We start from the raw sequence: 140,952 nt of genomic DNA, 5'->3' as shown, positions 1-140,952 counted from the left end.
GGGGGCGTTGGCTGTGAAGCGGATGTAGTAGACTCCACGAACAGGAGCTGTGAACACACCTGGAGGAGGGAGGGTTTAGAAACAGTCATGTATGGCAGGTGAGAAGGGACAAAAAGGGGGGCAGCAGAAAAAAACTAAACACAACATCCTCTATCAGTCTGGATCAATATATTGATTCAGTGTTCAGCAATCCAGGTTGATCGATGAAAGTGCCGATATCAATCTATATTGTCATCTTTAAGATAAACCTTTGATTTTAAAATTTTCTGAGTTGACATAAACTGACATAGCTGAACGTGTGACATGGTCTGACATCGATTGTAGACCCTTGAACTGAATCAAAACAAAGTCATCCCATGGTTGCCGTTTGTAAAATAAGAAACTGTGGTTTATATATGATATATACAGTAAATCTCATACTTATATACACATATGATCCGCAAGAACCGGTATGCTGGCTGCAGTAATGTGTTAGAAGGTGTGTTTGTTGTCACTGACCTGTTTCAGCGTTGTACGCCTGTCCAATGTTGGTCAGGACGTCTTTGTAGATGAGCGTCCTGCCTCCTGACGTGTCCTTCTGAAGACCGTTACCTCCGAGAGAAACTGCAAACGCCACCTTGGGTACCTCTGAAGAAAAACAGAACAGAAAACCAGCAATGACAGATGAAAACTGAACTTAAAGGAACAGGTTTTAATGTTCATAAAACACAATAATTTTCTTATACTGGCCATTTTTGCAGCTCCTTTATTCGCCCACTGTCTGAAACTCCGTGTTGGCTCCTGTCCCCCCTCCCAAAAAGTCCAGCCTGCTCTGATTGGTCAGCTCCCTGCTCAGGAGAGCAGGCCCCACCCACTGTGATTCACCAGTCACCTGACAGTCACCTGTCTACAGGTGATGCTAACCCCTTTGTGACATCATACAGGGAGACAAATCTACCTGTTGTTTTAGAACAAATGTTTTCTGAAAGCAGGAGCAAGAAAAAGAGAGAGAGATGATAGCGGTTTCTTATATTTTGGGGTCTCCAGAGACACCGATGCATAATTTTTGTTGGAAAAACCATGAAGTGTTCAAGCTTTGAGATCCATTGTCACTATGAAGAGTTTTAATTTCCACAGAAGAACAAAAACTGTCCACAGTGTCTTTGTGGACTGTCCAAAGCAACCGTTTCTGAAAGAGATCTTGCTGTTGAATGTCCTCATATTCACATGTATTTGTTAGTGTGGAGGCAGGAATGTTAGAGACAGAACCCTGGACCAAAAAAAACAAAACTGTCTGCATGGAGAGAGAGAGAGAGAGAAAGAGAGAGAGAGGACGTTTGGGTCCCTTTTTTTAAAAAAAAAGTCTCTCTGGGATTAGAGTGGATTAGGCCCCAGTCATTTGGTCTGTTAACCCTCATATTAAACAATGAAAGAGTTGTTTTATGTCATTGTAAGAATTGATAATATCCACAAGAGGGCGCTCCTCCACCACATTTAAAAGCCAGTTAACGGTCACAGAAAAGCAAAGGGCCTGACTGCAGCCCTCTGTTTTAAATCCAAACAGTATCTTTTTATTGTGGCAGCTGGTGGAGGAAGCAGGTTTTTAAAAAGAAAAGATGAAAAACAAGAAAACAGGTTTGTCATGTTAACACCGTGACCAGGGTCCAAAATGACCCTTTTTATCCAGCAGCCAAATAGCTGCTGATTTTACCAGTCACTCAATAAATCACCAGTAATTTTAAAATTTTTGTTAAATTTATTTATTAAATATTTTAGGGAGCTTTTATGTCTTTGATTTTGTAGGACAGCTGAAGATGTGACAGGAGAGGGGGAGCAGGGGAATGACATGCAGCAAACATTGAAAACATTTGAAGGAGTGACTGACCTGTGATCGCCTTCAGCTCCTTCTCTGTGGCCTCCAGTCTCTTTGCAACTCCTAGAAACACAGAAACACAAAACCATATTCAACTGATGAATCCCAGTATATTAGTCACATCCTTTTTCAGATTCTACTGAAAACAGTATGATTAGAAACTTCATTTAATCCCCCAGATGTAGCAGTAATGATCAGTGAGCTTGTTAGACAATCTCATTTAATTCTTTATTTTATTTATAACTTAGTTTATGTCAGTAATGTAACTAGTTTTTGAATGATAGCAGTGCTTTTAGAAGAAATTTACACATAAAACCCTCTGAGGGAAAGGCAGACAACCATATTTAGTTTAGTCTAAGGATTATTGTTCAGCCTCTGAAGCTTGAAACAGTCGATGTTTGCGGTGTCCATCAGCCCGACTAAGAACGGAGCAGAAATATCAAGAACAATAAGAGGGAACAAACAGGAGTTGAATGTGTGAGTCTTACTCTCATTATCTGCCGTAATCTGTGTCAGTGAATTCTGAAGAGTTTTCAGATCAGGTTCAGCATCGACCCCTGGAGCCTCGTCTGTCCTATAAGACAAAGACACAGAGACAATGTCATAATATGATAAATGTTCCTGACGATGAAAAGAACCTGCTGCCACTTATTTTTCTGGTCACTTGTTTTTTTTGTCTTTTCTCTGAAGCACTTTGTAATCTTGTTGGAAATTGCCTATAAATAAGTTGGCTGTTGGTGGTGATGGTGGTAGTCGGCGGTGTTGGCAGTAGTGACAGTAGTGTCATCAGTCAGGTTGGTGATGTGCTTTTAATGGACACTTGCCAGCCAATCAGAAGCAGGTCCTTTCTGAACTCACATGGGAAACAGCAGGAAGCCGCTGAAGGTGCTGTGGTGGTTGCTGTTGTCCCAGATCTGAGTGTTTTGCCACAGCACCATCTTCAGCCTGTCGCCCTTCTCCAGCAGCATGGCGGCGCCGTTGGACGCTGTGTCGCTGCCCCGGCCGGACGGCTGCTCGTGGGTGATCAGCTGGATCTCGACATCGTTTTTGTAAAGGACGGCGCTCATGGTGAAGTCGGTGGGGCTGTTGGCTGTGAAGCGGATGTAGTAGACTCCACGAATTGGTGCTGTGAACACACCTGGAGGGAAGATGAAGAGTGATGAGGTCGTAGCTGGAACTAACAGGCGTGATGCTTTAAGGGCAGAGGGCCAAAACTATTTCAAAAGTAAATAATACATTTGGTGTGAATGATACTGTTTTTAATCTACGTTAAAATAGTTATTATTGAAGGAAATAGAAAAACATCAACATAACAGGTGACCCCAAAGTTTAGACTGGTGGTCTGTATTTATATGATATTTATTTATATAATGTGATATGATTGCTTTCATTATTATATGACCTGGCTCAGGACACTGGGAGGTAGCAGGGTCCCGTTTTGAGGCTGATGAATTACATGATATCAGATTAGCCGATACTCGATCCAGAATTTTAGGCTGTATCAGAGACATTTTCCAGTACTGATACTGGAACAACCCTACTGGAGACAGACTGTCATGTTTCCATCATGTTGTTCACATGGTTTCCCATTGATTAACTGAATCTCTTTTAATAACATCATGTCGTTGGTTGTGTCCTCTGATGGTTTAATGGCACTGACTGTAGAATTAGCTCCACCTACTGTTTATCTGTGTATCTGGAGCGGATTGAAACATTCATTCATTTTCTTTTTTGGCAAATTTCTAGAAATTGGGTTAAAGTGCGCATTAAATTGACTCTGGTGTGTCACCTGTCTCGGCATTGTAATCCCCGCCCACGTTGGTCAGGACGTCCCTGTAGATGAGATCTTTGTTGCCTGTCGTTGTCTTCACGAGGCCGTTTCCTCCCAGAGAGGCAGCGAACGCAACTTAAGGTGTTTCTGCACAAAAAAAAAAGAAAAAAAGAAACTTGTTTATCATCTCTTAAAAAATCTGAAGTTTTCAGGCAGCGTTTCATTAACAGACATAAAAATCTTTCATCACAGTCCCTTTTTTTCAACAGATTCAGAAAATTTTTAAACCCAATTTGATGTTCAAACTGAGGACAATAACTGTTATAATAACCGTCTTGGCATCGTGAGTCACTGACTTCACCGTGTTCATTTGAATATGTGTCAAAGGATTTTAAAAACTTTCCATTCTGTTTTGATTTACGTTTTATCTCAGGTCTTAGCTTTTTTGGAACAGAGGTTGTACAAAGATTTGTCCTTTTTATTTTTATTTTTTCAAACACATTTACTTTAAGCTCCTGTAGTTATCATTTGTAAGCAGTACATGAACATTTAATTACTTGTTTATAACAAATTATAATGTAACTGACATTTTAAAGTGTTTAATAATATACAATATTTTATCAGCAGTTAAAACTTCTCCAATGAATTCCTCCACAGGAGGTTGTCAAATATCTTAAACACTTTTTTATCATATCTGCCCACAGCTACATTATAGTTTGTATTTATTCAGTGATGATATTTCTCACCTTTGACTCTCTTCAGTTCCCTCTCAGCTGCATCCAGACGGTTAGACAGTGCTGCAAACAAATACGGGAAAGTAGCATTAAAAAACAAACTGAAACTCTGGTTGGATTTGCCTGAATTTTCTTCAACTAGAAATTTCTTCAATTTTAGAAAACTGCAAGTTGACTAGAATCCTGTTGAAGAGCTCCAGTAGAGCCTGGTGGGAACAGGCGAGATTTGGACTCCTGCAGTGTAAATTCTATTCATTTTCCTCATATGCAGCATTACATAATGGAATAGAGCTGCAACAAGTAACTGATTGTTCAGAAGTCGTCCAGGGTGCCACCGGAGACGCAGCTTCACCTTGTCCCGCGGCCCTCAGGCGCTCCAGGGCGTCCTGCACCTCCCTCAGTTCCTCCGTGTTGACGGGCTGGGCAGAGCCGGACCGGGCCAGGCAGGCCAGGGTCAGCAACAAGAGGACGGGCAGGCACCGAGACATGATGAGACACGGAATGAGGAGGACAGAGAGGACGCTGCTTTTTATAGAGACCCTCCTCCTCTGTGGTCGATGGACTCGTCTGAAAGTTTGTCCTGAGTCAGTGTTGACTCAGAGATAACTCTGCAAGAGTTCAATAAGTGTTCAAACTAACCTCATTCCTCTGACTGCACCAGAGGAAAACATCATTTAGGAAAATAAATAAAAATGGAGATTCAGCCGCAGGTTGAATCCCGGTCAGCACAGAGACTCTGTTCTGCACAGCTGCATCAGTTTACTGTTTCAGCTTTGACACAACATATTTGTACTCCAGTTCTCCAGTTAAATTCAATAACACTTTATTAATCACACCAGGTTCAATCTGTTGGAGCAGCTTGTTATACTTAAAAAAACACACAAACCACAAATCATGATGCCAAGGAGGTAACGTGAAATAAAACCTATAAATTATGCTAATGGTTGATCACTAAAGCACAATAAAATGGTCATATAAAAGTGATATATCTATATTTCTCTCTGGGTTTTCCATATCCAGCCCTGCAGTCGGAGTTCATCCTGACCAGTGCAAAACATCTCTTCTAGAAAAAGAAGCACATATCTCTGTTGCCAAACTGCACACAGCTTGTTCATTGTTTACAAGCTGTCAAAGGGTCTATAGTCGTCCTTCTGCCTTCCCCTTCCCCTCTGTGTTTCCCTCTCAGTCAAACATACTGATGCAACCTTTAATTCCAAACGTTGTTTATCCTGAAACTGACACCTGTTTCATCTCTGCATCTGATGATGATTTAATATTCTGCATTCATATTCAGATGTCTGTTGATGTAACGATACTGTATGATAATATCATGATTAAAAAAAGTCCATGATATGACTCTTATCACAATATTCAAAAACAAAGAAGAATGACAACTTGAAGAAATGTCCTTTTATTAATAAATGTGATGTGCACAGCATTTCCTGTATATTGTCACAGTTCCGTAAGATGTTGAAAAGTGAGTCATATAAAACTGATGTAAACCTTCTTGTCTCATCTCATCGTCCTCTCCTGTCTGTCCTCAGTGACTATGGTCTGTCCTACCTGTCCCTGCGGACCAGTATTGGACTGTGGACGGCCTTCCTCTGCCTGGTGCTGGTCGCCACCGACGCCAGCTCTCTGGTCTGCTATATCACCCGCTTCACCGAGGAGGCCTTCGCCGCCCTCATCTGCATCATCTTCATCTACGAGGCTCTGGAGAAGCTGGTCCACCTCGGGGAGGTCTACCCCATCAACATGCACAACCAGCTGGACAACCTCACCTTCTACACGTAAGCAGAAACACAACCCCACAGCTGGATTAGATTTTTGGTTTGATTTAGCTTTAAATTTTTCCCGTTATCACCTCCTCAACTCCAGCTGCACATGTTGAAGATGATCAGCAGGCCGTGTTCTGCTCGAATTATTTCCTCACAGTAAAAATAAATTGTTTCATCATTAAATATGCAGTTATTCTCTTTAATCTCTGACATCATAAGGTGTCCTGTGGCTGAGCAGAATCAGTACAGCCACCAGCATGCAGCAAATTTTCATGAAATGAACATTAGCCACAGCTGAACGACAGTGTTTCTTCCAGTTTTATCTACAGCACATTGAGACTAAGATAAGAAAAAAAATCTTTATTTATCCCAAGAGAAAATCTTTGCCAGAGATTGCTCCAAAATTACAGTAACAGAGAATAAAAACAACAGAAAACAATAAAGTATTAAGTGAACTATACACTGTAAAGTGTATAAGGAGTAAAAGCAAAATAAAAGTGCCAAATAAAATTAGAAGTAAAAAGTCAGCTAAAATAAACTACAATAGAACAGAAACATTGGCAGTGATACTGAAAAGTAATAAAAAGCACATGATATTAGACCTAATATTATACATTATGATAATAATAATGAAAAGTAATATTGCACATGATAATGAGTGTCATTTTGCTCCTGGTAAGTACTGCCGAAATAAGTAATACTGTGCAGAATATTTCCAATGTTTGGTTTTTTTTCTTCCTGCAGACGGGCGAGAAGTTACAAAGACTAAACACTCGCTAAACTTTTTATAGCTCATTAATTCAAATCATTAATCATTTTATTTTTTGCGTATCTATTCATTTGGCCTGGTGCCAGAACGACTCGTATGAACAGATTTATTCTTCAGTTTGGTGATCGCTGTGCAACAGACAGGAAATAATCCTGGATTTTCACTTAGTAGCTCTGAAGGTGTTTTTAAAAAGTGTTTAGTGGATCAGTCAAACTTTAAAGGTGTGGGGAATGAACCTTTTTTAATGTGTTGCTGTTGTGTTTCAGGTGTGAGTGTTCTCGACCAGACAACGCCTCAGCTGAAGTCCTGCAGACTTGGAGTAACAAAAACGTGACCCCAGAAAACATCCAGTGGGAGCAGCTGACTGTGAAGGTCTGACATGAACCTGCAGGAAGCTTTTTGCACTTCATCAAACACACACAGACAGCACAGACAGACAGACAGACAGACAGACAGACAGACAGGCAGGCAGCACAGACAGACACAGTGTGTTCATGTAGCAGCATGACCAATGTGACACACAGGCACTGAAAACACACTGATGTTCCCAACAACAGTTTATTACATCTGTGATTTAAGACTCTTGACGTTTTATTTATTTATTTTTTTGTTTGTTTTATTGTTTTGTGAAAGTATATATTTAAAGTACCAGTGCGCAGAATCTGGCTGCATTAACACACTCATGATAAATATGTCAGATAGATTGTGAGAGCTCACACTCGATCCTGCACACACTCAGTCCTTTCTGACCTTCATACTGACTTAAAAAGAAGCTGAATCAACTGAGAGCGATAAAAGCTACCGAGGTTTTCACATTTACTTCATGACAGTCAGGTCACAGCAGCGTCTAGAGGACAACAGAAGAACTGCAGCTCAGCACACCTCAGTCGTGACTTTGACATTGTGTCTTTCTGTCTCTGTCTCCAGGACTGTGTGGATCTACATGGGGAGTTCGTCGGCTCGGCCTGCGGCCATGACGGCCCCTACGTCCCCGACGTCCTCTTCTGGTCTGTCATCCTCTTCTTCACCACCTTCTTCCTCTCCTCCTTCCTCAAACAGTTCAAGACCAAGAGATACTTCCCCACCAAGGTGTGTATCTGTTACACACACACAGACAGATGTAACTAACGGCTCAGACAGTTATGAATGAACACTACAAAGGTCATTGCAATATTGACCTCGAGGATATTTTAGCTTCAGTTCTGTAAAGAAGAAGGAAGAGAAGACATGATGTCCATCTTTGTTTACCGTCTATAGTCTGAAGAATCCGTATGTAAAACAACCGGTAGTGATAAAAAGCTTCAAGATCATAATTTTCTTAAATAATTTAAATTTCTTTATGCGGAAAACAGAATTTAAGAGCAGGGCTTAATGTCAGGAGTTCAAAAATAAAATGACGCCCAAATAGAGAGAAAATCAGATTGTTCTGTGTCTGCAGGTTCGGTCGACCATCAGTGACTTTGCCGTCTTTCTGACCATCATGATCATGGTGTTGGTGGATTATCTGGTGGGAGTTCCTTCACCCAAACTCAACGTACCCGACCGCTTCGAGGTAACACCCGACTCCACTCTTTATAACCTGTAAAATCATATTCAGTATAAGGACTATAATCCCATTTCTGTGTCAGGATTAACAGTATTTACAGTATATATTATATATTGTGTAACTCAGTGTGAACATGAGTGAACTGGGAGACTAGACTAGACTTGTGGTCTTACTTTACCCTCTCTGGCACTTCTTTATCTTTTTACCTGTAATTCCATTCATTTGCATCCTTACTGCAATTTTTAATGTGTTCCTGTACTTAACTGCTTTACTTTTATGTTCGTACTTGTTTTACATTTTGTTTTTGCACTATTCTTTATCAGGTTTGTCAGAGACGTGAATTCTAAATAAATAAGATAACAAATAAGGCAAAGTGTCTAGAGGTAATCTAAAGGGACTGATAATATTAAAAAAGTTTTGAACTCTTTGCACACTTCTGTAGTTTTACCAGTAGATTTTGTTTCCTGATGTTAAAGCTGGTCAGACTATTTGCTGAGTGAGGAGCAGCTGTTAGCTCAGTGTGGTAACAGGGCAGAGGACACTGCTTTATCAGCTGTAGTAGGTGGGTTTTAATGTGCAGCGGTACGTTACATAACGCTGTGTTTTTTTAAGGTCAGTTTCTGCAGGGTTCAGAAATTAAGAGCAACAACCTGAAGTTTCAGTTCAATCAGAAAAAGATTAGAGATTAGAAGCTGACAACACACAAACAAAAAAGAGGAGACACTAAAAGTTAAACACACACACACACACACACACACACACTACTATTAACCCTAATTTTAAATGTGCATCATTTGCAAATGTGAGAAGTACAAATACTGTACCTTACTATACTTAAGCACAGTTTATAAGGTATCTGTATTTTACTTCCTACATTTGAACACTAATATCTCTCTATTTCTGCTCCTTATATTGTCAAAAAGACAGACAAATAAAAACATGAAACTAGTCACAACAAGGTCTGTGGATTATCTTGAGTAACCAGGTCATGATTTTCAGAAAGAGACACTGAGGACCACAAGCACCATTTAGTCCCTTTATATTGGTGAGAAGACAGACGTCTCTACAGCTGATGTCTCCAAAACTCTGCAGCTCACATCAAAACTATCTGGATGGACAAATGGCACTACAGGCCTGGGGTCATCCTAAAATTAGAAATATGTATTTTTGATTTTGGGGAGGCCTGACACTCAACATCATCAACATCATCATCATCGTCAGCAGCAGAAGCAGCTCCAAAGTCGTAGCCCTTAACAAACGGGACAGATTGATTAATATTGACAATAATTGTTACAGGAAAGACTTAACGGTCCAAACATGCGTCTGAAGTTCTAACGCTGCTGTTTGTCCATTCAGCCGACGTCGAACAATCGAGGCTGGCTGATCTCCCCACTAGGTCCGAACCCCTGGTGGACGCTGCTGGCCGCCGCCGTCCCCGCTCTGCTCTGCACCATCCTCATCTTCATGGACCAGCAGATCACCGCAGTCATCGTCAACAGGAAGGAGAACAAGCTGAAGGTCAGGACAGCTGACGGGATGGTAGGTCAACACGTGGTTCAGTGATTTTACCTTTACTTGCATGTGTTTTTTGGTTGCAGAAAGGCTGTGGCTACCACCTGGACCTGCTGGTGGTGGCGCTGATGCTGGGCGTGTGCTCCATCATGGGCCTGCCGTGGTTCGTAGCGGCGACCGTGCTCTCCATCTCCCACGTCAACAGTCTGAAGCTGGAGTCGGAGTGCGCGGCGCCCGGCGAGCAGCCAAAGTTCCTGGGCATCAGAGAGCAGAGAGTCACCGGCTTCATGATCTTCGTCCTGATGGGCTGCTCCGTCTTCATGACCTCCGCCCTCAAGGTGAACGCCACGCCCTCACAGAGACAGATAAAACCCAAGTAACCCGCTTCAACTGACACCAAGATGTCAGATAGTCCTCTGACCATAGTGTTTATGGTCTTCTGTACATTACAGTAAACATTTAAAAAGGATTAGAAATCAGATTTAATACAGATTTGAAGTGTTGTCATTTCTCTGTTTGTACATTTTTCTTTATTGGGTTTGATTTTGGCGTTTGTACTGAAAATCAGGCAATCGGTTTCACAAACCAACCATAAAATATCAATGTCAACATTATATCACTCCTTTAACACAAACAGTGATTTAACCTGATGGAAAACTATGTATTTTCAACTTTGGAGTGAGCTGAGTGAGCGTGGAGTGAACATTTGGTTGCTCCGTTGAAGAGTGTGAGTTTGTTTCCGTCTAACTTTTCATTTTTTCCTTCCGTCCTTCAGTTCATCCCGATGCCCGTCCTGTACGGAGTCTTCCTCTACATGGGAGTGTCCTCGCTCAAAGGCATTCAGGTCTGTCCCAGTGTCCGTCTGTTCCACTACAGCGCCATCAGTCTGCGTTTCACTGTCTCTGACGGTCTTGTCCGTGTGTCCGTCCTGCAGCTGTTCGACCGGATCAAACTGTTCGGCATGCCGGCCAAACACCAGCCGGACCTGATCTACCTGCGCTACGTCCCTCTGTGGAAGGTCCACATCTTCACCGTGGTGCAGCTGTCCTGCCTCATCGTCCTCTGGTCCATCAAGGCGTCGGCCGCCGCTGTCGTCTTCCCCATGATGGTGAGACAAATAGAGACGACCAAGAGAACATGTTTTATTTCATTAAACCCAAATCCGCTTTAGTCTTCGAACCATGTAATTAAGGCTCTCATGTGCAGAATAGTAAGCATATAAAAGGAGTGTCTGCGTCTACAGCGGTCCACAGCAGGACATTCCTTATCCGTCCCTCCAGGATTTCACAGGCAGTTTTGGGGATTGTTGTGGTCCAAAATGCCTGATTTCACAGCAGTTTTTCTAAAAAAATTGTGATGCATGTTGCAAGAGTTTGGACAAAATTGCAACGTCGCGAATAATTCACAGGTAATTTGCATGAACTGTTGCGATTGCAACATCACAACTTTCTTGAGGGACTGCCTTATGCTGTATTCACATGAATTCAGACAGACGGCACACTAGATATCATTTTATTGGACAAGAGAAGGACAGTAGAATTAGGTGAGAATACGGTAGACGGTAACAGTCTTTTTCCTGTCATCCGTGACAGAATTTCCAACCAGATGTGACGTAGCTCCCTCACACAAAGAGAAAACTTGACCAACAAGACAACAAGAAGGTCATCATTTTGGTGCGACAGCAATTATTGAATTATCTGACCAGAACTTAAAATCATTCCAAGAGGTTACGAGAGGTTGATATGAAGACGGGATGCACAAAGTGCAGTTCTCCTTTTACCGTCCATGTTGGAAATTAATGAATCATGAAGTATTAAGTTTGCAATGTAATATTTGGAGAAAGCATTATTTTAAAACCACATACATTGCTATAATAATGACATAAAATAATGAGCGCAAAATAATTTTATTTCATGTATTTTATTCCATTTGTTGTAAACAAATACAAAGAAGTCACCATAGCAACATGGCATCCTGTGTTTTGTTCTGCCGTTCTGTCAGACTGCCTGATTGTTTTCCCCGTTCCGTCCAGCAGGTGTCCTCAGTCTGCCTGAAACTATGAATACAACATTCACTTCCATATTCTTCTGCCACGCCCACACCGCCTGAGAAACGATCTGAGCAGCAGAATGAGCTGTTTTTCTAACAGTTATGAACATTTATTTCCACTGGATGCTTAATGAGAAATCAGACTTTGATGTAATATGTGCATTTTTTCTGTTTCCAGATGCTTCAATCCTTTAGAGCGATAACCGGTCGTCTCTTGTCCTCTGCAGGTTCTGGCTCTGGTGTTCATCCGGAAGCTTCTGGATTTCTGCTTCACCAAGAGAGAGCTGAGCTGGCTGGACGACCTGATACCAGAGAGCAAGAAGAAGAAGGACGACGACAAGAAGAAGGAGAAGGAGGTGAACCACTAAACTGAAATCAACCATCAGCCTATCACAGCTGGCTCTGTCTATTCTGGTATCAGCAGTAATGATGTCTGATATCCACCTCCATGAAAATAATTCATAACTTTCAAGGGACACATTTAAAACAAAGATTATAATTATTATGAATAACATTTTTACACCTGTGTTATCAGAAGGTTTTTATTAGTTTTAGATTTACAGTACAGTTAGTTTTGGACATGTTCACTACTTCTTTGTAAATGTTAGTGATGGTTTGCAGATTCTCTCTCAGCTTGTGTAAATCTGTTTCCCAGACTACTACTGATGTGTTTCTTTATTTCCCAGGATGCTCGGCGGATGCTGGAGGAGGCAGAGGACGATCAGCCGTACGACAGAGGAAACGTCATCAACTTCCCGATCAAAAACCTGAAGGGACGGTGAGTCGATGACATCAGAACACTGTGTTAAACACACACTGCTGCAGAGACTAATGTGTGTGTGTGTGTGTGTGTGTGTGTGTGTGTGTGTCGTGCAGCATGGATCCATCAGAAGTGAACATCTCCGATGAAATGGCCAAAAGCGGCATTTGGAAATCAGTTTCCATGAACTCTGACAGCAGCAAAGGTCTGAAACGCAGCAACAGGTAAAAACCCCGAGATACTTGGTGACATCATCAGCTAATGCTCTTTGTGATTGGTTCTCTCACTCTGAACTAAAGTCTATGTTACACTGACTGCAGATGAAGCACCCTGCAGGTCAGGGGGCGGATTAGAAAGTAGAAGTTTGCAGAGGAGTCAGCTTTGCACAGAGTCTCCCTCAGCTTCTTATGTCTTTTTCGTCTTTCATGTTGTTGTTGTCTTGTTATGTCTTCAAGTTTTTCTTTGTCTTGTTGCATCTTTTACTTCTGTTTTGTTTCATTACATTTTTACATCATTCTTGTCTGGTTGTCTTGTTACATCTTTTTTTGTCTTGTCGTGTCTTTTTGTCTTGTTAGATCTTTTACATGGTGTTTGTTTTATTTTATTACTACATCATTTTTGTCTTGTTTTTTTTTTTATTTGTTATATTTTGACATTCTTTTCGTTTTTTTTGCCTCGTGTCTGTTTTTGTTTTGTTGCGTCAGTGTCGTCTTGTTGTTTAAATCAGTCTTGATGTTGGAAGGTGGTGCACAATGATGGAAAATAAAAATAATCAATAAAAACATTTTAAAAAATCCAATAATAGGGTGTTGCTAGGTGTTTTTTGGGAGTGGTCGTTAATATTTTACTTTAAGGTTTCCAGGGTCTTGATGATGGTTGCTATGGTGTTAATTGTTGTGCGTTACTGTGTGGTTGCTAGGGTATTAGAGGTGGTCGCTCAGAGTTCAGAACATGGTTGCCAGGGTGTTCAGTTGGGTGTTTAGAAAATTTTACTAATGCATGAAAAAACGATTTTAAAACTTCACTCGTTACGCAGTTTGATCGATTAAGTGATGAACCAATAGGATGTTTGAACCCAGTTGTTGTGTCTTCCAGCCAGGACAAGCTGCCGAGCGTCCAGATAAATGTGGAGAACGAGGACGGTCGGAGAGTCGTGGATGCTGAGACCTCGTTATGATCCACCGCCACTCTCCATCACCACCGGACGGCGCTGACGGAGGACGAGGAGGGCGCGGCTGCTGGGATGCTGCGGCCCTCTGTCTGTTCTGAACGGAGGTGAGAGGTCGTAGGAGGACCAATCAGGCTCCACCTCGCCGCGCCGTACTTCTCACGCTGCGTTTCCTCAGACGAAGGTGGACGTTTTATTTTCTCATCGTTTTATGGTGAAACACGGAGACTCCGCCACTGGGAGCAAATATGGCCGCCACTTTTTGGAAGCAGCCTCCTCAGGTTTCTTTGGTTGGTTTGTACTCAGGCGGTCGCTGCTGCGCTGTGATTGGCTGCTGAAGCATCGAACCGAAACACGGGTCATGAGGACACCTGATTTTCCAGACTGATGATTTGAAAAAAAACACATACAAAAACACCCGAAGTTTAATTTTATCGTTTTAAATTTTCAGTTTCTGCTTTCATGAAGCAGACGAGGCTCTTCACCTCTGACAGGTCCAACGCAGGAAGGAGTTTTTATTTAATCCATCATGCTGATTTAAGTTGTATACGTGTCTGTGAGTGTTTCTGTCTGTGTGTGTGTGTGAGTGTGTGTGAGTGTGTGACTGTGTATTTGTGTGTGTATGGATCACTGTTGTGCCTCACCTTGTTGCCTGCAGTGGCCGACTGGATGATGTCACAGCCGCTGTCATCATAATTTCTCTTTAAAGTTTCAATAAAATCAGTTTGGTGACGACGGTCATGAAGTCTGTCAGATTCAACACTTCAATGAACAATAAAATCAGATTTTCAGTTGTCGAAACAGTGAAAATTTTCTGAGGACTCGCACTTCACACTCCATGACATTCATGTAAAGGACAAGTGGTGCCGATTTCAAACACCTCGTCTCACTCTGCCCTTACAAGTGTGTAGCAGAATCTACAGTGGCCTTGCACCGCGCAAAAAAACACAAAAGTCTAGAGCCAGTGGTTTGTCTGTTCTGAGTTACTGTAGAAACATGGCGGTTCAACATGGCGACCTCCATGGAACAGGAGCCGCCCCTTCTGTAGACATAAAGGGCTCATTCTACAACCCTGATTCTGAAGTAGGTGGGACGCTGTGTAAATAAAATCAGAATGCAATGATTTGCAAATTATTTTCAACTTAAATTCAGTTGAATACAGCACAAAGACAAAATATTTAATGTTGAAACTGATAAACTGAATTGTGTTTTTGTAAATATACACTCATTTTGAATTTAACGCCGGCAGTACATTCTAAAAAAAGTTGCTCCAAAAACAGCTGTTTGGAAGATTCCACAGGTAAACAGGTGAGTTGGCAACAGGTGACAGGATCATGATTGGGTATTAAAGGGGCGTCCTGGAAAGACTCAGTGGTTAAACTGTTGGACTGTGGTGAACCTCACCCCATCCATGCTGGTGAAGAACGTTTGTCAACACAAAACTGCAGGAATTTATAGATTTCACCATCTGCAATCCATAATATCATTAAAAGATTCAATTGATACACAGATTATTTTTTATTTACAAAGTTTAAACTCCTACAAATGAATAATCCATTTATTTCAGAAATCTGCACAAAGCAAATAGAACTGACGTTCATCAGAGGCATCGACTGCATCAGTATAAAGCAGTGAATCACTTGTGGCAAAATAAAAAAGAAAAGCCTACAATCATAAGTTAGTATGGTGTATAAATAGGAGATATAATGTCGTCCAGCCTGAGACGTTTCAGACGAGGTGACGGAGGCTCGTCCTGGACGTGTTACAGCACAGCGAATATGCAGAGCAGCATCGACAGCAGCAGAGCGAGCGACAGTCGGGTTCTCTGTGATCCACCTGAAAACAAACACATGAAGTACCCAGGTAACTTCACAGTAATCTGAGGAACTGACAACAACTCTGAGACATAATAAAAAATAAAAATTAATGAGAGATGACAGAGTCAGACTCACCACTGTGCAGCAGCAGGTTCTCAGTTACACTCACTGATCCGTTGTGCACCTCTGGTTTGATCTGCAGCAGTTTACACATCAGAGGGTAAATGTGGATGCTGTCAAATGGCTCAGACACAAAGTTCCTCTTGAAGTCGGGACCGAAGGCCCTGAAGATCATCTTCATGTCCATCTCTCCGTTATGGTAGCCGTGATCGCCCTTGTTGACGTAGACAATGAATCTCTGGTGGGAAACAAAAAGACAAGAATTAAACTAGGAAATGGCAGATCTGGTGTCTGCTGCTGCTGCTGCTACGTCCTCACATCACATCCTGTCTGCTCCTTTTGTTCTGTGGCTGCATTGACCTTTGACCTCTTTGACAGCTGCCAATCTACGACTCAAGGTTTTTTTTTCTACATGTTGGGTTGAGTTCAAGTGGTTTGAGGCATAAGACCACCAACAGGGCGCACTGTCATTGCAGAAAAACAAAATTTCTATCTTGGCTATTAAAAAGTACCAGTAAGTGCACAAGTGTACAAATACAGATAACAAGCTTAGCTAGAGCTGAGTAGCTAGAAATCTGTGGATAACCTCATCATTTCCTTTAAATTCTTCATAATAAAAGGTCCCCATTAGTTTGTTATTTAAAGGCTTTAATTATGAAGCAGCAAAATCAGGAAATGTGAAAATGAACATGACACAGTAAAATAAAGCAAATAACTGGAAGTACAAACAGCGACGCAGGAGAGAAACGACAAAAGATTTAAAAAAAAAAAAAAACTTATGTTATCTGATCTTTCAGTGATAATTGATATTTTAGATTAAGAATGAGGAAACTCACAGAGTTCAGATTGAATCCCAGATCTGCGACGACCACGATGGGAGGCAGCCGCTTACTTTTGGCGAGATGGAAACTCTCAGGAAACTCGTCTTTCTTGTAAACCGTCAGGTTGGGCGCCTTGGACAGAGCGTCAAAAACCTCCTGCTCCTTCCCCGGCCGTGGCGTTAGGATGCCGAACCCGCCGTAGTCGAGGATCTCAAAGCTGGTGAGCTTAATTAAGTTCAGGTAGTTCTTGAGGACGATCTCGTCCACCTGCGGCCGCTTCTTGACGGTGGTCATGCCGTGGTCCGACGTGATGATGACGTTCAGGCTGTCGTTCAGGTGATGGCGAGCGATGGCCTCCCTCAGGTAGCCGATGACGCGGTCAATCTGCTGGATGATCTCCTTCCTGCGTGGGTGGTCCGGCCCCTTGGCGTGGCCCACGTTGTCCGGCTCGCCGTAGTAGAGCGTCACCAGGTGGAAGTCCTCATCGGAGAACCAGCTCATCACCTTGTCGATGTTCTCACGCCACTCGGTCTCGTTGTCGTCCTGATGGTCAAATGACTCCACAAGCGCTCGGTTGACTGCCTGACCACTGTAGTTGGCTCCGCCTCCCGGGAAGTAGAAGGAGGCAGTTTTCAGACCCTGAAACAAGAAAAAACAGGCAATTTTATTTATATAGACCTGTTCATACACATGGGCAACGCAAAGTGCTTTACAATTTAACAAAAGGAACAATAACAACAAAAAAGATAAATAAGATCTGAAAACAACTGGGTTTTGATCTAGACTTAAAACTGGCTTCAGTCTTTGATCTCATCAGGAAGATTTTCCAGAGCTGAGCAGCAATGAAGCTAAAAGCTGCTTCACCATGTTTAGTTCTGACAGTCTTTTCTTTTCAAAATCACCACTGCAGGGTTTCAGACGGTCGTGATTGATTTATCTCCTTCCTCTTTGATAATTTCATGTCCTCCGCTGTCCCTCTGAACCGTGGCAGACCTCAGGGCTCTGTCCTCGGTCCCCTTCTGTTTTGTTCAGACACTGAACTGTCCTTTGGTTCATACTGAACAGAGCCACACTGGCCTGTGCACAAATAAACTACATTCATTATATCTGAACTGTGAGTGTTTGCTGGTGTCGCTCATGCTGAGGTCTGTTTTGTTATCAATCGTCCTGATCGATGACTCACCTGGTTCTGAGCTGTGATCCATAATGGCAGAACTCCATTGTCCCACCACTCCGATTTGCTCAGCGTCAATTTGTGAGGAACTTTTAGGTTTGTCTTGGCATTAAACATCATGTTGTGGACGACTTCGTGATCCTCCACCCATCTGCCTAACGCACAGGAAACAAGACAGGAAGGACTTTTTCAAAATAATGCTGAGAAACTTTGCAGAGACGCCTGATGAAAAGCTCAAAATTAACAAAAGGTCAAGTACAGTACAGTCAAATTTTCTTCACCCCAAAATGAAATTTCTCTGCTCAGCCTCAAGCTGATTGAAGGTCAGGTTTTAGTTTTTTAGTCCACAAACTCTGCTGGAGTTTCACAGGAAAACAGTCCTGCAGAATCTGATTTCACTCATGGAGTTTGGTTGGCTTGGAGAAAGCGATATTTGGCTTATATCAGTGTTTTCAGCTGACTGATGGCAACGAAAATATTCTAAATATTGTATATTGATATAGCAAAATTAAACAGATTTTTCTTTTTAGGTGAACCTTTTTTTGTTGCAGTTGATCCCTTGCTTAGAATTCATTTGAATTCATTTTTTATAAATGTTTTCAGTGATGATTCAGTGTGAAAATCAGAATTTAGTTGAATTTAGTTTAGGGTGTGTTTTTTTGGTTTGTATTCTAGTCTTGTATTTTCTAAGCTGAAGCACAGAAACATCCAATTTTTCCAATTTTCTTTACATATGATCATGTTTTATTGTTTAAAAGGAGGATTATTTATCTGTTTGAAGAGAAACGTTCTTCTGACTGTGTGGATTTGTAGGTGACGCTTCAGTGTGAGGTGGACAAATATTACAAACACACAACGCGTCAAAGCAAAAAAACAAACAAATAAACAAACTAGAGACCAAGTGCCTCAAGTAGAAATGATCAAATTTTCCATCATAATACCTTTTCATTTGTTTTATCATGTTCTTTTCCTGCCTGTGTGTCCTGGAAGCAGCAACATGTGACTCAGGAACAAATTATCTTCAGGATAATAAATGATGTCTTATCATATCGTACTGTTGCTTCATTATGTGACCTTAATACAAACAGCCTCCAAAACACCATCAACACAATGAAATACAAATAAAACGTGTTGTTGTACCAGTTACAGGCGTTAAAGCGTCTGATTAGTTAAACTAAAAACATGTCAGGTAGTTTAGAAGTTTGCTTTCTTGTCAGAAGGATGAGAGTTAAATTAACCACCTCACTGAACAAGGCTGAATTTGTATTACTACTATTGTCAGTATTATTAATATTTATCTCTGCTTGTGTAATATACTGTAAAGTTAATTATTTTTATATCCAAGGACAATCCTGCATCATAATATGATGTGACTTAACTGCTGTGGAAGTATAATTTATGGAGGAAAATAAAGATAAGCAGTGCTAATTGTTGGATAATGGTTTTGCAATCATCTCGGACGTGTGTCAGTATTTTTTAAGCTGCCTGATTTTTTCCAACAAATGTTCAAATTTTGTTTTGAACTGCTTGTCATGAAATAAAATCTTTCATTTTTCTACTAAAGTTAAATATTTCTTTAGCCTGTGTGAGATCAATTTAGGTTTAAAGTCTTTGTTATTGTAAATTAATATTGTCTGTCACATTACAAGCAAAAAGAAAAAAACATTCCACTAAATTCTGCAGATTTTCATATTGAATCATCACTGCAAGTGTTTTTAATTTATTTTGACCTGCTTATGAAGCAATCTGCTGCTGTCAGCAGAAAGAAGGAATTAAAGACACTTTAAAAAAAAAAAGAAAAATCAAGTATTTTACGTCCAGTATGTAAATATGCAAAACTTTGTCGACTAAAATAATGACTAACAAGTAGATGTCATACGTGTATCTGGCTGACCGACTTGAGTCAGCTGAGAGTCTCCAGCTGATGTTTTAATCTGACACATTTTAGAACAAGAACCCTGTGAAAGTGTTTATATAAAGTTAGCTAACAGCTGCATACATAACATTAATGCTAACAGACTGAGGCTAAAGCTCATTTACATCTCAGCAAACATTGCTTGTCTTCTTCTGTCTGAATAAAGAGTTGTTGGTTCAACTGAATATCTTCAGCTTATTGAATACAATTTCTCAGGTACAACTGAATTAATATCAAGTTTATTTGACAAAAAAAAAACATTTGTTTTGAATCATTACAAAATTACTTCAACTTGTCTTTTCAAATTCAGTCAACTTAAATTTTAAACTTTTTGAGATGAAAAAAAAGTTTATTATACACAGAGGACTTACACTATCTGAATATTTCCTCCACCTAAGAGTTACCTGTGATGGTGGTGAAGTGGGACGGGGAAGTCATGGTCAGCATCGGGGGGGTGATGTACTTAGCCTTGACTCCGTCCTCTACCAGCTGGTCCAGGTTGGGCGTGTCCACGTCCTGGTCGTAGTCCCACCTGAAGCCATCGAAGGAGATGAGCAGCAGCTTGTTCCTCGCCGCCGCCGCCTTGCTCAGCGATTTGCCGGCAGCACAGATCAGCGCTGTGACGAGCAGGAAGAGCTCCAGCCTCATCTTCATCCTCACAGCGACTGAGTGCAGCTCACCTGTCTGTCTGCACACCTGTCGCCCCAGTTTAATATGTAACTGCGGTTCTCTGATAGAGATCTGCTGACCTGAGGTGAAGGACGAGACCTTCGACTGGAGGCAGAGCTCAGATGAATCAGACCTTATCAGAGCTGATTTCACCCATCAGCACCAATAATCAGTGGACTGATCAATAATCTGACTCAGGGCTGCTGTTAATGACTGTGACACAGCAATAAAGAGCTGACAGCCAGGTCTGAAGATGGGGTTGGGACAGTTACTTTAATGTCACAACATTTAAGTAATGTAACTTGATTACTCTTGGATTACCTCACAAAAAAGAATTGTTTCACTTAATGTTGTGTTTTAGGGCTGCAACAAACAATGTCAGAAAATGATAAAAATGTTGATCAAAGTCCAAGATGACTTCTTCAAATGTTTTGTTTTGTCCTCAAAAGAAAAGAAACCAGAAAATATTCACATTTAAGAAGCTGAAATCAGAGAAATGTGACTTTTTTTTTTTCTTAAAAAATGGCTCAGAATGGTTGATTTATTATCAAAACAGATGCAGGGTAATTTAACAGCTGATTAATAATTGATAATTGTTGCAGCTCTAAGTGTTAATGTTGGCTGTTTGATTTATTAGTTTGTCCAGCTGTTCCTTCCTTTGTTGTGCACAATTTATTTATTGATTGATTTAAAAACAAAAATGTTGAAATTTCCACCCAGTGAAGCATTTCTTCACTAGAGGTCATGATAATGAATTGGCAGCTTTGTGCTCACTGTGCATGGAAGGATATCATTCTTTATTTTAAAACTGTATAATGTTAATATTATAATATTAATATTTCTAAAATCGTGGCTACGGTCCTGCTGACAACAAATAACAACATTTCACTGACGGTTTTCACACTGATGAGGCTGTGTACAGTCAGGATGCATCCGACATTACTGTTGTGACCTAAATTTTGATGAAAACTAAATTAATGTCATAAACCAAAAATTGCATGCGAATTTCCCCCTGAATTTGAGGTCAACTGTTTTGAGGACTTCCAACACGTCCTGATCTTCATCAGTGCCTGTTGTCATGGAAACAGCAGTAGAAGAAATCTCTGATGAAACCCTGTGAACGGACCTTGAATTCAGACTGTTACTTGTCCTCTAAATGGTTTTAATGTTTGTGTTTTTCAAGCTAAAATCCAAAAACACACTTTTTCATAATTAATATACCTGGAAAAAACAGCTCTGCAAACTTTTACAAAACACACAACTGTTGACACTGAAATAATCCACACTTAATATTTAAAAATAAAAATTAAACATACTAAACTAACTACCTGTACTACCTGTGTGTGTCTGTCATGTTTGTGCCACCAGTTTTATGATTTTACAAGTTAATTTGTTCCACTGCTGGTTTATCAGATCACAACATGATGACCTTCATAAAAATTGATGCATATTAATGACTCATCAAACTGACTGTGGACAAAAAAGTTTAAAGGCTAACAAAAGTCTGGACAGTATTTTCTTATGGTTTTTGCGACCAACAGGTTTTAGAAACTTTGTTTTGTTTTCAGTGCTCTAATTCTACTTTCTTGTTGTAAAAACCTAGAATGAAGCCGTTTTCTCTGTATTCTGTAGTGGAACAAACTTTCACAAGAAGCCTGTGAAAGAAAATCAAAATGTATTTGAAGTACAAAAACAGCAGTGTTTTGTTTTGTATAAAACACATCACATCATTACTTCATTGCTGTTTTGAGAGTATTTTGATGCACAAATGCCATTTTGAAAAATGATTGTTGGACCCCAAAAGTCAACGTTTAATTTTGATTTGTTGCAATAAGACAAAAAAATCTTTAAATGGATGTATTTTATTTTGGTGGGAGAGGTACCCCGGAAGTACTTGACGGCATTACTTCCGGTGGTCAGGTGGTTCATGTTCCTCACGCTGTTATGTGAAGTCCTTGGCCGATTTTTCAGTCAAAATGCGATAAATTTCGTCCTATTCTGTCATTTTAAATCGCGGTTAATCTGTCTGGAGTTTTTCTGATAATCTGACGGTGGTGACGGTTTGTCTGGATTCTCTGAGCCGGTATGTGGAGCTGAACATGTCGCATAACCTCTGAGTTTTCTGTCAGTGAGCTAACGTTAGCTGCTAGCCACGTACAAACATCAGTTAGCATTAGCACACAGACAGATGTGTTACTAACTTTTCTCTTAAGTTCAGTAACAGCTACGTGTAGCTGTTAGCTTGGAGCGTCCTCGGTCGGTGAAGTCTACATTAGTGTAACGAAGATAACACCAGACTCCATTTAGAAATTTTGGATTTAAGAGTTTTCTTGCTCATCAGAAAGCAGTAAAGGTGAAACCAAGTACACTTTATGCATTATTAAACTTTGCAGGGGTCACTTTTTACTTCGGCATGCAGAACATCTTAAATCAAGTCACTTTAAAATTCCAGCACTATAACAGAGCTTCACAGTTAATCCAAAATATTATCAAAGTCGCGATTTCCAATGAGCAGAGATGTCCTGACCTAAAAATCTTTTTCTCCAGATGCATGAAAACGTGTTTGTTTGGTACAGATCCCATCAAATGTCACATCATCATGATTTTAAAATGTTTTACAGTGAAAATGTAAACTGTGGTGTAAAATCAGGGCTCAGTAAGAGGACTTGCCCTCCTGACAGGGGAGGTTTTAAAAAGTTTTTAAAAAGTGTCATCATGCAGAAATGCCCTAGAGGATCTTAAGTGAGGCTGAATTGTTTTATTATGTTCTACCATTGTGTGCATAAAGTCAAGAACAGTAATGTGGTTTTGAAACGATACGAGCTGATGTGTGTTTCTGTCAAGGTTTCTTAACCTGCTTGTCATGACCAATACTGATAAAATAACCAGTAACTTCACGTATTTTAAGAGGAAGGTCATACAACCTGTAGTTTGTGCACACATGAGAGAAAGAAAGGCTGAGATGCAGTGAACAAAGATGGACGATTGAATATCCCATAATAACACAATCATTTGTTTATTTAGTTTTTCTAGTAAATTTCATCAGAAGACGTCACAGATATACTTTGGCTTTTATAGTGTTTCAAATAAATGCTTTGATATAATTGTGTCAAATCAGATATTATATCTAGTATTTCATTGTAATCCTCTAATTTCATTATCAGATTGATATAAATTTCCCATTATCAGCCAATATTTTATCGTCCTTGATCTGAAAAAGCCATGCAAAGTGAAATAAATCATGTCTGAGCATCTTTGACAATAATCCAAACTGTTGTTAATAAGACGTTTGACTGTGAGTTTTGTCATGTAGCCTGAACTTTGTAATTTGCTCTGGTTTGTTTCAGGAATGTCTTCGTTATGGAGCCTGAGACCAGTGCTGACATCATTATTTCAAGGTAAGTTTACTCACCTGCACACAAGAGCTGCACGATTCTTGCTAAAATCTGGATCACAGCTGGTATCAGATTAACAAAGCTTGGTGTCATCCATCCCTACAAGGGTTGGGCAATATGTTGAAATATTCCAACCAGTCATCATCACCGCATCAGTTTTTGGTGATGTATTCATCTTGATTTTTATATTTTCAACGTGTGAACTACTTTTCCCCCCTCTGTAGCGTCCCAGCATGCCTCTGCCTGGACGGCTCCCATCCTCTCCAGGACGATGGCCACCCTGAACCAGATGCACCGCCAGGGGAAGCCCAAACCGCCTCCTAAATCTGTCGGCGCCACGTTCGGCCGCCCCCAGCTGAAGGCGGTGGTCCTGAAGACCATGATCCGAAAGCCCAAGAAACCCAACTCTGCGAACAGGAAGTGCGCTCGAGTGCGGCTGTCTAACGGGAAGGAGGCGGTGGTGTTCATCCCCGGGGAGGGACACAACCTGCAGGAGCACAACGTGGTGCTGGTGGAGGGCGGGAGGACTCAGGACCTGCCGGGGGTCAAACTCAAAGTGGTCAGAGGCAAATATGACTGCGCCCACGTGGTGAAGAAGAAACAGTAGACTGAGAGACGGACGCTGGACTGATGGACGTGTGTGTGTGTGTCACTTGTTTAATAAATAAATGTGCCCTTAATTACATCATCATGTGAGCGACTGTCTCAGAAGTGAAGTCAGATTTTTACTTTAGATGCATTTAAAGACATCAGAAACGCTACACGGCCAAAAATATGTAGACACCTGAACAGTGCACTCGTGACAATATAATGTGACTGTGACACCATGTTTGTTAAAGGGATAGTTCAGGTTATTTGAAGTGTGGTTGTATGAGGCACTTATCAATAGTCAGTGAATCACCTGCATTAGATGGAGGTCGACACGCCTCCAGTGTGGAGAAGCAGCAGGAGTTCTGGTGTAGGAAGCTCAGGAATATTCTACTTAGTTTATGTGTACGCTTTAGAATATTTTCACCACTTTACTTTCTGTCAGACAGACTTTTCTGACTGGAAACTACAGTTAAAGAAGTCAAATAATATTCTGCAAACCAACCAAACTCCTTCAGGAAAAACTAATTTTATCTCAGAAGACAGGAGTTGTTGGTCTACAGATACCTTGATCGGTTTGTTTGTGTGTAATTGTGTGACTTTTATAAATCTGACAAAGGCACAAAACAACACAAACAAACAAACCAATCAAGGCAGCAGCCCCATGTTCTGAGAGATAAAATTACTGATTTCCCCTGTGGAGTTTGGTTGGTTTGGAGAGAGTGATATTTGGCGTCTGTAAGGGTGGTTTCCTGTCAGAAAAGGATGTCTGACGCCAACGTAAAGCAGAGAAATGTCAAGTCAGATCAGGCAACCAGATTTATGGATCATACAGGTTATGACCTTCTAAATCAAATTCTAAAGTTAGCTTAGCTGTTTGTATATCAGGCAGACAGGATGTAAAGCACTCTCTTATCATATGAAGGCCCCTTTAAACTGATTTCTTTTAGGTGTTTAAAATCTATTTTTGCTGCTGACCCTGTCCACAGCAGTACATCGTTTAGCCTCCTGCTGCTTCTCCAGACTTCTCCATTAGTATTCATACAACCCCACTTCAAAATACCTGAACTATCTCTTTAACGTGGCGCTCAAACTGCTGGTTTCAGTCTTTCCAGCGGATGTTGAAGCTTCTGCAGCATCAGTGAGTTCCAGCACTGATGTTGGTGATCTGGTCTTGGCTCACAGTCGGTGTTCTAGTTCATCTTAAAACTGTTGGCTGTTGCTGAGTTCTGGACTCTGTGCAGACCAGTCAAGTTCTTTCACACCAGACTAGGAAACCGTTTATTTATGGAGCTGGGTTTTTTTTTTTTTTTTTTTTTTTTTTTTTTTTTTTTTGCATGCTTCCATCATTCTGCTGAAACAGGAAAGATTACCAGGTCAAAATGAAGTATTTATGTCAGATTTCCTTTATTGCCCTCATTAAAATGAAATACATTGTGGCTTATGGCTTATTATAATTCACAAATCTGGTCATTTCCTCTGTGTAGAATTTAAAGATTCTTTCTCACTTTGGCACAGGGCCGGGTGATTTATTTATATTTTATTACACAATACATTGATTTTAGTGGTGTAATACCAAGGCAAAAAATACATATTAATAATTCTAAGAAATATCAAATGAAAAATAAAACAAACTGTAATTAAAGGTTTTATTTTTCACATTTAAAGAGATTGGTGTGATCTAAAACAAAGTAGTAGAACCTGCAGTGAACATCAGTTTATTATTAATTTAACTTAATCTTAACATCAGTAGAAAGTATATATATGATTGACAGTTACCACCACACTGCCTTTTCTCCAGTGTTGTTGCAGTTCATACTGTGGCCAGCGGCGGCAGCAGTGAGCGAAGTGCTGAGCAGCTGCTGAACGAAGAAGACGCGGGCGCCATATTTGATTTTACGTGTAATATACCTGCGGTTTATTAGTGTTTTTGCTGCTTTAACTGCTCCTGACATTGACGTGACGTGTCCTCACCGACTGCTGAGGAGTTCGTCTTTCCTCCGGTGTGTTAATATTTTCAACATTTCGTTTTCAAAACAAGTTAATTCACATTATTCGACAGAAATGTGAATTTGTTTGAGCAGCCCTCCAGGACCGCCGCGTTACGTTGTGTGACGTCGGCATCAGCGCCGTCACGCAGAGCTAACGGTTAGCATCACGTTCATCCAAAGTCAAATCAGACGTCTCGTCTCGTCTCTTCCTGGACCGTTTTCACTCAGGAGGTCTCGGTTAATTTGGATATTTTGGCGTCCTGGTTTGTCCTCCATCCACAGATAACTAACCACTAAGTAGTTAACGGTACGTGTTTGTGTGTTTCTGTGAATGTTAACGATTTTATTTACGATTAGCAAGCTAGCTTAAGTGTTAGCTTCAAAAAGAATATAGTTTCCTGCTGGGTGTTTTTATGTTAAACTCCGCTGCTCTTCACTGATTGGTTGAATCTCTGCAAAACGCATCGATAACACTTCGCATAAACCAGCTAATTTATTTTAACATTACGTGTTAACAGAAATGGCTGATGTGAAACATTATGACATTCTGAGTCTGAATAATAATTATATAAAAATAGACACAGTTGTGAGGACACAATAATTAACTGTTAAACCTCAGTTAAATAAAGAGCTGACATTTGCCCTGATTAAAGCTGCAGTGTTGCTTAGCAACCACTTCACTCAATCATCCATCCTGTGAACGATATGCTCTACATGGACATGCACACTTCTCACAAGCACACTAAATAAAATCTAATCGAAGTTCAATTATGTCACCGGTACACAGGGCTGCACAATTAATCAAAGCTTTATCGCAATATGGCTTTTTGTAATTTTCAAATCACAGGAGGTGAAATTTTTGTTAAAAGCAAAATGTGTCAAAAAACTTTTAAATGGATGAATGTGGCGAGGCTGAGATGTTCTGTTCTACACCTCAGATTCTACAGACTTAAGAAAACATCTTCACTTGGTACAGAGACCTGCAAAAAAGTTCAAAAATCAGTCATTTTGACATTTTTTTTCAATTAAAATAATAATAATAATAACGTAAAAGTTATCATCACCTATACTATCGCAAAGCATATCGGAATTGCAATATCAGTCAAAATTAGATATTTTTACCTACTGGTACAGGCGATGTAATGTAAAAACAATTCCTCAGTCTAAAATAGGGCCCTTATTTCCCATCATGCTGAACTTTGTAGTTCAGAGTTGCAACTAAAGATAGTTTGCTGTCATAAAGGAGCAAAGAAACCTGAAAATATTCACATTTAAGAAGCAATTTTTGACATTTTTCTCTTTGAAAAATACTCAAACCTATTAATTGATTAACAGACTAGGTGGCAATTCATTAAATAAGTAATTATTTCATAAATTCTTGCAGCTCTAGTTAAATATGCTCTGTGTGCTGCGTCCCATCTCTTATTCCAGGCTGCTTTACACAATATTTTTTTTTTTTAGCTTTCATCTGGTTATGTAAAATAAAAAAGCACCTTTTCAATACGACAGTGGCCACATTTACAGTCAGCGCCATAAAGAAATATTTTTCCCAGTTTAGAGCTGCAACAGTTAATCAGTTGATTATTAAATTAATCACCAACTATTTTGATAGTCAATTAATCAGTCTGAGTAATGTTTTAAAGAAAAAAGTGTTAAAACTGTCTGACTACAGCTTTTTAAATGTGAATATTTTCTGGTTTCTTCACTACTTTTGACAATAAACAGAATGTCTTTTGGGTTGTGGGCTTTGGGAAACACTGATGAACATTGTTCACCATTTTCTGACATTTTTGTAGACCAAACAACTAATCTATTAATCGAGAAAATAATCAACAGATTAAGTGACTATGATAATAATCATTAGTGGCAGCTCTATCCCAGTTTGGTGTGGAAGAATGTGACTGGCCTTCACAGTCCAGATCTCAGCCCCCTCCATCATGTGAACTAGAACAGGCTTTATGTAGTTGTCTAAACCTTAAAATAGTGTCCCTCTGTCTTTGTTTCAGAGGCCTTGAGAAGACGTGCCCCCCCCCACCCCCCCACCCCAAGAAGGAGCAGAGCATGAGGAGATGAATGGAGTGAAAGTGGAAGCAGAACAAAGAGGAGAGGACTGTCAGCAGCTTCCTGCTGAAGGTCAGGGATCACGCCTGTTTCTTTAATGATCTTTAAAAGGCTGTTTACGTGCAGGAACCGCTCGTATGAACAGATTTGTTCTTAATGGTGTGTATAAGTGATGTAGGATAATTTTCTCATATTTTGAATTTTCTTTAAGATACAAACACACGAAGACATTTTGAGTTAAAAAATAAATTACACTTCATAATCATGTCGACATCATCCTGTCTGACGACGTTTCAAATTCTAATATAATTGTAAATTTACACATAAAGCCTCTCATCATTAAATTAATGATGAATTATTACCTGCTGTCAGGTGTGTTGTCTGTATATCTGCACATGCAGGTTTATGAAGTCTCTGTCCAGGTGAACGTCCTCATTTATTCTGTCCTCACTTTGTTCCCCTGTTGTTTTGCTTTAGCAGCCTCCTTAATTCCACTGCTGATGCTGTTAAAATGACAGATTTTCCTTTAAGGATCTCTGATGGCAGAACTCTGAACTCTTAAAGTTCTTCTTTTTACTCTTTGATGCCATTTTCATGAATGAACACTTCCTGACATATGGGGCAGGAAGCGCAGCCTTATATGGTATTATTATTAATTATGCTAATTTACAAGTTTCATGTATGTGCACAGGTGGATCATTTGCACAGGTATTTGAAGTTACAAGCGTTCATATGTTACAAGCCCTTCATACGAAAAAAAAAGTGAGAGAAATTTAAGATAAGAATAAGAAAATGTTCTTACATGAGGCCCAATGAATAACCAGAGTTTTCAGTTTTTGTAAAGATCTCTGCTCACAATGCAAATGACAAATAATTAGACACATAAAAGTTGTCATTTTTATGCTTTGTCTTTGGACAGAGCCAGGTCAGCTGTTTGCCCTGGTTTCCAGTCTTTATGCTAAGCTAACCTGCTGCTGACTGTAGCTTCACTGTACAGACATGAGGGTGGAATCAATCTCATGAACATCAAACTCTCAGCAAGAAAGAGAAACAGTTTCCTAAAACTTATAAAGTATTTCTGATTCTGACTCCTTCAATCATATGACACCATTTATATTCTCAGTATATGAATAATTCTTTGGGATATTAATGTCAGTATTGTGTCCTACAGGAGAGGTGACTGTCCCCGACACTGACACACCTTCTGCACCTGAAGAACCTGCGTCACAACAAGGCAGCCGTCAGTCAAAACGCCGTCACTGCTGCTCGGTATGCGGCAGGGAGTTTTCTCGTCCGTCTCGGCTGGCGGACCACGTGGCCACGCACTCTGGCGACAAACCGCACAGCTGCTCCGTGTGTGGGAAGCGCTTCACAAAGAAGATAAACGTGGTGGTGCACCAGCGGGTCCACACCGGTGAGAAGCCGTACTCCTGCCCAGACTGCGGGGCCAGCTATGCCCAGCTCGGCTGCCTGCGGAGGCACCGGCTCCGACACGCCGCCGAGAAGCCCCACCAGTGTTCCGTGTGCGGCCGCGGCTTCATTCAGCGACGGCATCTTGTGCAGCATGAACGGACGCACACGGGTGAGAGGCCGTTCTCCTGCACGCTGTGCCCCAAACGCTTCGCCTCCAGGACAGGCCTCAGTGACCATCAGAAGACTCATGGAGAGGAGAACCTCTACTCCTGCTCATTCTGCGAGAAGGTTTTCTCCACGCCGTCGTCCTTCAGGGATCACGTGAGGCTCCACACGGGACAGAAGCCTCACCCCTGCACGCTGTGCGGCAAGAGCTTCAACCGGCCCGGCCTGCTGAGGAAACATCTGCAGAAACATGCAGAGGAAAAACATGTGGTCAAAGCTGAAAGTGCAGCCAGGAAGGTGAGTGAAGGTGGACATGTATAGAGATCGGTGTATTAAATATTCTCACACCTTTTGAGGGATTGGGGTGTTTGTGAGTGTGTGTGTGTGTGTGTGTGTTCAAACTCTCAGCTCCTTTGTTATTAAATCTATTGATCATCATCTTAAACCTCAGGAGGAAACGTCTCATCGCTGCTTCCTGTGCCACAAAGATTTCTCCACCGCTGAGAAGCTGCAGCAGCACCTGCAGCTCCACCAGAGGGCGCTGCCGTTTGTGTGCGACATCTGCGGCCGAAGTTTCTCCAAAGGGTCCCGGCTGAGGGAACATGTGAGGTCTCACACCGGAGAGAGACCGTTCCAATGTGACGTCTGCAAGAAGCGGTTTTCCATGTGGAGAGTGTTCAAGAGGCACCAGCAGATCCACAGCAGGGAGGGACACTATACTGCCATGAAACTGGACAACAGCTGCACGCCATCAGACACAGACGACAAGGTGAGAATCACGCTTTACTGACCTGTCAAGCAGAAATGACAAAAATTGGTCCCAGTCCTTTAACCTCTTCAACCCCCCTGCTCCCTACCACAGATGCATTTTTGTCTTTTTTAGATGTTTAGGGGGAGACAGCAGCTCAACAGCATATGTGACATAGAGGTGATATACATCATCTGAAAGCTGGAGCCTGAGTGTGTAAGAGAACGTTATGATGGAAGTGTATGACCATAGAACCACAGAACTCATTTTCATTCAGATATGTTGAGGTGAGAGGACAAGAGACCCCTTTGAAAAGAGCTAAGTTTATTCTTACTGTTAATTGAAATAGTTTGTCTGAGGGACAGATTGAAGAGACAGCTGACAGATTAACTCGTCTCACTGTCGGTGTTTGTTACAGAACCAAGAGGAGCCGCTCAGTGACGACAGCGTGGCGGCAGTTTCTGCAGGGAGCTGCAGTCTGAACGGGCTGAACGTCGACATCGATGATGATGGAGACGAAGAGGAGGCGGTGCATTCACTGACCGGTCAGAACACACAGTTCAAAAGACATCATGACATAATACAAGTTCACATTATTCAAACCACAGTCACATTTACTGTTTGAATTCACGTTTTCCATCAAAATGTCTTCATTAAGTTTTAAATGTTCCATTTTACACTGACAAAGATACACGAACTTTTCACTTAAATAGTCAAGAACAAATCGATATTTTGAAAAAATAATTTATTGCTGTATTCCAATATACAATATGTAGGCTAAAATGACTATATTTCCTGATTTTCTTTTACAGTTTTTCAATATTTTCCAATTCATAGTCAGTATCTCCTCAGTTACATTGCCCATTTGTGTAACCTATATTATTATTATCATTATTATTATATTTTGATAGTTCATGTGCCAACTTGTAAAACATTTTATGAACAAACAAAAGTTAAAACAATTTTAAATTAAACAATTTTAAAAAGTGGAAAAAAAAACAATAGTTATTCACATGTTTTCAACATTGGAAACATATATACAGATATAAACAAGGAGATATTAACATTTATAAACAAAACATCTTACTCCTGTTTTTATACTGTAAAAACTCTCCACCATCAACCAAAGTTAACAACAGTCTCCCAGATGCAGCATCTCCTTTTTATTACTGATTCGATCTGATTGATTAACCAGCAGACTAGATACACATCACAAGTCATGAAAAATGTCCGTGTCAGTTTCCTTTTGACAGACAGTCAGTAACATAAATGATCTCCTCCTGAAACATCCGTTCAGTAGAACTTAACTCCTGTGTTGATGTTTGCAGACGGCGGCCCCGACGTCCTGAAGAAACTCCACAGCTGCTCCGTCTGTGGAAAGAGCTACCCGAGGCCGTCCAGGCTCAAAGAGCACTTGAAGATCCACATGACCGAGAAGCTGCACAGCTGCTTGGTGTGCGCGAAGTCTTTCACCACCGCGACCAACCTGAGAGCACACGAGAAGATCCACATGACCAGCAAACCTCACCCCTGCAGCGTCTGCCCCAAGAGCTTCCTGAGGCCCTGCCTGCTCCGCAAACACATGAGGATCCACGTCAGGGACGGACTCATCGCCGTCCCCGCCGACAAGGTGAGACCCTGGAGAAGGTTTGAGTGGAGATGTGACATCACATGACAGTATAAATGTATTTGTTTCTATTTCAGAATAAGTCAGGACAGATTTAAACAAAATAAAGGAAGTTCTCTTGTTGTAAAGATCCTTTAAAGAAGAACAGTGGAGGAAAGTGTCTTACAAAAGAAATTAATAGGAGGCAATAAAAAAGAGAAACTTTAGAAATAGGATGAAGTCACTCACTGATTGGTTCATTTGTGGTTTTGTCTTTTCTGATGTTGAGTCACATTTTGTGGCAGTAAATTGTCAGAGAAGAAGGTTCTGTGGTGTGGATGAATTTGGACGTGCTTCTGTTTAAGAGGACGTGTGTTCTGTTCCAGGAGTTCTGGTTCAACATGAAGACTGAGGAGGAAGAGGAAGAGATGATGATGGAGGAAGAGGAGGAGGAAGAAGGTCTGGATGAGCAGGTATCAAATCAGCTGTTACGTTAATGATGAAGATCATCATCCGAAAGTTCCAGAAGAGTTCACTTAACTGTTTCATGATGTCTGCAGGAGCCAGAGGACCTTTCTACCACCACAGGGTCCTTCATCGCTCAATCCGGACCTCTGCCTGGTAACCATGGCGACCAGGACTGCTTGCTGCTGACGGAGGACGGCAGAGAGGAAAACGAGGACGGAGATGTCAACGGTTTGATCAACTCTGATGGAGAGGAAGAGGATTGGAGGCCGGCGCTCATCGGTACGTCCTTAGTTCTAATATTTAAAGGAGAAATGTCTTATTTTTACTGTAATAAATCATAAAATAACCATGATATGATATGTTAAAATGAAATATCAGCTGTTCCTACAATAACCTCACAGCTGGTGTGTTTACATTACATTCTGGTCCAGAACGTCTGTCTTTGTTTTTATCACACTGCCTGTTTCATGTGAATCAGAATTAAAATTAATGCTGAATGAGGAAGTTTCTGATTATGAGTCATAAGAAATCATTAACATTCTTTAAGAAGATCGTTTATGATTTGAATTTCACTGGTTTGTTCATCTCAAGCCTGCAGAAGATTCTTTTTCAGTACAAACAAATAACGTTCTACATGTCTGTTTCGTCCTACAGAACAAGATGGCCGCTCTCAGATCCAGGAAGACGTCATCGGCGATGGCGAGAAAAAGAAGCACTGCTGTCCTGTTTGCGGTCGGGATTGTTTCAAGGCGTCGGCGCTGCAGAAACACCTGAGGATCCACTCGGGCGAGCGTCCGTTTCAGTGCCCCACCTGCAGGAAGAGCTTCACCCAGCAGGTCCACATGACGGAGCACCTGAGGATCCACACCGGAGAGAAACCCTACACCTGCACCGACTGCGGGAAGAGCTTCACCTTCTCCAGCGCCCTGCGCCGACACCAGCGGCTGCACACGGACGCGCGGCCGTACCAGTGCTCCATCTGCCAGAAGACCTTCAAACAGCAGAGCTCGCTCAAGAGCCACCAGCTGACGCACTCCGGAGTCCGCTACCAGTGTCCGCTCTGCGACAAGAGCTTCAGCCGCGCCCTCGAGCTCACCTACCACATAGACGTGCACTCCGACTCCCGGCCGTACTTCTGCAACATCTGCAAGAAGAACCTGAGCGGAGCCAGGATCTTCCGTAACCACATGAAGAGACATGAGTCGCCAAACTCCTCGCTGTCACTGATGCAGCCGCCGCCGCCACCTGCAGTACAGAAAGACACAGAGACGCCTCAGAGGTCTGACACTGAGGACAACCAGCAGTCTCCATAAAGACCTTTAAATGTTAGCCAATCATGTGTGGACTAGAAGTTGCTGGGTTACCAGTGATGCCACTAAAGAAGTTTTACTCGTCTTCCTATCATACAGCGAGGGAGCGAACTCGAGCAGATTGAGCGCAAAAAGTCTAGATCAGTGTTTCTCAAACTTTTTACAGAACCTACCGCCTCAAAAAATATTGAGCATTCATTTCCAGTTTCTTCATTTCACCTCTGCTACCATCTTGTCATGGATGACGTATGCAAACACTACATGCATGATGGCTGATATTGAAGAAATAAATACCGGAAAGACTTCTCATATTTTATTTATTTTCAAAATTTTGTAGTGTTTCAATAATTCAGTATGTTTTAAAATTAATTTATTGCATTTTTTTTTTAAAGAAATATCTCTGACATTCCTCCACGTACCACTAGAGGGAGCTCACATACCATCAGTGGCAAACATCACACAGTTTGAGATTCTGGAGTCTAAATCGTACCAACATTGTGGTGTTAATGTGACAGAGACAGTGCAGCACCTGTTAAACTAGTTCTAGACTAACAGATAATTTAAATCCCATGACTTTGTTTTATTAGTTCTGATTACTTTTTTTTTGTTTTAAAGAAAAATCATAAAGATTTGTTTGTAATTTCATGAGCTCTCGTGGCCCACACTCTGAGAATCACTGGTCTAGATGAACTATAAGCGACGTCGCAGCAGCGCAGCAGTTGTTTTTCTTTCTCTGCAGGAGTCTGTTTCAGACTCTGAGACTGTGGACCTCCCCTCAGACAAAGCTTAAAAAAAAGATCCTCAGTTCCTGCACGTCTGTGTGATCAGGATTATTTTATTTGACTCCGCAGACACTCAACAACTGAGCCAAGATGACAAACACTAGAGCCGAAACAATTAATCGATTAATTGATTGGCTGTCAACTATGATATTAATCGCCAGCTACTCTGCTAATCGACAAAGAAAAGAAAAGTCAAAATTCTCTGATTTCAGCTTCTTAAATGTGAAGATTTTCTGGTTTCTTTCATTCCTCTCTGACAGTAAACTGAATATCTCTGGGATATTTGTGGACGTCGTCTTAGACTTAAATCAACATTTGTCACCATTTTCTGACATTTTATAACCCGAACAACTAATAATCAAAAAATAATCAACAAATTAATTAACAATGAAAATAATTGTTAGTTGCAGTCCTGATGCTTCAGACGACAACAGATACATTAAAGTCTGTCCAAAGGTGTTAATTAGTCTCTGACTCTGGGAAGAACAGTACTGTCTCACCTTTAGGCTTTTCTGTATGATCACATTTTCATAATTAATGTAATATTCTCACTTTCTGCCACTGAGCCCCCCTGAGGAGGCCCACTTTAAGCCAGAAGTGGCCATATTCTACCTCCCAGTGGGTGTTGATCAATTTAGAGGTTTTTAGGAAATAAATATGCCAAGGCTTTAACATGACAGCAGATATAGAAAATGGTCTCCACAGCGGTGTGTGTCAACTTGCAGTTGTCGGAGAGAAGAAAGAGTGAGAATGTGCAGCTTGTACTCGAGAAGTGATACTGCAAAAATTCAAAGGATGTGTGGTACATCCTGCAGTTTTAACCCTGTTAAAGATCTCACTAATTGTAGTGTTTTGATCAGGTTTAATAGAAAGAACTTGATGAATGTAGCTGCTTCTGGTGCCAATTGTTAATGTAAACAGTAATATTTTTAATAATGCACCAGGTTACAGATTAATCTTCAGCATTAGTTTTCTGAGAATCTCTTTGATATCTGAGCAGAATTGGTGCTGTAACTGAAATATTCCAAACAGAGTCGATTTGGGGAAATCTGAATGGAGTTATTACCCAGCTTTAATAAGATGTGTTCTTCTCCGCCTCATTAATTAATCTCTCGTCGTCCGTCTTCACTGCTGACTGGAGGGGAAACAGAAACAGAGACGACGTCGGCAACAAAACTTCACAACAGCTGAACCAACAAACAGGAGACACGTCACTGAGTTTGTTCACTGAGGACGTCCTCACAGGGAAAATCTGAGACAGTCTGACATTCACTCTCTCGCTGATGGACGGCTGGACGCCCACTGAGGATCATTCAGAATGTTTTTAACCGTAGCATCGACACACATTCGTACAAACACAGTCCAGACTGTTAAGAATGAAGGTTTGACTCCTGCTGACTGAAGGACAGGAGACACACGAGACAAATGTGACTTTACCGTTTGATACGGGACAGATGAAGGTCACAGCTTCAGCCCTGCACCCGTCAGTGCCTTCCTGAAGGACACTTTTTACGGCCCATCAGTTAACCCAAAGACAGTGTGTGATTACCCACGAGGCCGTTCTGCTGCTACCGAGTGTGTTAGTGTCTGTATATCATCACAGTCTGCAGGTGTGACCAAAGTATCTCTGCACTTATTTAAAGTAGAAATCACAGAAACTGATCAATAAAGTGACTGAGACACAAAGCGCTCTGTCATCGAGTCTTTTAAACGTCTGGAAAAGACTAAATTAAAGGGACAGTTCACCTCAAAATACACATTTCTCCTCTCCTGTTTATACTGTTTTAGTGTGAGTTGCAGAGATCAGCTGAGAGATGTCTGTCTTCTCTTCAGTATAACAGAACTAGATGACACTTTTGGTGCTCAAAGTGCCAAAATATACATTTGAAAAACTAATAAACTACTAAAGTGTACTTTAAAATTGTTTAATCTATTTTATGACCTTTTTTTTTTTTTTTTAACCAGCTTGCATAATGATGTGTACGACTGAGTATCAGTGGATGAGAGTATTTGTATAAAAAGGGGAAATGTTGTCCTGAGGGTGGCGCCAGAGGGACAGACCAGCAGTCTGAGGTCTGGTCTGGTCTGCAGCGTCCTGGTCCAGCTCCTCATGGGGGCGTGGCCAGTGTGATGCAGTGGGCGGAGTCAGTGGAGATGAATCCAGCCTTGTGTGTCTGTGTGTGTGTGAGCTGCAGGATAAAAGCAGCTCCTGTCAGACTGCTTGATGATTGTCTGACAGTTTGAGCTCCAGGCTGAGCTGAATTTTAACTTCTTGTCACTTAATTAAATTCATCTCTGACTTTTCAACATGTTGCTTTTGAACAACAACACGGAGAAAAACACCACCGGAGCTCAGGACTGGACTGAGGTGAGACTTTACACTTCACTTTCTTTACTCAACTTAAATATCAGCATCAAAATACACTTCAAGTATCACAAGTTTAAGTACTCAGTGTGCAGAATAATATATATATTATTACATTAAAATTAATACTTTAATGTTTCACTGTGATGTTGCAGCTGGTAAAAGTAGAGATGATTTTAATTTCTTTACATATATTATTATATCATTTATTTGCAGATTATTCTGCTTCTCTCTGATTGTTGCCTCTTTGTTTTGAAATTCAGTTTGGTTTGATATCATTAAAGGGATAGTCCGGACTTTTTATAATGTGCTTGTATGAAGTATTTATCCACAGTCAGTTTATTACCTGCAGCAGGTGGCAGTCAACGTGCCCACAGTTTGGAGAAGCAGCAGGACTCCTGGTGCAGGAAGCTGAGAACAGGCTCAGCAGCAAAAAAAAACCAATATCAGTTTAAGTGTACATATATTTAGAATATTTTCACAATTTTTCTGACAGGAAACTACCGTTATATAAGCCGAATATCACTCTCTCCAAACAAACCAAACTCCATTCACAAAATCAGTCATTTTACTTCTCAGACTGTGGAGAAAAACCACACTTCAACTAATCAGAACTATTCCTTTAAACCTGAAAAACTATTTAAAATAATGTGAGAGAGAAACGTGAAACTGTTCAGAGATCTGTACAAACAGAGATGGAGGACATGGTCTAAAATAAACCAGAGCTGACAGTGAAGTCTGCAGACTGTTCTAACAGTCACAATAAACCTCACAGGGATTCAGATGTGAAGAAAAGCAAGAACAAGTTCATCAAATGATAAATTAATCTATTCATTTTATTTTTGAACTGAAGCATCAGTTTCACAGATGAGAAAAGTATTTATTTAGAAATGATTCAGACTGTAAACAGATGGTGGATTGAGTAAGACTATGACTGCAGCAGGTTTCAGTCGCGTCTCTTCGTTCTTCTTCTTTCAGACTTGACTCTTCGGGGTTTTTGTGTCTCACCTTCTTCTCTATTTTAATACTTTCACTCTCAAACATCTGCAGCTCTTTTAAACCTGAACATAAACTGCTTCTCTTATTGTCAACAAATTCTTTTCTGCAACAAAAACTCACTAGAGCACCAAATGTGGATTAATCCGCTGATGAAAATAGTCCCCAACAGACGCACTAATTTTTCACTTATGGGGTAAAAAAAACTGCAGAGCAGCTGTTTTCTTTAATATAAATTACTGAACCTTTTTAAACATGAAACTACAGATTTGTGAGGTGTGTCTGAAGATTTATGTCTTCAGTAGGAACCAATGAGGTTAAAGCTGAGAGCCACAGACAGGAAGTCACACGGACAGTATTTAGAGACGGACGAACATGTTGAACGTGGTATTTATTAATGATAAAATATATAGACTGATTCTTTAATCACTTCTGGACTCTTCTTTGTTTCCGGTCTTTTCCCAGAGGCTGTGATTATTTTTTGATGTTCCAGGTGGAAATTTGTTCTTCTTACTGTTAAAATAACATGTTAATAAACTTATAAAATACATTTAAATGTTTCTCCCTCTGAATAATTCTAGATTCATCTAAAATTTGAATCAAATCACTGATGGTTATTATCCCACAGAAAAATCCTGCAAACATTACAGTTTACTACACGTGACGGCTGCATACTGATAAATATATTAATACATTTGACAACATTTACATTTTGGTGATGTTTCATTTTAAAAAAAGATGAACAAAACAATTGCATTAATCTCTTATTTTAGTATTTATCATGAGAAATAATAGAGGTTGGAAGTCAAAGGTCAAAATGATATTTATGGACATTCGAGTCACTTCTACTGTTAAACTATCATAAAAAAACTGTTTTAAATTATGTACAAAGTTGTGCTTTCTGGGCCGTCGCTTCCAGTTTTTGCTAGTTGTTGCTAATTTATTTATTTTCTTTTAGTTTTTAATGAACTGTATTTAATACGTCACTGTACTCACTTCATCAGATCAGATTTGTCTCATCAATCTGTTGACGTTTCCTGTCATTCACACCTTTAAAGTTCATTAGTTTTCAGTTCCCGTCACTTTGAAACTTACTCAGTTCACTAGGAGTAAAACTGACTGTGTGAATTTAAAGTGGTTTTAAAGAGTAATTTCAGTATTTTTCAACCCGACGTGTTTAATTGAGACAACGGTTTGTATAAAGTTTGTCCACTAAAGGTTTTTGTTTGATCACTGACAGGTTCAGGTTGTTATTTGAAGTGTCAGAGCTTTTTGTTGAAGAATAAGATCCTTTTATTTGAACCACAAACAGATGATTCATCGCTACGTTCAAAGACACCAGACCCCATTTACAGAAAGTCATTTTATTATCACAGATCACACTTCATTCAGACCAGACAGAAACAAAATGAAACTCACCAAAACCTTCTTGTTTCATCTTTCCACTGTTCCAACAATCATTAACTAGTTGAAATAAACTCTTAGTTCACAGAGTTTGTACATGAAAATATCACAAGAGGAGCGAGAGGGAAGTCAGACATCAGAGAAACAGAATATTTTCACATCTAACTCTGAGTTCATTTCAACCAAACCAGAGCTGGTGATCGACGGAACAGTGGAGAGACGAACTGAATGACTGTTTCTGTAAGATGGAGTCTTGCGTCTTTGAACATAAATCAACAAAAGATCCTTCCCATGATGCCGTTGCACGGCTGCAGCGCTCTCCCTCAATACTGGACACATTTCAGAAACTTAGACATAAATTAATGAGGAAAATTGGGTCCAGGTTGAAAAATAGCGAAGTTACCCTTTAATGTGACAGCAGTGACGTTAAACTGATCTGATGTCTGCAGGTGTATGAAGCGGTCAAGTGGATCCAGCTCATCATGGCTCTGCTCAGGTCAGTGACTCACGGGTTTGTTCGCCTGATGGTTCATTTAAAAGTTAGTTTTCAGATCGAAGCTTCTCTGATTGGTCAGATGTCTTAAGATCTTACAATATAATTAGCTCATCAAATTTAACGGTTATAATTAACGTGAACAATCAAAGGGGACATTTTTCCACTGTGTTTGGGAAAGTAATGAGCAGGTTTGGGGAGTAACAGATTACATGTAACAGGATTACATAATCTGCATACAAAACAAAGGTAACTGTATTCCATTACAGTCAGATTACAGATACATTTAATAGATATTAGGATTATTAGTAGGATTACTACTGTGCATGATTCCTACCAGGCACACAGCTGGACAAACTCATAAACCAACAGCAAACATAAAACACTCAACTGTAACCAATTATTAAATTAATCTGCATCTATTTTGATAAACTATTAATCATTTTGAGTCATTTTTTAATAAAAAATAGTCTAAATTCTCTGATTTCAGCTTCTTAAAACTGAATATCTTTGAGTCGTGGACAAAACAAGACGTTTGAGGACATGATCATTTGTCAACATTTGACATGTTGGAGGACATTATGGGATTTCCTTCTCTCCAAAACAAATCAATATAGGTTTCGTAAAAATCAACCAAAATAAGGAAGCTTCATCTGAATGTGTCAGTGCGTCCTCCTGACCCAGAGACGCGGCGGAAAATCTCCACTTCCTCCTGAGAAACGCGGCTCAGACGTGAAGCTTCAGCGTGTTTGACCACAAACATCAAACTAAAGTCCTGAATTTACCAAAATCATCAGCTGAACTTGATTTTAATAAAACACAGTTGACGTGTTTCTGTTTTTGTTTTTTCTGGTTGCAGTGTTTTGGGCTCCGGCTCCATCATCGTCTGTGTGATGATACAGAGACTCAGCCGGAGGCCAGAGGTCAGTCACTTATTCTGTTTCTGTGGATGGAAACACAGGAGGCTCCATATGATTTTAGTATCATCTGATATTAGCCTGAGATATCACAGAAAAACTTCAACTCAGCTAAAGAGGGTCACAACACAGATGAAATTTATTTTGATTTTAAATGTCTGAAAGTTGTTGGTCAGTCAAGAATGCCGCAAAAATTCTGCGTGGAAAAGTTAAAGTTATCTGTAGGTGCAGAGATAGAAGTGAGTGATTTTTCCTTTAGAGGAGCAGAATATTTACTGACAACATCAACACAGTCGTCCTCTAATGACTCAAACTTTGTGTTTGTGTGTGTGTGTGTGTGTGTGTGTGTGTGTGTGTGTGTGTGTGTGTGTGTGTGTGTGTGTGTGTGTGTGTGTGTGTGCAGCTGCAGCCTCTCTTCCTGCTCAGTGTCTCTGACCTGCTGCTGGCTCTCTGCTGGCTGATCGGAGCCGCTCTGTTCTCTGAACGCTGCAGCATCCTGAACAAACTCTGTTACCACCTGCACACTGTGGAGCAGGTAACGACACGACACAACACAACTCAACTCGACTCAACACGACACGACATGACACGACACGACACGACTCGACTCGACTCGACTCGACACGACTCGACTCGACTCGACTCGACTCGACTCGACTCGACACAACACGACATGACTCGACTTGACCCGACACAGCACAGCACTGCACTCACACACCTCATACACCATCAGAGCTCCACTGCTGCCCAAAAACTATTAAAACAGGACTCTGCAAACTTTAACCAAACAAAACATCATTAACACAACTATTAAATTCTTTATTTTCCCCAAAGATATTTCTTTTTTTTTTCTTTTTTTTTTTTCTCAATTTGTCATACATAATTTATGGAGACTAAAGACGAGTCACCGCCAAAATATAGAGGAAAAGGCCATGATACAGATTTTAGTTGACAAAATATTAAAACTTCTTCTTTCATTATGTCAGAATCTCTTCACACTCCACTCAGTCCTCACAGTTTTGAGCCCAACTTCTGAAATAAACTTTTAAAAAGTTTTGCCGATCTCTAATCTTTAGTTGAGATGGTTTAATTTCCTTCTTTAGATAAAGTTGAATCTCGGATTTTTAGAAATTCAAAATAATAATAATGGTTTTAATTGAAAATATACTTTTTAAAATCATTTTTCAAAGATATTTTCTGACGGGTTTCTAAAACTCAAAGATTTAAGTTTATTTAAAGAAGGAAACTAAATTATCTCAACAAGAAATTAGGTTCAATTAGTAAAAACTTTCTTAAATCCTGAGAATTTGAGTTGGGCTCAAAATGCAAAACTCTGTTTCAATACGTTGCCTTAAAATGTTGAGTTTTATCAGCTTTTTTGTTTTTACAGTGTAGATGAAAATTAAAATGTAAAAACTTAATAAAGAAATAAATAACTATTCATTTTAATATAATTCTCTGCCAAAGCCGCAGGTTGCAGACCCTTGTATTAAACCCCAAAAATCCAAACAAGTTTTTCAAATGTCAGCCTCTTCTGAACTAGATGGCGTTCATAAAATAAGATAAATTATTCTTTTATTAGTCCAACAACGGGTAAATTTACAGCGTTACGGCTGCAAAGTGGAGAACAAAAATATAAGGAGCATCAATAAAAATCTTTAAACATCTAAAAAATAAAATATAAAAACAAGCAAGAGGAATATATTTAAAAAAAAAATACAAATACATTATAAAAACTCAACAGCAGCGTCTCTCTGCAGAATTTTCTGTGGTTACTCGACAGAAAATCCACAGACCTTGTTGTGAGCAGTTTGATGTGGGAACTACTTTCTCTCTACAGAGAAGGAAATCATTTCTACATCCGAAACTTCCAAAACTCTGCAACCAAAACCGTCTCGATGGATAAACAGCAGGACTGTTCAAAATGTATTTTTGCGTGCAGACTTTCTTGGGAAACTTTTGTGCTTTTTCACCGATGCTGGAAGACATGATGGGATTTCCTTCTCCACAAAACAAACCACAATATGTTTCCTTAAAAAATCAACCACAATAAGGAACCCTATTCTCTTGACCCGCAGAGACGATTCACAGCTGGAAAATCTCAACTTCCTCCTGAGAAAGATATGAAGCTTCGGTGTGTTTGACAACAAACATCAAACTAAACTCCTGAATTTACCAAAATCATAATAAACGCTTCCAGGAACAAATCACAGTTGTACAACACCTTACTGCCTGTACTAACCTCAAACAAACATACGCAGAGAGATATTTCATTTGAAAGATAGATTCAAACATCTTTTTTTTCACGTTTGGATCTATCTTTCAACTGACAAGATCATGACAGGATCTTTTTTTTTCTCTGATATTTACTGATAGTAGAATCAAAAACTGATATAAAGATATAAAACTGACACATATACAATCATCTGCCTGCAACTATTTTGGCTCGACAACAAGAAATCTTTGAAGTTGTTTTTCATACATATTTCATGTTCAGTAAACTCAATATTTATCAGTTTAGTTTTTAAAAATGTCTTGAATCAAAACAAAAAAACAAATGACTTGTGGTGTTTTAGGGACATTTTTAGGGACCTTATTTCTCTCATGGAATAATCGAAAATTATTTTTGAGTTTAATAAACACCCAAAATTTAAATTCTACTGGCACTCAACAGTTCGTAGGACTTCTAAACAAATGTTGTTATAAATAATTATTTTGAGTTTTTGTAGTTAAAGTATCAGAATGGTCCTTAAAAGTCGTTCACTTGGCAGTTTCTCATTCATCTGACTGAATATTGAAACAGATTCTGCAGTGGACTGTCCTCCTGGTTGAACAAATCCAGTCCTGTTCTGTTATTTTTGGCAGTTCAGGTTCAGACCCGACCCGACCGACCCGGTCTGAACCTGAACTGGGTCAGCTGGGGCTGAATGAGCAGCAGAACCAGGACAAACAACACAACACCGCACAACATTCCTGACCTATATTTATTGTCCGGAGGCATCGACCCGCATCTCAGCTGCTGGTTTTATCATCTTTTCACTGATGGATGTTCACTAAGTGTGACACAAACAAGCTCGGTGATCAGCCTCTTCCAGTGAGATTTCACTAAACTACAATCTGTGTTTTTTGTTCTGTCAGACTCTCTACATGGCCTCCTTCTTCTACACACTCAACTATATGTGGAACCTGTACACAGGAATCAGAGAGAAGTTCTACAGCTGCAGAGACGGATACTCTGTGCAGGTACAAACCAGCACACAGCACCACTCAGAATAAAGTCTGACCGAGCTTTAGCTTTCATAATGAGCAAAAGAGCCTGAGTCGTGTGTATTTTCAAACAAAGAAAGAAATAACTTCAAGTACAACATTTGCCGAATTTAAAAGAAGGCCAGAATAGTTCAGAATTTGTCATAGACAACATTTCACAAAGTTTATAAAGTTTCTCTGAAGTCAAAAACTCATAAAATCGGGCAAGTTTTTAATGAAGTCTGGGGACAGGCGACAAAGAAGTTACCTAATTTAAGTTTTATGACTGTATGTGTACATTATGACGTGTTTAATAAAATGTTTTCCTTTTTCATTAACTGTCCAAATAATCATGTTTTTGTGTGTATTCTAGTAAACCATCTTTCTTTCATTATCTTTTTGTCCAGTTTTCTAACAGAGTGAGCACCGCCGGCAAAATCACTGCGCTGCTCTCAGGGTGAGGACGAACTGTTGAGTCTCACTGAAGACAGCAGTGTCATATAATTAAAATGATATAATTTATTTGATCCCTTAAACACACATGTTGACAGCTAACGGTGATTTAAAATGTATCTGACCTCCTCTGCTCCTCTTGTGTCTGCAGTGTGTTTCCTGTGGTGCTGATGACGCCTGTCTTCATACAAGGAAACATCAGCCAGTGTCACGCCAACTTCAGTGAGCCGTACAGGTGAGCAGGAAAGCTCAAACATTCAGACACTGTCAAGGAACAGTCATGTAGAAAAATCTCCAAAAAGATCATGTCAAGTCTTTAATTTTCTACTTAAAACATTTCTACATTTTTCTTTGTTTGTTTTGACCCTCGCTGTGCACCGTACCCACCCAGGTGTCTGCTGATGCACACCGGAGCGCTCTTTCTTACCTCAGAGCAACACCAGCCAATCGGAGCCTGCGGACAGCTGCACGCCTACCGCATCGCCATCTTCCTCGCCACATTCTCCCTCACGCTCGTCGGCATCACAGTGAGTTCACACACGTGACACAGCATGACACGTGACATTACATCATCACCTGACAGAATGCGATTGTGTCTTGATGATGTCTTAACCAGGTGTTGCTTACCTGAGTTGACATGACATGACATGACATGACATGGCCTTGATGTGATTTGACCTGACATGACATAATGTGAAACTAGAGTAGAGTGTTGATCTCCACCAGGCAACAGATGGTGAAGCACCTACTGCAATGTCACCACAACTGCCAGATTTCATTAAGATGTAAAGAACAGTATAAGGTTGTTATAACTGACTTAACTGTATAAAGAAAATAAAGAAATAATGATTCCAAACTTATACATTTAAATAATATTTATTCAGAACATTTTGATTTTGTTGAGAATATTTTGGAATATTTTATTAAGAACATTTTATTTATTGAGAACATTTTTTTTTATTTGGGATATTTTGTTCTTTATTTAGAATTTTTTTTTTTTTAGTTATAACATATTAAGTTATAACATCAGTTCTGGAGCCATGAGAAAGACTAAGACGTGTCCTGCAGCTTGACTCGGTCAGCTCTGTTTTTAGCCCAGCAGTTGTCGATGACCTCTGCTGGCTGGTTAAGAGGAGAGACGTGTCAGCAGACTTGACATAATGTGAAACGACATGACATAAAAGGACACGACGTGACGTTACATGAAATGAAAACATGCTTGTGTTCATCTGTTGCTTATTTCTTTATGAAGTTTGGTGACACAAACTTAAATAAATCTCCTCTCCTGCACCAGGTGCTCGTGGTTAAAGCCCGTCGGATTTACAGGCGGGTCGTGACGTCGAACGGTTACCTAGGCAACGAGCAGCGGGCCTCCTTCCGTGTGATGGACCGCCGGATGCTCCTGTACCCGCTGGTCTTCGTCCTCTGTTGGGGTCCAGGTTTGTTTCTGCGTCCTCATTCAACTCAGCATGGTTACCGAGCAGGTGAGACAGGAAGTGTGTGACTTGACGAAGCGGCAGAGTTAACCGTGTTTGTCTCTTTGTCGTCTCCTCAGCCGTCGGTCTGTCATTCCTTCGGGTGGTGAAGCCCTCAGCAGGTCAGGGCGAGGCCGTGGTGGCTCTCTACATATCACAGGTCAGTCTGCAGCAGGAAACCTGTGAAAACCAGCTCTGTAGTCTGAACAAACACGAGAATGAGCCAGATTTTATAATCCTTTTTTTTGCTATCACAGATAAAACTGATCTGCTAGATTTTGTCCAGATTTTATCAGATAGGATCATTCAGATCCAGATACCACAAGATCAGATCTCAACTCTAACGGACATCATCTTGAACTTTGAGAAACTGAGAAACAACTGGCATAAAACATGCAAAACAGCTGTAATGCTCCTTTAAAATGTGCAGGACCACCTTGTGTTTGGTGTCTCAGCAGTGTCTGCTGTGTTCTGTCCTCAGGCTTTCACCTCGGCCTCTCAGGGTTTCCTCAACTCTCTGGTCTACGGATGGACGCGTGCACGTCTCCGGCGAGTCGGCAGGACAGTTTTATCTCGAGACGTGGACACTCAGACGCCCCTGCTGAGGGCACAGAAGAAGAGAAGCTACCAAACGCTCCGCACGGTCGGCTGAGAGACAGAGAAGAAGAGACTAACTGAAAGTGAGCAGGTGTTTTCTATTATCTGCAGCAAAGTCTGAATTTTCACTTTAACTGAGAGGGAAAACACCGCTGCTGTGTCTCTGCGGAGGACAGAGACGTCCTCCTCTGGTCCTGAACCGCTGAGGCGAAAAAAAAAGGGAAGAAGAAGAAGGAGGGGGAGTTTACACTGAGAGGAAGAGCGACGAAGAAAACAGGATTTGAAAGAGACTGTGGCTGCATTCGCTCTGCAGGCACAAACCTCACAGGTGGTTGGTTTGAACGTTATTATCCGGGTCACATGTTGATGTTTTTCCATCTAAATAATATTTGGTGTGAGTTTCGTGCCTTTTTTTCCAGGGATTTGCGACTATATGATTAAATGTTGCCACCCTCTCTAGTCAACACTGCAAATACTAGTCAGTTAAAGTATTTATCAATATTTATTCATGCACAGCGCCAGTTAACTGTTGTCTCTAAGATGATAGTCTGGGCTGCAGATCCTTTCACCCAGCATGAATACTGTGATGGTCCACTCAACTCTGGATGCTGTTTTCAGGAAAAGCTCTAAAACCAGCGCGGTTTGTCAGTGCTTTAATCTTGAAAATTAAAATAAAGTTAAATGCAGATTGTAACACAATAAACTGATATATGACCACTCAACTGGAGCAACATGTGACCACATTCAGCACAGACACGGACGTTAACCTGCAGGCAGAGCAGCTGCTGCTGTTAGCACTGCTAACGTTAGCCACACTGTGTAACAGGCTGCAGCTAACGTTAGCTCCAGGTGAACAACGTTTACCCACAGACACTGTGATCCTGTTCAGTCTGAAAAGTTTAAACATTTAGCGAATTTTCATGTTTTGCAGGTGAATGTACAATCTTCATAATGCGCAGTGTCACACATCTCAGCAGGATTTAAAATACAATTTGGTGATTGTAGACTGTGATTAACGGCTTCAAATGGCTCTTAATACACACAGTATTTTATCGGACAGTGTTTAACATTATCAGTGAACAAACTGTGCTCAGTTTTATCTGCTGTCAGAGTGTTTTCTTACTGTTACACCAGTCAACTCATCTAAATTAAAATGTGCATGTACAGTCTTGCAGTTTTATTAAACACTTTTACCCAAAGCGACACACGTCTGAGAGCTGATACATCACAGGCAAGGACCGAGTGAAGAGAGAGCAGAGTGGCAGCGTGCACAGAGCGCAGAGGATACACAAACATCTACAACAGGGAAATCAGTCGGCAGGAACATCCCGACCTCTCTCCACTATAATGGGATTACATGGCATGTGGCAGCTTGTGGTGTTCAGCGTGCAATGAATGAACAAATGAATGAATGAATGAATATATATATATATAAATAAATAAAATAAAATACATTTCAAAAACTCAACAGTAATGTCTCTTTCTAGAAGTCATTCATGTAGGAACTACTTTCTTTCTATGGTAGAATCCACTATTACTACTTTCTTTATACTAGAAAAAAAATTATGTAGTATATGTATATATGCCTTTTTGATTTGGGGGTGAACTATTCCTTTAACATTAAGATGGATAATGTAAGAAACGACACAACTGGAGGTTCCCTTATCTTCCAAACTCCTTTTATCTTGTAAGTTAAGGGGAAATTGGAGGTCTTAAATTCAAGACACTGAAGAATTTTAAACTGAGGAAGTTGGTTTTAGAATAACTGAAGAATCCTGAGGCCTTTTTGAGGGACAGTTTGGGTCATTTGTTGTCAAATGTTATGAAAAATCTCTCCAGGAAGTTGCAATGCTGCAATTAACGCAAATTCCCGTGAATTTTGACCAATCATCACAGCTTCCAGGGAGTTCCACAAATCACAGCAGTCCCACACGCAAATGTCACACATGTACACGTTTTCTTTTTTCTTTTTACTTCTTTATTTATCAATGCTCTTTGCACTTTTATGTTTTATAATTTTGTCTTCATTTACAAATAAAGCAAAAATATTTTGTTTGAATTTTGTTATCTTGAGTTTTCTGGTAAAGTAACTTAGAACATTTAGAACAGAATGCAGTTTTATTCTCTGCTGAACAAAAAACAAACAAAAAATACCCAAAATTCTCATCTTTTTTTTGTTCATGCAATTTTCACTTGGTCCAGCAATTACGTTGCAAAAAAAACACAGCTAAAAGCATTCCAATATGCTTCTCAATTTTTAGCAAAATTGCAATGACATCAGGCATTTTAGTCTGCAACAATCTCCAAAAAAGCCCAGGAAATCCTGGAGGGACTGTATGAGGTTCGTCTCCACAGTCAGCGTGTTACCTGCAGTAGATGGAGGTCGACGCCCCCAGTTTGTAAAAGCAGCAGGAGTTCTGGTGAGGGAAGCTAATCAATGTCCTGCTGTGAACAGGGTCAGCAGCAACATATATAATTTAGATGTATATTTACATTATTTTCAACACTTTACCTTTCTGTCTCTGATCTGAAACAGCCATCTGAGCTCTCTTTAAGCACCAAACTCCACAACACAGGAGTTGTTGGTTTACAGCTGCCTCCATCTGTTTGTCTGTTTGGATCCACCAAAGTCACACAATGACACAAACAAACTAACTGATCGAGGCAGTGGTAGACCAACAACTCCTGTGTTCTGTGCGGTAAAATGACCGATTTTGTCAGTGGAGTTTATTTGGTTTGGAGAGAAGTGATATTTGGTTTATATAACAGTGGTTTACTCACAGATAAGGTTCTCTGACCGTGAGGTAAAGTATTGAAATTTTTCTAAACATAGTGTGCACTTAAACTGAGATTGACTTTTTAGGTGTCTAAAATACATTTTGCTGCTGACCCTGTCCACCGCAGAATATTACTTAGCTTCCTGCACCAGAACTCCTGAAAGAGCAGTTTGGTTCCTTTTTGTCAAATTATGATTAAAATATCTCTAGTTTTGTAAAATTTGTGTGTGTGTGTGAGTTCTGTTTGGTCTTGAGTTGAAGAAATAAATGAGCCGTTAAACTGTCAGAATCTGCAGACATGATGAGGAACTGATGAATCTGTGACCTCAGAGTCTCCGTATCATCTGAGTTTTGTTTTCCTCCTCGCTGTCGTCCCACGTTGCTGCTGACCAACCGTGCAGAAACCCAGTGAGGCGGTCCCACCACATGACCGCCGCTTCATTCACAGAGACGCCGCCTGACGCGGGGGGAGCCAGGACTCATTATGGGATGTGGTGTTCAGAGGGGGGACACTGGCTCTGATGTGGGCGTTTCGCCAGAATCTGCAGAAGAACAATAGATTTCCTCTTCACTCAGACCTCAGCTTATCAGAAATACTGAAGCTCATCATGTCGCTGCAGGAAGCGGTCACTGCAGATCAATCCAGACTGAAACCGGTGAAACGAAAGGTCAAGTATCTTGGTTTTCTCCACAAAAAATTACACCGAAACTCAATTTAATAATAGAACAATGACCTGTGTAGTTTGACTGCTGAAACAACAATAAATAAAAGAGAAGTACTTCATACTGTGTATCAGATAAAAAGACTGTAGACAGTGTGAAGTCCACAGTGACAAGAGCTGAATGATGTATATTCAAAGATGACAACTTCCCTGATGTTTTTAGTGCACATTTATTAGATTCTTGTATATTATGAGACTTCTTTGTTTCATATTGAGGTGAGAAAATCTGAAGTTAACATGTGTGATAAAACATAAAATGATGATTGACTGTTATTTTATTTAACTTTTTAACATATTTGAACAAAGACATCTATCAGTAAATACTTAAAGCAACATCCTGGTAGACTTTCAAAATAAAGGCACAAAGACTACTTGGTTGGGTTCAGGAAATCATCATAGCTTGGGACAAAATAAGTAAATTAGTCATTCAAGTTCAAAAAATGTATGTTCTTTACATAACTTCTCTCCTTCGATAAAAGGAGTCTCCTTGATAAAAAAGCATAACGAGTTACAACCGACCAGTCTGAAGTTTGTAGAGGTCTGCACAGTTATACTGCAGCAGCCTGGTGTTGTTTTCACATGATTTAATGAAAGTAAACACAGTTAGTATAACGACAGTGCGCTCAGAGGGCTGTAGTGTGAAGGAAATTCAACAGTACCAGGCTTTCTTTGCATGAGCTGGCAAAGATAACAGGTATCACGATGGTGGTTATTAACTTTCTTTGTTAACTGAGACTTTCTTCTTTAGGCTCTGCAAAACATTTAATGAAAATATTTAAGATTTAAGTGTTTTATTAAAGTGAAAGTAAGAATCTAAAGAGGGAAATTTAAGAAAACTCATTTAACATATTTGCCTCTTCATGGCTTCAGTTCACTTCACGTGGGGAACCAAGTTCTGCTCAGTCACTAGAACTCATGTGAATTGCGTAATCTTTGCGTAATGTGTGTCACGCTCTGCACCGAGGCGTCCCACGGCGGTGACACCGCCTCTGACAGCGTGTCATTACAACTGATTACACACCTTCAAACAGCCGTCTGTTCTTGTGCATAAACACTCCTGATCAGAGGTGAATGAAGCTCGACGTCACAGCGGAGAAACAACACAAAAGAACAAACAGGAAGAAGTTCAGAACATTCGACAGCAGGATGGGAAAAAAAAAAAACACCATGAAAATGCCTCCCGGAGGCCCCTATGGATAAAACACGATGAACTCTCTTCATGGTGTCCAGAGGAGAAAATGAGATGCAGTCTCATATATGCTGGCTGGTAGAAGATGAGTTGTCCACCATGTGCCTCTAAATCATTACATAATTAACAGAGAGGTGACGTCCCTCCCCTTCAGTGGACCTACAGCAGGAGACACAAATCACACATGTGAAAGATCATTTTACAAGTTAAGACAGTCGCAGTTTTGTTGTAAAACCACTGAAATATCCGACTGTGAAGATACATAATTAGAAAAATAGTTTAGAATTTCTGAGGAGGTGAAGTGAAGCTCGGCTCCCCTGAAAGTCGACTTTGAGAAATTTAGGAGGAGCTCTAGAACATGATGTTCGTGAAATAAATGAGAAAAGTAAAAATAATTTCACTAATTAACACACTGCTGTGTGTTGTTGTGTGTGTGACGCTGACAGCTGCTCTGTCTGTGAGCGGAGGTGTTTAACAGACAGACAGACAGAACCTGTCACTCACTTCAGTCTCTGTTTGCTTTTCATTGTTGTAAATTGAACTTTTGGCCTTAATTTCATTTCCCCCTGATTATAACAATCAAGAGACAGGAGGGAAACGACAGGGACGTGAAGGGACAGTCCAGCTGTTTCTATGAGCCTTTCAAACTGTATGAACAGTCCTGTTAATGTAAAAACAATAAAACAAATGAGTTCATTTTGATTGAAAAACTCTTCATTAATTTACATTCACAAAGATCAGATGATGCTGATCTGATTAATGAAGATGTGTATGAGAAGCAGAAAAGTTTTGCCTGTGTTCCTCTGTTGATTTCACGATTTTATTTCTTATTGTTTTTTTGCTCTTGTTAATGCAGTGGCTCCCAAACTTTTCCTGGTCTTTCCTTCGTTAAGAGGCCAAAGAATCTTTTGTAGATTTTTATCAATCATTAACAATAACTGCGGACAGAACTAACAAAAAAAAAAAAAAAAAACGGATTCAAACATTGAATTTTAGTAAAACACTTCAGGTAAGAAAACGTTATAAGAAACAGTGATGTTGGCGCTGCTCACATGTATTTTGTTAGATGAGAGACGTTTACTGAGCAGATTCACTCAAAACTAAACCACGACAAACTCACACAAACTTTCTTGAATTGTAAAATTATCTTTTAAACTGACAAACATCATGTGTAATTAATGACAGGACTCAAAACAGAACAGAAAATGATTCGTTCTGTTCATATTTTTTTCAAAGTTAGGAAGGCAGAGGTGGGAAGTAACTAAGTACAAATACTTTGTTACTGTAAGTATGTAAGTATTTACTTTTCTGACAGCTGTTTACTTTTACTCCCAATATTTGAACAAAAATATCTGAAACTTTCTACTCCTTACATTTTCAAAACAGGCTTGTTACTTTAGTTTTAATTTGCATTTTGAAGAGACTGATTGATTATTTATTATTATTAATTATTATCTGCATGCAAAAAAGAGAAAAAAGAAAGAGAACAAAGAAATATCAAGATGAATAACTATCTAAGAAGATGAAAAATTATATAAAAGATGTGCTTTGAGCCCCACAATCTGAGGACCGTTTACTTCCATTATTATGGAGAGAAAGCAGACATCGTTAAACTCTGAAACTCGAAACTGTCTAATGGATAAATGGAAGAAAAGGCCAAAAGGGAAATATGTCTTTCTGATTTGAGGGTGAACTGTCCCTTTAAATGTAGTCTTCCTCATGTCTGTATCAAAGACTTTGAAGCCCTCTGGTGGAATAAAAACCACACGACACATTCAGAGAAGTTTCACCTTTTATTATTCGTCATCATTCCAGAAAACAGAAAACGTTACGTTTACTGAAGCATCATGGAAACTGATGCTACGTGGCAGTTGAACAGGAGGCTGTAGTCGCCTCCTCCAACTCTCACAAAGTCAGCCACGGTCTTTCTCCCGTTAAACTCTTTGGTCAACAACGTCTGCAGAGAGAAAACACAAAGAGAGGAGGATTAAAAGAAGTTATTATTTTTATATACAAACAACATTTTGTAGTTGTGTCCGTGATAAAATATATATACAGCATATATTCTTGGAAGTACCAACAACTGTTCAAAAGTTAATTTCTGGTGTTTTAAGCTGCTATCAGAGAGTCGACAGCAGAGAGATGAGAGTTAATTATCTCTCACTCTTTTGTCTGTACACCAAATAAATAAAACTGAGTTTTGTTATTAACATTATATACATTCAGCTCAACTCAGCAGCAGCTAATCATCATTTATATTTCATTTACATTTTCATCTGTGCAGTACTGATATAACAATATGCTAATTTTTGCAATAATTTCACTGTACAACTCTAAAACTCAATAATAATTTAAAAGTACAATTCACTGGTTACACTGGCATCATTACTACATTTATTTATTTATACTGTGCATTAAACCAGCCTATGCTCTTATTTATAATACTCACATCCTAACACCCTTATTGTTGTTAACATATTTTCACAAATCTCTTATTTCTATTTCTTCTATATTGTCATATATAGTAGTATAATGCACATATTTGTTATGTATTATTACATACTCGGTTTTCTGATTTTCCACACAAACCCCAGTAAAGTGCCAGAAATGTTTGTTTGGTTTGGTTAGTTAATTGTCATTTAAAATGATCAAAACACATATTTTTCTAAAAATGTTATATGTATTTATATAAAACTGACTTACGCTCCAGTCTGAGGTCATGTGTCGCGCGCTGGTCACCACCGTCTGAGAGGAGACACCGTAGTTGTCTCCTTTATGGATGAGCCACTGAGACTCGTTGCCCAGCGTCACTCTGAGAAAAAAAAAAAAAAAACAACAATTTGAAGATTCTTATATATCCTCTTTTCATATTAGATGGTTGACCCATAATATTCATATAAAATATGACAGGTCGGCTCAGTGTGTGTGGAACTGACCTGACTCCAGTGTGGCTGAGTTTTCCAGCTGCAGAAGAACTGGATCCCAGCCGTCGCATCATCCACTCACCTTTATAAACTGGAGAGTTGTAGATCCGCGTCAGCTCGGCACCTGACAGGTCTGTCAGAAGATCACTCACATTAATGTAAACCACAGATTCTCAAACTATGGTTCTGGTACCACTGGTGGTACTCAAGTTCCCTCTAATATTTTTGTTTCAATATCAGCCTGCTGTGTATTCATATTCATGCACATTGTGCAGGACCACAGGCTGCAGGATCACCTGCATCTCGCTCATTAAACCACCTGCGCCTCCCACAAACCCAGATCACCTGTGTCACATTAGTCGCCTGCACCTCTCTGCTCCAATCACCTGTGCATACCTGTATAAGGACGCCTAATCCTCTCCCATTTGTCTCAGTTCTCAGGACCCCTTTCATACCCAAGACCCCATTCTCAATTTTCTGCAGGCAGCTCAGTGGTCGTCACGGTGGTCCCTCAACAAGAAGCTCCCAGGTTCAACCTCACCCATTCCAGGTTTTCATCCACGGGGAGTTCACTCATTTCATTCCCTCATCCCTCTCCTCCTTTGTGTTTTATCAATATATCTGATGTTGTTGCATCAATATTACTGCTGTATTAATGTGTATGTTGCATTTTACTGCTGCTACTAACTACTTTATACCCTGTTGAGCAGTTCAGCAATGCATCATGGTCTATAAGACATATGTTTGTAGCATCATGGCTATGCTGTGTGAATCATATATCTCTAAAGAGTCAGAACATGACGATACATTTTCCAGCTGATCCGAGAGGGTTTTTAAAGAAGCTTATTTAGCTGAAGAGGGAGGAGGATTTTCACTTCATCCTTCATTTAATCAAACATGGTTTGCACTGGACAGGAAGGGAAGGAACAACTGTCATCTGAAAAGTAACTAAAGCTGTCAGACAAAATAAAAAGTACAATATTTACCTCTGAGATATAGCAGAGTAGAAATACAGAGCTGTATAGAAATACTCAAGTACAAGTACCTCAAATTTGTACTTAAGTACAGTACTTGAGTAAAAGTTACATTCCACAGCTGGGAGCACAGCTGTATTTTTACATTTTCAGAGAGCTGAAACTGAAGTGACTTACCTCCACCAGACGAAGACATGATTCTGCACAGCTCAGTGAGACATTCAGGTGAGATTATATAGGCTGTATTCTACAGTACAGAGTACATGATGTGTGATCACGACCTGCGTCATGTCAGTTTTATGATTCATGAAACAGCGACCTACATGATAATGATAAATTATGTAGGTGTAGCTCCTGTTTAAATGAAGCTGTTGTAAATTTACAGAGAAGAGTATCATCGTTCTGTGGCCGAGACCTAAAACCATAAAGTGAATTGTTTTATAGTTTTATGTATTGATAAGGACACAGCAGCACCTCTGACATGTGACTTTTCAAACCTTTGTCTTTTTTACAATGAGTGACTGAGGATGGCTTATCAATAAAACTGTTAACTAATCAGGTCACAATGGAGAGGCAGCTCAAAGTACAACAAAAACCCCAACAAGATCTGGCAAGTCTTTCTTCAGATTAACTAGTGCAGAGAATAATGGAAGACCCCCAAGGCGCTCTGTCCTCTGGTGAAATAAAACTATATATTTATGAACATTGATTTATACTGAAGAGCTCCATGCTGTACTTTGATGCAGTAGCTTTACGGTAATGATGACCACAAAAAGTTTAAGTGTGATCTCTATTGACTAGTTTATTAGTCCAATTTTTTTTTAAGTGTGTCAATTTAATGGATTCATATTACACCACAACATAACAGGAGAAGCAGCTGATCTGGTTCATTTGCGTCCTACTGGACTCAACAAATAACTTATTTGATTATTTTTGTTCATCTGAAACATCTGAAGCTTGACATGCTGCTTTGGCTCAAGATGATATTCTCACATTGAAGTGTTTTGTCACAAATGCTTCAAAGTAGATAATTAAATATGAGAGAAAAAATGTGACACAGCAATTTGAATATATTATGAGAGTTAAGTTTGGTCAGTCCTCACTGCTTATAAAGAAAAGTGAACAGAACCAGAGGAAGAGTTAGAAAAATGTGGAGCCATCAGCAAAGTCTGAGGAGTCAACTAAACAACTACAACTAAAAACTGACATGTTTTAAATGTGGATCAGGTTTTAACTGAGACTTTGTTGTAAACAAGGAACACAGTTCAGATTCTGCTCCTCCTCCTGGAATGAATCAGAGCTTGATAAGCCCTCCCTCCTCCTCCTGCTCTCAAACACAGTGAGCTCCACTCTGCACATGTATTTCCTTGTTCCCTCACCTTCAGATCTACAGTTTGAAGATGGGTGGAACCAACATGTGGTGACGTGCAGCAGCTGACAGGCCACATTCACTGCAGAGACACAGCTTGTTTAGATCAGAGCTCAGACTGGTTTCAGGTATAAGGAAGTGAAACTCAGACAGTCGTTGTTACTGAGAGGTGAAATGGCACAGAAAGGAGTTCAGCTGGACCGGGAAACCTTCTCTTGTTCCATCTGTCTGGATCTACTGAAGGATCCGGTGACTACTCCCTGTGGACACAGCTACTGCATGAACTGTATTAAGAACTTCTGGGATGAAGAGGATGAGAAGAAAATCCACAGCTGCCCTCAGTGTAGGCAGACCTTCACACCGAGGCCTGTCCTGCTGAAAAACACCATGTTAGCAGCTTTAGTGGAGGAACTGAAGAAGACTGGACTCCAAGCTGCTCCTGCTGATCACTGCTATGCTGGACCTGAAGATGTGGCCTGTGATTTCTGCACTGGGAGAAAACTGAAAGCCCTCAAGTCCTGTCTGGTCTGTCTGGTCTCATACTGTGAGAAACACCTGCAGCCTCATTATGATGTTACTAAATTAAAGAAACACAAGCTGGTGGAGCCCTCCAAGAGCCTTGAGGAGAACATCTGCTCTCGTCACGATGAGGTGATGAAGATGTTCTGTCGTACTGATCAACAGTGTATCTGTTATCTCTGCTCTGTGGAGGAACATAAAGGCCACGACACAGTGTCAGCTGCAGCAGAAAGGACTGAGAGGCAGAGAGAGCTTGAGGTGAGTCGACAAAACATCCAGCAGAGAATCCAGGACAGAGAGAAAGATGTGAAAGTGTTTCAACAGGAGGTGGAGGCTATCAATGGCTCTGCTGATAAAGCAATGGAGGACAGTGAGAAGATCTTCACTGAGCTGATCCGTCTCATGGAGGAAAGATGCTCTGATGTGAAGCAGCAGGTCAGATCCCAGCAGGAAACTGAAGTGAGTCGAGTCAAAGAGCTTCAGGAGAAGCTGGAGCAGGAGATCACTGAGCTGAAGAGGAAAGACGCTGAGCTGGAACAGCTCTCACACACAGAGGATCACAACCAGTTTCTACACAACTACCCCTCACTGTCACCACTCAGTGAATCTACAGACTCATCCAGCATCAATATCCATCCTCTGAGGTACTTTGAGGACGTGACAGCTGCTGTGTCAGAGCTCAGAGACAAACTACAGGACGTTCTGAGTGACAAATGGACAAACGTCTCACTGACAGTGACTGAAGTGGATGTTTTACTGTCACAACCAGAACCAGAACCCAAGACCAGAGCTGAGTTCTTAAAATATTCAACTGAAATCACACTGGATCCAAACACAGCAAACACATATCTGTTATTATCTAAGGGGAACAGAAAAGCAACAGGAATGAAACAACAACAGCCTTATTCTAGTCACCCAGACAGATTCACTGGATGGTCTCAGGTCCTGAGTACAGAGAGTCTGACTGGACGTTGTTACTGGGAGGTGGAGAGGAGAGAGACAGCAGTTCATGTTGCAGTCGCATACAAGAATATCAGCAGAGCAGGAGACTCAGATGAATGTGGATTTGGATACAATGACAAATCTTGGTCATTAAGATGTTACACAAACAGTTATGAGTTTTATCACAACAAAGTCCAAACTCCCGTCTCAGGTCCTCAGTCCTCCAGAGTTGGAGTGTACCTGGATCACAGAGCAGGTATTCTGTCCTTCTACAGCGTCTCTGAAACCATGACTCTCCTCCACAGAGTCCAGACCACATTCACTCAGCCTCTCTATGCTGGACTTTGGGTTAATTGGTTGTGTGGATCCACTGCTGAGTTCTGTAAACTGAAATAGACAGAAGTCATTTAAGGGATTGTGGGTAAAGTTTTATGGTTCATTTCTTCAAATAGTTTTGTTTCCATCTGAGAGCTGATTGTTGTGACATTTCTTCTCTGCACAGAGATCAGCTGTCAATCAAACATTGTGGGCGGTACTTTGACATCTTGTCATCTGTTGTTGTGTAAATGTTTGAGTTTGTTTAGGCGGCGCTCCTTCCTGTGTCTGTTCAGCCATGGAGGCTCTCACTGCTCAGGATGACTTCTGTTTACCTGAACTGATATTTCTCTGCAGGAAAATAAAAATGTCTCTGTGCTCTAAATGTGTGATCAATATTTGTATTGATGTATTTGTATGTTGTTGTTTCTCTTCCACTGCAACACCAGATCTTCATTTATCATAGATATTCTGTTGTCACCACTTTGGAAAGAAACTTTTAATTACATTTACATTTACTTGTGTGAGGTTTTATAAAAGTGTAATGATCCTGATGATAATCAATAAGGAGGTGATTGATTATTGTCTTGTACGTAGCTGAGATTCTGCTCAAACAAACTGATTGTGAGGATGAAGTGAATCTGTTCATGAACTCATTGAACACGAGTCATTGAACAGACTTTACTGATGGGATGTGAACAAACTGAAGCTTTACACAATGAATAAACAAACACGAACAAAGTCTTTTCTTCTCGTCTTCATTCATACAGAGCTGATGGAGAAAATGTCAAACTAATATGAGAAGATAACTGAGGCCGTTTTCCTTCTACTATAAACAAGCTGTTTGAATTTCAATTAACTTTATTAACACAATGACAAAGATACATTTATTGGTGTGTAGCATTTTTTAAATTTAACTTCAACACTTCAAGAAACTGATTTTAATGCAACACTTCATCTTTATTTGTTGACACATTAGTTTATCTATTTATGTCTAAATTAGGGCACAATGTGGTAAAAAAAAATCATATTGTGATATGATTCATGTGAGTAGATTGATCATTTTTGTGTCACATTTTTGGGCTCTGTGCCAAATAAACATGTTTTCTTGCATCAACAGGATTTGTAGTTTTTGTCTGCATTATTCCTTCATCAAGACACTGCAGTTTCTGCGATTTGGATATTACACTGATAATTAAGTTTCCAGACTGGACACAGAAGTTTTAATGTGCAAAATAACGTATTTGAACTTCATGAACTGTATTTCAGATGATGACAACAGAAATGATTTATCACCATCCAAGTCGTCCAGGTTGTATTTTAAAAAATGTCCTAATTTATGGAGCTATGTTGACTCAGCAACAAAACTAACGAGCTGCAGAAGAGCTCACACTGAACAGCAGGTAAAATGTTTAACACGTGATTAAAGTGGATTTTCCCTTTAACAGAGAATCTTTTCTCTCTCCAGTGGAATCAAAAACACACAACTCCTGCCTGATGTTTCTCCTTTATTAACTGATCAGATAAACTGTCAAACATTCAGGAAGCAGAAAAATTCCTGTTTACTGATTCATCATTCGAATAGAAGCCCAGTGACAGTTATCAAAGAGCCAGTTGTAGTCTGAGCCGCCGGTCGCCACAAAGTCAGCGACAGTCTTCCTGCCCTGGAAATTACCCTCTTTGACAACCTGTGAGGAGAAATAAACACAGAGCAGAGGAGTTTGACCCACTGACAGTCTGTTCTGTTATTAATCTACTTCTGAAAAAGATTTACCCTCCAGTTTGAGCTCATGTGTCGAGCTTGGGTCACCACAGTCTGAGATGAGATGCCAAAGTTGTTTCCTTTATGGATGAGCCACTTAGAGCCGTCGCCCAGCGTCACTCTGAGAAACAAACAGAGTTTGAGGATGTTTCATAAAGAGATATCAGAGGGAGTGCTGCTGTACTGAATATCATTACAACTGGGTAATAACATAATAATCTGTCTGTTTTCAGGAAATGAAGAGGAGAGACAGGAGAGGGAGGGAGGAGCGCTTGTTTTGTGTAAGCGAGGAAGCAGGCATCCAGTGAGAGCGGTGCAGGCGAAGGCAGGAGGAGAGAGGAAACGGAGGAAAGTTACAGTGGCAGTTTATTGATGCCAAAAATGAAACTTATGCGTGTAATGAGATACACCAGTGCTGCATCAATTTTTTTCCAATTCACGTTCAGCTTTTTACCAGTACAGGCCGTCTGAACTGATGCACTTGCATCTTACACATTTAAGCCAGATGCATCAGACGCATGAGTGCAGTGATTCCCAAAGTGTGGACTGTAATCAGAACTAAGTAAACAAAACCATGGGATTTAAATGACATGTTATTCTTCAGTTATCTGACCTATTTTAACAGGTGTTACGCTGTATTTGGTGACCTGTCACAGAATCTTATATCTTGTCATTGGTACGATTAGTCTAGTATGTTGATCAACCAAGTAAAATGAAGAAAAATCTAGCATTCACTTAGTCTGATATTGAGTCTTTTAGGTGTCTAAAAATATGTTTTGCTGCTGACTCTGTCCACAGCACGACATTGTTTAGGTTCCTCCACTGATACTCCTGCTGCTTCTACAAACTAGGGACATGTCAACCTCCATCTACTGTAGGTAACACACTGACTATGGAAAACTAACACATGCAGCCACACTTGAAATAATCTGAACTATCCCTTTAATTGTGCATGTCCATAATATTGCTATGAAGTTTCAACTGAAATGTAAAGTATTTTGTACACAGTAATTCATGCACAGCAATGAAAATTATAATAATTTATGTAATGAAAATGTTGATGTGAAAAGTGTGTGTGTGTGTGTGTGTGTGTGTGTGTGTGTGTGTGTGTGTGTGTGCGTGTGTGTGTGTGTGTGTGTGTGTGTGTGTGTCTGGACTGACCGGACTCCAGAGTGGCTGATTGCTCCAAGAATGAATGAATTGGATCCCAGAGGTCGTTTCATCCTCTCAGCTTTATAAACTGGAGAGTTGTAGAGCCGCCTCAGCTCGGCACCTGACAGGTCTGTCAGAGCAGAAGATCACTCAGATTAATCAATCAGCAGGAGAGTCACAGAAAGACCAGAAAAAAAACTCCAAAATACTTACTGCCATCAGACCAGGACTGCACAGTAACAGCCAGCAGAGTCAGAGCCAGAGCACAGAGGAGCATCTTGAAGGAAAACATGTTGGATCGATCTGATCAGTCACGTATCAGTGATTCATTCAGGTGAGGTTTTATAGTTCCCTGACACAGGGAGGACCCTGTTTGGACACAGTAATCAGAGACTGTCCCATCTGTCCCAATTTGCATCACTGTTTGTCTCTTGGCTGCCTGCATCGGTTATTTCCAAACTGTTGACAGCAAACACACCAGATTTCATCACATCAGGGGTCACAGCAGCAGACAGAAAATCAAAAGGTCCATAATAAGACTCGACTGATTAGTTTCATGTCATGCTCATTATATTATGAAGTCTTAGTTTGAAAAATCACTTCTAGCTGCATCTGTTGGGTCAGTGAATCTTTCTGTCATTGGATTTTCCTTTCAGAAACAGGCACTAAAATATAAAGAAAGGAGTGGTTATTTTAGTTTCATTTTAAAGTCTAAAATAAACAAAATAATGTCACAAAAAAGTCAAGAAAGAAAATATTCCTGCACCAGCTGTCTATAAAGTTTCTCTCTTTTACCAAATTAAGATGAGCTCGTCTGTCAAACACACTTCAAACTCGACAAAAAGCAAAAAAAAAACTCATCACAAAGTCTTTGTTAGTCTCTGTGCTGTTCAACAATCACCAGCGGCCCGTACCACGAAACAGGATGTGTGGTTATCGAGGTAACTTTCAGGTGCCTAAGCTTGGCGACGCAGTGATAGGACTATTATTGACACCTTGAACTGGTTTTACTGTGTGATTAATGTTGGGAATTACAGATATTTTACTGTGTGTGTTTGTTTTTGTTATTATTATTATTATTATTATTATTATTATTATTATTATTATTATTATTATTATTATTATTCAGACAGTCAGTTGTTTTTTTTTCTTTTACTGTGTGACCTTCCTGCTTGTGACAGGAGCTGCAGGAGTGTTTCTCTCAGTCTGGATTATGATGGTTGTCTTCTCCTTTATTATTTATCTATTATTTTTTGAAATCTGTCTTCATTTGTAAAATACGCCTGTCAGTAGTTTTGTCTATCCTGTGACTGGTGAGACGCCACCCCGTTTCTGTGAACACGCTCGTGTCTAGATTGAGAAACCCTGGGTTGATTTACCGAGTTGATAACCAGCTCATCCTTGACTGCTCTTTTTAGGTTTAATTTAGCCAGATCACTTTTAGATACCCTGGGTATGTTGAACCAGCTTTGTAAAACAGGTCCCTGGTCTCCCTCCTCCTGACTAACAGGGTTTGGTTGTTGTTATGTTTGTTTGATTTGTTTTTCCACCTCACATTCAGCTACATCACACATTCACCTCAGCCGAGCACTCACTACACCACTGATGATACTGATTTACATCCCTCACATCATTTTTGCGTATAGTTAACTATTGGTTAAATAAATTCATTTGAACTTTAAGCAGAATTATCCATGTGGTCTCCCTTGTTTTGGCTGAACTTTGAGTTGGTTCATGACGGAGAGGAAAGCATAAAGAAGATGAGGAAGAAGAGGTGCTGATATAAGCATATATGTATGTTGGCCTGTATAAAAATTAATTTGCATGATAAAACATGTGTCTATATGACACTGTCCAGCAGAGAGCGCTCTGACCTCATTGTTTACTGCACTGATGTAGCAGCAGTATTCAGATTGCAAAACCAATGCATAGTCCACTTTGAAATGTTCATTTTTTCCATTCCACCTGGGAAATTTTACTGTACTGTCTACCTCTGAATCTTGAATAATTGATTGTTTGTCCCCTAAAACCAGTTTGGTATCAGTCTAAAATAAAAATCAGCAGGCTGTTGTACGTACAGGAAATCAAATTTCCTCTAATTTTCCTTCAAGAAACTGTGTATTTAATGTGACTGAACACGTCTACACAACAGAGCCATAAATTAATTTAATGAGAACCCTTGAAATGTGTGGTTTCTTGAACATAAAGGCCACGACACAGTGTCAGCTGCAGCAGAAAGGACTGAGAGGCAGAGAGAACTTGAGGTGAGTCGACAAAACATCCAACAGGCATCAGACCAAAGTCTCAGTGTGATGTTTTATTACTTTCAGCATTTTAAATATTACACAATGTCACATTTATGTTGATGTCAATATTCACTTCTCTTAAGATTCTACACAAAATATTCTGTTTTTTAAATATTGTTTTTCTGGACCTCATTCTGTTCTCGATCTACTTCTTCTCTGACAGACAGATGGAGCAAAATGTTTTAAAGGAGGAGGGACTGTAGTGGGAGCACTGGGCTGTCAGCTGTGACTGTGGGACAAATGGTTTATATGACTCTCTGGTCAGTTCGAGGGGCCCCTTACCAGGATTTAACTTAGGGCCCCATGAAAATTGAACCTACAGGAGACCTCACACTGAACTGTAACATCAGATGATTTTTTTAACATTAGACTTCCATGCAGATTTTCAAATGACTTTTAGCTGACTGCAGATCAGTTCTTAAACTGACCATCATAACTTTATACTGAGAAATAAATCAGGGTGGTAAATACAGACCTGGTTTCTTCTCATTGATTGATACGGTTGATTTGAAAATAGATGAGTAAACTCTCAGCCTCATTTCAAAGTGGTGGATGAAATGAGTTTTCTTGGGTTTATCCCCCAAACTACACCCCTGAAATAAATAGAGCTAAAATATACGAACAAGATGGACTGAATTATGTCCAACAACAAAAATATATTAAGACGTAGGGTCTGTTTGTTTATTCTGCCTTTTCCACTAAAACCTCTAATTCCATGGGATCAAATTTAATTTAGTGTTTGTGGTCATTCTGCTTTCTGTCTAAACTCTCCACGGCAGAAACCAGTAAAACACACAAAACCCTCATTTACATACTGCTGTCTCCACAATGTTTGCACCTGATGTCATTTACACAATTATTCTTAGTCGATCACCTGAAAAACACACAACAACCAAACGTTCAATATGTTAGAATGAACACAGTTTAGTTCTTTTTAATTGGGATCTTAGTAAATCAGGCCCAAGTTTGTGTGACTACATCTGTGTCTTACTACATCTGACCACAAGGTGGAGACATGGACACACTGGATTGTTAATGTGACGTCATGCTGAACGAACAAACAGTTAAAACTTTTGGTACAACAGTGTCCAAACTCTCGTCTCAGGTCGTCAGTCCCCAAAAACATGTCAAAATATTTCCTGAAACTTATATTTTTCAAATATTTGTCTAATATATTTAGATATATTATTAATTCTAATGTAACTTGTGGAATGTCATGTTTATTCTCTCAGGTCTCCTTTTCATGTCCACAGTCTGATCCAGAGCTGTTTTTGTTTTTTCCTTAAAATAATTTCTACCTGGTCTCCATTAGAATTACATGTGTGGATCAGGCTGTATCCTACACACTGTGTCATATTTATAAGAAGATATTTGTTGATATATTGAACTGAAACTATTTTTGATCTAATTTATCAGCCTTTTCTACTGTTTGGATGTTTGCATATAGATGTTTTTGGACTTAATGTGCAGCCAGTTGATGGATTGAACTGTTTTACTGGGATGTTTCTGATGAACTCGGTAACTCTGCTCCTTTCACAACATGTGAATGTAACTGAGGACACTCCTCCTTGTAAGGGAGGACACCTGTGTCCTGTCCTCCATTTAATGTCTGTTGAGCTGCTTCGTCCTTCAGTATCCTGAAGAACAAATGTGGCTGAAATAAAGAATATTGTCTTTTGCATCATGGCTACGAGTGTGTGACTATTTCCTCCTACAAATCCTGAAACTTTAATAAGAACAAATTTCTTTGCCACTGCCAGTGAAGCTTTAATAACTTTAAGGTAATTATGAAAATAAAAATGTTTCAGTGTGATCAGTGCTGATTAAAAACAACAAAAACTCTAATTATTAATTAAATGTAAAAAATAAAAAAATAGTATAAATTCTACAGATTGATGGATTCATATTCATCCACAAATTAACAGCAGAAGCAGCTGATCTGGTTCATTCGTGTCCTTCTGGACTCACAGTCACAACAAATGATGGATGTTTGTTTCAGTGCTGCTTTGACTCAGGATCATATTCTCACATTAAACTGTTTTTGTCACAAAATGCTTCAAAGTTGATCCTTTAATATGTGAAAAAACTTTCATACAGAAATTTATTTTATGTCAGTTCAGTTCAAGAAAGTTTAGTAAAAGAAAAGTGAACAGAACCAGAGGAAGAGTTAGAGAAAAATGGAGCCATCAGCAAAGTCTGAGGAGTCAAAAAGTATTTTACAACTAAAAACTGACATGTTTTAAATGTGGATCAGGTTTTAACTGAGGCTTTGTTGTAAACAAGGAGACACAGTTCAGATTCTGCTCCTCCTCCTGGAATGAATCAGAGCTTGATAAGCCCTCCCTCCTCCTCCTGCTCTCAAACACAGTGAGCTCCACTCTGCACATGTATTTCCTTGTTCCCTCCCCTTCAGATCTACAGTTTGAAGATGGGTGGAACCAACATGTGGTGACGTGCAGCAGCTGACAGGCCACATTCACTGCAGAGACACAGCTTGTTTAGATCAGAGCTCAGACTGGTTTCAGTTATAAGGAAGTGAAACTCAGACAGTCGTTGTTACTGAGAGGTGAAATGGCGCAGAAAGGAGTTCAGCTGGACCGGGAAACTTTCTCTTGTTCCATCTGTCTGGATCTACTGATGGATCCGGTGGCTACTCCCTGTGGACACAGCTACTGCATGAACTGTATTAAAACCTTCTGGGATGAAGAGGATGAGAAGAAAATCCACAGCTGCCCTCAGTGTAGGCAGACTTTCACACCGAGGCCTGTCCTGCTGAAAAACACCATGTTAGCAGCTTTAGTGGAGGAACTGAAGAAGACTGGACTCCAAGCTGCTCCTGCTGATCACTGCTATGCTGGACCTGAAGATGTGGCCTGTGATGTCTGCACTGGGAGAAAACTGAAAGCCCTCAAGTCCTGTCTGGTCTGTCTGGTCTCTTACTGTGAGAAACACCTGCACCCTCACTATGAATCCTCTGCTTTTGAAAAACACAAGCTGGTGGAGCCCTCCAAGAACCTCCAGGAGAACATCTGCTCTTTTCATGATGAGGTGATGAAGATGTTCTGTCGTACTGATCAGCAGTGTATCTCTTTTCTCTGCTCTGTGGACGAACATAAAGGCCACGACACAGTGTCAGCTGCAGCAGAAAGGACTGAGAGGCAGAGAGAGCTCGAGGTGAGTCGACAAAACATCCAGCAGAGAATCCAGGACAGAGAGAAAGATGTGAAGGTGCTTCAACAGGAGGTGAAGGCTATTAATGGTTCTGCTGATAAAACAGTGGAGGACAGTGAGAAGATCTTCACTGAACTGATCCGTCTCATGGAGAAAAGACGCTCTGATGTGAAGCAGCAGGTCAGATCCCAGCAGGAAACTGAAGTGAGTCGAGTCAAAGAGCTTCAGGAGAAGCTGGAGCAGGAGATCACTGAGCTGAAGAGGAAAGACGCTGAGCTGGAACAACTCTCACACACAGAGGATCACAACCAGTTTCTACACAACTACCCCTCACTGTCAGCACTCAGTGAATCTACAGACTCATCCAGCATCAATATCCATCCTCTGAGGTACTTTGAGGACGTGCCAGCTGCTGTGTCAGAGCTCAGAGACAAACTACAGGACGTTCTGAGTGAGAAATGGACAAACGTCTCACTGACAGTGACTGAAGTGGATGTTTTACTGTCACAACCAGAACCAGAACCCAAGACCAGAGCTGAGTTCTTAAAATATTCAACTGAAATCACACTGGATCCAAACACAGCAAACACATATCTGTTATTATCTGAGGGGAACAGAAAAGTAACAAGAATGAAACAACAACAGTCTTATTCTAGTCACCCAGACAAATTCACTTATTGGTCTCAGGTCCTGAGTAGAGAGAGTCTGACTGGACGTTGTTACTGGGAGGTGGAGAGGAGAGGGAGAGGAGTTGGTGTAGCAGTCGCATACAAGAATATCAGCAGAGCAGGAAACTCAAATGAATGTGGATTTGGATACAACGACAAATCTTGGATGTTATGTTGTTACACAAACAATTATTACTTTTATCACAGCGATGTCGAGACTCCCATCTCAGGTCCTCGGTCCTCCAGAGTTGGAGTGTACCTGGATCACAGTGCAGGTATTCTGTCCTTCTACAGCGTCTCTGAAACCATGACTCTCCTCCACAGAGTCCAGACCACATTCACTCAGCCTCTCTATGCTGGACTTTGGCTTCTTTATTTTGGATCCACTGCTGAGTTATGAAATAGACAGAAGTCATTTCAGGGACATTGGGTTAAATTCTGTTTCATTTCTTAAAATTGTTTAGTTTCCATCATTGTTGCTGAGAGCTGATTGTTGTGGCATTTCTTCACTGCACAGAGATCAGCTGTCAATCAAACATTGTGGGCGGTACTTTGACATCTTGTCATCTGTTGTTGTGTAAATGTTTGAGTTTGTTTAGGCGGCGCTCCTTCCTGTGTCTGTTCAGCCATGGAGGCTCTCACTGCTCAGGATGACTTCTGTTTACCTGAACTGATATTTCTCTGCAGGAAAATGTAAACTTCTCTGTGCTCTAAATGTGTGATCAATATTTGTATTGATGTATTTGTATGTTGTTGTTTCTCTTCCACTGCAGCACCAGATCTTCATTTATCATAGATATTCTGTTCTCACCACTTTGGAAAGAAACTTTTAATTACATTTACATTTATTTGTGTGAGGTTAAGTAAAAGTGTAATGATCCTGATGATAATCAATAAGGAGGTGATCGATTATTGTCTTGTACGTAGCTGAGATTCTGCTCAAACAAACTGACTGTGTGCATGAAGTGAATCTGTACATGAACTCATTGAACACGAGTCATTGAACAGACTTTACTGATGGGATGTGAACAAACTGAAGCTTTACACAATGAATAAACAAACATGGACAAAGTCTTTTCTTCTCGTCTTCATTCATACAGAGCTGATGGAGAAAATGTCAAACTAATATGAGAAGATAACTGAGGCCGTTTTCCTTCTACTATAAACAAGCTGTTTGAATTTCAATTAACTTTATTAACACAATGACAAAGATACATCTATTGGTGTGTAGCATTTTTTAAATTTAACTTCAACACTTCAAGAAACTGATTTTAATGCAACACTTCATCTTTATTTGTTGACACATTAGTTTATCTATTTATGTCTAAATTAGGGCACAATGTGGTAAAAAAAAACAATCATATTGTGATATGATTCATGTGAGTAGATTGATCATTTTTGTGTCACATTTTTGGGCTCTGTACCAAATAAACATGTTTTCTTGCATCAACAGGATTTGTAGGTTTTGTCTGCATTATTGCTTCATCAAGACACTGCAGTTTCTGCGATTTGGATATTACACTGATAATGAAACTTTGATCATATTTTGATTACTGATGCAGCCCTGGCCTAAAATTAAAAGTTTCCAGACTGGACTACACAGAAGTTTTAATGTGCAAAATAATGAATTTGAACTTCATGAACTGTATTTCAGATGATGACAACAGAAATAATTTATCACCAACCAAGTCGTCCAGGTTGTATTTTAAAAAATGTCCTAATTTATGGAGCTATGTTGACTCAGCAACAAAACTAACGAGCTGCAGAAGAGCTCACACTGAACAGCAAGTAAAATGTTTAACACATGATTAAAGTGGATTTTCCCTTTAACAGAGAATCTTTTCTCTCTCCAGTGGAATCAAAAACACACAACTCCTGCCTGATGTTTCTCCTTTATTAACTGATCAGATAAACTGTCAAACATTCAGGAAGCAGAAAAGTTCCTGTTTACTGATTCATCATTCGAATAGAAGCCCAGTGACAGTTATCAAAGAGCCAGTTGTAGTCTGAGCCGCCGGTCGCCACAAAGTCAGCGACAGTCTTCCTGCCCTGGAAATTACCCTCTTTGACAACCTGTGAGGAGACATAAACACAGAGCAGAGGAGTTTGACCCACTGACAGTCTGTTCTGTTATTAATCTATTTTTGAAAAAGACTTACTATCCAGTCTGAGCTCATGTGTCGAGCTTGGGTCACCACAGTCTGAGATGAGGTGCCATAGTTGTTTCCTTTATGGATGAGCCACTTAGTGCCGTCGCCCAGCGTCACTCTGAGAAACAAACAGTTTGAGGATGTTTCATAAAGAGATATCAGATATCATCACAACTGGGTAATAACATAATAATTAAAGTGCTTGGACTGACCGGACTCCAGAGTGGCTGATTGGTCCAAGAATGAATGACGTGGACGCCAGAGGTCGTTTCAGCCTCTCAGCTTTAAAAAATTGGAGAGTTGTAGAGCCGCGTCAGCTCGGCACCTGACAGGTCTGTCAGAGCAGAAGATCACTCAGATTAATCAATCAGCAGAAAGATCAGAAAAAAAAACTCCAAAATACTTACTGCCATCAGACCAGGACTGCACAGTAACAGCCAGCAGAGTCAGAGCCAGAGCACAGAGGAGCATCTTGAAGGAAAACATGTTGGATCGATCTGATCAGTCACGTATCAGTGATTCATTCAGGTGAGGTTTTATAGTTCCCTGACACAGGGAGGACCCTGTTTGGACACAGTAATCAGAGACTGTCCTATCTGTCCCAGTTTGCATCACTGTTTGTCTCTTGGTTGCCTGCATCGGTTATTTCCAAACTGTTGACAGCAAACACACCAGATTTCATCACATCAGGGGTCACAGCAGCAGACAGAAAATCAAAAGGTCCATAATAAGACTCAACTGATTAGTTTCATGTCATGCTCATTATACCATCTTAGTTGTTTTTGTTGAGGAGAGAGACCTGAAAATACTCACATTTAATCAGAAAAATCATTAATCCTGCCACAATTTCTCTCCACTTGAAAAAAAGTCCAGACATGTGCCTCGAATGTTTTGTTCTGAGACAGAAGGACATCAGTTTAAAACTGTAATTCTATATAATCCCCATTTTTACTAAATGCATCTGTAATCTGATTGTCTTTTTTTATTTGTAACTGTAGTGGAATACAGTTACCTTTTTTAGTATCCAGATTACATGACCCTGTTAATCCATTACTCCCCAAACCTGACTGGTTCTTCAAATCATCCCTTTAAAGTTCTATATGTCAGAACAGAGTAAATCCTGTGCGAGGGTTTTCTTCATAGCGGTCAGTGAAGAGTTTTATTCTACAATCAGTCTGAAACAGTGAATCTTGCTGGACTCAGACTGTTTACAGGATTAAACTGAAAACTCAAAGGTCATGTTTGGGTGGATTTCATCATCCTAAAAACTCCGAGTTGACAAATTGTGGATGTCCCTCGACAGCAAACGGCAGCCTCTCTTCACAAGTCGCTCAAAATATTCCAGCCAACAGACACATTTAATGATAGAAAACATTTTAATGGAAAAACAAGTATTAGTATTTCTGTCTTATTATTATTTTTCTTACAAATCAAGTTATCAGTTAATAACAGTCTGACAGTGACAGATTCAAATCAGCCTTTTCAGTGAACAACTGTGTTTTTATGATCCCATGTCTATTTCTGTATCCAGTAATTTATATAAAAACAGAACCGGGATCAATATCCTCAGAATCCCCCTGATTGGCTCAGCAGTAACGTGGCGTCAGGTGTGCAGGAAGTTGTCATCGTGGTCATCAGCAGGTCGCAGTGAACGAAGACCTCCTGGCTGCCAAACAGACTGGAGCTGCTGGCGCTGACGCCACCGATGGCGGGCAGGTAGGAATGATGGAGGATGGGCAGCTGCACGGACAGCCGGCGCCGCATGCTGAGAGAAAAAAACACAGGAAGGAAGTGAAATCACAAAAACTACAAACACGACAACTGTAGGAAATCTAAATTATCTATAATAATGATGTTGACCGCAGCCCCCTGGTAGGCCATGACAGCACTACACCGAGGTCATTAAGAATAAATAAATCAAACATTTTTAAGTTTCAATTTGAAATCATCTTTAGAAAAGTAATCAGAACAGATAAGACAAATCCACAGGATTTAAATGATATGTTATTCTTCATTTATGTGATTTACTGTTACAGAAGATTTTCAGATTTCAGATTTTTGGACCGTGGCATTTTTAAGTTTGGACGTGGCCGGTCTGAATAATCTGAGTTAAAGGTAGAGTTAGTAGGATTTGTCTGAACGTTTTGGGTTGGTGAAACATCCTGAGCAAAGTAAAACAATGAGAAAAAGTAAAGAAATACCCTGTAATCTCTGTAAATACAGCCACCACCACCACTTACTGGGTGAAATATGTAATTTGAGTCAGCAGGAATATTTTGCAGATTATACCTATAATAAACTGTAAATTCTAGTTAAGTTTACTTGAAAAAATAGCAAATTGATTACCTCGGGAAAAAAATAAGTAGAGCAAAACTCTGTAAAGTATGGCCATCAAAATTGTCCTTATTTAAATAAAATATTTAATTTATAAAAGTATTTTCATTTTAGTTTGTGTCACAAGTTTCCTGCAGTTTCCTGCACCTGAAAGCAGGTGAAAGAAGAAGAAGCAGCAGAGACGGAGGGAGACAGCGTGAGAATTTAGACAGATGTGTCAACGTGATATAAAATCTTTTGGATCATGAATCATAATGTCGCTGTACAGTTCTGTGGTGCGTGAAGTTTTACTCCAAGTCTTTTATTATCTGGATAATGTATCCAGAATCAGAGCTCACAGGTTTGGTTGTTGTGGACTCACCTTTCAGGAGAGTTGATGCCATCTGGACTTGAAGGTTTCCTCTCTGAGTTTCTGTCCTCAGAACAGACCTGAGCTACATGAGTCCACGTCGACGACCTGACTTCACCTGCAGGGAGAAACTCTGCTTCAGTTTGAAACCTCTTTGTTTTCACAGTTTGTCTGTATGACGTCATGTTTTTGTTACCGTTGTTCTTTTCTCTCGTCAGGCGGTGAAGCTTCGGCTCGGGAGCGGTCGACTCCTCAGACAGCTGCATGGTGAGCGTCTCTATCTCTACGTCCAGCTGCAAACAACAACAACCAGAAGCTGCGCTGCAGAATGAATTCACTCAGACAGACAGACATCATCAGCATCTGATGTGTCATGCTGATGTCACCTGTGCAGTTTGACTCCTCAGCTGCAGGTTCAACCTGCTCAGCTGCTCTTCTTCTTCTTCTTTATCTTCTTCCTCTGCAGCTTCACTCTGCAGCTTGCCGCTGTTCAAACACACGTACACAACCTGCAACAAAGTGAAACCAGGTAAAGGTGAAAACAACACCAAGTCCTAGAAATGCGGTTCAACAACTGCAGTCCTGAAACTGCAGCTAGGATCCATTTAGCTGTCAATGACCAATATGACAGTACTGTTGCATTTCAGTGGTTAAAAGATGTTTGGTTACATGAATGAACACCAGATTGTGATAAAAATCAAGAACTTTTCAAGCAGTATATTCAAACTCAAGCATATTTTTGATCATGAAAACATGACGGTTAAAATGAAGAACTTTCAGAACTTAAGAATTCGCAGTCTGACATAAAACTGACCTTTGGTGCAAACATCCAGCTCAGGGTGAGGACGTTACAGCATAGGATGAGGACGCTGGTCAGACAGAACTGAACAGGAGGATTGTGGGATGTCAGCAGTGATCCCGACACTCCTGACGCACTGAACACGGTCACGGCGAACACAGTCAGCGTCAGGCGTTTACTGCTGACGGCAGGATGATCGACCTGCATGGTCCTGATGTTCCAGGCCAGGAAGCATCCAAGACCCTGCAGGAGAAACACCACAGGTGTTTTTTAAATGAAGTGATTGTTATTATTATTATTTCTGCCAGAGAGGTTTTCTGACAGAAGTCACTGAAGGCTAACTTCTCCCTTGCCAGGCAACCAGAGGTTGTCAATACCACACAGACTGCAAACAGAAACCACACTCTTGTCCCTCACCTCTTGATTCTGTGTGATGTGTAGGTATGTGTCAGCAGAGATTAGCTGTACGGTGTCAGATCTGTACTGACCAGCAGGGGGCCTTTGTATCCGCAGACCGCAGTGAGCCACAGCTCCATGTTGGTGCTGCTGCAGTGTTCAGAGTACGGCTGGACGAGAACGTCCTGATCAGCAGCGTCGCTCTGAAACAAACAAAAGACCGGAGTTTATTCCTGAAGCAGCTCACCTGACAAACAACTACTGATAAAATAATACTGATCCTCCATGTAGTCTCCCTCCACAGGGGGTCAGAGGTCACATCAGACTCTTCATATACTCCCCCCCCCTCCCATGTCCTGGAAAGTTTGTTTACTCAAGTACTGTATTTTCTGGTACATGTACTTTAATATTTCTCTGTTCTGATACTTCAGAGTACTGCCCCACAACATGTCAGAGGAAATACTGTACTTTTTATTGGACTACATTTATTCTAAGTGCTACAGTTCCAAACAAGATTTTATACACAAAACAAATATGATAAATTACTGTGCAAAAAAACAAAATTAAAGCACTGGTTCGAAAGAGTTTTTTGGTTTGTGGTCCCTTTCAAAAAATGAACTTCATATTTCAAAGTTGTCTGCATTTAAAAAAATATTCAATATTTCACAAAAAGTAAATATATAAAGACTAAAGTCTAGAAAATGAAAACAGATTTGTGTATCAGAACTTAGTTTTTTCTACTTTCCTCTCTCATGAGTCATCTGACGACCCCTCAGATTTATCTGGTGGCCCTTTGAAGGGGCCGGATCCCCAGGTTGAAAACCACTGGACATAACTAGCAAACTATATATGTAAAGTAGTTCAAAGTGTCTCCACCTGGAGGCGCTCCAACAAGAACATGCTGCTCTAACACTGATGCATCATTAAGAAGAGTCTAATAATGGATCAGATATCAGTCATTTTACTGCACAACCAGAACATTTACTACATGAATACTGCTGACAGTACTACTGTACTTTTGGATTTTGACTCATAACAGAGTATTTTCACATTGTTTTATTGGTACTTTTACTGAAGTAAAGTATACATAAACTCTCTTACATCTGCTTTTTTGTCCTTCATCCAACACACCTTATCGTCTCAGTATCGTTACCTGTAAGTTGTGCTGCAGCACCACCCGTCTGAGGGGGTCCAGGAGCTGCCAGGAGGTTAAAACAAACACATCCAGCAGGATCATCCAGAGCACCACACAGTCCGCCTGCTGCTGGAGACACAACAACAACAAACAACAAACAAACATTTACTTCACCGTATCATGATGATGCAACAGTCAAATCTACATGTAAAGGAAAAATCTGTGTTTTTTTACTACAAGTTTTATTGTAGGGATGAAATGATACCAAAAATTCATGGTACGATAATACTTCGATAAAAAGTCCATGATGTGATATTTATCACAATATTAAAAAACAAAAAAAAAAAAAGACAAGTTGAAAAAATGTCCTTAAAGTAAATAATAAATCAGATGTGTGCTGCATTTTTGTTTGTATGAAATTTGTTTTTCTTCAAAGGAATAATTTAAAATTCAGTCATTATCTCCTCATGCTGATTGAAGGTCAGGTTTAGTTTTTTAGTCCATAAAACTCTGCTGGAGTTTCACAGGAAAACGGAGCTGCAGAATCAACAAACAGTTGAAGTGAAAGGTGACCAGCTTTCAAACGTAAAAAAAAAAAAAAAAAAAAATACCTCCATGCTGCTCGTCTGGTGTAATCCAAGTCTCCTAAAGTCCCAACATGACAAGTTGACGAAAAAATTTTTATTTACTTAATAAAATACAATAAAGTAGCAGCGATGACCTAAATGTCCAGAAGATGTGCATAAATTGTCTTTGATAATGAATGTTTGAAACAGTGCAGCAGTCTGTAGTCCTTTTATAAAATAAAATAAATAAAATAAAATAAATGGTGTGGAGCGAACAGAAGAAGAGAAGCGAGTAAAGACGCTGCTATTATGAGTTCAAATGACAAAACTATGAAATGAACTGTGTATGAAATTTAATTTGTCTGAGAGTTTTTTCTTTTCTTTTTTCTTTTCTCTTCCTTCTTGTTTATTTATTTTTATTAATTTATTTTTACTTCTTTGTTTAGTTTTGTTTATCTGTTTGATTGTGTGTTTTCTATCAGACTTGTTGAAACACATCTTTAGATTTATAACCGTGTACACGTCACAGTTCTGTACAGTATTGAGATATTTTTTTATCATGATATTATGGTATTCAGTATATAGTTACATCCCTTTTGTAATCTATTACTCCTGTGAGTTACAGAAACATTTTACTGATGAATTGATTGAAAGACACGGTGGATATTCACCTTGTGTTTGATGTTGCAGAGTGAATAAACCCTCCATGTTTTGGTGAACAGCACAGCGAAGCCCACAGTGTGTCCCACTGACAGAGTCCACAGACGAACCTGCAGGAGCAAATCAGTCCAACATGATGAGAGACACTGTGGACGCTGACACAGTGGAGACATGGGACGTCAAAACTGTCAACTGACAAGACTGTTTTTCATGATTAGAGCATCACTGAAATGATTTTGATGGTTTACGTTTGCAGAAAAATGAGACAGTGGGAGACGTTGCAAGTTGATACTTTCATTCTAGAATATTCTGCCCTACAAATGAAATGGGCAGGAACTTCCCAGAGAGCACAACTGAGAAAAATGATTTGAAAGTTTTTCTTGTTGTCAAGTAAAAATAATTGTGTATGTGTCAGTTTTATATCTTTATATGAGGTTATTGTTTCTACAAATTAATCCTGACCTCTGATTTGACCTCTGACCAGGAAACACTGAGTCAAGGCAGAAAAGTTTCAAATTTTACTTTGTTGATTAGCCATGTACTGATTTATATGCATATTATGTAAAGCTCTCTTCTGTACAGTATGTCTTTATGTGTTTATGTTATGTTGCTTCATTAAAATGCAGCTGTATGAACTCACAGAGCAGAGGAGCTCAAACGTCCAGTTGGACAGCGAGGCTCCGTCCAGACCGGACATCAGGACTGAGGAGGAGGACAGCAGGATGCCCAGCAGCAGCAGCTCGTCCTGGGATCCACCGCTCGATCTGAGCAGCCTGTACACACACACACACACACACACACACACACACACATAAAAAAAAAACCCACAATCACAAATCAGAATCTGGTCTGTTGCCAAGTAGGTTTTCAAATATAAGGACTTTGCCTCGGCACTTTCAGGGTTCACAAACATTTTCCAAAGCTAAATTCAAGGACTCTGCAAGCATTTTCAAGGTGCGTTTCCAACCTTTACCAGCTCTGTGTGTGTATGTATGTGTATATATGTGACACTGAGGTGAATCTAAAGGAGTTGTACCAGTGTTTGCGGTTGATGACAGTGAAGAAGAGGACAGTCAGAGTGATGATGATGGTCACAGCTGCAGCTGATGAAATGATGGCGTACAGGAGGAGGCTGGCGTGCTGCTGCTGCAGAAGGACCAGAGTCTGATCTCTGGCTGGTCTTTGACCTGCAGGAACAAACATTTAACATCCATCCAAACTTTATCATGACCGATCAACGCTCAATTCACCATATTCACACGGCGGCCATTTTCCTCTGACATCACTGGAGGTGGGAACCTCAAAAGTCTGATAAATCATTATACTGCTCACTGAATGATCAACAACTGAAAAGACAATGGATAAAATCAGGCCATATTTCAAACTAAAGCAACATAATTTATAATCCATTACCTACTGTGACAACAGCTAGTGTTAGCATTCAGTAACATCCTAGCTAACGTTACCATTTTATTAAATGACAGCAGGAAAAGTGTCTCACCTTTAAACTTCAGCAGTTGGTTCATCAGTCGGAGCTGCTGGGTGGACGTACTGAACTCTCCCACCAACACACCACTGCTGCCTGACACACACACACACACACACACACACACACACACACACACACACACACACACACACACACACACACACACACACACACACACAGAGCACATGTTCTGAATGTACACATGCTGATTAATAGCAACACGTGAATATTAACATACAAACTGAACATCAGAGCAGTGAAGTGACTGAAAGCACCTTGAAACTGAATCAGCTCGATCGTCGTCATCCTCTCCCCGTTTCGAAACAGAACTGGACCCTGAAAAAAAAAATACAAGACACATTTATCACCTGATTACAAACACACAAATATATGTCTAATAAAATATATCAGTGTAAAACATACAGTGTGTTACAGGTGTGTATTCCAGATGTGTAAATGTGCTCACTGTGACTCCGTCGAACTGCGTCTGCTTCACAGCCTGCAGCAGCATCTTGTGAACCTCCTCGTCACTGACGCTCACGTTTCTCTGGACGCTGAACTTCTCTCTGTTCTTCACAGCCTCCATCACCTGACTGAGAGCTTTGGCCGCGACCCACACAGCGTCGTAGGCGAAGGCGTGGAGGTGGCTGACCTTCGACCCCTCCTGGATCAGCTGTCTGAGGTAGGAGTCCTGGTAGTTCTGAGGAGTCTGCAGAGACACAGCAGGATGGGAGTCAGAGTCATTATGAAAACTGATGTGAAATCAGACGGGTATTAACATGAGTCCTGGGTGATAACAGTGTGTGTGTGTGTGTGTGTGTGTGTGTGTGTGTGTGTGTGTGTGTGTGTGTGTGTGTGTGTGTGTGTATGTAGTGTGTCCTGATCCACACTGAATCATTTGATTCATTAAAGCAAATCTATCTGTCTGTCTGTCTGTCTGTCTGTCTGTCTGTCTGTTTTACTGGTTTCTGACCCGTCCAGAGACTCCCGGCGTGTTGGTCTTGCTGAGCTGTCTGATCTGCAGCCTGATGGATCTGTCTGCAGCCGTCAGCAGACTGTTTGCCGTACAGCCAGAAACCTGCCAGCCCAACCTCCACCCAGCTCCTCCTCCGTCAGCGATGATCCACTGGTACCGAGCTCCAAACAGGTTCAGCCTGTAGGCCTGAGAGACACACAGAGAGACGCATCATGGCCTCCTTGATGTCTCCATCTGGTGTCTTGTTATGTTTTTTTGTGTGTTGTCTTGTGATGTGTTAATTAGAGCCTGACCAATAATGGATTTTTGGGGTTGATGCAGATTAAATGAGTAAAAAATTCTGATTCCTATATATTCCAATATTCTTTATACAGAATATAGAATATTTACATAAACACACATTGTCACATCCCACCAATCTGACAAAGATGTTAAGGAGGCAGGATGTTTTATACTTTAACAATCAATGTTTCTGTCCCAAAAGACATCAGGACACAATCAACTTTCACCAGGATTGAATGCTGGTAAAAGTTTATCCACAACCAGGAAAAACACACTGGCACACAAGGCATACTTACACAGCAGAAAACCTCAGAGGCAGAATCTGTCTCAAACTGTCCGATGATGATCCGAACGTCACTTTCCTGCAACAGTGAGTCAATTCAGCCAAATTCAAAATAGCTTTGTTAGCATGGGAAATAGATGTTAACATTGCCAAAGGAAGTTGACCAAACAAAACAAAACAATAAAAAATACACTGCCAAAGTCAATGTAAAAGAAAAAACACAAAAATGTAAATAAACAGAAGAACTTCAGTAAATACGAGAACACAAATGAGCACAAAGACAACTTAAATAAGGTTCTGCATAGAGCACATAAAGTGCATTTAGTGTGCAGCCATGTAAAGATGTCCCAGGGTGTTTCCTGGGTCAGGATCACACACTGAGCCTGAAGGTGGACAAGTAGTAATAGTGCAAAAAGTTTCTCAGACAGTGTAAAGTTTAACAACTGTTAACCAAGTTATGCTGCTGTATTCATTATTTGAAGGAAAATGTACAGTGAGCAGGTTATTAATGTGACATAAATCCTGACAGGATGATGCAGGACAATGACGTGAAGCAGAGGTGTCTTGAATCATCCTGAAGGGCTTTATTTCACAATACTGACCTTCTCACTGTACATTATCCTACTTATTTTATGGTTATGTAACAAAAAAATCAATAATTCGACATAAAATATTCATTTTAAAACGAATTTAGTGATTTATGAGTGATTTTATGGTTCCTCCAGGGTCTATCATCAGAACCGTTTCCATAGCAATAGTCTCTTCTTCAGAGCAACGGTCTGTTCTACAGAAATAACAGACCTTAAAATGCTGTAACGAGTATTTAACAAAGCCATGTAATAAAACACTGTAACATTCACTACTGTGCAAATGTTGCATGAAACTGTGCATAGCAGAACATCATGACGTGGATATTAAATATTGTTGTTATTTTGTATAAATGTTCAGTAAATGCACTGCGAACCTTCAGCCTCCTCAAGCTGCTGCAGACGTCTTCAGAGAGACTTTGTGTGGAAACGAGCTGAACATCAGCCTTCAACAGCTGTCTGATGAGATCCTTCTTCATCTGCACAAACAGAAAATAAGAACCAGGAGCACCACAACATTTCATTTAAAAAGGTTAACTGACACACAAATGTCACCTTTAACAAATATTGTGCACCCTGCGATTTGAATTGAATTGAAAATTGCAGTAGACCGTTTCAATACAATTTTGATTGATTGTTTGGCCCTAATTAATACAGAAACATGGTTCCTAGTCAGAATTATTTTCTGCAGAATCTTGATAACCAACTTACTGAATTATCTCCCAATAATTTTGTTTGGTTTGCAGTTCCTGAATGTATGTAGAAATGCAGGAAATGGGATTTAAAATCTGATCTTTTGTTCTGATTTAGACACCAAACACCATCATGAATACTGTTCCAGCATCACCTCTGAGTATCTGGGTCCTTCCTGTGTGATCACACCCACTCTTCTCCACCTGTAGCGCTGCAGCAGCTTCACTGTGGCCTGGTTCAGAGCCCGGTCCGACGGCACCGTGCTGAACAGGTTCCCGTACCACTTCCTGTTGGACAGGCTGGGGGACGAGGCCGCAAAAGATACCTGGGGCACGAGAGGACATGAAACAACAGGAAGTTAGCTGTCTTCAAAACAAAACAACGATAAGTCTGAAGGGGGTGAGATGTGTACCTGCAGCAGGGTGAGAGCTGGCAGAGAGCGAGCGATGAGCGCCGTCACAGATGGACACACCCCTCCAAACAGCAGCAGGTACTTTGGCCCCGCCCACATGGCATCAAACAGAGCTTTGAGTGCTTTAGCGGGATCACACTGTGGAACATGGGATGGAAACAGGAAACATGGACATTACTGTGATACTGAGGGTCCAGACAGCAGGGACAGAGGACAGTGGGCCTTTAAAACCAGTAGAAGATCCAACACTTTGCACACAAAACTCTTAATCTGGGCGACAGTCACTCATTTTGTAAGGACCTGGCCTGGGAACCAGAGGGTAGCCAGTTCAAGTCCAGCTTGGACTAAAAAGAACAAAGTGGACTGGTGGCTGGAGAGGTGCCAGTCTCCAAGGCCCTGAAGGCAGCCACTTCAAAAAACTGAATTTCCCCCATGGGAGACTAATAAAGGACGTTCATCTTCTCTTCAGACATCAGTAACTCTCTGAAACAGACAGTCCTGCAGTAGTCCAGATGTCCCTCCCAGCAACATCCTCCAGCTCTTCCTGAGGCATTCGCAGGCCAGAAGACATAATCTGTCCACCGTGTTTTAGGTCTGTCCCGGGGGCTCCTACAAGTTGGACCTCCAAAGGAATGCATCCAGAAGGATCCTGATCAGATCCCTGAACCATCTCTGCAGGCTCCTTTTGGCACAAAGTAGCAGCGGCAACAGAGTCCAAAATCTGTGTCCATCAAGCTCCATAAATCCAACTTTACACAAATACAGCAACACAAGCTTCACCTGGCGTGGTGTGTTGGTATAGTGGTCAAGAAACTATTTGTGCTCTTCTGTCTAGCAACACTTGTTGCCTGCATAAAGTTCCTGCATAGGTAAACATGTGACCCAAAGCCTAATTGTGACATCTAGTGGTCAACTTAGTGTCCTACACACATTTACCTGTAATAATTTACCTTATAGATGCTCTTCGTGCATACTGGAACCTTAATAACCTCCAGAAATTGCTTAATCTACAAAAAGTCAACAGCAGTTGGAGGACAGACATCAGTAACTTTCTGAAACAGAGTCCTACAGAAGTCCAGATGTTCCTCTTCCCAGTAACATCTTCCAGCTCTTCCTGAGGGATCCCGAGGTGTTCCCAGGCCAGAAGACATAATCTGTTCAACATAATCAGTCAGACCTCCAAAGGAAGGTACCCAGACGGATCCTGATCAGATCCCTGAACCATCTCTGCTAGGGAGCACCGGCTCCTGTCCAGGAACTAATTTATCACCCACTGGTGAGGGGTGTATCTATTTAATTTATATCTATATATATCTATGGCAGCGTTTCCCAGTCCTGGTCCTCAAGGTCCACTGCCCTGCATGTTTTAGGTGTCTCCCCGCTCCAAGACATCTGATTAAGACGATCAGCCTAACATCAAGGCTCTGCAGAAGTCTGATAATGACCTGTACTTTATCATGGGCGTAGGTAGAACTCTGAAAGTCCTGCAGGTGGAACCTTTATGAAAGGTTTTAACAGGAACAAAAAAGGTTTCGCTTATGGGGACGAGCCCTTTTTAGAATGCTTTATGGTTCTAGTTAGCACCTTTATCTCTAAGAGTGTGGTTGTGACTTCCTGTCTCACTGTCTGCCAAAGTCCATTCACATTTTGTTCAGTTTATCTGTTAAAAACACCCAGTCCTTCTTCAAGATCATTAATGATTTCTTATGACTCATAAACTCTTTCAGCAAACATTCAGCATTAATTTGAACTCTAATTAACGTGAAACATGCAAACTAAAACAGTAGTTCCAGCCCAGAATAGAAATTTTTAAAAAAATTCAGAAGTACAGTAAATATATTGCAGATGTTTCCTTTAACATGTTTTTTATTAAATTATTTCAAAGTCTTACACGAATCTGGACTGACATGGAGGTGAACTGCAGCTTGACTGGTCAGTGGAAGCATAAACCACGTGGCAGTAATTCCTCTTGGTAGTTTTTTCTCCTGGAGGTGAGAAGCTCCTGATTCAGCTTCAGACTGATGGAAGATGTGTGGAGACGCCGATTCAAATTTAACTATAAAGTGACATAACAACATTTTGACACATGCAACCTTTGACAGAGTTTGAAGTAGTCTGTGCTGTTCTGAAGTGTTCTTACAGGACCTGAGAACTCTCTGTGCAGAAGTGTGACACCAACCTGTGAGTCCAGCAGCTGGAGCTGGATCTCATAGTTTCCCAGCGGTGGTGGTTGTCTCTGCAGGTCCTGCAGAGCCAGTCTGACAGCAGGGACCACAGCGGCAGTCAGGTTCTCCCTGTCCTCCCCAGAGCTGACGGGCATCATCCACAGCACAGGCAGAGTGTGGCGGACCTGAGCCAGCACCGGCCCGACAGCCAGCCAGCAGAACAGCAGCAGCAGCCTGAACACCTCCACCCGTCCACGGTGCTCCATTCTGGGGTTCGGCTGCAGACACTTTTCCTCGGTGGCTGATGCTCTGCTCTGATCCTCCTGCAGGGAAACTCTAATCCTCTTGTGCTGTAAGCAGCTGAGAGGCTGAGAGGCCGACTGACAGAGGAGATAAAAGGATCAGCATAGACACAAGATGTCACCAGGAGCCTCAGAGCAGGCTGCTCGCTGCTTCTGCACCCTGAAAACTCAACCAGGAGGTGCCTCAACAGAAGAACAACTGCAGGTTTACTTCAGAGAGGAAGACGAGTTGAAGACCTGCCTGTTTAACTCTTTATGACCTGAAGGAGGGACTTCACAGAAATGAAATTATAGAGGAACTTTGGAGAGCAGTGGTGGACACAGGCTGTCTGAGGGGCAGGGGCAAAGAAATAAAAAGGGCACCAGAAAGTCACAATGCACTTTATCATGTTTTATCCACTGGACAGGCACTCTGGGGTGCACTTTCCCAAGATCTGTCTACTACAAGTACACTATAAAGAGCACTTTACCATTTTTTATCTATCCTAGGGGCACCTTATAGGAAACTTTCTCTACTGGAATTTATCACATTTTGTCCACTAGAGGGAGAGTCTAGAAGGCACTTTATCATATTGTGTTTTCTAGGGGCATCCAAGAGGACACTTTCATTGTGTTTTTTTCCAACACAGGGACACCCCCTGCCATTAAATATCCTCTGAACTTCCCTCCAAAAGGCAGAAACAACATGATATAAAAACGACATTTATCTGACTTGGCAATACCCCAAATTTTTATATTTTTCTTATTAGAAAAAAAATAAGAAATAATTAACTGAAAGAGTCTTGTAAATTTTTCTACTGTTGTTTTATATATGAACTTAAACACTTGAAGAGAAGTACAGGACAATCAAAAGGGTCCTCCAGTTTTTATAAGTATTATATGAAATACCTCTAAAAGATCTGGAGGTTAAATATTAAATATTTTAGCAATCAATTATCTTCTTCACAGAAGAAACCTGGACACAATTTCAGAGTGAAACAAATAAAACCTCTTTATTTAACTTTTTTACTCACTTGAAAGAACATATTCCAGACACACACGCTCACACACACACACACACACAACCTGTTTGTGCTGCAGATCCACATTTCAGCAGATGGAGAACCAACATCAGGACAGTTTGTTCTTAATTAAATTGTTACAAATAAAAAATGGGGTTGGTGGTTTATTTTAACAAAAGAGAAAATTACTGAAGAGAACTTCACAAACAGCAGCTGTCTTCAGAAACGTTTAAGGACATTCTGTGTGACTGATCCTGTTTTAACCTCATAACTACAAATCGATCTTTCCAGTCCTGTTTGTAATATTTCATAACATCAGTTTTGAGAGATAACTAATCCATCACAGTAAATATTTAGTCTCCTTTAGTTGTTTTAGGTTTTAGTTCTGTCCAAGACCAAAACTTTGGACATCTCTTTGCAAACGCTGCAAACAAGGACTGTTTGGAAAACTGTCACATCTGTTGAAGAATTTTACAAAACAAACCTCACAAAATCAAACTCTTTTCAGCAGACATTGCATTTTAAGGGAAACTTTTGTATTTTCTAAACTGCTCCAGTATTGAAGGAGAGTGCTGCAGCCATCAGCTGTGAAAAAGGCTGTAATATAATCCTTATGGACAAGTGTGCATCGTCAAAGTGTTAGTATCTGTCAGTGTGGAAAAGATTTGTCTGACCTGCTGATTCTGATTTTCAGAAATATAACTGACATTCACAAACGTTTTTGCAACTTTTCCTTGATTTCAAATTAAACTGGATATTCAGAATTAAACACAGACTATTAAATAACTTTTACATTTTCTCCTCCAGGTGACAGTCATGCTGAAAACCAGCCAGTTCCAGTTTCTGGACAGTTGATCGGTGCATCCTTCGTACTTAAAAAAATAAAAATAAATGTTGACTAAACAATGACGGTGATTAAATTCTCTGCAGAAAGTTTTGAGTCTCTTCAGGCTGATATTTAAAGCAATGAAAGGAAACTAAAAGCTGCCTGAAGGAAAGGAAACAAACACTGATGGATGAGGATGATGTGGAAAATGAGCAGCATGCTGAAGACAGTAAACATAAACCACTTCCAATTCAAACCACTGCTGTGATTTAAAGCTACTACAAGGAAATTTCATATTTTGTGGACATGGAGCCCCGTGTGGACAAAAGTGGTAGTGTTTCTGCCATAATAACGTCAAAAATAAAATGATCTAAAGAAAAATCTCCTGCTTCTTTTGAATTGTCTGACACATTGTAACTCTGTCAGTGAATATATAAAGACAGGCTCATCTCATCTGGGAATCTGACACGGTAGCAGATGTTCAAAATAAATATCTGGAAACAGCTGATCTTCTCTCTGACGGTCTTGTTTGCGTGTGTAGGTCATATAGAGGCATCAGCTTAAAACTGAGAATGTTTCATAAACTCATAGCTGCAGCATTTTGTTTAGTTTTTCGTCCACATGTCCTTGCAGTAGCTTTAGGTGTCCTCTTCAGGTTCCTTCACAGTGTTTTGTTTATGTCCATGCAGTCTGTAAAAAGTTGAATCAGCTCTGTCCTTTAGGTGCTTCTCTGGACCGTCCAGTCTGACGGCCGGATCCCCTCCCTCTGCTGCCGCCGCCACCGCCACCGCCGCCTCCTCCTCCTCCTCCTCCTCCTCCTTTCTTCCTCTTGTGTCCAGGTCTCTGTCCGGCGAACCCTCCACCCTCCTCCCTGTCGGCTGACTGAGCCCACAGGGTGTCGTAGCGGCCCGGCGCCTGGTATCCGGGCTGGCTGCAGTCTAGCGGCTCTCTGGAGAGGAGGATCCAGATGGTGGGTTGGTTCCTGCTGACTGTCAGGCTGTCGAGGCCGGCGGCGGACTCCAGCGGCTCCCACACCTCCACCACGGTGCTGTACAGCAGCTTGGTGAGCTGGTGGAGCCCCTTCACGCGCCGCTTCACGATCTCAGCGCACGTTATGGCTTTAGATGCACCCTTACCAGTCGCTGTGAAGACGATGTATTTGCAGACTGGTCGGCCCCGTGCTTCCTGTTGTCCCTCCACAGCCACGCCTCCTTCCTCTTGCAGGGGTTGTTCCTCATCCTCAGCCGCTCGGGGGTTGGCCTCCATGCGGCTCAGGGCGTAACGGAGCAGGTTGCGGATCTTGCTGCCATCTTTGACGCGGACCTCCGGCGTGTCTGGGGGCAGGCCGGGGAACGGACAGGCAGACGGCTGCTCCTCTGTTCGAGCTTTACTGTAGTTCTCCATCTGCAGACAGAAACAATAAGTTTGAAATTAGGACCTGACCAATGCTGATATTAGGGAGTGAAAAAAATTACAATATCAATATATTGGTCAATATAGAGATGATCCCTAAAATGTGATTATCTAACACTTGTGACAAAAATATGTAATGGAGACAGGATATTTTATAGTTTAAAAATAAATAATACTGTCCAAAATAACATCATTCCAGATGTTTGTTCAGACACCAAATTGCAGCCCGTCCAAAAACTCCATCAAAATATTAAATAGTAATAGTGTCATGTGTTTTATATTTAGGAACTAAGATACTGTGCTGTGATTATTCATGAACTGGTTTGGTTTTATTATGTGAAACTTGTCTTTTATGTATGTATGTCTGGCCTATGTTTTATGCGATGACAAGTATGTTGTATGATGCAGTGGCTTGGATCTCCCTGCAGAATAAAGTATATCTTAAATTAAAATCTCAATAATTTAATTACTGGTGTCATTCAGGCAGCTGCTCATTTCTTTTCAGTATGTTAATTAAATTACCCAACATAAACAGAATCTTGATGTAACCCACGGGTCCTAGCAATGTCTCTCCGCCACAAGGTGACACCCAGTCACTACGAAACCTCCCAAACAGAGCAGCCTGCTGCAGGTCCACATACAGGTTCTGAGTGATGAGATCAGACATCCAGATAACTTCACTGGCAGAGTCTAGATTTGACATTATGGATGCTATACAGCCAAATCAGGTAAAGACCTCTATAGAAAAAACAAAGATAACTGAGTCACCATAACTTTGAACACTTTTCCTTTGAATCAAAGAAAATCTGCAGGAACATAATTTTTTCCAGTCTTGCAGAAAATTCGGGGTAGAAATACTTTCATTCCATGCTGTGGTGACATTTAAATTGTGTAATGAGGGTCACGTTTGATCCCTTTGCTGAACACATCAAACTGGTAAAGTGTAAAAACCAACGTTTGGTGTATTGGATGTATGCCGAATTAAAAAAGACGTTGTAAAGCTTCAATAACCTGTTGAGACATTTTCCTACCATGTGTACAAGCTCACCGGTGACAAAGAAAACCTTAAATCTACGTGTTTTTTTAACGGAGATCGGCGCGATAACTTTTCCGAATGTTACGTGCTTTTTGAGGCTCCACAAACGTTAGTATGATGAATGAAGGTGAAACTGAACCCTCCTCTGCAGAGTCACTGAAATAATCTAACACATACTTCATGAAGTTCAGCTAATGTTGAATCAAATGATAGAAAACTGAAACGACTGCGTTATTAGCTGTGTTAGCAAGTGTGGCTAACCTGCAGGCTAATAGTCGTACTTTATGCTCTCGGAAATGCGCCGAATACAAAAACAGAAGTGGTGTAATGTGAAATTCTGATTTCCGTGTTATGTTATGGATCAAGGTGTATGAATTATAAGTTTTCAATCTTACCAGACGGGTGTTTTGGCTACTGAACTCTCCACATGTCTGCTACACTTGACGTTACCGTATAACGATGGGATCTGTCGTAAACTGTCAGGGTTTTCCTGTACTTGTGAGGCCAGTGACTAGAATGGACCCTCGATCGGCAAAACTCTCGCGAGATTTGTTTGCATTGTTTCTTCGTTTTACAAACTTTTGACATTTTATAAAAAGACAACACGGGATTAACATCTGTGTAGGATAAAGGACAGAAAATACAGGAGTTTGGTGAGGGAAAGATCACGAGCTGAATTAAAACGATCACTCTCGCGAGATTTATCGCGAATTTGGGGTTCCCTTGAGGACACAACTGCTTTTGAGATTAATTATGGAGATAGGGTCCCATTGATACATTATAATGTATAAACCAATGGTTTATGAAAGAAAATGTGTGAATAAGACATGTAACATTGTAGTTAAATCAACTTTATGGACTTAAATTTCTGGGTTGAAACAAACTACAAGTTGTATTACATTACTAAAATATTACTCAATTATAAGTAAAAAAAAAAAAAAAAGAAATATACTTCAGTAAAAATTTAAAGTATTAGGTGCAAAAACTGCTTTTTCTTTAAACAATACGTGAAAACACTAATAATCGATTAATTGTTAATAATTTATACAAAACAAACATTTTTTAAAAACTCATTTTCATTTTATATATATATATATATATATATATATTGGTGCAGTTATTGCTGTGTCTATTGATTAAACATCCATGAGTACATTTTTAATCAGGCAAATTCTTGACAGCGATTAATCCATTAATACTTAATTATTAACATCTTTACTCCAAAGGTGTGCTGCTGCAGCATTTTGTTTATTTATTATTAATTTATTATTATTATTCCTTCCTCTTTTGCACTGTCCTTTCTATTGGTTGTATATACTGTATATTTTACTGAAGATGTAATGATGATTTTATGATATGTTGTCTTGTGTTATGTTGTATGAATGTGGAAAATGAATAAACAGAAGTTTTAGTAAATAAATAAATATTAAAATCTTTTTTTAAACCTTTTATTACATGTGATAATTTAATATATAACAGAATTAGGCATGATGATAATATTCTTTAGAAACATAATGATTTCTTACATTTTATGTTGAGTTTATTCTTTTTATAAACAGTTCCACTGAAAATGCCTATTAAATTAAAATCAGTATTAGTTTGGCTGACTGCTGACTGGACGTTGTCACTTTTCCGTCACAGAGTAAATCATCTTCTTTCTGAGACACGATCTTTGTTTGGAGGAAAAGGAAATTTCTGGCACTCGAGAGCCACCGTCCGGCTGTAAAGTTAAATATAACACAACAGGAAGTACTACAGTTTAGTGTTCAAATTAAATAGTCATTTCAACGTGTTTTTTTAATCTTAAATTGTTGACGTGGGAAAATAATAGTTTGACAAACAGTCTCAAATCAAGGTCTACCTAAAAGATTTTTCCAGAGCTTTCAATATCAATATTTATCTCTTTACATTTGTGAAAATCATTCAATATAGGCCAACAAGATAGATGAATGAAGGAAGTAGTATTTCTTGCCTGAAACAAATAGAATATTTATTCTATCTTTTATACAGTAAATGGTTCAATTAAAAATATTTTTAAACAATAAAACCTAAACTGAAACAAGCAAACTCACACTGGAAAGTGAGTGAAACGAAACAGACTTGAAAACAAAAATAAAAATAAAAAACTGATATACAATACAGAACTATAATACCTCTGTCTTCTACAACAAACAATTAGTGCTACTAGTAATAAAATAAGATATACTCAAATACATTATTTTTCATAGATTTATAAAGTCAATATAAAAATAATTAGGAATGATGATAATGTAAAAAACGGTAAGGAACCTAAGCACGATACATTTCATGGTATATTTATTCTTTTGAAAAATTAAATTGTCATATCGAAAAATATAAAATATATCTACTACCTCTAGTAGTAGTTATAAGAGAATAAGAATATCTTGAAAAGAACGTTATTTCCGGCACACCCCTGCGTACGCTCCTTTTATTTTGAAAGTGCCTCCGGAAGCAGTGTTCCGTGTGTCTTCAGTGAACTTGACATGGTGGACTGTGTTCTGTCAGAGAAAAACGCTCCGCGGTGGGATTTCACGGAAGATGCTGAAGAAACGGGAGCTGTTGGTAAGTTTAACATTTACTGACTTCCTTCAGACTGAGGACTCATTAACAGACAGAATTAACCTCACAGCCCCAGAAACAGGCGCGTTTTTTAACGGCGACACCTGAGGCAGTGAGATATCCGCCGCGGTGGAGCCGGGCGGCGGTGTTTGTTTGGTTAGTTCACCTCCCGGAGTGGAGCTCTGTGCTCCGCTGTTAGCCTGCTGCTGTCACCGGGGGACGCTAACGTTAGCCTGGGAGTCCGGACCTGTGTGACATTGGTGTTTGTTGACATGGTGGAGGACAGCGGGCTGTGTTGGTGTTGAATGAGTGGACGTGTTCGGTCCGGGTCACTTCTCTGCCCCTCCTGGTTCGGTGGTATCGAACCTGTGAGCTCACGTTAGCCGGCGGCGGCAGCTAGCTAGCTAACAGTGGCTAACATGAACATTGATGTTCTCTCTCTCTCTCTGTGTGTGTGTGTGTGTGTGTGTGTGTGTGTGTGTGTGTGTGCGTGTGTGTGAGATGCTGCAGGTGGTGAAGTGATGTGCTGGCTGATAAAGTGAAGATTATGATATTATTATCAGTTCTTATAGCAGCAGTTAAACCTGGCAGCTCATTTCATACAGCAGGCACATGGCAATGTAAAAATAATGTTGTGAAATATTACAACTTAAAATTATATGACATGAGATTTTTTCTACTAGTCTACGTTTCATTGTGTTTTAGTCTTCTAGGTTTAATTTTGTTTACCTAATTTGTCATGTGAAGAGCGTTTGGACATCTAGAAAAGCTCTATAAATATAATCAATTATGAAAAATACTTGATATAAAAAATGTTTATTTATGTAGCACCTTTCATATAAAAACATACAGCTCAAAGTGCTTCACATATTTAAAAACTAGGAATAAAAACTGGAAATATAAAATATGTATATACTCTAGGCATGATAATGAATCGATGATTGATTGGCTGTTAAGAATTTGATTGATCATTTAAAATTTAATCCATCTACTATCAAATAAAGGTCTGAAATATATTGGAGATTATTTTTATGAATGTACTCTGCATGTTATCTGATATTCACTTATATGTGTTTAATATGTACAACCTTTATATGTTTCATAGGCTGCACTCTTTAGACATATGGGTTCCAAAAGGATTCCAGAAGAATTTGCTTCTGAAGAACACTTTTTTGGGAGAAAGGGTTTGTCAAAGGTTCTTTGTAAGACTAAAGTTTCTGTTAAGAACCCTTTTCATCAAGTGTTCTTTGTACCATAATATAAAAGGGTTCTCTGGTGCTACATAAAACCCATGTAATATAAAAAGTTTCTCATAGAACACCCTGGCTGGATTCTAGCTAACATCCTTGGAATATATAAAGGTTCTTGGAAGAACCCCTTGGGTGGAAGGGGAAGGTGGAAAGGTTCTGCATAGAACCCTCGGAGAGGTTTTGAAGGAGTAATCAAGAGTCTAAGACGTTAAAGGGTCGTTTAGGTCATAAACTGCCATTTAAAGACTGCTTTCAAGGTTGACTAAATTGTGTTAACTAACAACTAAAATCAGCATAAAAGGCCAATTAAAAGCAACCTGTGGGACTAAGATATGCTAACGTAGCCTCTGTAATACTGTAGAAAGGCTCAGTTAAAAAGGTGAGTCTCTAACTGACATTTAAAAATCTCCACAGAGCCTCCCTGATGTGTTTGGGTGCTGTTCCATAATTTCAGAGCGTAGCTGAAAAAAAGCTGCATGTTCAATTTTCTTTTTGTCGGGGTTTTGGATATAGAAAAGGCCGACACTGGAGGATCTGAGAGGTCTTGAGGGAACATAAAACAACAGAGAATCGGTCCTCTGCCATCAAGAGCTTTGTATTCGAGCAGAAGCTCTTTAAAATCCATTGTGGTTCACGCAGGGAGCCGGAGCATCGTGGCTAAGACTGGAGCGATGTGTTCTCTCTCTCTTCTTCTAGCAGCTGAGTTTTGGATTAGTCCAATCTGCTTGAGATGAAAACATGAATTAGTTTTTCAGCGTCTTGCTGAGTCAGGAATGGCCGTACCTTTATAATATTTCTGAGGTAGAAGAATGCCACCTTGGTCATCTAGTATGGATTTTTTCCTATATTTCTTTTTCAATATTCGATAATTTCCTGCTTCACATTTTTGTATTTTAAAAAGAAGTTCATTATAACCTGTGGTTTAAGCACACCTGAAGCAGGGCTGGGCAATAAATCAACATTATGTCATACTGTGATATGTCATAACTGTTTTCTTTTCCTGGTTTTAAAGGCTGCATTACAGTAAAGTCATGTCATTTTCTGAACTTAGCAGACTCTTTTAGCTGTTTTATTATTTGTTTTTACCCACTTAGTCATTATATCCATAATACTGATAATTATTTATCAATATAATATTTCAATATTGAGGTATTTGATCAAAAATATTGTTTTTTTTTACTGATTTTTGTCACCTTAGCCCCTCACCCCTTATAGTACACTGGAGCTGCAACAATTAATTATTAAATTAATCACCAACTATCTTGATAGTGGATTAAACAGTTTGAGTCATGTTGTAAGAAAGTGAAAGTCCAATTTTTCAAACCAGAGACGGATGTGATGCAGCAGATCGGTGTCATAAAACTGTACAGTGATTAAAAACAGAAGCAGAAGTTAAATGAGTCTGGATGAGAAAATGTTTGAGGAACCACATCAACATAGAATGGATTGAATTTAAAAATCTGGAAGGTCTGATATTCAGTAACGTTGTGAATGAAATTATCAGAAACATAGAAGTTGCAACTGTTTTTTTTTTATTGATGGAAAATTAAAAATCTAAAATGAAATTAATTTATGACAATAGGGAACTTTACCAACAGAAGAATTATTTTGAGGTAGAAAAGAAATGATTGGTTGGTCATTTCTGCTCTATAGTCTTGCTAATTCATTAAATATGACTACATATGGGATCATTAAAATATTGCCACAAAACCTTTTTTAAATTTGAGATTATTTCCTCTAACTACAAAACCAGACTTAGTATCCACATGATGCATCTGTAAATTATCTCTCATCTGTAAATCACAGAACCAGAACCAAATCACAATTTATTTTTTTAAAAAAGGGAAAAAGTGTGTGAAAAAACATTATAATGAAGGAGTGTAGTGCTGCAGAGATGCTCTGTCCTAAAAAAAAAATCTAACAGATGAAAGAAAACATGTTTGTGTCATTTCCACTAATCGTGTCACATATCTGAATGTCAGTTTCAGTCAAAATAATCACAATATGACTTCTTTTCTACCACATTGTGCAGCCCTACTTTGCACATGATTGGTTCCTGCTGAACATCACTCACCCTAAATCCAAAATACTTAATAAAGGACGGATGATGAAATGCCGTTAACCGAACGGAGACTGGAAGGGAAAGAAAGAGTTGAAGTTGCCGACAGTGGTGCGACTGCTCAGACTGCACAGAAAAAAGAATAGTGCTGAAAAATGATGTTGGATCTTACAGAGACGTAAGAACCTGAACTGCTGTCAGACCAAACTGTGTGTGTAACACTGGAAGGTGAAATAAAATAGACGAGCTGGCGTCAGAAAAGTGACATGATTCAGATACTAGACAATGTTGTGTGGTCATGTTGCAAATTTTAAGGACTTTATTTAATCAATCATTGGTAAAATTAACAATCAACTAATTGTTACCATAAAAACATTAAAACTTTGCTCATACCAAATGTGTTTTTTTCCCCTCGATCGGTCTTAGCAAACATTTTATTTCTAACTGAATTATGAATTTGAAGTGGAAGTCAAGTTTTGATCATGGAAATTTAATCTTGTCCTCCTGAACGCAGCTGAAGGCTCACTGATGAGGTTTTTTCAGAACTTTCAACATCGACAAATGATTTTCAACAGTGAATAGAATCGACTCAACTGTGAAACATCAGTCACATCAGAGCCTGAAAGAAAAATTGGTTGCTAACTATTTTCATGATAGATAAATTGTTTTTCAAGTAAAAAATATCAAAAATTGTCTGGTTTCAGCTTCTTAAATGTGAAGATTTTTTTTGTCGTTTCTGTCAGAAGATGAAGAGTCTTTGAGTTTTGGACAAACGAAAACATTTGAAAACATCACAACCAACATATTAAACACATATACTTAAATATCCAGAAATATGTGCAGCACCATCATAAATATAATCACTGTTGTTTTTCAGATCTTTGCTTGATAGGAGATCAGTTAAATTTTACTCAATCAATCAGATTCTTAACAACTGTAATAATTGTTTTTAATTATCGTCTCTAGTCAAATCTGTAGTAAAGAACTGCTGGATTTAGTCAACAAAAATGATCAACTTTATTTGGAAAGGGCAGCGATCAGAGCATGTGACCACAGAGAATCTGTCCCACATTTCAGTGAAACACTGCTGTCAGTGTTTGAGCAGCAGCAGCAGCAGCAGCATCGGTGTGAGCTGCAGCAGTTTGTTCAAACAGTGTGAACATATAAAACGTCCATCAGCCTCAAACACACACAGAATATTATAATACGAGACTGAACCACCTGTCACACTGAGCGCTGTGATATGAGCTATAAAATCCTCATATCCTGCAGGTTTAGTGTCACTCAGCTGGTTTGGTGACTGTAGGTCAGACCAGAACTCCCATGAGTCAGTGGGAAAATGTGAGTTGATGTACAGTTCTGTGTTGTACTGCATAGGGCTGAATGATTTAGAAAAAAATATCTAATTGCCATTATTTTGACTGATACTGCAGTTGCGATATGATGTGCAATATTAGAGGTAATGATAATTCTTACATTGTTCTTATTTTGATTGAAAATCTGATTTGTAGGACAGAACATCTCTGCCTCGTGATATTCATTCATTTAAAAGTTATTTGACACACATTTTGCCTTAAATATTGCACCTCCTGCGATTTGAAAATTGCAGAGACCATATTGTGATTTTGATAAACTTTCGATTAATCGTTAGGCCGTAGTTACTGTATCTCTGGTAACAACCAAACATCTGGGACTAAAGACTTAAAACTGATGTGTATGTAGAGATTTTTGGTGGAATATGGACTGAAGAGGAAACATGTAAGATGATCTCTGAAGTGATCAGAGATGTTCAGACTGAGAGAGAGCTGTCTTAATATTCAGTGAGGAAAAACTGAGTTCTAGTTAGGGCTTGTCAACATGAACAAAATCAAATATCTAGGGCTGCAACTAACAATTATTTTCATTGTCCATTGAAAAGAACCCCATTGTTTTTCTTTAGTTTGAAAAATTGAAAGGCTTCCTTCGTGAGATGATTGAGCAAAATTATCAAGTTGCATCATTAATTTGTTACAAATTATCCATTGACAGTATGTTTTTAATGGAGAAGAAATGAGTTCTTCTCTGCTGAGCCATCATGAGGAGGCTGACTAGGCTAACTAATTTAGCTAACTTAGCTAGCTCAAAAATAATGTTTGTGTCAACTTTTTTTTTTAACTATGTTAGCTGGTAAACAATTTCATTTTTAGTTAACTTTTTAGCTAACAGTAGCTAGAAAACAATGTAATGTTTTAACTTTTTAGCTAATGTTAGCTAGAAAAACCTTTTAGCTAATGTTGGCTATCATTGTAGCTCTAATCTAATGTCACAATATTGATATAATATTGATATACTGCCCAGCCTTAGTTTCAGCTTTCAAACACCAAACTGAACAGTGATGCTACTAGAGCTGCAACGATTTGTCAATTAATTGATTAGTTCAGACATTCCCATACTTTTTTTTCTGTTTTTTTTCCTCTTACCTCTAGTGCTTTTTATCCACTGAAGTGGTTTTGGTGTGAGTTTCAGAGTTTTGGAGATGTTGGCTGTAGAGATGTCTGAATTCTCTCTCCAAGAACTCGGCTTGTGTTGCTCAAACAAACTAACAAACTAATGAACTAACGAGCTAACTAGCTAGAAAAACTCAACAGCAATGTCTCTTTCCAGAAATTGTGACCCGGTTACTCAGGATAATCCACAGACCTTGTTGTGAGCAGTTTCATGTAGGAACTACTTTCTTTCTACAAGAAAGAAAAAGGATTGGATAAACAGCACCTCAGGTAAGAGGAAAGATAGGTATTTTTGATTTTGGGGTGGAATGTCGCTTTAATGTAAATAAATTTAAATATATATTTTGGGCACACAAAGTGAGCTGCCTTTTAAATGAGTTTGAGATGTTGGTTGACCTAACTTGTGAAAATAATCAGCAGATCAATCAATAATGAGACTAACTGTAATTTTCTCCCTCAGCTGCTACCATGAGCTGCTACATCTAAAATGTCTTAAACTAAACCCGACTCATCATATTTTTTTCTTTGAAGACTGTAGTGAAAACAAGCAGCTGTTTATTTCTGCTTCATCATCATAAAGAAAACATTCCGATGTACATTTTGACCAACATGGAGGAGGAAGTTCTGCTGACCTTCTGATTTTCCCTCCTGTTTTATGAAGCAGTATGTATTTATGTCGGGCGTCATGAGGAAGAAGAGATTCCCTTCTGGTCTCAGACCGACTGACCACCCAGCTGTGATATTTACCCACCGAGCAGCAGAGACGGCGAGCGCTCAGTGTGACGACTCAGCTCCTCTTTACAATAATACACTCTATTATAACTACTCAGGAGGAGATACTGACCTTCCTCAGTCTGTGTACGCAGGGCCGCAATACAGCAGTCATGTGATACCGTCTGCAGGGTCATTACCCTGATATCAGCACTAAATATGGTCAAGAATCTGTTATTACACTCATCACCAGAGTTTCTTTTTTGTAGGGTGTTATTCCACTGCACAATGACAAGTCAGAAACAAAGCCACTGATTGGTTGACACTTAAGGAACAATGCCTCTGATTGGTCAACAAGAGAGGAACAAAGCCTCTGATTGGTTGATAAGTCAGGAACACTTCCTCTGAGTGGTTGATAAGTCAGGAACAAAGCCTCTGAGTGGTTGATAAGTCAGGAACAAAGCCTCTGATTGGTTGATAAGTCAGGAGTAGTTATCAGTTCAGGCCATTATTAATATTCATATATAAATCTGATATTAATGTAATTTTTTTTTAAATATATATTTTTACAGCAAAAAGGTTACTGACTCTGAATGCATCTGAATAAACCAGCAAGAGACTTGAGCGTATGAAGAAAAACATGTAGACGTACCAACACGATGGATGATAGATTCCCACAAATTGTCTTGTTAAGTTACAACCTCACTCCTCAACCACCTCACGTCTCCTGTCCCCGTCTGAAACCAGCATGTCCTCATTGTCCCTGGAGGCAGAGTCCAGTCTGAACTGTTTTATGTTAAATTACCTTAGGTGCTGTATTCCTGCTCGTCAAACTGGCCTCTGTTGGTCTCTGAGGCTGTGTCTCTGTCTAATAGGGCCGCTAATGGCAGCTACAGTACAGTTAGCAGCAGTGTGTCGGTGACCTCAGTGTAACAAGAGAAAAGGTCCGTGTTGCAACAATCCTCTGGGGCCTAATGAGCAGCTCCAGGATGGAATTTGAGGTGTTTTATATTTTTTTTTTACTGCGACTGTCATCCATGAGGGTCAACCCTGGACTGGGATCATGGGATTTCCAGTGGATGCTAACAACAACAGTAACTCTATAATAAGGGAGAAAGAATGGATAAATAATAACAGAAGATTCATCTAGGGGGGTCCACTATTTTTCTGATCAGGCAAACTGACATGGAGTTTATTAAATAGGTTGGAAATTAGACTTAACTTCAAAATGTGGCTTTAAAAAACAATCTTCACCTGGTACAGGTTCATAATTCAATAATTCCAATCAGATATTTTATTTATTCAGTCCTAGAAATGATTCCAAACATTTGAGCTGCTCAAATGTGAACTTTTCTCTTATTTATATCAAACTAAATATGTTGCTCTGTAACTTTCAAACACTTTGTTTGTTGTGATGGTTTGAAATAGACATTGATTATTCTGACATTTTAAATACTAAATAATGCATCACTTCCATAGAATAAGTACACAAATTAACTCAGTAATCCCTGAAGAAAAGCCCACTCAACATCACCATGGAGGTCATTAACAGACATCTGATGGTGGAGTGTAATAAGCAGCGTGGTTTCTAATGATAGAGAAAATATTCCAGATGATTGTGATGATATGACTCAGCCATACAGTGAAGAAGAAATCTGCAGAGTTCAGTTTGAAACAGATAATTCTATGTTTTTATTGGTGTGTGCAACTCTGTTGCCATGCTAACGTGTTGTTTATTCCTGATGCGGGGGACACAAAGACACCTATAAGCAGCTTATCCTGAATAATAACAAGACCATAACCAGGATCTGAGCTGGTATTCAGGATATGAATCACATTTAAAAAAAAAATGGTGTCATTTAATCCTGAGACTGGGCCGAGCGTGGTGTGTTTGCTCTTGTTGTGTACCTGCCAAAGAGAGGAGGAGTGTGAGGAGGACAGATGTGTGTCTCTGTTTGTGCGAGCGGCGTGAAGGTGGTGGAGTTGAACAGAGTCTCCTCCCTCCCCCCATCTCTCCTCGATAACCTATTTGTGGCGAGCAGCATCCTCTCAGTTTTTCTTTCACACGCTGCTGCTTCCTTGCACTAAAGTCTGCTCGTGTCTCTGTTCGGGTCATGCTGATGAATGGCCTCCACAGCAGCCTGTTAGTCTGTTTGGCAGGCTGAATATATCTGGTAACATCCACTCAGTGCTCCCCTGCAATCCTTCTAGACCCTTCATTTGAACTCCTTTACCGTGAAAAAGACAGAAGAATCGCTGTGTGGACAGGTTACTCATCAGCAAACTGGATAAGTGTTTAACCACTTCAGTCATTTATAGCAAAAACATTTTTAGCTTCTTTAAAGATGCTGCAGATGTTCTACCAACACACCTGCGCTGTTTAGTCCAGTTAAATCAGATTCTGGTTCATTTTCACCGTTCTTGCGGTTCCTTTGGGCGGGTGTGAACAAAGTAATTGCACTCAGGTGTAAATCAAAGTATCTGCACAGAGAGCCTTTAGAGTAGGGCTGAACAATATGCAAAAAAAATCCATCGGTTTATAACAAACTCATTTTCATGAGAATTGTTTCAGAATTAAGTAAATTGCAGTCGATTTTGTAGTGAAGTCTGCATCTCTCATTTCTTTATTAGTGGTCAGTCAAGATGGCGGGAAACAACAACAGAGAATTATTCATCTTGTATGGAGCCTAACTTTAGAGGTTATTAACATCTGGTTTGGAATTAATCTGCAGATGGGAAGCCTTGTTTTAAGCCTTGTGTTTTTTAGCATATAAAGAATACAAATGTGCACAAAAATAGAGATAGTGATGATGTGATTTCTGCAGAAGTTTGTATCAAACAACTGTTTCCTTAAGTCTGGAGGATACGTCTTTTGGGCACCACTGTAACACCACACCGCCTCATTTATAATGGTATGTCGTGACATATTTGACCTTTATCAATTACCATGATCCCAAACAAACTCTGGAGTGTTTTGTTTGTGGTGGGAACGTGATCCGACCTCGATCCAACCCTACTAGCAAGTCTACTCCACAGTTTCTGCTCCCCTGTTCTGCTCAGTCGTCTGAAGGCAGCACATCTTCTTTGCAAAGTGTGAAGCAGTTTGAATCATACTATAACTGCTCCTGCTTTTCTGAAACCCTTGACCTTTTACTTTTTATTATTTTCATCATTAAAACACAACTTGAGGTCTTTCCACCCTGAAAAGAGTAAAATTCCAGAAGACATGAGAATATTTTTGGCAGCAAAGTGTGAAAGTGAAAGAAAGTGAAATGTGCTCAGATAATAGAAGATGCCGTTGGGATGTTGAGAGGTTATTGCTATTTTTCTAACTAACTTTCTACTAACCTTCCAACTCAGATTGTTTTCTCAGAGGTGAATAAGTATGGGTAGTGCGGTATTTCGACCTAGTTTGCCTCATCACTGTGGACGTCATTAAATTAGAGGAGCGAGGCGTTGGTCGACCTCATGACCACTTGGAACAGAGCTCAGCTGAGATTCATGTCCTATAGCTGCTATCAAACAAGGCGTTCGTGTCCTTCCTGATGTAGCAGCAGACCTTGAATGTGGCCGATCGGGAAGTGAAATGGACACCAGCAGACAGCCGAGCACGTCTTTAACATCCATTATGGCAGGAAGCCAATCATCATCTTGAGTTTAACTTAATTCTAACAATCTCGTTGGCTGGGAAAGCTTGAAACTGGAGCTGTTGTCCTCTACAAGATGATGATGATGATGATGATGATGTCTTTGGCAAGTGTTTGCATCAGGAATTTGTTCCACTTGAACTATTTTGCCAGAATGAGCTTCTGTTGTGGCACCACCTCAAATAACAATAATAATAAAAATAATTATCATTATTATTAAAATAATAATGATAATAGGCCTACATTTTTTCCACACAGAAAATCCACAGGAATCGATAAAGAATCGGATTGATAAGCAGAATCGTGTGTGGCGTTGGTATCAATAAAATCTTATGAATAAAAGTATAATAGTCTTTATTTAGAAAAATTAATTTGAAAAATGATATACCCATTAACAAAATGATCAGAATCATTATTGATATTGGTAAAATTCTGACAAAAAGTATTGAATTAAAAAAGGACGAGGAACATTTGAAGCTGCATTTATACCTCAGGGACCAGTGTCGAAACTGTATGTTTTTTTTTTTTTTTATGCCTTTATTGGACAAGACAGCTGAAACGAGGACAGGAAAGGGGGAGAGAGTGGGGGAATGTCATGCAGCAAAGGGCTGCAGGCGGGAGTGAAACCCACGGCTGCTGCAGACGCCTCACAGCCTCGGTACGAAAGGCGGACGCTGGTCGTATACTCGCAGCACTTTATTTCAGCCGTCATTGTGTATCATCACATCAGCATGGAGTTGCAGTAGAAAGCAGAGAGAGCTGCAACGATTAATTGTTTATTAAATTACTTGCTGACTATTTTGACAATCGATCATTTGAGAACTTTTTAAGAAAAATAAAGTCAAAGCTCTCTGCAGTGTGAATGTTTTCTGGTTTTGTCACTCTTCTCTGACAAAAAGATAAAAATAATAAAAATAATTGATTAATTCCTGGACTATGAAAATAATTGTTAGTTTCAGCCCTAATTGCTTTAATCATTCATTGACTCCAGCTGCTGTTTGAACTCCTTTTTGGTGTTGATGGCTGATGCTGAATAAACTAACATTAACTTGACATACTGGCAGAACAAGCAGCTTCATAATGAGGTGAATGAAGGTTAGAATTAACAGTCCTGTAGTTTGAACATTGGACTCAAATCACAGCTTTGATAAGAAGACATTCAAACATACCGCAGGTCTCTGTACAGGAAAGTGTTTCTTTCATCTGCGTGTAGCAGGAAGTTCCTGACACATATGCTGACTGACATGCAGTCCAGCCAGTCGGGAGATTTCTCTCATGTTTGCACAGCAGATAAGTGAGTGGTGTAACTAACCTCCAGGCTCACTGTTCATGTTTTCCTGGTTCCTCCAGTCAGCTGGGAGTCCACTGCTGAGTCAGCTTCTGGTTTGATCTAAGAAACTGCAGTTCTTTCTGCACTTTACAATAAAAATTTTTTTTTAAAAAATCAAGATTTAACGCTGCCAACTGCTGCAGGCGAGTAAACTACAGATACCTGCCTGAGGAGTGACAGTGTGTCTGAACAGGGAAAAAGTTGGCTTTGTGTCAATCTAATAATCCTTCTCCTTAGTGATTTGGATTATTTTTGTAAATCTCGAGAAATATTGATTAATACCCATTAGGGCTGCATGATTTGGCTAAAAAAAAAGTGATTATTTGGACTGAAACTGCGAGTGGAAATCAGTTTTGCATTACAATTTTTCATGTTAAAAAAAAGTTTAGATTTATTGAGGTCTGAACCAAACAAACATGTTTTTTTTTCATCTGGAAAAAACGAAACGTGGCTGAAGTCAAATTTAAAATAGTTAATTTATGGAAAAATGAATTGTATTTGCTCCCATTCAGTGAGATAATACATGGCTATATATCATCACAACAACATCAGTCATCATAACTAGGGCTGCAACTAATGATTGCTTTCATTATTGACTAACATGTCCAATATTTACTTGATTAATCGATTAGTGGTTTGGTCCATTAAATTCCAGAAAATACAGAAAAATGTTGATCACTGTTTTCCACAGCCCAAGTTGTCCTCAGATATATTCAGTTTATGTCATAAGAGTACTGAAGAAATTACCAAAATAGTTGTTGATTAATAATTGATTAAGTGATTAATCATTGCAGCTGTAATCATGACATTCAAAACTTACTGATTCCTGATTTTGAGCACTAGTTAGATAACACAGTTATTCCTCAAGTCATTTTTCTCAGCAGAAAGTGCCAAATATTCTCTGATTCCAGCTTCTCCAGTGTGAGATTTGCTGCCTGTTTTTGCTTTTTACACCACAGTAAACTGAATATCTTTGGGTTTTTAGACTAATTGACACTATTAAGACACTATTTTATGATGTTTAATAGATCAAACAGTTAATTAATTGTATAGGAATTCAGTAAAAAGTTGTTTTGGCCAGAACTGTTAAATTAATATAATGTCAATGGCTCGACCTTCACCAGTGATTTCACTAATCACTGCTTGAATGAGCCTGAAGCTAACATCAGGATGTTTAAACTCTACCTGTTCTTGCCCAAACACCTCTGTACATTGTAGAAACTATCTACAGAACTGTAAAGTCGTGGTCGCTGCACGTTGTCTTGATCCTGATGATAAAGCAGTTCCTCTGTGTCCATGTTTAAAGTTCACGTCCTGCTCTGCGGCTGCTCACCTCTCACTCTCTTGCTTTATTAGAGTGATGTTGAGTGTTTGAGTGCAGCACTTGAGGACAAATGAGCGTCCCAGCAGGGATCTGGCGCTCAGCCCACACTGACTCTCTGCCTGTTAATAGAGTTTGACCTGGATCTAATTGGAGCTGCTGGGAAATTATGATAAAGGCTGCTGGTTGTAATGAGGACGGGTGGAAGACAATTTGAGACCTGTCCATCGACTCCATTTACTTTTTCCGTCTTGTTTGTTTGCTTCTATTTTGTATGAAGTCAGTAGTCAAATGAGGCTGCTGGAGTCTGCAGGGACGGGCAGGGAAATGAACACCAGCCACCTGTAAACACCTGCTCAGTGTGTTACTTTATCTCATTATTATGCAGTCTTTCCAGGAAGTTGTGATGTTGCCATCTCAACAACAAATGCAAGTTCAACCAGTCTCCATGAGTGCTGCACAGCCTTGGACTTTTGTCCAATGGCTGCAACTTTTCCTCAGATTTGACCAAACGTTGTACATGTATGTTTCAATGAATTGACTATCAGAGCACTTTTATATTTTATAAATTTTGAGCTGTTTGAGCTTCAAAAAGATTTTGTTTCTTTGTGAAAATACCCTGTGGGTGCATTTCCTCCTTTACAAATGAAGCATATTTTTTTTTTATCTTGAGCCTTTTTGGTAAGTTTATTCTGAACAGAGCAGAGTGCAGTTTTATTCTCCCTGGAAATTGCCTTTGAATTGTAAAAAGAAAAATCACCATTTCCCACAATTTCATTGCAAAAACATGCCTAAAAAGATCCCAACAGTGTTCAGAAAAGCTACAGCCAAATCAGAAATTTTAGGCTACAACAATCCCCAAAAGCAGCCCACAAACTCCTAGAGGGGCTGATTAGGGATGGGAATCGAGAACCGGTTCCAAATTTGTCTGATCCTTCTGAATCCTATGCCTCTGAGTTTGTCAGCGACCATGTTTTTCTGACTTTTGCATAATGCAAACAATGACGTTAAACAAGAAGGTGTCACGGCAGAGAGGAAGAAATGGAAGCGTGTCTTCATTTCATGAAGAAAGATGACAGTGTTTGTTATGTCTGTAAAATGTAGAGTTATTAGACTATTATTTTCATTGTTGATACAAATTTTCAGTCGTATCCTTCATTCTGTTTGAATTAGTTGTAACTGACAGTTAAATTTGTTAGTAAAACAGCCATGCAGCCTGTACAGTTAACCAGGTGGGGGTGGGGGGTGGGGGGGGGGGGGGGGGGGGTGGCAGTAAGATCCTCCTTTAAGCTCCAGTCACTCCTAATCACAAACAATCCTCTCAGCCTCACACCTCCGTCTACACACGGCCTCAGCACTCTTCTCTGTTCTCAGAGGAAACTTTCTAAACCAGAGGACGGACGTTTGCTCAAAGGTACAGAGGACATAGATGCTACTTTTATTAATATTTGGTTAACAAATGCAGAAGAGATGCTACAGGAAGTCTGTAGATCATGGATGTCTACCTGTGTTGGAGCTAATGCTAACTGAGTCTTAGCTAATGCTAACTCAGTCAGTGGCTGCTTACTGAAGAGAGCTGAGAGGAGGAAGAGGAGGAAGAGGAGGCTGCATGAAACCAACCAGTGTCTGTACCGGACTAGCTGCCTCAACCTGACCAAAGGTGATTATTATACCTGCTGTCTGTGAGGAGGACGGCTCGTAAACCAGACACGCCACACTAACCTGAAACTTCTGGACAAACAGAAGTTTCCTAGTTTTGGTCATAATGATGATCATCAGTTTGATTGCTGGTATCTGGAGACAACAGTCAACCAGCAATCAGTGAGCAGCGCAGTTCTAAGTTTACACACTTCTTTTTTTTTTTTTTTTTTTGCTGAACTCAGAACAGTTTTAGTTATTTCACATTAGAGATTTCTGTCTTTCTGTTTGAACTCTTCTCACTGGTTTGGAAAAAGGCTGAACCAAAATCTGTTGGCTGTAGTTACATAAGGTAGTTATGATGAACCCTCGCACACGCTGGTTACTAGTTATGAGGTTTGCACACACTAGGGCTGCACAATTTATCAAAATTTTATTGAAATCACAATATGGCTTTCTGCAATTTTCTAATTGCAAGAGGTGCAATATTTGTTAAAGGTGAAATGTGTCAAAAAACTTCTAAATGAATGAGTGCGGTGAGGCAGAGATGTCCTGTCCTACTCATCAGATTCTACAGACTTAAAAAACATCTTCATTTGGTAAAGATTCCAACAATTATTTTTTAAATGATTAATCTGTCGATTAATTTATAGATTGTTCTATGGATTATTTTTGTTATTATTCAATTATATAACAATTAATTTACCTAAAATACACATGAAAAACTTGTCTTATTAGTATTTCAATATTTTATTCAATCATAATCCTGAAAATAGATGCACAAAGCACATTAGAATAATGATAATAAAAACTATAAAAACAATAGAGACTGTAAAAATATTCTTTTAGAGATAAAATCAGTAGGATTTATCTGAGCTGTTACCAAGATAGAGATACCAAGATGTCAAATACTAATGTTTTAGGTTGGTGACGTGACCCGAGCAGCAAAATAATGAGAGAAAATCAGGAAACACAGACAGAGTGCTGCAGGGTCTCTGCAGATACAGACACCACCACACTCCTCTAGTGGTTTTTCCATTGCAAAATTAATTATATATTACACCTCGTGCGATTTGAAAATTGCAGAAAGCCGTATTGCGATTTTGTTGTCACAGGACTTTTGTCTTCTTAAGTTTCATTAAGAAATATGCAGGCTGTCAGTCCTCTGCAGCAGCTGTTGGTTCAAGTCCCGCCTACTGCATGTGATTCCCCCAATCTCTCCCTCTTTCCTGTCATGTCCTCAGCTGTGCTGAAAGATTAAAGTCATATTACCTGCAGACACTGTGACCCTCTTCGGTCTGAAAAGGTGAAGCGTTTATTGAGTTGTTGTCACGTTTTGTACATTAATGTGTAAGGTTTGTATTGCACAGCGCGAAGTAGCGCGCATTTCAGCGGCATTTAAAGTACAATTTGGCGATTGTAGACTGTGATTAACAGCTTCAAATGGCTTTTAATACACAGTATTTTTTTGGACAGTGTTTAACATTATAAATTAATAAATTCTGCTAAATTTTAACTGCTTTCTTAGTGTTTTCTTAGTGATAGACTAGTCGACTAGTCTAAATTAAATTTTGCATTGAATCGACAGGGAAATTAGTCGCCAAGAACATCCCTAGCATCTTTGCCTTCTTTTCCTGGAAAATCAAATATTGGCTCCTTGGTTTTGCTGATGTGAAGCAGTAGGTTGTTTTCTGTGCACCACTCTGCAAGAGACAGTTGATTTCCTCCCAACAATAGATTATTTGAATTTGAATATCTAAAAGCAGCAAAGCACCAGTGGGAAATGCTGTTTACAGTGTGTCTGTTCTGTTGTACAGTCTATCATTGTGTCTTCTCTGTTGCTTACTTGTGATTTTAATTACTCAGAATATATTTGCAGTGTTTTCTGCTGGCTAAAGTTTCATAATCAGTTTTCATTTTCAGTGCTTGGTTATTTGTTCTCGTTGTACTAGTTTTCTAAGAGAAATGTTTGTGTTTGCAAACTCTCTGTGCTGCAGTTTGCTCTTTTATTTTTATGGGAAAATGCGTCTTTGTAAGGTTGTAGTTCTTTCATTTGCACCTGCAGTCGGGTTGTGTGTCTGTTGCCGTGCAGCAGCTGGTTATTACATTAACCAGGTGCTCATCTGTCATTACTGTCACCACTGAACTCTTTCCTTTGCTGAGTTTACACGCTGCTGATTCAGTTTGTTTATTCATCACATTTAGCTGCTTGGTGGGAACGTACAGTCACCCTCAATCCACCAGCTAAAAACTCATCAGTTTTGGCTGCAGCAGGTTCAACTGTGAGGTGAACTGCTGCATTTGGTCAAAGTTTTCTCTTCTTCAGACTTGAACTGTAAAAATATTGAAGGTAGATGAGAAATACCTGCAGAGGAGTACAGGTTTATTCTCACACCACTCAGCAGACAAAGTTTTGGGTTAAGGCCTCTTCTCAAATACACCTCTGTGGTGGTAATGAGTGAAATGTAAGTGATGTTTGCATATAGATTTATATGTCTAGTCCTGAGACCTGAAGACCATTTCTCAAAGATCTTTTTTTTAACTATAAGATTCTCTCTTTGTGTTTCAATGAGAAATTCATGTTGAGCTGTGTGGGAGGAGGATTCATCCTGTAGGTAGATTTTTATCCATGTCACCTGAGACAGTGGACTGAACAAGCCACAATATTCAACTAGAATCTCTAGTTTTACGAATTTCCTGTCGAGGCAGGATATTGATTTCAGTTATATGATTGAGAGGAATCATCCAAATGTGTCTGATGATTAACCCAACTGGATAATGAGTTATAAATATGTTTCAAGTTACTTTATTCATCATAAGCACAACAGTCATAGAGAGGCAGTCACTGGCAATGAAATTCTGATCATTTAAGACATAAAATGAAGACGTGTATAATTCTGTTTTATTTATTTATTATGCTGATTGTGGGTGTCGTAAAGAACAGCATCACTAGCATGAGCAATTGGTGAAGTTTTACACTTTTTGCCCTGAACTTTGCCTGTCAGGTGGTGTCTCCTTGCTGCAATCAAACATTTTGATGTTAAAGCAGGATGAAGTGCCTCGATAGCTCACCTTGAGTCAATGCTGATTCCTCACCACTGCTTTCTTTCTTTTTTCTTTTTTTTTTTTGTTTTACCTTTGCTGCAAGTCATCCCCTCTCTCTCTGCCTCTGTCATTCCTACCTTTCCTGTCTTTCCTGCTCACTTTGCCTGAGAGAACAACTTCTAAGAAGTTTCCTCAGGCTTTTACATGGTTTGTTGAAGATTTGGTTTAGTTTTATTTGACTTGACCTCCAGACAAGGTGTTGACTGTGTGCAATGGTTTGGTTTCTTTACTCCTCTCTGACAGTAAACTGAATATCTTTGGGTTGTAAGCAAAACAAAACATTTTAGGTTATTGGAGGTTTTGAGAAACACAAATCAATATTTTTCACCATTTTCTGACATTTTTAAACAAACAACTATTGATCGATTAATCAAGAAAATAATCAACCGATTAATCAACAATGAAACTAATTGTTAGTTGCAGCCCTATTTGCAAACAACTGTTAGAATTGGTAGAGTTTGCAGTAACTCCTGACATTGTAAATTTCATAATTCCATTCTAACTGGTAACACAAAACAGACCCACAGCAGTTTGGACTGAAAACAGTTCTGACAGAAGGAGAGGGACTGAACTTCGATAACAAAGTGTGATGAAGTAAACTTACTGTAAACCTTCTCCCAAGTGGTTTTAAATAGCTCCTCATAGTGACATGAAAAATGAGCTGACAGCGTAATGAAAGTTTTTTTTTTCCCCTCCTCATTGTGAATAAAAGTGAAAAGAGGCTTTGTTCTGTTTTTAAACCCTGTAGGGTTTTTTTTGTGACGGAGCTGCAGTCCTTTTGTTTCTTGCTGTCTTTAAACGCTGCCAGGATGCTGTCAGCCTCCTCTACCTCCTCCTTCCTCTCTGGACCTCAAGTCTTTGGTCCCCTTCTGCACGCTGGAGGGAAATGATCATCATCATGCATGACAATAAGCATCTGATTGTTGGAGCACTTCAGCTTGTTTGAAGCTGTTTGATGCCACGATAGAAGGTTTTCTAATAATTATTTTTTTTCCACACTTAACGGAGATGTTGTAAAAGTGTTTTAACTTCATGAACAGAACGGTGACTAAAAACTGGTTACTGCTGAATATCTGCTGATGCTGAGTCTGACATTTAAGCCCCTTTACACATTAACATCTGGCTTTTGTCTTAAATGTGAAAGGGTAATATTTTTTGGTTTCCTTACTCCTCTGTTGAAGTTAACAGAATATCTTTGGGTTGCAGATAACATGAGACATTTTAGAACATCATCTTGGGCTTTGGGAAACATTGATTGACATTTTTCACCATTTTCTGACAATTCATAGACAAACAACTATTAATTGAGAAAATAATAGACCAATTAATTGATTTTGAAAATAGTTTTTAGATTATGAGAATAGTTGTGGCTCCAGACAGATATTTTCCCCCTTTTCTTTGTCCTCTTCAGAGGGCTCATGTTCACAGAGGCCACTATGTTGCACTGATATATCTTCTGCAGTAGCTCCAGATAAGGATTTCATGTCCACCGTTGGTCCTCCTACACGCTCTCACGGAGGGAGAGAGTGAGGCTAGGTGTTTGCAGTCTGCAAGATCACCACTAGAGGCTGCTAAATCCTACACATTGATCCTTTAAACATATTGATATCTTTGAGTGTATAACTTTGTAATGATAATAATGTTCACCAGCCTTCGCTCTCCATCCTGGTTCAGAGTAAAAATGCGGAGCTCAGATTAAAATCTTGATTTCCATCTATGAAACAGTGGCCTGCCTTTAAACAGAGCCGTCAGACTGAACCAACACGTAAAATACTTGAAATATTTTCTGTTCTTTCCCAGCAGTGATTAGTCTAAAGTAATTAGATTCCTGTAATCCTCTGTGATTTTCAGGTAGGCTTAGTGACTGCTGATATGAAGCCCTGTTTGTCTGGATTCCAGTGTCACATTTTACTGTGATAATACTGCAGGCAGCGGCGGATTAATGTTGTTTAATGTTGACTTTTGTGAGAAACAGCATTCAGTCCTGAGACACAGGACTCACAGTAGTTGATGTGAAGTTAAACAGGCTGCGGGATGTCAGCTGTCAGTTGTAAACCAGGGGTTGATTTTACATCATGAGGTGAAATAAATGTGTCCGATGGTGGAGATATTTGCTGAACTGTTTGTGGTAGCTCTCAGTGAGCAGGACTGAGTTCAGTTCATAATACATCTTTAATGATCATGTTCCCTCTAGTACATAACCTTAATATAATAATATAATAAGGCCTGTCTGTAACCTGGAGGACTTTTGAAGAAAATGTGAAGTAGTATTTAATAAATATTTATGGTTTTATTATGAACATCCAATATAATTTTATGAGAAAAGTTGCAAAAATGTTTGTAAATGCTGTCAATTATAGTTTCTTAGACTAAAAAATCATAATTGGCAGGTCAGACCCTTAAAAAATCTGCAGTTGGAATCTGTACTGTACTCTGTTCTTGTGGATCGGTCGGTCCAAACTGAAACATTTTAAGAACTATGTTTTGGATTGCCATGAGATTTTGTTCATGGTCAAACAGCGGTCCAGGGACCCTTAGGGATCCATGGTGCTCTGTTGGGTGGTCTGTGAATGGTTTCAGACTCATTATCCAGTCCCTCCAGGAAGCTGCGATGTTGCGATTGCAGTAATCGCAAAATACAGAATTCAGCGAATCGCTGTAAATTCTGCACAACTTTGCAATTTTGTACATTCAGTGCAACTTTTTGGCAAATTTTAGGAATCATCATAGCTTCCTGCAGTCCCACCAATCATAGCAGTCCCCTGCTAAAATCAGTGACTCAGTGTTTTATTATTTTTTGTATTTTTATTTTTTATTTTGTCACAGGTGCTGAAAAGAACACAACATTAACTAAAAAAAAAAACTAAAAACATTGCAGTGTGCATCACAATTTTTTTTTGAAAAGCTGTTGTGAAATCAAGCATCAGGCATCTGTAACTCTTAATAAATATAAAGTAAATCTCAGTCCAATAAGTCACACATGCATCACCCGTTAATTGTGGAAACCAGCCATCTTTATTGTATTCAAGTCCCAGGCTTGGCTGATTATTGCTATTTTTGTTTCGCATTTTATTATTAATGTTTTAAGTAAATTTCTTTTTATTTAATATATTGATATTTTAATATTTCTATTTCTATTTCTATTTATTTATATTGGATCTGATTCATGATGATTGCACTTTTTCATATTACTGAAGTTGCTGTGTGTGAGGTTTCTGTTGTTGCAAAAGAACATTTAATTTTTCTCATCTTTTTTTGAGCTGTTAAGTCATCAGTTTGAATAGTTGGTCTGTGAAAACAATAAAGTGTAAAAAAAAACCAACACCAAGTTGTCCTGGAGCTCCAGGCTGCAGTCTCTGTGTCAGATGTCTCTGCTGTAAATCTGTGGAAGTGACTGCAAGTCAGACCAAAGAGTTCAGCCAATGTTCCCTGAATTTCGAGACAAACTTGTGCCATCTGTTCCTCTGACCTCCTCTCACAGATAAATGTCCTGCAGCTCAGAGAAGAAGAATATGTCCTTGTTTGTCACCTCTGGTCCGATAAAGTTTTTTTTATTTTTTTTTTATCTCTGTGTGTTTGTGTCGCAGCTTTCCGAGAGACAACCCTCCAGTGAAGATGAGACCATGGTCCCAGTACTAACCTCCAGAAAAGCCAGCGAACTCCCCGTCAACGAAGTAGCGTGTATCCTGCAGGTACGGTATCCTCAGACCAGAACACACAGCTGTATCCTGACTGCCTCTAAGGGTTTACTTTGACACCATATTGCCTCACTCTACGTCAGTGTTTCCAACTTTTTTCCAATAAATTCTGCATAACTGAACATTCCTGACCATTTCTGCAACACTCAACACACAAAACGTACAGTATACACATGTTGAAACTTGAGAATCTCATTGTTTTTATTTCCTCTTATCATGAAAGCAACAGAGGACATTTTAGCCTACTTCCTAAATGAGCCAATAAAGGTGCATTTAGACAGAATTTTCAGGCTCTTGTTTTTTCCTCTCATTCATAAAATATTGTAAATGCTTATAAATTTTAAATTTGCAGAATTTCTTCTATAGTCTTTTATTTATTTGGGGACTAAGGGGGCAACGGATCACAAAATTCACAGTTTGGATCGTATCATGGTTTTAAGTCATGGATTGGATCATTTTTCAGATCAGCAAAAAAAGGAAAAGAGGTGGGATTATGGTTAAATTATTTTAAAAATCTGCTTGGTTTTGACCACTCTCTGTAGTTATCACCATCATACTATGATATATTAAAAATTATATATAATAATTATATATAATCTAGATTACACTATATTAATATATATTAATACTAATATACAGTATACTTAAGATACTATACTCTACTGTATTAAACAGTACTCTACTGTGTATATTCTATGGTACATATAATGTGTGTGTGTGTGTGTGTGTGTGTGTGTGTGTGTGTGTGTGTAGAAGGTCACACAGCAGATGTCGACAGTTTTATAAATGAAAAAAACAGTACTGCGGTATAGAGAGCCGAAGTCGCACCCCTTCTGATGGACCTTACTTCAGAAAAAATATGAACTGCAGTCAACGACGAGAGACAAATAACTTTTTGATCCCGTTTGAATTGTGCCATGAATCACACAAATGATGTTTGTCAATTTAAAAGATCATTTTTCAAGTAAAGAAAGTCACAGTTTGGTCCCAGTATGAATCACGGAGCTGAGAGAGGAGTGAATGGAAAACAGCCTGCAGAGCTCGACTCTCTGGACTCTTTTCACACAATGAATTAAAGATTTAATTCAACCAAAACAGAGTTGGTCACTCTGTGAGAGAGGCTCCAAGACGGGCGTTCTCACGGTCTTGTGACCAAAAATGTCAATGTGTCAGTGTACTTTTATTTATGCTGTTTGAGCATACATATATTTGTGTATATGTTTTAGCATATTTAACACAGTCCCAAGTTGGCGTATTTTCGTACAGTTTACATACATCAAACTTGATGCTGTACCCATGTTTATTGTACTAACGTGGCAGCAGTAAACTCACAGTCTGTAGGTGCCATTAGATGCGGCAGTGAAATCTTAAAGTCACCATTGTTCTGTGTTGTGCTGTTGCTGTCAGGCTGACCTGCAGTTGGGTCTAACCCAGGAGGAGGTGTGCAGGAGGCGAGCCTACCACGGCTGGAACGAGTTCGACATCAGTGAAGAGGAGCCACTATGGAAGAAATACATCTCACAGGTAACAAATCACATTTTAATGGTGTCACATAAAGGAATGTGCTTTAAGATGGCAGCATACAGACAAACGAAAACAAGTTCACTCCACATAAACCAGTCTGACAGTAAACTGTGAGGTCTCACTGCTGTCGGCTCCAGAGACAAAAGTTTGTTCTCGCTTACTTATCTGACAGTCCATGTTTTAACACTGCTGACTTATCAGACGATGATTCTCAGGAAGCCCTTCACACATCCAGCAGCAGCAGCGTTGGCCTGAATGCAGCTCCAGGATGAAGCCAATACACTATTTTTATCTTGTGCCCGATAAAATGTCTTGAGGCTCGTCACGTTCCACAGTGTCATTGTTTGGTCATGAAAACACAGTCAATTCAAATAGTATACAGAGCAAACAGATAGTCAAATTACCAGAACACTTCCTCTACATATTGTTATGCCTGTATTTTATACATTTTTATATTTAAAATTTTAGAGCAGGGTTGGAAATTAGCACCAGCCACCTGTCAAATGCAGGAGTAAAATCTATCTGCGAGCAAGAAGAGAACTAAAAGAAATAATCTTTAACTGCCTCGAAGTGAAATGTGAAATTTTCAACTGATTCGGGCACTAGCCCCTGCAGGATCTTCACCCCAGTGACCTCAGAGATGATTTCAGAAAATGAAGCCCGGAGGTTTATTAATTTTGAGCACAACCAGAACCTGCGTGTTAGGTCAGCCGGAGATCGAGCACATTTGTTGTCTGCTTCGGGGGAAAATTTTGAGAGTTTAAATGTGGAAAGATGGATTTGATGCACAACTTTAAACTGAATAAGACCCAAAAGGTTATGAGGAAGAAGAGTTGACACGTGCCAAAGCTCCCTCCCACCTCCCACTCCTTGGCGTAGGTTTAACAAGAGGCAGAAAGAGATATTTCTTTAAATAACGTTATTTTAATGTTGGTTACTACGATGGAAACACTTCTGCTTTTGTCCACAGGGAAAAAGAAAAGTTACTCGTAGCTGCTTTAAATAGTTTAAAGTAAAGTTTTTAAAATGTGGTAAACAACAAAAACTTTTTAAAGACAACTTTGGGTTTGATTTTTTTTATATTTTAAATTATTATTATTATTATTATTATTATTATTATTATTATTATTATTATTATCATTGTTGTTTCAATCACTAACAAAAAAAATAACCATGACCTTTCAGATCATGGTATAAAGGACAGTATATTATTGTGTTATGTGACTCTTTAAGACTTCAGTTTTTATTTAGTGTTCTACTGGACAAAACTCTGAGTGAAAGCACACGTTTTTTTTTTTTTTTTTTTTTTGCAGATCTTCTCTTTGTAAATCAGAAAAAAGTGAAATGAACCACCAGCCAGTTAGACAGGACATATTCTAGCAGGACAGCTGAACATAGGACTGTGATTTGAGCGGTTAAATAATAGAAGCAGCCTGAGGGAGTTTCGTTGCTCGTCTGTTTTGTCCACATGAACTCCGACAAGGACAGAAGCTGCTGCTGTTGAGCCGAGCAGCCGGAGGAAGGAGGGTGAAGAGGAGGGACGAGAGGCCTCGGCACACACAGAGGTTAAATTTAGAAAGCTGAGGAAGGGAGGATACAGAGGACAGAAGGAAAGGAAGAGAGGATGAAACGTAGGGAAGGAGAGAAGAAGAGGTGCTGAATTTTTCTTTTAGCTCCTCTCACACATAAAACTCCTCAGGTTTCTGTGTGAACTCTTTTCACTATCAGCCACAATCTGTCAGGTTTCCATGGAGGAACTGTTCACACTTGACCTAACAGGCCTGAAAAGTGAGGAGAGGTACTTATTATTTTAATAAAAGAAGGAGCTACTGTGTTTCTGCTGCTGATATTCATTTGCAGATTCATGTATTATCTGCTCAGCTTTGAATGGCCTGCTCGCTGTATGTGGTCAGACACACAGCAGGTGTGTGGAGGCTTTTGTGTGTGTTGGTCAGGTCACGTTTAATAAAAAAGTATGTGATTTATGTAACTGCTTTGAGGTCAGTTCTTAATGTAAACATTTAATAATTCAGCAGGTGAGAGGGTTCCTTCTACAATTTACAGCATTAATTTTCTGAGAATCTGTTTCATATCCAAGCAAAATTGGTATTGTAACTGAAATATCCCTAACCTAAGCTGAATGTTCCCTGAATGAGTTAATGCCTGTTTATGAATCGTAAGAAAACATTAACAATCTTTTAGAAGGAGAAGATGTTTATAACAGTTAAATTGAGCAAAATGTTAGTGGAGTTTGGCAGCAGTGACACAGACAGTCAGTGATCTCCAGAGTGTGTTTTCAGACCAGTGGGTTTGAAAGAGTTTTAAACAGCTGATCAACTGACAGTGGAGGACTTGTCTTTGCTTGACATCATCAAATGAACAAAGAAAGCTAAGTGAAACAGGTGCATACAGGTTCCTAGTACAAATACCCAAAAACTGCTCAATTACAGTAACTTGGGTATTTGTAATTAGTTACTTCCACCCCTGCGTAAGCTTCTCTCAGGACCTGTTTTGTGTGAACAGATATAAATGTGGCCCCTGATGTGTTCAGCTCTTCATTGGAAACTTCAGTTTAAGTTTCATTTGCATCACTATATCATTTAGAATTTAAGGCATTTCCTCTGAGATTATTTTGCACAAATTAAAAAGTGCTCCTGCTACAATCTCTGTCAGCTGTGAAGGAGCCGCATCCGCTGGATATCGTGTGTAACATGAGTTTTAGGGAGGTCTCCAGTTCAGAGGAGTTTTAGGATTGTTATAATAGTGTGGTTTGTGGGATTTCACACTATTTTAAGCCAGGAAATCTTGTTCCGTGTCCCCCACATGCACATATAAACACAACCATGTGTGTGACCTGCCTCCCTGTAGCTGGTTTTAAAGCCAGCCCAGCTTGGCCTCCTGCACATTATCCTGTAGACGGTGAGATCCAGCTCCAGGTTTGTGGACTAAACAGTGAAGAGTTAAAGTTTTTGCTGCCGCTGCGTTCAGTCATGTCGTTGATGTGGAAACCGGGTCATTTGGATGCTGGAGCTGAAAATAGAGCTGGAACTGTTGGCCCGCTTCACTCAATGAATTCCGCCTTTTCTCTCTGGATGACTGACACTTGTTTCAGCTGGTCTGTACATCACAGCAAACACATTTGTTCTTCTGTCTCTGTGGGACACAGTGTTCTGTACGTGATAGTTAGCATCTAAAAAGTATTTGAGTTTAGTTTTAATAAAAGCTCAAAATATTGTCTCTTAAGTTTTTGTCATTTTTTTGATATTAGTTCTGAATTATACTTTATTATGCTCAGGATATTTATGATAAAGTGCAGTTTCTGCAAACCAATCTTTTCAATCTTTCAACAAAAAAAAAAAACTCAAATAGATTCAACAAAATCTCACTGCTCCCACATAATCTGCCTCTGTGAGCCGACTCAACAACGTGAAGCTGAAGTTTGTATAATGTCCTACACTCTTTGGACAAAATCAGTCATTTCACCTCACAGAACACGGGCGTTGCTGCCTCAAGTAACGTTAGCTAAGACCCGAAAAAGGTTAAAAACGTTGTCTCTGACAGCAAAGTAAAGTGATGAAAATATTCTAAATATAGCATAAACTTTAACTGATATTGAATTTAATGTAAAGTGGCTAAAATACCTTTGACTGCTGAGCCTGTCCACAGTCAGAATTCTCTGGTTTCAGCTTCTTAAATGTGAACATCTTCTGGTTTCTCTCTTCTTCACTGACAGTAAACTGGATCTTTGGGTTGGTTTGGCTTTAGGAAGTACTGAAGTACTGACATTTTATAAACAAACAATTATTAATTGAGCAAATAATCATCCAGTTAATCGAATATGAAGATAATGGTAGCTACTTGCAGCTCTAGTAAAGAGTATTGTGTTTTGTGTGGAACCCTAAAATAATGAGCAGGTGATGTTAACGGGGATCCTAATAAATGAAATGGAATTAAATTTTGAATGTCCTTACTTTCCAAAAATGTCCTCATTTTGCAGAAGTGTCCTCCCTTTTCAAAATGCCCTCCCTTCCCAAAAGAATTACCTAATTTTCTGAAATGTCCTCCCTTCCCAAAAAAAAAATTCCCAGAATGAGCTCAGTGTTGAGGTGTAAAACTCAAAGTATAAAAGTGCACACACACACGCAGACACACACACACACACACACGCAGACACACACCCAGCGTTGTCAGAATATAGGCCATTGATGATCAGTGTGCGTTTTGTCGCTGCTAACCCACTTCACTGATGTCATGACCTCGTTCTTTCTCTCCTCTCTGCAGTTCAAAGATCCTCTCATCCTGCTGCTGTTGGCGTCGGCTGTCATCAGCGTTCTCATGCACCAGTTTGATGACGCCATCAGCATCACTGTGGTATGTTCCACTTCACACCACAGCAGCACACTTCAGTAGTTCACCTCTTTTGCGTTCTTCTCCTCTTTATAAATCACCTCTGAGGCCTGCAGTTCCTGTACAGTTATTAATAGAGGGAGCACTTTATGGCAGCGTCAGCACAGGAGAAGATGTAGATACATGCAGGAACTTCGCTGCTGGTTTCTGCCCGTTAGATGTGAGATTGCGTAAAACTTTTTTTGGATCCCTTTGGGGAAATGTTGTTATGGCAGCGAGTATTTGCATTGATAATGTGTGGGATAAGAGAAAAAAAAGGAAAACATTAAAAATTTTCTGATGCTAAAATTTACAAATGAAGGTAAAAGTCCAACGTCCTGCTGTGATCATTAGAGCCACAACATGAAAGTTTGTCACACTTGATTTATCTATTCTTAAAAGTTTACTAGCCGTGGAGCTAAAAATGTTAAGTTTGTCCTGAGATCAGGTCATTGGATCAACAAAATCAAGAGGAATAATCCTCTGAAACTGACAGTGGTTGGTTAGATTAAGCAGCTGTTGTTTGACCAAATGACATCAGGCTCTCAGATCAAAAACTGCATTGAAGGGATAGTTTTAATTTTTTCCAAGTGGGGTTTCTGGTTCAGGTACCCTGAAGGAGTTTAATTTTACCCTGTAAAAAACGGATGAATCCTGTTTCAACAGGATGTTACAACCTGTAGGAAAAGCAAACAGCATGTTGTGTCTTTACTCTGTTTGCAGATAAACTAAAGTCGTGTGTTTAACAATTATGGTTGTTTGCTTGTATATATATATATGAGTTATTTAAGCCATTAAATCTGTTTAACAGAAAACCTGTTGCAGTCCTGAGGTCGTTTCACTCAAACTGTTGACACACGTGTTGCACCTTCACTGGGTTGTTGTGTAATTTTAAAAAACTGCCAGAATGTGGACGAGATCCTGTTTGACATTACTGTTGGTCTTTACTAGATTTTTATCCCCTCACATACAGCACTTATTAAAAAAAAAAAAAAAAGTTACCGTGTTTTCATGTTTTATTTTTTTAACAACACTGAATTGAAGTAGATTTAATGTAGAGAGAGTAGAGAAAATTGTCATACATAATATTTTGAGGAAAATAAAGTATTAATGTTTCATTGATTAAGTCAGAATATTATAAGAAGAAATCATACCATTTTGGGAATAGATTCTAAAACTTACAAGGAAAGGTAAAAAAAAAACACAGTCATATTATTGTGACAATAAAGTAATATTTTCAGAATAAAGTGAAAAGAAATTACAAAAAGAAAGTCATAGTATTCTGAGAAAAAAAAAATAATTTTGAAAATAAACTATTTTGAGAATAAAATCTAAATATTACAACGAAAGGTATATAAGAAGAAAGTCATAGTATGGTAAAAATACTATTTTGATAATAAGGTTATAATATTTCCAGAATAAAGTGAAAAATATGGCAAGAAAACAATCATTATGAGAAAAAGCAATATTAATATTTCATTAATAAAGTCAAAATATTCTGAGAAAAAAGTCAACTAAGTGAACTCTATATATATCTGTGTGTGTGTGTGTGTCAGAAAAAGTGAATTTCATTGATTAAGTCAAAATATTATGTAAGAAAAAGTAAAGTAAAATATTTACAATAAAAACATAATAGTATTCTGAGAAAAAAAACATATCTTGTTAATAAAATAAAATGTTTGTAAAATTAAGTCATGCTATGTTGAGGAAAAAAAATCTTTAAATATCATAAAGTTCCATATATTAAGAGTAAACTCATATTTTTAATAAGATTTTAATAAATTATTGTTGTGAGCAGCCTGACATCTTTAACTTTTCTGAACAGATGAGTCTCCAGATTCAGCAGCAGAGGAGTCACTCACTTCACTTCAGGTGTTTTTTTGTTGTTGTTGTTGTAAATTGTGACGTTGAAGCCTGACCGGCTGCCTCTGTGTGTGTGTGTTTGTTTGTTTACAGGCCATTATCATCGTAGTGACAGTTGCTTTCGTCCAGGTGAGTCCTGCTGGAGTGTGTTTGTGTTTTCAGTTCAGTCAAACAAAAGTCTGAATTCATCTTTAATGTTCTCATAAATGTTGGAACCACAAACTAAACAGATGATTACAGTGTGAAAACATGACACATCTGCAATCTGCTGCACATTCACAGTGTGCATGTGTGTGTGTGTGTGTGTGTGTGTGTGTGTGTGTGTGTGTGTACATGTGTGTGCGTGTACATGTGTGTGCGTATACATGTGTGTGTGGGTTGGATATACTTCCATATGTATGCTGATGAATTTTTCACGGCTCCAGCTGTTCTCTGCTTGTGTAACTGTGTTCTCTGTGTGTAGGAGTACCGCTCAGAGAAGTCTCTAGAAGAACTCGGGAAGCTCGTGCCTCCAGAATGTCACTGGTGAGCAGGAATGGAAACAATTAATTAATGATTGATTAATCGGTCATTAAGAATTTGATCGATCATGTAAAATTTAATTGATCATCTATCAAATAAACATCTGAAGTATGTAGCCCCTCATAAGCTACACTCTTAATAAGGGTTCCAAAAGGGTTTGTCAAGGGTTCTTTGTAAGACTAAGGGTTCCATTAAGAACACTTCAAAGATTGTTGAAAGGTTCTTTGCACCAAAAACATAAAATGGTTCATGGTTGATTCTAGATAAAACCCTTTGAACATAAGAACGTTCTTGTTAGAACCTGGTTGGATTCTTGTTAACAAGCTTGGAAAGGTTGAATGGTTATGGACAGGACCTCCAGGGATGGTTCTAGGTATAACCATTTACATTGGGTTCTAGGTAGAACTCTTTGAGAGGGTTCCTTGTGAACTTTAATAAAAAGTTATCAGAGCCAAAAATAGTTCCCTTGTGAAGACAAGCTGAAGAACCCTGTTGCTACCAATGTGCACATTTGGTATCGTTTGGTAACTGCAAAACTTTAAAGATTTTGTAAGTATGATTAATCGATTAATTGATCGTTAATTTTATCTTTGATTGATTGAGGAAAGAGCTGAGAGTTTACAGCCCCATTAGGAGAGCTGAATCCACCCTCCTCTTCTTCTTCTGTGGTTATAGCCCTGTTGATGTGATTCAGTCCAGGTTGACCTGTTCACTTCCTAACAGAACAGACGTTCTGGTCGGCTGTTGCTCAGTTTTTCAGAATGTTTCCTCGAATGTTGTGGCTCCACATTCCATCAGGACGATTCACTCAGGGATGCAGTTGAATTACAGAAGTTTTAAAAGTTTGCGTCAAACTCTGCCGCTTTGTGTAGAGCAGGGGTCTTCAACCTGTGGCTCCAGAGCCGTATGCAGTTTTTGAGTTTTGAGTCTAAATCACACTCTTAAAGGGATAGTTCACCCAAAAGTGAAAATTCAGTCATCATCTCCCCACCCTCATGCTGATTGAAGGTCGGGTTCAGTTTTTTAGTCCATAAAACTCTGCTGGAGTTTCACAGGACAACAGTGTTGCAAAATCTCCCAAACAACGGAAGTGAATGGTGACCAGTTTTCAAATATAAAAAATAACTGGAAAAAAATCACAAAATGCCTCCATACTGCTCATCTGCTGTAATCCAAGTCTCCTAAAGTCCCAGCATGCCTTTTGCACACCGTCACATCACACACACGCACAGTTCAGACAGTGTGCAAGATCTACAGTGAAGATTCAGGCTAAAAACATGGTGGAAATAACATTTTTTTCCTAATCCAATCCAATCTGGCCCCTGCACACTCCTACACACTCTCACTCTTGTTTTCACATTCACATGGAGGCTCCACCACATGAACTGTCATCTCAGACTGGTCAGCCTGCAGGGTGAAGGGGTTAAAAAGCCTCCAACAGCAACGCAGATAATATGACTCTTTCATTTCCCTTCGTCTTCTGTCTTTCACTCCATAAAATATCACAAAACAATAATAAAATCAACTTTTAAAAGAAGACACTTCATTGAAGACATGTTTTCTCAGACGTTCATCTGATGGTCGATGTTGACGATTCAGAGAGAGAAAATGTTCCTTCAGACTAAATTACCTCGATTTACACTTCAAATGAACGTAGACAGAAGGAACAGCTGCCCCTTCACCTGGCAGAGAGCTCACACACACACACACACACCACAACTGTGCAGAACCTGTAACAGCAGGCCAGTAATCTGAGAAGACCTCGTGTTCAGCCTTGTTTGTTTTTCTCTCCTCTTCCTCCGTCCATCTCTCTCTCTCGACCCGTTTTGGAAATATTTTAATGACCTTTCAGTTGAGTTTCTCCTCTGGAACAGTTTGAAATCAAGTCTTTTCCTTAAGTTTTTGATTTTAAATTTCCTTTTATGTTTATTCTCTAGAGACACTGAAACCCATGTCCACCAGGGGGAAAAGATCTGAGCTACAGTATGAAACCAAGTGCTTAAACACCCAAAAAAGAGACTGTATCTCACTAGAAACATTAGATTTCTGTACGTCAGTGAATTAGTTTAGCATCCTGTGTCTACCAGAGAGACAGTTAAACTGACAAACTCAATATTTCTAGTAAATCTCAGTGTCCTTTCTCATTACCTTAATTTTCTGTGAGAAATGATCCTGCTGAATGGCCAGAGGTGAAATACTTTAATATGAGCAACTATTTGATTGCATCACCAGGTCAAAACCAGGCCTTTTATAGCTCAGTTATCTTAAATTTCTACAGTTTGTAGAGTCAAATTAGCAGCTATAATCTTTTCGTAAGGTTACTGAGTGTCAGGATCCTACAGTTTCTCCATTCATCCTGCTGACGCTTCATGTCTGTCTTCTTAAAGACTCGTTTTTTCTGTTCAGCAGTTTATAAAAACTTAGTTTCGGGTTCTTTAACTTGTTGTTGTTGCATCCCAGCCCACAACAGCTTTTAGACGTTTTTTTCTGTTGTTTGCTAGCAGGCAGGAAGTGACACAAGAGTCACCATCAGACAATACAAGTCAACAGAGAGCCAGGGATCGTTTTCCTCTTTGGTGTGGGCGGGGCTTAAATGCACTGTGTTATTCATGTGTGCTTTGTCTCACTATCTGATGTTTATGATGTTTATGATTACAGTATTTTCTGTAGGGTTGGACTTGAACTGGGTTCAGTGAATTTTTCTTAAGAGCGAATTCATTTTATTTTGTTTTTCTGCTGGGTTCTGGTTTGATATAATAATCAAATAAAGATGGTCCTTAAATTAAAAGTTCTCTGTTCCTCAGTGTCAGGGAGGGGAACCTGGAGCACCTGCTGGCCAGAGAGCTGGTTCCTGGAGACACCGTCTGTCTGTCGGTGGGAGAGAGAGTCCCGGCAGACCTCCGCCTCTTTGAGGTAAACAGTGATACACACAAACGCATTGTTAACAAGATGGATGTGACATCAGGGTTTATAAAAGAGAACTGTTGATTTTAAAACTGCCCAGAGATATCTTTGTTACGATTATGCACTACTATGCTGGTGTTTCCTGTTTTACTTTGACAAAAGTGGTCACATAACACGGGCAGCTGTCAGTCCAAAGCAGGTAACCTCTGAGTCTGGACAGACGTGGACTTAAAATGCAACTTGACTGGTTGGTGGTGGAACACAACCGAGATGCAGTAATTCTAGTGTTTGTAGTGCAGCTTCATTGAGCGTGAATAAATAATTTTCCTGGAACACACTGTTTGCTCTCCCACAGTTAATCAAATACTGTCACCTGCAAGCTGCTCAGTACAACCACAACACAGGCCCCATTTCCTGTAGTTGTCTAGAAGAGAACTGATATGAGGCAGGAAGTTCTTTAGTTCCTGGAAAGAAGTGTAATAGATAAAAGGACAATATAACCACTGATTTTTATTTTTATTTCATTATTTTATACTCAGTATATACTTTTGTTAAGAATAGTCCAATAAATAAATAGAAGACTTCAGTGGTTGTGACCGGCCTGAAAAATCCTGATCAGAGCCTTAACCCTTAACCTCCAGTTAATTAATTGTAATGAACTGCTGGTGTAACCTGGAGAGTCTTTAGGTCAACATCAAACTGTTGAAACATGTCTACAGGAGAGCAATACGACTCAACGCCTTTTTACACCACATCTACCTGTGGAGACAAAAAGACATATCTTACTCACTTATATCCATTCATCAGTGTTTACTGTCCTCTCTGTGTCTGTCCTCCACCCTCTCAGTCCACCGACTTGTCTGTGGATGAGTCCAGTCTGACGGGGGAGACCACCCCCTGCTCCAAGTACACCTACCCCCAGCCAGCCACCGCCAACGGAGACATCGCCTCCCGCAGCAACATCGCCTTCATGGGGACACTAGTGCGCTGCGGCAAAGCCAAGGTACCACCTGGATTATTACATTTCCTTCTTCTTAAATCAAGTTTTTAGTTTCAACAAGTATCAAAGTTTCATTTTTTATCAGAAACTGACTGATTCAGATTTGTGTCTTTATTTTCTGACACACATCAGATCAAATTGTGCCTTTAGAATCCTGAAGAGTAACAGAGAAGTTGATGAAAACCAGAAGCTACAAATATCTACTGCTTATTTTTTCTTTGTTTGGTTTGATTATTTTGTGAGAACATACACACAAACACACTGTAACACACCTGCCTGAACATTAAAAAAAACAAACCAAAACTGAAGACACCAATTAAATCCAACATGGGACCTTAATAAAACAAATAACATAACCTTTAATGTTATGCATGTTCATATGTGATGTGTTTGTGTGGTGTTCCTCAGGGTATCGTCATAGGAACCGGAGAGAACTCTGAGTTTGGGGAGGTGTTCAAGATGATGCAAGCAGAAGAGGTACGTTCTCCTACATTTCATCTGATTATAAGTTTTTTAAAAAAGCCAATAAGCTGCTTAAAGACAGACGTGTATAAAGACATAAATATCTGGTTAGAACAATTATCTGTTTTTTTCTGTAAAAACATTATTAATTAAGTTACTAATTTTTATCAAAATCCCCCCAAAGGCATCTAGTTTTTCTCCTTCAAAAAAAGTTTTTCAGGTTACATATTAGAAAAGTAGCATATGATAGGGTAAGGTATTTATTTTTTTAAAGTGTCATGCACCACAGGGTGCCCAGCCCACATGAGCTTACATGACACTACAAACACCAACAGAACAGGATCAAAGATCGTGATGAAGTGAGAGCAAAAGAAACAGAAGTGCACTTCCTGCAGTATAAACAACCTTAAAGCAAATACTGAAACTCAAACCTGCTTCTTAGATATTATATCAACATACCTCGGGTAATTGAACGCATCATTTAACACATCAGAAATATCACAGATAGGCCTGTAACACAAATTCATTTAAGAAAAAAAAACTGTCTCAAGTTATGATATGACGGACAATAAAACAAAAAGTGCATTTCATTTTCGACCTTTCCCAAACCACACAGGTGACACTTTCTGTTCTGTGAGAAGCTGCCTGTTTATATTCATGAGCAATAACAGTCATTATGCTCTGAGCCTCAGTCACAGCACCAACTGACTAAACTCAAATCAACACTCACTGTGAAATGACTGGTTTTACACACAAATACAAACAGTTTGCTTTTCATTGACATATTACTCATGTAATCAATAATCTGTACTTTATGGACACACTGCACACGAACAAAAAGAGTCTGTATGTCAGCTATATAAAACAATCTGTATTATTAAATATTCTATATTTCATTTCACTGACATGTTGCACATGGATATGAACAGACTTAAAGGAACAGTTCGCCCAAAAGTGAAAATTCAGTCATTATCTACTCACCCTCATGCCGATTGAGGGTTGGGTTTATTTTTTTAATTCACAAAACTCTGCTAGAGTTTCACAGGAAAACAGAATCGCCCAAACAGTGGAAGTGAATGGTGACCAGTTTTCAAACTTAAAAACAACCGACTAAAAATATAACATGCCTCCATACTGCTCATCTGATGTAATCCAAATCTCTTAAAGTACTAACTGTCCCTTTAAACTCAGATTTTCACTGAGCTCAGAGAAACTTTCCTCTTTGAGCAGATGAATGTAAAAAACATTTTTATGATGTACTCTGCGTGCTAAAAACTTTAGGAACAAGAGGAAAACCTATTTTTGAGTGGAAGTGAACTTTAATATTGTATTGTTTTCAAAATATACTTTCTGTCCCAGTTTGCAAAAAACATACTTTGCTGCTGAGCTTCACAAAAAGCATATTGTGTGTATTTGGACAAACAATGATTTTAAAGTCACTCCTGCAGATATCAAAGGACATATAAACACCAAGACACTCTTCATCTATTTAAGTAACAGTCACACTTCTAAATATTATTTCTGCTGTTTCTACATTCATGTGTTTTGTATGTTTTTGTCTGTTCAGTCTCATTTCTTGTTCTGATTCTTATTTAACCATAATTTTAGTTTGATTTATTTGAAGAAAGAACCAACAAAAACCAAATTACAAATGTTCACACAGCTAAAGGCTTAAAATTCTTGCTGTTACTCTGATTATTTCTACACTGTTGGATTTTTTAAGGTGGATGAGGAGGTGGATGCTGCATGTGATCAAACTCTGTGAAAAACAAACAACAAAGTAATCCGGTTTCTTTAATGCATGTGCACGACAGAGACTTCAGACAGAGAAAGTTTCACTGTGACAGCAGAGGAGGGATGAAAGGAGAGATAATGAGATGAGAGATGAATCTTTGTCTTCAAGATGATTTGGACTAAAAGTGACACACAAAGTAGCTTCTTAAAGTTTGAGTACGTCAGTTTCCACCACTCAACATTTGACAGTTTATGTTCAGACACAGTTAAGCTGTTAGGAAAGAGTGTGCTTCCACCACTGAGTCTTTCCCTCATTGAGACACGGAAACAAAACAAAGTCAGGATTTTGTATCGGTTGAAACAAGTAAACCGTTGTTCCAGAATTAGGTTGTGATGGGGGAGGAGTCTGTATCTATGTATAGATTTATATTGACCACAGAGCACAGAAACACATCTGATTACCTGCATAACCTGATTCTTCAGGGTAGCAGAATGTATGATATGATGCAATGCAGAGTGTGAATCTTAACATTTTGATTCTATTAATGCTTTATTTGTAGGGTTTCTATTAGTTGCAAGATGAAATCCTAAATCCTGAATCGCATGTGTAAATTAGATCCTGCAGCCAAAATGAAAATCTGAGAACAAACTTTAAAACTGTTTAAAATACATTTTTGCAGTTAGTTGATCTGCTGCTCTGTTTCATATGAAAAGTGATGTAGGTTTGGTTGAATTTGACTGTTTAGAGGAAGTGAGGTGTGGAGGAACAGTGATGCTACGTGTTACCTGCTCTCACAGTGACATGACGTCTTTGTGGGTTGGGAAACTGTACTCTGCTGTCAGACATGTTTTGCATAAATGATTTGCAGCAGCGTTTCTCATCTTTCATATAAAACCCAGACTTTGATGTAAATTATTACATCCACTCATGATGAAAACTCCTGAAGTAAACGATCTGTGTCTGTTGTTTTTTCAGGCTCCCAAAACACCGTTACAGAAGAGCATGGACCTGCTGGGGAAGCAGCTGTCGCTCTATTCCTTCGGCATCATCGGTTCGTTGCTTTGTTTTTGCAGTCAGCTGTCCTGTATCGGCCTTCGTCCTCAGCATCATCCTCATCATCACATCTGTGTTCTCTGCGTTGTGTTTCAGGGGTCATCATGCTGGTGGGCTGGCTGCAGGGGAAGAGGATCCTGGACATGTTCACGATCGGTGTCAGGTATCCACTCGCTGATGTGTGTGTTCATGTGTGTGTGTGTTTGGTAAATGATTGAACTCTGGCAGCAGCTCCGTCAGTCTGCAGGTCACCTCCGTTATCAGATTAAAACTAACTGACCTTTGTCGCAGCAGTGGACGGTTTGACTTGTCAGAAGCACGAGTTATGATAACAGCTGTTTTTCCTTTAGGTGTGGTAGATGTAAGGATCGGGTTTAACTGTCGACACTCACTGAAACACTTAAAGAAACAAAGCTGGTACTTAAAATAATATTTTGCACTGGAGGAAGAAATCAAACAAAGTAAAAATATCAGACATTTTAAAAATATGTAAAAAAAAAAAAAAAAAGACAGAAATGAGGAAAGAGAATGTAAAAGGTGATTTTACTGTTTTTCTCTTTTCAGGTTCCTGATTATGAAGTATTGTTAATTAGGTATGAAATGTACAGTGGTGTAATGGAGGCGAGTGGGTTTATGTAATTGATTGTTTATTGATGGATTAGTATTGAATAGTGGTAAGACTGGACAAACATGTTGCCTCTTCCTACTCCTTTTTGTGCATCAAATATTAATTTATTTTTCTCACTGAATGTCTGTTCATTATTTATTGTTTGTTTCTGTTTTTTCTACATATATTAGATGATAACAATCAATGATCAATTAATTAATTGTTCATTAAAAATTTGATAGATCAGGTAAAATTGTAATTGATCCTCTACAACTGAAATATGTATCCCTTTACATGTTTCATAGTCTACACTCTTAGAGATAAGGGTTCCAAAGGGGTCTGTCAAGGGTTCTTTGTAAGACTAAGGTTTCTATTAAGAACCCTTTTCACCCGAAGAACCTTTTTTAGAAGAAAGAGTTTTTTAAAGATCATTGAAATCTTTGAAGAACTCTTTCATCAAGGGTTCTTTGTATTATAACATGGAATGGTTCTTGATAAAACCTGCTGTTGTGTTCTAGATAAAACCCTTGGAATATAAAAAGGTTCTTTTAACACCCTAAGAAAGGTAGAAAGGTTCTGGATAGGAACCATTGCACTATAAAAGGGTTCTTTGTAGAACCTCAGGGGGTTCTAGGTGAAAACTTTCACAGATGGTTCTAGGTATAACTCTTTATGCTGGGTTCTGTGTAGACTTGTTTTAAATGGTTCCAAGTGAACTTTTAAAAAAAAGTTCTAACAGGAACCAAAAGTGGTTCTCCTCCTGAAGAACCCTATATGGTTCTAGTTAGCTCCTGTATTTCTAAGGGTGTATGCAACGCTGGAAATAAAACTCTGACTGAGGAGGGAAAGAACACATTTGGTGTTCTTTGGCAAATGCAAAATGTTTAAGGTTTAGGTATGATTGTTCGATTAATTGATCATTAATTTTACCAATGATCGATTAGGGAAAGAGCCGGCAGTTTGGAACCTTATTTTAAATCCACATATTTTAGATTCAAAACCTAAAATCCTTTTTTTATAGCACACGTCTCACACATATGAAAAGTAATAGAAGAAAAAATGATACAAACAGATTTTCTTTGATAGTTGGCCAGATGATGCAGCCCTAATAATAATAACTTGAGTACTTGCAGTGATGAACGAGGTATGGTATTGATTATTGATCACTGATTAGCTTCTCTCTCTCTTTCAGCCTGGCAGTAGCTGCTATCCCAGAGGGTTTACCCATCGTGGTGACGGTAACGCTGGCGCTCGGCGTGATGCGAATGGTTAAGAAAAGAGCCATCGTCAAGAAGCTTCCCATCGTAGAGACTCTGGGTGGGTCAACTACAAAAGATTACAAAAGTTAATGATCACAGCACAGATTCAGCCTACAACTCTGACGTTTCCTCTGCTCACATGAACAGAAAATGATCTGACTTTCTCTCAAAGGATGTTAATCTCCACAAGATCAAGTGTCTGATTCAAAAGGAACTAAACTGCATCCTTAAAATGCAAAACCTTTAAAATTAGCTAACAAACAAAAACTTTCTGATCCTTTTTAGATGATTCAGCAGATCTTATTTTTATTTTTTTTATAATGCCTGTGATAAAATAGGTTGTCTCTTTAGTGTCTTTAAAAACATTTAGTCAGAATAAATATTCCTGAAATAACACCAGTGAAAGTCAACAAAGTATGTAAGCAGATAAACTTAAGTCAGTATCAGCTGATGCTTCTTCAATCAGACACTGTAACTTGATAACGTTGTTGTTTCTTTACACGCTGCATTAAAATATGTTTTGTGTGACTGGACTGAAAGAGTTAACTGAAGACGAGTTCAAGGAAGCTCGAGTCTCTGGGATAAAGTCTTCACAATAAAAGTCCCCTGTTATTTTGTTATTTAAACACTTTTATTATGAAGCAGCACGATCAAGAAATGTTTTCATTCGGTGTTGGGGGTTTCATCATCATGTGTGTCATTTCCTGTTGACAGTAACATTCCTGCTGTTGTTTTCTCCGCCAGGCTGCTGTAATGTGATCTGTTCAGACAAGACGGGAACTCTGACCAAGAACGAGATGACGGTCACTCAGCTGTTCACGTCGGACGGGCTCCACGCCGAGGTCTGAACCCCTCCTCGTCCAGCACTCATCATCGTCGTCACTCATCAAGTTTAATTTTTTTAAAAATGTGACAACTTATACGAGACAGACTTAGAGATTTTTTGTGTTTCTTGATCGCTTTGACAGACTGAAATTCAAGTTTCCATATATATAATGATAACAGTGAAGGTAACTTAGAAACAATACATACATTTTTGTGATATTTTTTAGAAACACAAAATGAGTTGTCAGATTTATCATAGACTTACCAGCCAAACAATCATCTGGATACACACTCTGTTGTAACATGGCGTCTGTATTAGGGCTGCAAAATTAATTGAAATTTTATCAAAACTGCAATATGGCTTTCTGCAATGAGATGTCCTGTTCTTCAAACCAGATTCTACAGACTTAAAAAAGCTTCTTCATTTGGTACAGATGCCTGCAAAAGCATCACACCACAGTCATTTTAACATGTTTTTCAATCAAAATAAGAATAATGATGTAAAAATCAGACAAGTCGGTGTTTTACTAGCCGACAAGCTGCAGACAGCAAAAGATGGTCATCAGGCACGAATCAAACCAAAACTCAAAACAAACTGAACTTCTACTTGGCTCTAAACCATGAATATAAATTATCTCTTTACTGTCAGAGATACAAATCAGAGACGGATCCTGAACAAATATGAAGACTCGGTGACCTCAGTCCGTCCGTGGAGAGAGGACGATACAAGACATCCTGGTTACCAGCAGAGGAAAAGACTCTGCACGACAGAGATGCACTTCCGCTTTACATTTGAAAATAGCAGAAAGCCACATTATGATTTGGATTAATTGTTCAGCCCTACTTCAGTGTAGTTCAGACACTTCAGGCTGCAGATCAACCAAAGTTTTTACAACAAACTGACATTTCTGTCCGTATTTACAGGAGTGAACATCGCTCACGTTAAGGTCATCGTTCACAAAGAATATGAGCGTGTTCAATGAACGGCGCTGTTGTAGCGCGTTCATGTAAAACACTGCACACCTGTCACATGTTTTCTCTTTTTTTTATGTCAAGAGGAACTCTTCAAATCTACATTGATGCAGATTATGTTTTTCATTCATAGCAGAGGGATTGGTTTACAGTTATGTTTTACAAACTCACCGTACATGTATTTGAGTACTGTATTACTGTACTGTATTTGCAGTGGGTTATTTTTTTTTTTACCTGCGGTGTCGTCTTGCAGGTGACGGGCGTTGGCTACAACGGAGCGGGAGAAGTTTTACTGGACGGAGAGGTCATCCACGGCTTCTCCTGCCCTTCAATCAGCAAGATCGTGGAGGTGAGTCCACACGTCAGAGCTGCAGTTACACCCAGAACCACGTATCGATCAAACAATGAATTATCAGTCTGATATCAGCCCATCACAGTTTACTGTCTATATAATTTATAGGAAAACTGTTTTTTAACAGACAAAATGCTGATTGTTTTAACAGAAGTTTAACAAACTTTATCCTGCCTGTGTTACGTAACTTTGTCTCAAGTGTTAACCATATTATTGAGGGATCATTGCAAAAAATATGTTCATACATGTATGCTCTTCATTCTGTATATAAGAGCTGCAACGATTAATCAATTAGTTGATTATTAAAGTTATCGCCAATCATTTTGATAGGAGATTAATAGTATTGAGTCATTCTTCAAGTAAATATCATACGATTTGCTGTCAGATCACCGAACCCTGTATCACACCGTACAAATTATTAAAAACAAAACATACTTTATTTTTTTTGCCAGCTTGTCTGCTGTTGTAGGAGATGTTTGACTGTGTGTGTGTTTGTGTGATGTCAGGTTGGCTGTGTGTGTAACGACTCCGTCATCAGGAACAACACTCTGCTGGGACGACCGACAGAGGGAGCGCTTATCGCCCTCGCCATGAAGGTAAAAACACACACAAACCACTGAGCGAACACTCCGTCTTAACTTTCATTTCATTAAATCTGGACTCTGTTCTTCTGAAGCTGGAGAATGAGCCACACTCACTCACTCATTGTTCTGCAGGTGAACATGAAGTAACAGGTTTGCATTTAGAGGAAAAAAAAAAAGATAGAACCTGAGAACCCCTGTATTAACGACCTGTCTTTTTATTCCAGTCCTGTTTTTTTATTTGAGTTGAAATGATTTTCATTTCTGAAAGCAAAGTTCAGACGTACATGTGAGCTTCACTGCAGACAGGAGTGATACAGCCAGATGTAAACATGCATCAGAATAATTAGATTGTGTTCAGAGGTCTGTGTAACATGACTCAGCTTTTCCTGCAGCAGGTGTAAGGAAGCAGCTTTTTTATGGCTCCTGTCATCATGCAGCGGTCAGACTGTCCCAGAATCAGCTGATGCAGGATGTTCAACTCAAACAAAACAAGGACAAGAAGACAAGAAGAGACACACAATATTTGTGATTTTCTTTACGGTTTTTACTTTCAGCATGTCTTGTTTTTTTGGATGAAACAATCTTAACTCAATTATTTTGGTTCCTTTTCCTGGTTAAATACATTCGTACGACAAGATTCAGGAGTATTAAAGTGTTTTAGTCGACAGGATCTAGTCTAGTCTTCATGTAAAACAGGCCCTGTTTCCACCTGGCATTTTCATGCATCCTGCATGATCTGATCACAAGTGGACAGCTCTGAATACGTCAGTTCACAGCTGACATTACAATCCCTCAAGTGGACACTTGTGATCTCACTTCCTTGCTCTATATGCAAATAAACACTGGGGCTCTTTTGTCAGTTGAATGTCCAATAGCTTTACCTCCGTGCCGTGTCCTCTGTTCCACATTTGATGGACCGTCTGCTCAACTGACATCCTGTGAGCACAAGATAAGCAGCAGATCAGTCTGTGAACACGCTGTCTGTTTCAACTGATTCCACCACTGAACAGTAACAGTAATATCACCAGACCATCTTAAAATATTGCACAGTTTTAAGAGTTGTTGAGTGAGGAGAAATGACTGCAGAAAATTCTGAATCATTCATACCTTCGTATAATTTCGGCATTAGATGGAAAACATGAAGTTGTTTCTTTCCTTGTAAAAAAACATTTTGTCAGTTTGTCACAGCAGAGACACATCTGAAGTGTATCTGCCGGCCAACATTCAGCAGCTGTTTGAATAGTAATAGTTATAATATAGTAATGAATTTTATTTATGCAAAACACAAAGAAAAAAATACTAAAAGGGAGATTAAATCCATGAAGGGAACAATTAGAATAATAAACCTGTTAGAAAATAAATAAACAGGCAGCTCAGGTAAAATCAGGAAATGCTTTCAGATCAGACAGATTTTAAGAGTTGTTGAGTTTAGACTTACAAACTTTACAAACTTTGTAAAAGGCTGTCTACAACAAATCCTTAATTATTTGGCCCTTCCTGTAAATTCGGCAAATGTTTTACATTAAGTTATTTCTTTCATTGTGTGGAAAAACGTTGTGTTTGTTTGTCGCAGTGTGTTGGCTGCTGCTGTCGGTCCACCAGTTGAAAACAACACATTTAGTCTTTGCAAACAGAAAAGTAGCTACGTGTGATTTTGCAGGTAGAGCAGGAAGTGAAGTCCGACCACCCAAGGTGCATGTTAATATCAGGTGTGAACAGGCTGGATTCAAACCAGGTTTAATCCTGACAGAAACTACATTTGCACAGCTCTGCTTCTCAAAACACACGCTAGTTTTCTTCCGTGTAAAAATCTTTGCAGTGAGTCGCAGCAGAGAGTTTCGTCTCTCAGGTCAAACTGAACAGTGTCCACCATGTTGCATCATCTTATACTGAAGATTAATAAGAGACTAAAGGATGAAGAAGACGTCGTCGTCTTCCTCTTCATCTTTTCATTTCTTGCAGCTTGCATGCAGAGCGCCTGTCCTCCGCCTGCCCTTTACTGGTGTAACTGGGGAGATGAGTCATGCAGCTTCTGTATGACAATGAATGAATGAGCTCAGCACACATTAAAGCACAATGGTCTTTAATGTTTTATTTCATAGTTAGTATTTTGATTGCTGTGGATGGATCGGTGTGCTCAGCGGATGACAGATCTCTTCTTCTTCTGTATTAAACTGTGTCTGCTTTAATGTGAAGTGGTTGCTGGTGTGTCTCCCACAGTGGACCAGGCACTGACTCGCTGAGAAATTAGATAGATCAATGGATTTTATTGATTATTAACATTTTCATCATATTGACTCCATTTAAGATGCAAATCATTGTTGATTCTTGCCGTTGGAACCTGCAGGATTCAAACTTCCTGGCCTGTGTGATCCAGCTGTTTCTGATCCAGCTGTGTTTGTGTTCTCCAGATGGGGCTGGAGAGCCTGCAGCAGGAGTACGTCCGTCTGGAGGAGCATCCGTTCACCTCAGAGCAGAAGTGGATGGCTATTCGCTGTGTTCACCGCACCCTGCAGGTCAGCAGGTTCTCCACCTGTAATCACTCATTAACAGGAGACTGTGTGTCTGCGCTGGGATCAGTCAGTCAGTCAGTCAGTCAGCCAGTCAGTCAGTCAGTCAGCCAGTCAGTCAGTCAGCCAGCTGTTTGTTCAAGATCTCTCAATTTCATGCTTAAGAAAGGAAAGCGCACAAGACTGAAATTAAATCCTTTGAAACTGCTGTGTTTTTCTTTTTCACTCAGCTGTGATCTGATTGGTTGGAGAACTGTTCTCAGATCAATACAACAAATACTTTATTTAATTGAAAGACATTTGTAATGTGATACTTCTCACAGATGAATCAGTTAATGCATATAAAGTCTTAAAGATCACAGAATATTTTAGATTAATAATGAGAAGTCAGAGATGTGATAATCACTTTCCAGTAATGACTAATTTTTAATATTCCCAGTGTTCCTGTAAAATGACGATAAGAAGAAACACTCAGAACCAATTAACTGACTAATGGACTCAGAGGAAGCAGCTTTGCTGAAGAACACAAGCTTTTAAATGTGCTAATAAAGAAATGATCTGGACTCATCTGGAAAAATTCCACTTAATTAAAATGTTAAAGTCAGACATAATAAAATATATTTGATAATTTAAAAAAAAATCTGATTTGGAATTATCTTTTTAAGCTGCTAAACATTGTGGGAAAACATGTTTTTACCTCTAAACTTCAGTTTTGTCATGTTTTTTATCATGTTTCTTCTAGAACAATAAGTTAGGAAGTTCAGATCTATATAATCTGAACTGGGCTGATTTAGAAGTTTAGTGTGGTGCTGAACTTTTTGTTGTGGTATTATTGTACCATGAGTTTTTGGTGTTATTACACCTCTATTTTATTCTGATATATTTTGTGGTGTGTTTTGTTTGTGTTGCTGTGAGCCTCGTTACACACATCTCTGCCCTCCCCTTCAGGATAAACCTGGAGTTTACTTCATGAAGGGAGCGTATGAGCAGGTGATTCGACACTGCAGCTCCTACAACAGCAGAGGAAGCACACTGTCACTAAACAACCAGCAGAGGGAGCTCTACCAGCAGCAGATCAGCTACATGGGCAGTGCTGGTCTGAGAGGTAAAAACTCCAATAGAAAATACATAATAAAACAAAACTTACTGTTTATTTCAGCACACAGATTCACTGGAAACACGTCCCTGTGTGTCTCTGTCTTCAGTGCTGGCGTTTGCGTCGGGTTCTGAGATGGGGAACCTGACCTTCCTGGGTCTGGTGGGCATCATCGACCCACCCAGGTCAGGGGTCAAAGAGGCCGTGGGGACGCTCATCAACTCCGGGGTCGCCATCAAGATGATCACTGGAGACTCCCAGGAGACCGCCGTGTCCATAGGTTAGCACAGTTAGCATCAGACGGCGTTTCTGTTTTATCAGCGAGGGTCTGAAAAGGTTTCATCAGGCTGAGGGGAGGAGTGACGCCTGAAAAAGCTTCTCTGAGTGAATCCTGTGAATATATATTCCATTCTTTCATTAAGCAGCTCGGTTGTTTCTGTTGAATAGAAAATGGCAAATTATTCATATGAATCATAAACACATTCATGGCGCACTTGTTTCCTGTCTGTATCTGCACCGTCAAACTGTCTCATAAAGACACTAAAACATCTTTAAAGTTGTAAAAGTTAGGAATTTTAACCATACACATAATATTCAGCAACACACATAAACACACAGATATAAAGTTTGATCCTTGGGTCAATAATCAACATCTGATTATTCAACTGAAAATAGTGATTAATGAGAGATTTTTCTCTTTGTCCTACTGACCATCTGTCTGTGTGTGTCTGTCTGCAGCCAGTCGTCTGGGTCTGTACTCCAAAGGCTGTCAGTGTTTGTCCGGAGACGAGGTGGATCAGCTCGACCTGCAGCAGCTTTCACATATCGTCTCCAGAGTGAGAAACACACACACACACACACACACACACACACACACACAGCTGAACACTGATGAGATTAGAACTTTACCTGAACAGAGGGACTGATTATCTAGTCGCTCTGATCCTCATAAATAAAATTAATGATCAGACTCAGTTATAATGATCCAAACAACATCTGAACTTCACTTTAGGTTCCATCAAACTCTAATGGGAAGAAAAATCTGTACAGAGTTCACTAAGTAGTCGCCTGTTATTCATTGGTTATGGTGAACTATTTATTTTGTAGCTGTTGACCTTTGACCTGGAGGTCAGAAAGAGCTGATAATATCTGCCAGTTTCACCAAAACCTTCACAGATGTCACAGTTAGTTTCTGTTCTAGAATGAGAGATCATGTCTGACCTTCAGAAATGGAATAATTAACTGCTTCTGCGTTGTGCTCTGCTGGTTGTAAACTCTGTGTCCTCTGTCTCTGCAGATAGCCGTCTTTTATCGAGCCAGTCCCAGACACAAGCTGAAGATCGTCAAGGTGAGCAGGACGAAGACAACTGAACCCATCTGATCCCTTCAGGGAGCAGAAACACTCTGTGATTCACCTCGAAAAAACTCAAAATTTCAAGGCAACATGCTGCAATAGATTTTTGGGTTTTGAGTCTTTGTTGAGATAATTTACTTCTAATAATTATTTACTAATAATTATCAGTCAGTGTATTAAAGATAAAGTCTGTCTGCAGTCTCTCCAGAACATTGGCGCCGTGGTGGCCATGACGGGTGACGGTGTGAACGACGCCGTGGCTCTGAAGGCTGCCGACATCGGCGTGGCGATGGGCCAGACGGGCACCGACGTCTGCAAGGAGGCGGCCGACATGATCCTGGTGGACGACGACTTCCAGACCATCATGTGAGTCGACGTCGTGGGCACATTTCACCCTGCAGGTGAAAGTTTAAAGACACATTTTAACCGCAGAAACGAAGAGTGAAGTCTGTTCTCTGATTCCAGGTCGGCAATCGAGGAAGGAAAAGGAATTTACAACAACATTAAAAACTTTGTCCGCTTCCAGCTCAGCACGTGAGTAGAAAAGTTCTGAGTGAAACAGAAGCAGTACATGTAGTTTCATACACTGACGCTCTCTCCTCCTGCTGGTCTCCAGGAGTATCGCAGCTCTGACGCTCATCTCCTTGGCAACGCTGATGAACTTCCCCAACCCGCTGAACGCCATGCAGATCCTGTGGATCAACATCATCATGGACGGACCTCCCGCTCAGAGGTACGGGGGCATCATGGGAAACCTATTGTAAAGGCTGAAAGATTTTTTTTTTAAACATCCAAATAAATTCAGAAACTGTTCTGCTTTGACTGAGTTGTGTACTTGCAGCATCCCAAACGTTTCAAACCAGAGAAATCTGACATTCATTTGAGATAACGATGCATTTATGTCATTAGTTTGGGTGTGGAGCCGGTGGACCGGGACGTGATCAGGAAGCCTCCTCGTAACGTCAGAGACAGCATCATCACTCGCAGTCTGATCATCAAAGTCCTCGTGTCGGCGCTCATCATCGTCTGCGGGACGCTGTTTGTCTTCTGGAGAGAGGTGGATCACACACAGGCTTCAGAACAACGTCTATCACATCTCTTTTGTTTTTCTCTCTGGGGGAAACTTGATTTTTATTGTCCTACATGTGAAATAAAATCCTCCAAACCAAACAGCTGGAAAAGGAAATTAACACAGTTTCTATAAAACCATCAAGATATTTTCGACAGACACAGGAGGACGACACTGTCTCATCCACTGTCATCTAGCATTTATAATACTAACTTTCAGAGCAGTGGATCATTGTTTTTATCATATCAGTGTTAATATGATACCTACACTGGCGTATTAGGGCCATTGTATGTTAAAAAAATAAATAAATATGGAGCCAGAGGAAGGCATAATAAAGGAAAAACAGTTTCCATGATTGAAGTCATAAATTTGTGAGTAAAAAAACAGACACTCTTTGAGATTAATTTGGTAAATATAAGAGAAAATACTCACAAATTCATTTAAAAAAATCAAGTATTCCCTGAGATTGTAAATTCATATATTAGCAAGAATAAACTCACAAATTTACTAGAAAAAATTATGCGGTTCCTTTACAAAACATCTTACTGTTCTTCAAAGTTTTCTTCTCATAAATATGTGATTTTATTCTTGCAAATTTATGACTTTAATCTCAAAGAATGTTCAAGATGTAACTTTAAAAAAAATTGGAGTACAAAAGTTTTAAATACATAAAACATCATGTGATAATATACAACAATCTAAAAATAAATATATACAACATTATTCCAGTCAGCTGACTTTGGTAGAGATTATTGAATGTTTGTGTTTGTTTTTGGTTTCCAGTTGCAGGACAACGTGATCACTCCTCGAGACACAACCATGACCTTCACCTGCTTCGTCTTCTTTGACATGTTCAACGCTCTGAGCTCACGTTCACAGGTAACATCACAAACACCTGACAGGATGCTCCGCCCACTCAGGATAACGCCGCCTGGTTTTTGATCTGTTTTCACTGTGTTTGACATCATCTCATCTTAACTCTGGGAAGAAAAGCTTGAGATCAAACATATTAAGTCATTAATAGTTAGTTCTTAATTGAGATCAAATAAGAATCGCTGGATTGATGTAGAGTTTCTGATCCCAACACTCATTATATTTAAACAAAACCACTAATTGTGATTATTTTGGCTGATATTTCAGTTTTGATATGATTTGAGTTTTTGAAAAATATTAAAATGATGATGTTGTGATCTTTGCCGGGATCTGCATTAAACAAAGAGTCTGTAGAATCTGATTTGTAGGTCAGGACGTCTCTGCAGCGCCACAATATTTCATTTAAAATTATATTTTGTCTCATTTTACCTTCAGCAAATATTGAACCCACTGTGATTTGAAAATTGCAGAAGGCTTTATTGCCAGTTTGATAAAATTTCAATTGATTTTTCAGCCCTTTGTTTCAGTGTCTCTGCTTGTATGTGACTGTGTCTGATTGTTTCTCAGACCCGTATGGTCCATGAAATGGGTCTGTGCAGCAACAGGACGTTCTGTTACGCCGTCCTCGCCTCCATCATGGGTCAGCTCCTCGTCATCTACTTCCCTCCTCTACAGAACATCTTCCAGACAGAGAGCCTCAGCATCTTCGGTAAGAACAGAGTATTTAACTGAAGCCTGGTGGTTTAAAGATGCTTTCACTCTGTGACTTCAAAAGGAAAAATGGTATTATTATAATCTTCTACACCAGGCCTGTTCAGTCGCTTCTTTTAGAAGGGCTAGATTTTAAAAAAGTAATTTAGCAAGGGTTAACGTTTCCTGCACCTTTTTATTTTTCTCCACTTTAGTAGTTTTCTTTATTGGAAAAGAAACTTTATGAACAAAAGTGCAGTAAAAACAGAGTTCTTTTGTAATCCTAGAAGTCGCTTTTTGTTTAAATAAACGTATTAAACACCTTTTTCGTTCCGTTTGAATCCCCTAAGTTCCCTCTGATTAAACAGGTGTGAGGAGTCACAGGTGAGTTTTTTAGGTTTGATAAACTTTGTGTGTACTAACAGTGTAAACTCTGTGATCCTCCTGCAGACCTGCTGTTCCTGGTGACCCTCACCTCCTCGGTGTGTGTGGTGTCTGAGGCCATCAAGACGGTGGAGAGGTGGAGGGGAGTCGACAAGAGCTCGTCTGCCGACTACTTCCACGAGGTATGACCCCCTCTGCTCCCTCCCCGGCGCCGGACTCTGGAGGTTTTGGGAGGAAGAAGAGGATAGGAGGAGGTTGCGTGGTGGGTTTTGGGATCTCACAACCGATGGCACTGACTAATTAAGACTGCAAGGACTTGTGGGATTTTCCTGTGAGCTCCTCAGGAGGGAGGAGAAACTCTGGTCTGGAACTGGAGGAAGCTCCCGGCCTCGGGTGGAGGCGGAGGGAGGCGATTTAGTGGACCGGTGGGACAAGATGGTTGCTGGGAGATCTGAGCCTGCACTCTGATTGGTCCAGTGGAGGGCTTTAATCCGGATCCACAGCGGCCGTTTAGCTCCGCCCCTCCCCCTCGCCACAGCCACGGACCGACCACACCGTCCCTCCAGTTTACTCCTCGTTGTTTAGGACGTCCTCTGAAGAATAGAGACATGTAGAGTCTTTTTTAATCTATCGTTTAGAAGGTGTTGACCACTGTTCAGCTCGCTTTTCATGGTCGAATGCGGTGACGTCAAACACGCAACACGACTGGTTTTGATTCCTCTGTAGATGATGGGTTTACTGTACATGGTGGAGGTGTAACGGTACAAACGTCTTTTTAGAACCGCAGGGAAAACAAACTGTTTCATTTCTCTCATTTTATTTAGCAAGACTCCTCATTTCTGCTGCAAAAAGCAAGACACTGAAACCTTTATATACGTAAACACACACATATATATATAAAACTGTGGCAGTGTGTGAGTGTTGCTGTAGGTTAAAAACTGTGTGCACATACAGAAACACAATCAACAGTCAACTTCAAGCATTTAGAGCATAAAGAGCTTTAATCTTTTCTACTGTGGAAGTCTACGGCTGCCGATATTAAAATCAAATCATCTAAACAAACGTGTCAATATTAAAGGTGAGAAATTTGGGTTCATATTTTTATTTGGGGGCTCTAATAGAATATGTTTACAGGTTTTAATGTTCATAAGACACATTATTGCAGGTGCTGCCCACTGTGATTCACCTGGTATTCAGTGGGCGGGACGTTCACCTTCCTCAAGGTGATGCGATGTCCTCTGTGACATCATAAGGGAACACAAACCTGACTGGTGTTTTGGAGCACACGTTCTCACAAGACAAGAAGGAAATTTCTCACATTTTGGGGGTCTTAAGCGACGCTGGGACGCGTGTTTCTGTTGAAAAACCATGAAAAAGTATATTTTTGCATAAAATGTGACCTTTAAATTCAAATGGAAGTTTTTCATGGTCATTTTCAGAACGGACAGATTAGAAAATAGAGGCCCAGGCGGGCAAGCGGCTCGGTAATCTACTTGACCAAAGTCCGTTTTTACTTTCTCCGTACAAGTTG

The 140,952-nt window shown here is 39.6% G+C and overlaps 12 protein-coding genes and 2 pseudogenes across 18 annotated transcripts in view; 7 read left to right on the top strand and 7 right to left on the bottom strand.

Moving 5' to 3' along the window:
* The window catches only part of LOC146322048 (complement C1q tumor necrosis factor-related protein 4-like), a 5,367-nt pseudogene extending 492 nt beyond the window's left edge, over positions 1-4,875 (bottom strand). Inside the window, exons 1-8 of the transcript XR_014771419.1 lie at positions 4,710-4,875; positions 4,370-4,420; positions 3,642-3,770; positions 2,711-2,990; positions 2,341-2,426; positions 1,865-1,915; positions 499-627; positions 1-59 (exon numbers count right to left, since the gene is read on the bottom strand). The exon at positions 1-59 is cut by the window's left edge and continues 492 nt beyond it. The product of XR_014771419.1 is annotated as a complement C1q tumor necrosis factor-related protein 4-like (transcript). The remainder of the gene's footprint in view (positions 60-498; positions 628-1,864; positions 1,916-2,340; positions 2,427-2,710; positions 2,991-3,641; positions 3,771-4,369; positions 4,421-4,709) is intronic.
* Positions 1-14,734, top strand: part of LOC146322047 (sodium bicarbonate cotransporter 3-like) — a 38,868-nt gene extending 24,134 nt beyond the window's left edge. The window contains exons 14-25 of the mRNA XM_084727475.1: positions 5,902-6,147; positions 7,171-7,276; positions 7,832-7,993; positions 8,343-8,456; positions 9,807-9,968; positions 10,049-10,300; positions 10,738-10,806; positions 10,897-11,070; positions 12,239-12,367; positions 12,698-12,789; positions 12,888-12,995; positions 13,867-14,734. Coding sequence (XP_084583601.1) covers positions 5,902-6,147; positions 7,171-7,276; positions 7,832-7,993; positions 8,343-8,456; positions 9,807-9,968; positions 10,049-10,300; positions 10,738-10,806; positions 10,897-11,070; positions 12,239-12,367; positions 12,698-12,789; positions 12,888-12,995; positions 13,867-13,948 — 1,696 coding nt within the window. The 3' untranslated portion in view covers positions 13,949-14,734. The remainder of the gene's footprint in view (positions 1-5,901; positions 6,148-7,170; positions 7,277-7,831; positions 7,994-8,342; positions 8,457-9,806; positions 9,969-10,048; positions 10,301-10,737; positions 10,807-10,896; positions 11,071-12,238; positions 12,368-12,697; positions 12,790-12,887; positions 12,996-13,866) is intronic.
* Positions 14,735-15,438: 704 nt separating this feature from the next.
* On the bottom strand, positions 15,439-20,480 carry LOC146322046 (ectonucleotide pyrophosphatase/phosphodiesterase family member 7). Its single transcript, XM_084727439.1, has 5 exons — positions 20,191-20,480; positions 17,881-18,026; positions 16,713-17,336; positions 15,892-16,114; positions 15,439-15,775 (listed from the first exon to the last, which is right to left on the bottom strand). Exons 1-5 carry the CDS (start codon positions 20,438-20,440, stop codon positions 15,702-15,704), a joined length of 1,317 nt encoding a protein of 438 aa, XP_084583565.1. The 5' UTR covers positions 20,441-20,480; the 3' UTR covers positions 15,439-15,701.
* Positions 20,481-22,360: 1,880 nt separating this feature from the next.
* On the top strand, positions 22,361-24,541 carry mrps12 (mitochondrial ribosomal protein S12). 2 transcript variants are annotated; one of them, XM_084727468.1, is made up of 3 exons: positions 22,361-22,538; positions 23,803-23,853; positions 24,075-24,541. In XM_084727468.1, exons 2-3 carry the CDS (start codon positions 23,805-23,807, stop codon positions 24,455-24,457), a joined length of 432 nt encoding a protein of 143 aa, XP_084583594.1. In that variant the 5' UTR covers positions 22,361-22,538; positions 23,803-23,804; the 3' UTR covers positions 24,458-24,541. The 2 variants fall into 2 exon arrangements, with proteins under 2 accessions (XP_084583594.1, XP_084583595.1); XM_084727469.1 differs by having other exon boundaries at positions 23,793-23,853.
* Positions 24,542-26,193: 1,652 nt separating this feature from the next.
* On the top strand, positions 26,194-34,583 carry LOC146322044 (uncharacterized). Of its 2 annotated transcripts, XM_084727409.1 has the most exons (9): positions 26,194-26,736; positions 28,436-28,562; positions 29,662-30,365; positions 30,520-30,837; positions 31,235-31,361; positions 32,145-32,446; positions 32,809-32,895; positions 32,983-33,169; positions 33,545-34,583. In XM_084727409.1, exons 2-9 carry the CDS (start codon positions 28,499-28,501, stop codon positions 34,201-34,203), a joined length of 2,448 nt encoding a protein of 815 aa, XP_084583535.1. In that variant the 5' UTR covers positions 26,194-26,736; positions 28,436-28,498; the 3' UTR covers positions 34,204-34,583. The 2 variants fall into 2 exon arrangements, with proteins under 2 accessions (XP_084583535.1, XP_084583536.1); XM_084727410.1 differs by lacking the exon at positions 26,194-26,736 and having other exon boundaries at positions 28,547-28,649.
* A 1,502-nt stretch (positions 34,584-36,085) lies between these two features.
* Positions 36,086-47,537, top strand: tmem116 (transmembrane protein 116). 2 transcript variants are annotated; one of them, XM_084727444.1, is made up of 11 exons: positions 36,086-37,350; positions 40,197-40,243; positions 41,100-41,163; positions 41,561-41,692; positions 44,296-44,400; positions 44,811-44,860; positions 45,008-45,091; positions 45,248-45,383; positions 46,151-46,295; positions 46,412-46,491; positions 46,813-47,537. In XM_084727444.1, the coding sequence occupies exons 1-11, from the start codon at positions 37,291-37,293 to the stop codon at positions 46,981-46,983; spliced, it is 1,074 nt and encodes a 357-aa protein (XP_084583570.1). In that variant the 5' UTR covers positions 36,086-37,290; the 3' UTR covers positions 46,984-47,537. The 2 variants fall into 2 exon arrangements, with proteins under 2 accessions (XP_084583570.1, XP_084583569.1); XM_084727443.1 differs by having other exon boundaries at positions 46,412-46,955.
* A 5,859-nt stretch (positions 47,538-53,396) lies between these two features.
* Positions 53,397-55,907, bottom strand: LOC146322042 (uncharacterized). Its single transcript, XM_084727470.1, has 4 exons — positions 55,692-55,907; positions 54,553-54,673; positions 54,320-54,428; positions 53,397-53,573 (listed from the first exon to the last, which is right to left on the bottom strand). The coding sequence occupies exons 1-4, from the start codon at positions 55,708-55,710 to the stop codon at positions 53,451-53,453; spliced, it is 372 nt and encodes a 123-aa protein (XP_084583596.1). The 5' UTR covers positions 55,711-55,907; the 3' UTR covers positions 53,397-53,450.
* A 997-nt stretch (positions 55,908-56,904) lies between these two features.
* Positions 56,905-59,401, top strand: LOC146322041 (tripartite motif-containing protein 16-like). Its single transcript, XM_084727415.1, has one exon. It carries the CDS (start codon positions 57,058-57,060, stop codon positions 58,738-58,740), a length of 1,683 nt encoding a protein of 560 aa, XP_084583541.1. The 5' UTR covers positions 56,905-57,057; the 3' UTR covers positions 58,741-59,401.
* A 194-nt stretch (positions 59,402-59,595) lies between these two features.
* Positions 59,596-61,945, bottom strand: LOC146322040 (uncharacterized). Its single transcript, XM_084727467.1, has 4 exons — positions 61,787-61,945; positions 61,583-61,703; positions 60,434-60,542; positions 59,596-60,347 (listed from the first exon to the last, which is right to left on the bottom strand). The coding sequence occupies exons 1-4, from the start codon at positions 61,863-61,865 to the stop codon at positions 60,222-60,224; spliced, it is 435 nt and encodes a 144-aa protein (XP_084583593.1). The 5' UTR covers positions 61,866-61,945; the 3' UTR covers positions 59,596-60,221.
* Positions 61,946-65,973: 4,028 nt separating this feature from the next.
* On the top strand, positions 65,974-69,173 carry LOC146322039 (tripartite motif-containing protein 16-like). The gene has a single exon (XM_084727421.1). It carries the CDS (start codon positions 66,451-66,453, stop codon positions 68,116-68,118), a length of 1,668 nt encoding a protein of 555 aa, XP_084583547.1. The 5' UTR covers positions 65,974-66,450; the 3' UTR covers positions 68,119-69,173.
* Positions 69,174-69,598: 425 nt separating this feature from the next.
* On the bottom strand, positions 69,599-70,382 carry LOC146322038 (uncharacterized; annotated as a pseudogene). The gene is made up of 4 exons (XR_014771420.1): positions 70,276-70,382; positions 70,081-70,202; positions 69,878-69,986; positions 69,599-69,791 (listed from the first exon to the last, which is right to left on the bottom strand). The product of XR_014771420.1 is annotated as an uncharacterized LOC146322038 (transcript).
* Positions 70,383-71,213: 831 nt separating this feature from the next.
* On the bottom strand, positions 71,214-83,292 carry LOC146322037 (gamma-aminobutyric acid type B receptor subunit 2-like). Of its 2 annotated transcripts, XM_084727412.1 has the most exons (18): positions 83,009-83,292; positions 80,830-80,967; positions 80,572-80,742; positions 80,102-80,203; positions 79,151-79,216; positions 78,570-78,758; positions 78,063-78,305; positions 77,872-77,932; positions 77,609-77,689; positions 77,144-77,294; positions 76,748-76,880; positions 76,119-76,217; positions 74,900-75,010; positions 73,839-73,949; positions 73,366-73,593; positions 72,938-73,060; positions 72,564-72,844; positions 71,214-71,633 (listed from the first exon to the last, which is right to left on the bottom strand). In XM_084727412.1, exons 1-18 carry the CDS (start codon positions 83,258-83,260, stop codon positions 71,435-71,437), a joined length of 2,739 nt encoding a protein of 912 aa, XP_084583538.1. In that variant the 5' UTR covers positions 83,261-83,292; the 3' UTR covers positions 71,214-71,434. The 2 variants fall into 2 exon arrangements, with proteins under 2 accessions (XP_084583538.1, XP_084583537.1); XM_084727411.1 differs by lacking the exons at positions 71,214-71,633; positions 72,564-72,844 and having other exon boundaries at positions 72,911-73,060; positions 74,900-75,007.
* A 1,763-nt stretch (positions 83,293-85,055) lies between these two features.
* Positions 85,056-88,063, bottom strand: rpp25l (ribonuclease P/MRP 25 subunit-like). The gene is made up of 2 exons (XM_084727459.1): positions 87,968-88,063; positions 85,056-86,527 (listed from the first exon to the last, which is right to left on the bottom strand). The coding sequence occupies exon 2, from the start codon at positions 86,525-86,527 to the stop codon at positions 85,829-85,831; it is 699 nt and encodes a 232-aa protein (XP_084583585.1). The 5' UTR covers positions 87,968-88,063; the 3' UTR covers positions 85,056-85,828.
* Positions 88,064-90,066: 2,003 nt separating this feature from the next.
* Positions 90,067-140,384, top strand: atp2c1 (ATPase secretory pathway Ca2+ transporting 1). The gene is made up of 27 exons (XM_084727476.1): positions 90,067-90,155; positions 111,287-111,391; positions 112,805-112,921; positions 117,203-117,292; positions 119,264-119,299; positions 119,634-119,695; positions 122,497-122,605; positions 123,444-123,599; positions 124,005-124,073; positions 126,769-126,844; positions 126,943-127,009; positions 128,646-128,770; positions 129,457-129,554; positions 130,763-130,858; positions 131,368-131,457; positions 133,857-133,961; positions 134,904-135,060; positions 135,161-135,331; positions 135,790-135,887; positions 136,349-136,399; positions 136,605-136,771; positions 136,871-136,939; positions 137,022-137,138; positions 137,315-137,462; positions 138,258-138,353; positions 138,915-139,056; positions 139,488-140,384. Exons 1-27 carry the CDS (start codon positions 90,132-90,134, stop codon positions 139,607-139,609), a joined length of 2,763 nt encoding a protein of 920 aa, XP_084583602.1. The 5' UTR covers positions 90,067-90,131; the 3' UTR covers positions 139,610-140,384.
* The last annotated feature ends 568 nt before the right edge of the window (positions 140,385-140,952 follow it).

This window comes from Lutjanus erythropterus, chromosome 9 (assembly GCF_056507025.1).
Source record: "Lutjanus erythropterus isolate fLutEry1 chromosome 9, fLutEry1.hap2, whole genome shotgun sequence".
In the NCBI taxonomy this organism is placed as follows: Eukaryota; Metazoa; Chordata; class Actinopteri; order Lutjaniformes; family Lutjanidae; genus Lutjanus; species Lutjanus erythropterus.
This window is presented reverse-complemented; position numbering and strand designations above follow the sequence as displayed.

Bases quoted from the DNA above. Each gene is read 5' to 3' on its own strand.
- LOC146322041 (XM_084727415.1), top strand. From the start codon at position 57,058: ATGGCACAGAAAGGAGTTCAGCTGGACCGGGAAACCTTCTCTTGTTCC.
- LOC146322044 (XM_084727409.1), top strand. From the start codon at position 28,499: ATGAATGGAGTGAAAGTGGAAGCAGAACAAAGAGGAGAGGACTGTCAG. The intron at 30,366-30,519 runs GTGAGTGAAGGT...CTTAAACCTCAG, and splicing joins CTGAAAGTGCAGCCAGGAAG to GAGGAAACGTCTCATCGCTG. The intron at 32,896-32,982 runs GTATCAAATCAG...TGATGTCTGCAG, and splicing joins AAGAAGGTCTGGATGAGCAG to GAGCCAGAGGACCTTTCTAC.
- LOC146322040 (XM_084727467.1), bottom strand. From the start codon at position 61,865: ATGTTTTCCTTCAAGATGCTCCTCTGTGCTCTGGCTCTGACTCTGCTG. The intron at 61,704-61,786 runs GTAAGTATTTTG...CTGCTCTGACAG, and splicing joins GCAGTCCTGGTCTGATGGCA to ACCTGTCAGGTGCCGAGCTG. The intron at 60,543-61,582 runs GTCAGTCCAGAC...TTTGTTTCTCAG, and splicing joins ATCAGCCACTCTGGAGTCCG to AGTGACGCTGGGCGACGGCT.
- LOC146322037 (XM_084727412.1), bottom strand. From the start codon at position 83,260: ATGGAGCACCGTGGACGGGTGGAGGTGTTCAGGCTGCTGCTGCTGTTC. The intron at 80,743-80,829 runs GTACACATCTCA...CTCGTGCCCCAG, and splicing joins CAGCTCTCACCCTGCTGCAG to GTATCTTTTGCGGCCTCGTC. The intron at 80,204-80,571 runs GTGATGCTGGAA...CTGTTTGTGCAG, and splicing joins AAGGACCCAGATACTCAGAG to ATGAAGAAGGATCTCATCAG.
- LOC146322046 (XM_084727439.1), bottom strand. From the start codon at position 20,440: ATGAAGATGAGGCTGGAGCTCTTCCTGCTCGTCACAGCGCTGATCTGT. The intron at 17,337-17,880 runs GTGAGTCATCGA...TTCTTGTTTCAG, and splicing joins GGATCACAGCTCAGAACCAG to GGTCTGAAAACTGCCTCCTT. The intron at 15,776-15,891 runs GTGAGTCTGACT...GTTTGTTTTCAG, and splicing joins GAACCTGCTGCTGCACAGTG to GTGGATCACAGAGAACCCGA.
- atp2c1 (XM_084727476.1), top strand. From the start codon at position 90,132: ATGCTGAAGAAACGGGAGCTGTTG. The intron at 119,300-119,633 runs GTGAGTCCTGCT...CTCTGTGTGTAG, and splicing joins TGACAGTTGCTTTCGTCCAG to GAGTACCGCTCAGAGAAGTC. The intron at 122,606-123,443 runs GTAAACAGTGAT...CCACCCTCTCAG, and splicing joins CAGACCTCCGCCTCTTTGAG to TCCACCGACTTGTCTGTGGA.
- tmem116 (XM_084727443.1), top strand. From the start codon at position 37,291: ATGTTGCTTTTGAACAACAACACGGAGAAAAACACCACCGGAGCTCAG. The intron at 44,401-44,810 runs GTACAAACCAGC...CTTTTTGTCCAG, and splicing joins GAGACGGATACTCTGTGCAG to TTTTCTAACAGAGTGAGCAC. The intron at 46,296-46,411 runs GTTTGTTTCTGC...TCGTCTCCTCAG, and splicing joins CGTCCTCTGTTGGGGTCCAG to CCGTCGGTCTGTCATTCCTT.
- LOC146322039 (XM_084727421.1), top strand. From the start codon at position 66,451: ATGGCGCAGAAAGGAGTTCAGCTGGACCGGGAAACTTTCTCTTGTTCC.
- LOC146322042 (XM_084727470.1), bottom strand. The intron at 54,429-54,552 runs GTCAGTTCCACA...TTTTTTTCTCAG, and splicing joins CTCAGCCACACTGGAGTCAG to AGTGACGCTGGGCAACGAGT. The intron at 53,574-54,319 runs GTAAGTCAGTTT...TTCTCTCTGCAG, and splicing joins ACATGACCTCAGACTGGAGC to ACGTTGTTGACCAAAGAGTT.
- rpp25l (XM_084727459.1), bottom strand. From the start codon at position 86,527: ATGGAGAACTACAGTAAAGCTCGAACAGAGGAGCAGCCGTCTGCCTGT.
- mrps12 (XM_084727468.1), top strand. From the start codon at position 23,805: ATGTCTTCGTTATGGAGCCTGAGACCAGTGCTGACATCATTATTTCAA. The intron at 23,854-24,074 runs GTAAGTTTACTC...CCCCCTCTGTAG, and splicing joins GCTGACATCATTATTTCAAG to CGTCCCAGCATGCCTCTGCC.